Source organism: Syzygium oleosum, unplaced genomic scaffold (assembly GCF_021117445.2).
Source record: "Syzygium oleosum isolate NSW1041296 unplaced genomic scaffold, Sole_v2.1 Sole_v2.59, whole genome shotgun sequence".
NCBI lineage: Eukaryota > Viridiplantae > Streptophyta > Magnoliopsida > Myrtales > Myrtaceae > Syzygium > Syzygium oleosum.
In genome coordinates this window covers 498,302-639,524 of record NW_026607543.1, presented here as the reverse complement: position 1 = coordinate 639,524, position 141,223 = coordinate 498,302, and the positions used below count along the sequence as shown (strand labels likewise).

Here is a 141,223-nt window from a genome sequence, read left to right as displayed (position 1 = left end):
TGATAAATGTTCTTACCCAAATGGTTATGCTTGCAAACGCGTATAAAACCATTCCAGATACTACCAACCATTCTGTAGCATATCTTTTAATAGCAGGATTTACGGGACAACTGAAAGGTTGGTGGGATAATTATTTAACTAATGAATTGAGAAATCAAATTCTCAATGCTTATAAGTTAGATGATTATGGTCAAAGAATAGTTGATGAACAAGATCAACCCATCCAAGAAACTGTTAATACTCTTATATTTTCTATATCCCAACATTTTATAAGAGATCCATCTCACATTCGAGATAAGAATCAAGATCTTTTATCAAATATGAAATGTAGATCTTTAAGAAAATTTAGAGAATACAAAGAAATATTTCTAGAAAGAGTTTTCCAAAGAACAGATTGTAACCAGCCATTTTGGAAAGAAAAATTTCTGGCTGGATTACCCAAACTCGAAGGAGAACAAGTTCGAAATAAGATAAGAGAAGATTATGGAGAACATATTCCATATGACCATCTTTCTTATAGAGAACTAACCTCTTATGTCTATAAAATTGGAACACAATTATGCACTGATATAAGACTTCAGAAACAACTTAAAAAAGAACAACAAAATTCTAATAAAGGACTAGGATATATATATATATATATATGAGAGAGAGAGAGAGAGAGAGAGAGAGAGACTCTTCCTGATAGATGTAGCCCAAGAGTGGCCCATTGGGAGTTTTTGAGGTACATAAAACTCAGTATGACCATTGTGGCCTACCTTGTGATGCTGATGCTATGACTCCTTGACAAGAATTTTCAATTGTATCAAAAGAAATGTGTGGAACAATCTATGCGCTATACCTAACAGAATAAGAGGTCCGTTGAACCCCTAAAACTGAGAATTTGAGACTTCTGCTCATTTACTTTTACGAATATTAGGCATTAGACATGTGGCCTTCTTTGAAAAGTTTGCCACAGCATAGGCCTTTTTTGGCATTTTACCTTCATAGAGTGGAGTGTACTGCAGAAATATTGAATATAATACACTGAGTCCTACTGTCTGGTTAGAGACACCATGGATTTTGTGAAGCCAATCTATCAACTATATCCTAATTTTGTCGTTAATTTTTTTTTAAGATGATGTCAGCAGATTGGAAAAATGTGATGCTTTGGATGGCTGACTTTTAAAATGCCAATTGTAGATTCAACTTAGAATGTTGATCATGATTCAGTCTTTATCAAATCTTATGGGTTTGAAACTGGCTGGAATTCTTAACAGTTGAATTCAAGATTGCATTATGAAGAATTACTAAATCCCATTGCTTTTTGTTTGGAGCTTTTTCTGCCATCAAAATTTACCTTTCCGGAGGAAGTTATTAGACCTTGGTCCTCATCAATGCAGCAATAAACCAAAGCCTGCGTGTCTTTCAAAGACTTTGATTGCACTTTTAAGCTATGGCGGGGTCCCGAAAGAATTTCTTTTGGACTTGCTGGAGAGTGCTCTGGGAGATGCAAATAGTGTCTTCTCTAGTAAACGAGCGGCTTTAAGGGGTAGTATTCTTCTGAACATTTGGACTGTTGAAATATTGTCTGTTCTTAAAACAGTCCAAAAAGAGATTTTTTCCGGTTTGTTTTTCTTTTTCTTTACTTGGATTTGCTTCTTTTATTTTTCTTGATCCAAAATATGCATAAGTATAAAAGGGCATCTCTGTTCATCTTTTCTGCTTTTACTTCCTGTGGGTGCACATTTCCTTCAATTGCTATTTGATGTGTAATCATTTTGCCTTTTGTTTTCCTTTTGTTCTTTTACTGTATGAGCAGTTTCGGTGAATCATGGTGAGAAGGATGGTTTCATCGCGGCCAGAATGATCTTATCTGGGATTCCTCTGGACGAAACATACCTACAGAATCATCTATCCGAACTGATGCAGGATGAAAAGAAGAGTTTGAAAGGAGGAAGGATCCCTATTCCAGATTCTTAGGGTGCGTATGGTAACGTTTCTATTTCTGGGAACAATTTCTTTTCAGAAATAGTTTTTTCTATTTCTATTTCCTAGAAGAGTTTCTGAGCAAAATAATGCGTTTGGTAACTGCACAAAATTTCTATTTCTAGAACAGAAATGTGTTTGGTAACTGCACAAAATTTCTATTCCTGTAATAAAAAAAGAACATAAATGCGTTTGGTAACTGCACAAAATTTCTATTCCCAATTTTTTGCATTCAAATCTATATTTTTTATTTAACTATAAGTACAAGTTATAAATAAAAAAAATCAATAAGCATGATTTATTGGTTTGTCTAATCCTTTTTAGGGGTTTAAAACCCCTTTTAATCCCTAAACTAAGGAATCTTCAAAAATACCGCTTGGGCACCTCAAAAATTTAAATTTCACTCAAAGTGGGTGACCACAGGTATTCTAAGCCATTATGTGAATTTTTTTATATTTTTTTGAGGTAAAATTTATTAAAATTTTTTACTTTCCCTAAATCTGTTTCTTTTTATTTTTCCGAAAATTTTTTATGAATTTTTTTTAATTTTTTCAATTTCGGAATTTTGCAAATATTTAAGGGTTTTCTGAGTTTTTCTGATTTTTATGGATTTTCTGAGAATTTTTCTGATTTATATGAATTTTGGAAATTTTTTAATTTTCTAATTTTTTATGGGATTTTTCTGAAATTTTTCTAATTTTTATGAATTTTCGGAATTTTTTAATTTATTCTAAGCAATTATGTGAATTTTTTATTTTTGTTTTTTTGGGGAAAAGTTTATTAAAACTTTTTACTTTCCCGAAATTTGTCCCTTTTTATTTTCCAGAAAGCTTTTTATGAATTTTTATGAATTTTTTCAATTTCAGAATTTTGCAAATTTTTATGGGTTTTCTAAGTTTTTCTGATTTTTATGGATTTTCTTGGAATTTTTTAATTTTTTTATAATTTAATTAATTTTTTATAATTTTTTTATTATTTCCGCCGAGAATGGACCGGACCGGTGCTTTGAGATGGTTTGCAGACGACGGAGGATGGAGGAGGAGCTGAGGTCGCGACTTGAGGACCGGACCTTTCTATTTCTATTTCTATTTCTAGGAACAAAGAAGTAGATTTTTTCTACTTCTTATTTCTGCTCCAAATCTGTTTCTTGGCCACTTTTCTATTCCAGGAAATAGAAAAATAAAATGCGTTACCAAACGGATTTTTGTTCTTTTTTTGTTCCAGGGAACAGAAGAACAGAAAAATAGAGAAACAGAAGTGTTATCAAACGCGCCTTTACTATCTTATGGGAACAGCTGATCCCACAGGAATTCTTAAAAGTGATGAAGTTTGTATTATTCTGTATGTACTCTTAATCTCATCTTTCTATGTGTGATTGTTATTTAGAATGAGTCCGCTAATGAAAACTCAAGATAAACAGTCATTTTGTAATATTAATTTCAGAGTGCATCCCTTTGTTTGTAGTGGCTTGGTATGGTTATGGAATAACTTCTAACCATGCTGTAGGGTAAAATTCAAAATTTAGGTTTGCATATGATTTGGCTTATTTGACTAAGCTAATGTTGTACTTTTATCCAACTTTAAAGAATTTCAAAGAAATGATTTGAATTCTGTGAGGACGCCATGCAAGTGATTCGCCTTTTCAAAGATCATTAAAAAGTTGTATTTTCTATTTCGGAAATAGATCTCTTTTGGCAAAATTTTGTTAGTGATCATCCATATTTTGTGTTGAGAGGAAAAACTGAACTGAATGCTTGATTAAGTCTATGTGACCCCAAGCTATCTATTTATAATAAAGCCAAAAAGGCCAAAATTACAATATTACCCTTATTGCTGCAAAATATAAAATAATAAAGGAATTAGACAAATATGCCCCTATTAGCCAAGTATTCTCAATACTCCCCCTCAAGTTGGAGCATAGATATCACACATGCCCAACTTGATTAAAACAAGATGAAACGATTTACTCCCCAATCCTTTAGTCAACACATCAGCAAGTTGATCACCTGACTGAACAAAGAGCATACAAATTAAACCACTCTCCAACTTCTCTTTGATAAAGTGCCTGTCAATCTCCACATGTTTTGTACGGTCATGCTGTACAGGATTGTGAGCAATACTAATGGCGGCTTTATTATCACAATATAGCATCATAGGAATAGGAACAGATACATCAATATCTTCAAGTAATCCTTTAAGCCACAACAGTTCACAAACTCCATGTGCCATTGCACGAAATTCTGCTTCAGCACTAGATCGAGCAATCACATTCTGCTTTTTGCTACGCCAAGTCACAAGATTCCCTCCTAAGAAAGTACAATACCCAGAAATAGACTTTCGGTCAGGAAATCCGGCCCAATCAGCATCTGTATAGGCTTCAACTTTCAAGCCATCACGAGGAGATAAAAGAATCACTTTTCCGGGAGCAGACTTCAAATACCGAAGGATTCGAAGAACAGCATCCATATGAGTAGAGTATGGATCATGCATAAACTGACTCACTAGGCTCACAGCAAAAGCAATATCAGGTCTGATTTGTGATAAATAAATCAACTTGCCCACTAACTGTTGATAACGACCCTTATCTACGGGATCACCATCCTTTTCTCGAAGACGAGTATTGACCTCAATAGGTGTATCAGAGGAACGACATCCTAATAACCCAACTTCTGTTAAAAGATCAAGGACATACTTCCTTTGGGATAGAAAGATACCTTTTGAAGATCTGGCAACTTCAATCCCAAGAAAGTATCGGGGCTTTCCAAGATCCTTTATTTCAAATTCTTGTCCAAGAAAATTCTTCAACCGGTTTATCTCATCAGTATCATTCCCTGTGACAATAATGTTGTCTACATAGACAATAAGAATAGTGACTTTAGCACCTGATCTCTTCACAAACAAAGTATGATCAGCATTACTTTGTTTATACCTAACAAAGATCATAGCTTTCTGAAACCCACCAAACCAAGCTCGAGGTGATTGCTTTAAACCATAAAGTGTACGTTTCAGCTTACACACTTTACCTTGAGTTATGTCGCAAGAAAAACCTGGAGGAATCTCCATATATACCTCCTCTTCTAACTCTCCATGAAGAAAGGAATTCTTCACATCTAACTGCTGAAGATCCCATCCCTGGTTTACAGCACACGAAAGTAACACTCGAACAGTATTCAACTTGGCAACAGGAGCAAAGGTTTCTTGATAGTCAATCCCATAAGTATGAGTAAATCCCTTCACCACCAACCGTGCTTTATATCTGTCCACAGTACCATCCATCTTCTGTTTGACTACAAACACCCACTTACATCCTACCGGTTGTTTCCCAGGAGGAAGAACAACAAGATCCCACGTGTCATTTTTCTTCAAAGCATGCATTTCCTCCACCATTGCTGTCTTTCACTTCTCATCTGCAAAAGCTTCTTGCCAATTCCGTGGAATAGAAACAGAAGATAGAGAAGATACAAAAGTACGATAAGAGCTGGACAAAGAGTCATATGAAACAACATTGGATATAGGGTGTTGAGTACAAGTTATAATACCCTTTCGGAGTGCGATAGGAAGATCAGAAGGAGAAACCTCATCAGAAGGAGTAGTAGAATCCGGATCCGGAGATGATGACTGAATAGGCAATGTATCAGTGGTCTTAACCTGCGTGTTGGTAGTGGAATTTTTACGACGATATGTCTTCAATGTTTCCCCACTATCAATCCGCCTTTGAAAGATACCCATACTTTGCTTTACAGGTGTGGTCTCCCCCTGAATCTCTGATATCTCCCCCTGAAGTATTGCATTAGTCTCTACTTGCGTTGCATCGTTCTCCTCTTGAGAAGAAGAAGGAGAACGATCAGAGACTATTGGTGGAGGAGGAGGAGGAGAAGGAGAAGAGTACGTAATATCCTTAGGAACATCTAGAATTGACAACACCTCTACACTAGGACACTCCCCCTGAAGAGGTGGAGCGGAATAATAAGAAGTAGACTCATGAAAAATCACATCCATAGATATAATACTGCGCCTAGAAGGAGGATGATAACACTTATAACCCTTTTGAGTAGCTGAATACCCAAGAAATATGTAGCGGAGACCGCGGGGTTCCAACTTACTCTTAGAGGTAGTGTTACGAGCATAACAAACACAACCAAAAATTTTTGGAGGAAGAATAAAAGTTGATGATCCCTGTAAAATATCAATAGGTGTGCGAAAATCAAGAATTCTAGTCGGCATCCGATTGATTAAATAGGCAGCAGTTAAAATGGCATCACTCCAATACTGAGAGGGGACATGACGTGCAAACATAAGAGACCTGGCGACCTCTAACAAATGTCGATTCTTTCTTTCGGCAACACCATTCTGTGCTGGGGTATCAACACAACCGGTCTGATGAATAATGCCATGATCAAAGAGATACCGTTGAAACTGACCTTCAGTGTACTCAATGCCATTGTCACTGCGAAGAATTTTCACAGTGGCGTTGAATTGAGTTTGAATTATTTGAAAATAACGAAAAACGTCACTCTTATGCTTCAACAAATAAACCCAAGTTGCACGAGAATGACAATCGATAAAAGTAACAAACCATCGATGACCAGAAATAGAAGTACGTCGGGAAGGACCCCACACATCAGTATGAATCACATGAAAAGGGAAACGACTTTTATTATTTGAAGATGAATATGTAGAACGAGTTTGTTTAGCAAAGACACAAGCTTCACAAAAAAAACTCATCTTTATTATAAGCTGAAACGAGACTTGGGAAAACTTTTTCTAAAGTTCCTAAAGGGGGATGACCTAATCTGCAGTGCCACTGATGGAGATCTATCAATGCTGAATTAACTTGATGGGGCGTAGTAGACGACATAGAAGTAGAAACCCCACTACCTTCGAGCAGATAAAGACCACCATCCAATCTACCATATCCAATGTCCTTCTCCGTTACCAGATCCTGGAAAATACAGTAAGAAGGGAAAAAAGTTACTTTACAATTTAAGTCTCGAGTCAAACTACTAATAGAAAGGAGATTAGTAGAGAATGATGGAATATGTAAAACAGAAGACAAGGGAAGAGTGTAGAAACAATTGGTAGACCCTTTTCCAGCGATGGAAGAGAGGGTTCCATCAGCTACACGAACTTTGTCTCTACCGGAAGTAGGGGTCTATTGATGAAAGAGACTAGAAGAACCTGTCATATGATCTGTAGCCCCTGTATCAATGATCCATGGGCTGGAAACAACAGATGTATTAAACCCCCCAAAGAAGATACCTGAAGTGGCTAGATTTGAAGTAAAATGAGAAGACGAATTGGCAACTGTGGAGGAAGCAGCAGTAGTAGAAGCTTTCAGTAGACGTCGAAATGCCTGAAGTTCTTCCTGGGATAAACCGATATCGGTAGTAGGTGTAGCAGTAACAGTTTCAGTATGGTTTACTTTGTTTTTTGTCTTTCTCTGTGCTTTTTTTTCCTCAAAATCTGCAGGTTTTCCATGTAACTTCTAGCAGGTAGCCTTAGTATGATAAGGCCTATGACAATATTCACACTTCACAACTTCCTTAGGGGTATCATTAAATCGAGAGAACGAACTAGATTTAGCAATAGTGCCAGCACTAATTTGTAGAGCAGATCGATCAATAGTAGAGGACTGGAGTATTGCTGTCCTACGGCTTTCTTCTGAGTGAACTAGGGCATAGGACTGTTCCAGAGTGGGGAATGGAGACCGGCTAAGGACTTGAACACGTATCTGATCATATTCAACATTCAATCCTGCCAAGAAATCATAAACTCTGATCTTGTCCACATGGTTCTTATAGGCAGCAATGTCTGTAGCATTAGTTGGTTGATAATCGGTATAATGATCTAGCTCTTGCCATAAACTCCGAAGCTTAGCATAATATTGAGATATAGTCATCTCTTTCTGAGAAGTATCATGAACCCTTTTTCGAAGTTCATACACCTGTGCATCATTCCCGATTTGACCATAAGTATCCCTAGCAGCTAACCAAATTTGCGCCGTAGAATCAAGAAGCAAATATCCTTTTGCAATATGTGGCTGCATCGAGTTAAGCAAAAAAGACATTACCAAAGAGTCATTCGAGATCCACTTGTCTTGAGTAGCACCCGATGTTTCCGGCTTTACAAAAGTGCCGTTGATATGACCTGTAAGCCCACGGCCTGCAATGGTCAAGAATACAGATCGAGACCATATCAAATAATTTGTGCCGTCGAGCTTCACAGAGATTGTAGCGAAAGTAATATAATCTGTATGGCCATCTCCTGTAGGTGGAGGGTTCTCAACTGAACCGTCAGACATTGTGTCACTGGTAGTAGGCTAAAAATATCCTTAAAAAAATCAGCAAGATCAGATCAAGGGAAGAAAAAAATCGATTTTTTCAAGATTTTGAAACCTTGAAAAAAATCGATAATTCTAATTTATCCCAAAGAATCTGAAAAAATATGGTGGTCCACAAACTACAGTGCTTTGGTCTTCATACACGAGAGAATTGTAGGCCAGCGGCAAGGCAGAAACAATTCCAGACAAGACGATCCAAAAAATTGCAGAAGAAGTTGAACCACCTATCGCGGACTGCAAAGAAGTTTTAGTTATGTCATAGAGGTGAAGTTTAGGGCAGACACTAGATTCAAAGAATCACCTCATTAGTGCTGCCATACACTGTGAAAGAGAGCAAAGGAGAAGAGGAGAAGGAACTGCGGTGGGAGAGAGTGAAGGCGTGAAGAGAGGAAACAGAAAGGTTGCGTAGAGGAGAGATTAGGGTTAGGGTTTTAGTTCAGATCTGGCTCTGATACCATGTTGAGAGGAAAAACTGAACTGAATGCTTGGTTAGGTCTATGTGACCCCAAGCTATCTATTTATAATAAAGCCAAAAAGGCCAAAATTACAATATTACCCTTATTGCTGCAATATATAAAATAATAAAGGAAATAGACAAATATGCCCCTATTAGCCAAGTACTCTCAACAGGAGACCACATGAATATAAAGAGCATTTAGGACCCGTTGTCAATCGATGTGAGATAATACTTCAACACCCCCACTCACGTGCAAGCCGGATTACGAGCAACACGTGAAATTTTGACATCACACATTCACATGGAATTTTTACCACGCACATTCGCGAAAGGGATAGTATTGGCTCTGATACCATGTTAGAAAGTCCAACCCAAAAGCTTAAGCTATTAGGTGGATGGAGACCACATGAATATAAAGAGCATTTAGGACCCGTTGTCAATCGATGTGGGATAATACTTCAACGTTTTGAGATGTATAGAATTTTATGAGAGTAGTGTGGTCAGGCTGACAGTTGACATCAAACAATTGGTTTTATCCTCTCCTGGGGGCATGTCCGAGCTAGGAATCCTTTATATCTGGTAGGATCTGCTTTCACATTGATTGGTAACTTCATTGCGATCCATTAGAGTATTCTGTTTTATGGGGTGACTAATAAGAGTGTTTTGTCTTATAAGGCGACCGATTAAAATATTTGCTATTGCTCATGTTTCCAAAGAAAATAATGTTTTATGGTTTAAGTATAAGGTCAGTCTTCACGAGTATTTGATATGCATAGTTTTTTATTTTCGTTGTTAAAATAACCATCATCCTATCCAATTTTTCTCATGCCATTTATAACTGCTTTTGCTTGAGCTTGCCAATTAATAATTGTAGCTATGCTTGTCTGGGACTTAGATGTTTAATTTAGTTACATGCCTCCATATCTGGCCCTTGGGTTTAAACATCAATCGAGCTATATTGCTTTGGTGGCATTGTAACAGCCCGAATTTCGATGTAATTCCGGGATCAATAAAATTGACATTATTTCGCATTTCATTTTAGTAAGTCTCGCCCAGAGCTGATCACTCTCGGGATACTAACCAATAGGGTATGGCTAATTAGGAAACGGTACGTGGACCAAGGACCAGATCGCGAAGCGGACACCGATCACGAGAAATGATGAGAGAATATTATGAACTAATGTGGATCGATCTTAGGAAAGGTGACGGATTTGGTTTGGCCAAGGCCAACGATGTACAATCGGATCGCAGGTGATTCTGCATGACCGAGAGTGCAAGTGGCCAACCAGTCCTGAACTTAAACCGGACGATCGTGACTTCTGGGATTAGTGATAATTTCTCATTCTCTCAATGATCGGACCGTTATGACTCGAATAACCCTAAGTCGATACGCGTAACCTCTAAACAGCCGCCCGTTAGTGAGAGACCCTGAAATTGGAAATTGAGCGAGTTTTGATCACGAAATTGGGCCCGGATTTCGATGTTGATTTTCAATGGCTTAAGAGACTATTTTTGGGAATCTGACGTCATATTATGCTGGCCACGCATATTTTGAGTTAGTATGGTTGAAAATTGGAATTTCGGTCCGGGGGTGAAAAATTACGATTTTGCCCCTCGGGACACCGACTTGGATTTTGAGGCCGTATGAGGTTATTTTTCGAAGCCGATGTCATTTTGGGGTGGCCACGCTCATATAGAGTGGTTTCGGTCAAAAATTGGAATTTTGACTCGGAAGTGTAAACTAATATTATTTTATTCCCAGAACTTGGCAGTCGATTTTCAAGGGCTTAAGAAGCTATTTTCGCGATTCCGACGCCATATTATGTTGGCCACACTCATTTAGGATTGATATAGCCAAAAATTGGAATTTCACCCCAGGACCGGAAAAATGACCGTTTTGCCCCTGGGCTATTTTTGGGTTCCGAAATTTTGGGAAAATTTTAGGATAATTATGGAGGGTTTATCAGCTCAATTATTTGCCCAATTACCTTTTTGCCCTCAATTATTTGGATAGGGTTAAATTAAGGCAGTTAGATTAGGGGCGTTTTGGTCATTTTCGCGGATTGGCGACACTTGGCGCCCCTAGCCCCTAATATTTGACCAGCTTGGACTTCTCTCTCTCTCTCCTCACCCTTCCATTCGGCCAGCCCCCACAGATCAGCCCTCCACCGCCTTCTCCCTCTCTTTCTCTCTCTCTCGGCAAGCCTTGCCGGAGCTCACCGCCGGCCACCGGAGCGCCACCGCCGGCCACCGTGCCTCGCCGTCAACCACCTCAGTCCCTAGCCTCAGCCTCACCCGACCCCTTTCTCTCTCTCCCTCTCTCTCTTTCTTTCCCTTTTTCTTCCCGGGATAGCGCCGCCGCCGCGCCGAAGCCCGATCGGCCGAGCTGCTGCCACTGTGACGTTTCCGACGTCCGTACGTCACTGTTCATCGCCGTCCCCATACAGTGTCCGTACGCCGTCCGTATGGTCCGTACACCGCCGTCCGTACGTCGCCGCCGGGAACGCCGCCGCCGGTTCCTCTGTTCACCAGTGATCGGCCGCCGTTCCTCGTCGTCGTGAGTTGGATTAAGTGAGTAAAATTCCTAAACCCAGATTAGGACTGATAGTGCATTTTCTGGATTGGTTTGGGTATTATTAGTGAATACTGGAATGAATTAGTGAACCGAGTGGTGGAAATTTATACTGGATTAATATCAGTGGATCAATGGGAGATTAATTAGTGGGCTATCGGACTAGCCGGGACTAATTGAGGATTAGGTGACTAGACTGCTGGGTATGCCCGGGCTGACTGACTTGTTGATTGTTGTGCCCATTTATTGGGGAATTGAATAATGCCATGTCGTGTGCTCGTGTGGCCGATTCGTGCGGAGTGTGATCGGCCATTTGATGGCTTGAGTGGGTTATGGAATTACACATTGTGAAATTGGGCCGCAAGGTATTAATAGGCCAAGTAAGCACGTGGCTTGTGACTTAGGCACTGTGGAATGACTTTGATTGAACTGTGTGCCTGTGCCTATGTTATGTGGATGCTCATGTTGCATTTCATGGCACGCGTTATGAATGCCGAGAATGAGGCTTGTGATGAAATTGTGCAAGAATGCGTGCCTACCATGAGCATGTGATCATCTAGAATACCCTGAAGCGTGTTACGCAGGGTTTAGATAATAATTGGTTGTGTGATCACCTAAGGACCTTCGGGTCGATACCGTTCTCATGCACTTTGAAGCAGGACGATGCCCGGTACGTCCGGAAGACGACCATCCTCATGCACTTTGAAGCAGGCTCTGGTTCGTGAGGAGAACAGTGTTGCGCCTCATGCACTTTGAAGCAGGCTAGAGACACTGGGCCAGATCGGTGCTGCGCCTCATGCACTTTGAAGCAGGCTAGACGCACCGAGCCGTGAATATTGTTGACTCGAGTCGTAATAAATATTAATAAATTGAGCAATTGCCAGTGTGCCAGTGTGGGCCAGTGGGCCGAGATATGCATATGACATGTTGACGACATTTGCATGCATAAAAATGCATGGAATAGTGTGCGAGTATGTGAGACTCGGTGTATGGCATGCGATATGAACACTGAAGAGCATGAGTATGTGTTTGGAGTACGTGTGACTAAGTGTGCCACGTATGTGCCGTGATTATTATACATTGAAATGTCTAACCTGCAGGGTCATAGAATTGTTTGATTGTTGTTGCATTACGGTTTGGAATGTTTGTTTGTTTCCGGTCAGGAGAATGCATGCTAGCCTAGCCTAGGTTTAGGGGTTATACTCGCTGAGATTCGTCTCACGGTTGTTATAACCCAACATTTCAGACCCCCAACCGTAGAATGCCGAGGTCACCACCTCTTTTTGGGATACCGCATCACATTCAGCGGTTGTCGAGCGTGCACCCCTGTGGAGACGGAACAGCTTATGTGAGATATTACTCTGTACTGTTTACTAATGTGGGAGAGTCATACTACCATACCCAAGAATACGTGGCTTGGTGCTACAGAGGAACCGACGGAGTAATCGGACCCCCGCTCAGAACCTTCGATGTCCCGGTGGACGTGGATGATATCATGATCCTGCAGATGGTAAGTGGTGAGATTTCAAATCCTCCAACCCCGCCTGATTGGAGCAGCTAGGGCGAGACTGTGGACGGACCTGCTGCCATGATCGAGGAGGTTGAAGAGCCCGAAGTGCTGTATGCTGATCCAGAACCCTTAGACCATCAAGACGAGATCGAACCGGAGCCGATGGAATTAGACCCGGAGCAGGACGGAGAAGTGGCGGAGATAGGATCTGATGAGGAGATAGGAACCGAGGACGAGAGAGTAGCAGCAGCAGATATGGAGTCAGAGGAACAGTCGGATGAATCCTCGGAATCCTCAGATCCTGACTGGAATCCCTAAGAGCACCCTGAGCCATAGCTAGTAGTGGAGGGCATGTGACTTTTTGACCGTAGCCCTCCTTGAGTAGTTGACCTCACCCTAGCCACTTACCCTTTTGACCCAGTAGCTGTTGACTGTTTGTAATGCTCGCTTTTGTTGTTCGATAAGTATTGTAAAAAGGTTTTCTATAGTAATGTAAGTATGTACATATTTTCTACTGTGATCGTGTTTATTGCCTGGCTATCCTTGGCTCGTATTTTATAATTGTCAGGGTTGTTTATTTAATTGCTTCCGCTCGTGCTTTACTCTCTGTTTGGGCGTTGGGTCGGCGACGCTTCCTGGGAGCGTTGCACCGTAATCGACCAAGGTAGGGATGTTAGCGCTTCGTGGGGTACGGGGCGTGACAGACATCCTATCTCTGGTTCTGTTCTTGTTAACCTATGTTTGAGTTTGATACTTAACAACTTTGGGGAAAAGCCTTTTCAGAAAAGGTGCGGTTACCTATTGCACTTTGAAGTTATAATGCTGTTTCAGGTGTCTCCACTATTTAAATTTTTGCCTTGAATCATCAATGCAGTGACAGTGGACAAATTTCAGGGAAGGTATTAGTATACCACAATCCTGGTTTGCATTTCGGAGATATTCATGTTTTGAACGCTACATATGTGGAAGCATTGGAAACAAAAGTTGGATATTCCAAGTATGCCATATTTTTCCCCACTAGTGGACCGCGCTCCTTGGCCGATGAAATAGCTAGTGGGGATTTCGATGGGGATATGTATTGGGTTTCACGGAACCCTCAGGTTGGTGTTTACATGAGATTTGGTCATTCTTGTTAGATGTCTTGTACTACATTTGGTTGATGTCCTTTGCCAGCTTATGATGATACCACCCTGGACCCCCTTCCCCTTCCCCCCAAACAAGAAGTTTTTTTACTTTTTTTTCTGCAGTTTCAAAATCCTTTCATGATTTTCCTCTTCTAAGTGAGGTTTTAGTTGTTGGATGGTATTTTTCACCATCCTTTTTTTCTCATTAGACAATTTTCCCTTGCTTTACAGTTGATGCATACTGGTCTTCAAACTTATACTCAGAATAGTTGTATGTCAACGTAACTGGGTTCCAACTTGGCTAAGCAGTTGTTATGGAACCCTATCTGGCCAATGGAAAAGGAATTTAATGCTTTATTAGTTAAGTTATTTGAAGTTTAGCGAAAAAAGTTATCTGAAATTCTTACACGTTATTTACTATAGTGACAGACCTTTAGGAGAAGATGAGCCCGGACTTAATTCCTGAACGACCGGGAAAACTGTTCATGCTCATGTTTGCTTTTATTAGTTTGGCTTTGCTCATAAGCAATGTAAAATGGCCTTTTCAGCCACTCTTTATGCATGTGCCTGTACCTCTTTCGTCTCTTCTTTGGTGTACAGGCCTAAACTTTGAAAGTAACTTCAAAATGAGTTGAAAAACATGACCGACCAACTGGGGCCTTTTACTGGAAGAGGATTGCCATCCTTAATGTCCTTGGATAATTTTTACATCTAAGATGTGTTGCTGTTGCTTTTACTTGAATCTCTCGGGTAACATTGATTTGGCGGAATGGAAATGCAGTCTTTCACTTATGTTGTTAGCCTGCTGGTCATTTGTCTCTGCATTGTTGTCTAGCACAACAAAAGAAAAAGTAAGTAGATCTAAGCCCATTGAATCATGACTATATCCACTATTGTGATATTTTTTTTTGGTAAGGTCCACTATTGTGATATTAATATCTGATAGAGATTAAATTGTAAGAGTGGATCTTTTTTTGTTTCCTATTTATTTGGACCCCCCAAGAATCTGTTGATATTTCTGATTCCATTTTCTTGTTCCTAACACACCTAAGTTGGCAAGGAGATGTTCATTTACATGCTAACTGTCCAAGCCAAGCATCTTAAGAAGGATTGGAGCACCTGTCAAACAGCCAATATAAGAAAGTTTGTTATTTGATTTCCAATTCACCGTCTCTCTCGTGTTATTTGTAATCAGTGTATTGGAAATGAAAACATTACCTTATTAAGTATAGTTAAGGAGTGCGGCACTCGTTAACAAGACCCTTTTAAGAATATCTTTGTTATTATATCTTGCAGTTGTAGATACCTGGATCAAGCGTCTTTTTTTTTCTTTTCCATCAAGGGTGAATCATGATTCAATGGCTATGCTCCTGATAATGAACTCATTGGTGCATCATGTACCGTACTTGTTATGTCATTTTGTGAGGCCTACCTTGCAGTGGTTGTCTCGGTAATTGTTTGGCAGTGATGATTGAACTATTTACAAAATTTGTTGATTCAGAATTGCCGAATGATGTCTGTTAAATCTTTCAAACAACCACTAATTGAGCGTGCAATTCATGTGTCAGCTGTTGAAGTACTTTACACCGAGCCAGCCATGGGTATCTGCTTCTGCAGCGCAAGAGATGAACTGCAAGAAGCCAAGTGACTTGTCTTTTGAGGAGTTGGAGAATGAGTTGATTGATTTATGGTTGAACACTAGATTTAACCCAAGGTAGGCACTTGAATATGCATTTGCTTTTAGGTCAGTGCTGTAAATCTGAGACTCCATATTCTGGAACTACTTGTGATTGAAGAGAATGATCTAAGAACTTAGGGAAAAAGAAAGTTCTCGCAAATTATTCCCATAAAATACGTCACAGAAATATGAATTTTCCCACCTTTGGCTGCACTTTTAAGATTGAACTGGAAAAGATTTATGGTTTCTTCACGAGATATTCCTTGCTGCCTCTGCAAGAGCATAATTATCATTGTCTGTTGTTCCTATTATACCTGGAAAACAAAAAACTGTCAACCCAGCTGCATAGACTTGCAAATAATTGTTCGTTATTCTAGCCAAATCTACTTCAGAATGATTATCCGCTGTACCATGCTCGTTCTCTTTTTTCAACCATTGCTGCCAAAAGGCACCTCACACGTGGATTACACATGTACACAGAAGCAACACGCTGAGATTAAGAAGGCGGAGATATTCAATGTCGATTCTTCGTTGCATACTTTTTTGGTGGGCTGATATAATAAATTTTTGAGTTTGTTGATTGAAGTGGGTGAGTAACATAGATGAGTATAATAGTGAAAAGGTAACGCACCCCCTTTGTGTTAGACGGCGTCTCGCCTCTAATTGGAGTATATATCTTCCTTTCTTACAACTAGCATTAGGGAAGCATTCATCTACCCTTTCTTTAAACTAGTATTTTCCGTTCCAAAACAAACTTTAGGTTTTTTGCCCAAAATCTACTTTAGTTTGCTTCTTTTCTTTTAAACTTAGAATCACTAGTATTCAGTGAAAAGCTTTTTCATGAAATTACTTTTCCTTTGAAAACTTGGACTTCAGTTCTCTGGTTTTAAAGACTTTTTCATTCTTTGACGGAGGTTAGTCATTTCGGCTTTTAAAACTTCCAGTTATTTTATCAAATTGGTTAAGAAGCTCGACGTTTGCTGTTCCATCACCCTGCTGAATTGCCGTCAATGAAGTGTTATTTATATGTGATGCAATCACGATATTTTTTCCAAGTACTTTTCATCTGCTTTATGTATTATTTATCTTTGCCTGGAGCTAATTAAAAACTAGGCATGTGCCAGTAAGTAGAGGCATAATTTGGTTATTATATTACGTAGGTGAGGAAATAATTATAGCCTTTTTAGTGTCATCGAGCTGGCTCCAGGTTTTTTCGTCTTAAAATGTCTTGAGATGAAAAATCTGATTCATTATTTGATGATTATTTTGGTGAAAACACAACGTGATCATGAAGATTAAGGTGATCTATTTATGGTGCTTGATCGTGCTGCATATAAGGCACCGCTTGGAAAAATTGACATTTTCTATGGTGTTTTCAGTTACACGGTGGGTGTTGCAGCTGATAGTTGGCAGGCATTGATGGATCGTCTTCTAACGCTTGGTAGCGATCAAGTTGATGAAAAATGTCAGGTGGAGAGAAACCTTTGTCAGTTGATTGACATATACTATGATGCCTTAGATGCTCCTAAGAATGGTGGAATAAAGGTTAGTTTCTTATTTTACGTTCCTTTTTATTTAAGTATCGGACAAGATAAGATTTTGAGTCTCTCAATTCTCTTGCATTTGCTTCTGTTCTTTACAAGGCTAATGACCTACTTGGTATTATTATTTAGAGCTTACTTTTCCATTTCATGAGCATGCAATAGATACCGAAGTGCTCTGGGGCACGCTTTGCTAAATTTGCATAATTTCATACACTACAAAAAAACACCGGATTAGCGACGGAATTTGTGACGGAAAACGTGGAAAAATCCGTCGCAAATCGAATTTGCGACGGAAAAAAATTCCGTCGCTAATCGGTCGTCGCAAAATTTTGCTACGGAAAATTCACAAGTTCGTCGCAAATTTGCGACGAAAAAGAATTCGTCGCAAAATTCGTCGGAAAATTCGTCGCAAATTTGCGACGGCACATAGTCCGTCGCAAAATTCGTCGCAAATTTGCGACGCACTTTGTCCGTCGCAAAATTCGTCGCAAAAATCCGTCGCAATTTCGTCGCAAATTTCGTCGCAAAATTTGCGACGAACGTTTGTCCGTCGCAAAATTCGTCGCAAAAAATCCGTCGCAATTCGTCGCAAATTTCGTCGCAAAATTTGCGACGCACGTTTGTCCGTCGCAAAATTTGCGACGCACGTTTGTCCGTCGCAAAATTCGTCGCAAAAATCCATCGCAATTTCGTCGCAATTTTCGTCATAAAATTTGTCGCGAATTTCGTTAGAAAATTCGTCGCGAATTTCGTCGCAAATTAGTGACAAACTTTAATGATAGCAAAATTCGGCTTAAAATATTCGTCGCTATTTTTATATCATTTCGGCCATAAATTCTTATCCATATCAATCAAAGGAGACAATGATATATAATTGAAACAGAAAAACGAACAAACCATAAATTCTGACAAACCTGCCACAATGACATATAATTGAAACAAATAACAAAAGGAAACTTGTAGAGTCTTACATGATACTATTTGATATCCAATCTTACAATACAGTCAAAACATGAACTAAGAGACGGGACAACCATAGAAGACGCAAAAAAATCATACAGAAGAAGACGCGGCTTTGGTACGATGGCAGGACACCAAAAGTAGTCACTTTTGTCGAGACCTGAGGAAATGTCGATACATAAATCAGTCCAGAATATAAAAAAAGCGTTTATGCATGGATGTGGAACTAGGTGTAAAATAACAAAAGGGTTAACAAAAATACGTTTAGGGACGAACATAAATGTTCTTATATATGAATATGAGTGAAATTATGAAAAATCAAGATTATGAAGCAAGCTTACCCCCGATTTTGAGAATTTTAACTAGAAAGACCGGAGAAAATCTTCATCATCATCATCATCAGCAGCATTCTCGGCATCAATGTGTTGGTCATCATTGTACCCATCACCTACTGGATTGGCTGGAGGTACAGGAGGATCGCCATAGCGATTGATGTTAAGGTGTTGCATAACGACTCTCATTTGTTCTTCCAAGTTTTGTATTTGTTCATCCTTCTTAACAAGTAAATTATTGAGACGATGCACTTCTTGGGTCAAATTCTCGTCTGGTCGTGACTTCCTTCGACCAGTCCCAGTGGATGATGAACTTCCAGGACCATTCGGCATGAACATCCTTGATAATGATCCCATCCCAAATATTTTCCCTTTTTTCGCCCCACCCGTTGCCTCCATCCATAATGCCATATTATCAACTGGTGGCCGGGACTCAGGACAATCATCACTACCACTAGCACTGCTCATTAAAAGTTCATCATATTTTTCCTACATTAACAATATAGATGAAAATAAAATCACTATATATATATATCTACCAAAAATATTGAAAGCATTCACGGTTTTCATTATAGTTTACATATAAGCCAAAGTATAACCTTACATACCTTAACAGCTTTTGCTCGATCGCCAGTCCATGTCTTATCTTTCTTTTGAAATGTGCGTTCAAATGTAGCTGCAAATGTCGGTTCCGTCCCCAATTCATGTGCCTACAAAATGTAAACATGAGTAATTGAATTAAATTAACTGATAACTCATTTAACAGACTTACCATTCGTTTGCGATGCTCCGCAATGTTGATAGAGCCCCCAGCATATGTGGCTGACCCATCACTAGAACTAGAAGATCGATTCTTCTTATTCCGCTCACAGAGTTGCTGACTCTGTTCAGATGCCCAAAATGTGTTAATTGCCTCCCAATTGTCAGCTGTAAAGAAAGACGGCTTCGCTTGCTTGCTCTTCGCTTGTTTGCTCTTCGCTCTATTCATGACATTTCGCATAAAATCACTTATTTTCTTATCGAAAATTCTTCTCACTTCATTGTCTTCCGATTCCTCCCACTTGAACTTCCGCTGCAATGAATAAAAACACAAATTAAAAATTATTATGATGATTACATATCCATAACCATGCACCAGACAAATATAGACAGATTTTGTAAAGTTCATGTCAGGGAAAATATCTAGTCCTTTAGGTATCGAAAACTACAGAGTTGTTCTGGTCCCTTTACATCATTCTTGACCATCAATATACTACGCCACACTTAATTGGTGAGAAAATAAAATATGTAAAACTTACCTTGAACTCATTCCACCACATTTCTTTCACTTCTTGTGGAACATTTCTGTAAGTAATATACTCTCCCATCCAAAAGTTTCGTACTATTTTGTTCAATTCCCTCACAACAGACGGAGCATCCGTGAATCTGCATTCGTATGAATATTGTGCAACATGGACAATTCAATTGACATCAATATCTAAAGCCCTAAATATTACATATACTAAAATAAAAATGAAGTACTTACGAATCTCCAAATGGGCATATGAAGAATCGGTTATCTTCTTGACCTATGTTTCCGTCAATATTCGATTGTTCCGCCGAATAATGGGGTAAAACGGAAGGAGAGGGAGCTAAATGAGATTGAACTGGAGAACGTTCAGTTCGCATGTGGCCAAGTCCCGTAACATGTTGTTGAGTGTTGGAGGAAGGGCCAACATGTCCATATTGTGACGGACCATACTGTGGTTGAGGGTTAGATGCCGGGACAGGGGAAGAGGAAAGGGCCGGGGACGAGGACGAGGAAGAGCCTTGTCTTCTAGGCATGTGACCTCCACGTTTAAACTGACAAGTAGGAAGGTTATGCGAATATGTACAAAACTATTGACACGTATTACGAACACATAATGATGTACATGACGAAGCTTACCATTTTGATGGAAAGACTGAGAAAATGTTTCCTTGAAATGAGCCAATGTCGAGTGTTTATGATGTGCAATTTCCTACAAACAAATATACTATGAATCCCATTCATTTTGATATGAAACATCAATGTATGAGCACGATTTGGGTGGCTACAGGTATTAAACATCACTATATGAATCGCATTCATTTTGATTAATTTTTTTTTACAACGTACAAAAATTTAAATTTCACTGAAAGTGGGTGGCCACAGGTATTCTGAGTCATTCTGTACAGTTTTGTAAGAAAAAAATTATTATTATTGCAAAAAAAATTCTGGGCCCTAAAAAAAAATTTCACTAACAGTTAGTGGCCACCGATATTCTAAGACATTTTGTAAAGTTTTGAAATTTTAAAATTATAAGCATTTTTAAATTATTATTTTTTAATATAAATTTTTTTCGTGAAATAAAAAAATTTGTCCATACTAAAATTGAGTGGCCACAGGTAGTCTAAGCTATTAGGTAAAGTTTCCAAAATTTTTGTCCTTATTTATTTTAATAGTTCTTAGGGCACGTTAAAAAAATTAAATATAACTAAAAGTGGGTGGCCACAGGTATTATAAGTCATTCCGTGAAGTTTTGAAAATTTTTAAATTCTAATTTTTTTTGGCCATCTAAAGAAATTTACATTTCGCTGCAAGTTGATGGCCAAATGTTTTCGAGGCAATTCTGTGCAGTATTGAAATTTTATATTTTTTTAATTTTTTTTCACCCAAAAAAAATAAAAATTTCCCTCATAATGGGTGACCACATTTATGTTAAACCATTTTATAATGTTATAAAATTTTTTAATTTTTTAAGATATTTTTCCCCGGAACGTTAAAAAATCTAAATTTCATTGAAAATGGGTTATCACTATTAATTTTTGCCATTTTGTGATATTCTGAAATTTTTGTTTTTTAAAAAGTTTAAAAAACTTTTACGGTCAAATTTCATATTTGTTGCCAACATATACCATTGTTTTCATTTTCCGTAATTTTCCTTGATTTTTTATAGAATTATTCAATTTTCAAGCATTTTCTGTGAAAACGTTTAATCAATCAACTTATCGTCATTTAACGCTTAATCATCCACATAATAGACAAATTAACCAGTCGACCATTGATCAAAGCCACATGCAATCCTGAAATCGACCAGTAATTTAGCCAACGAAAAGTGACCCTAAATAATCCTTAAACAAGTCCGACTAATTACCTAATTATACTAACTAGGGTTTAGAGAGTTGCTTACTTGGTTCAAGGACAATAAAAATCGGCCGATAGAACAGTGGCGGTCCCGGCGCAAGCGTGAGCTCAAATGGTGACTAGTTGGCCAGGTGCTCGGCCACGACCGGGAGAACGACAGCAATGGCTCGGCGGCGACGGCGTCGTGGGCGGCAACGTGTCGGCGGCGGCAACGGCGTGGGGGGCGGCAACGGCGTAGGCACGGCGGCGGGCCGACGCGGCCACGGCCTCGGCCGGCGGCGGGAGGCGGGTGGCGAGCTGGTCGGCGGCGGCACGGCGGCGCCGGCGGCCTGGCGGTGCGAAGCAGTGGCGACGGCGTCGCGGCGGCCGACCGGGCGGCCGGCCGGCTCTGGCGGGAGGGCGGGCGACGGCGGCGAGGCTGGGCGGCGAGGCTCGCGGCACGGCGGCCGGCAAACTTGGGACGCGACCGGGGGGGGGGCGGGCGACGAGGCGGAGCTAAGGGGCGACCGGCGGGGGCGGGCGACGGGCCGGGGCGGGTGGCGGCGAGGCGGGGCGGGCGACGAGGCGGGGCGAGGGCGCGACGAGGCGGGGGGGCGGCCGGCGAGGCGGGGGCGAGGGTGCGACCGGCGGGGCGGGCGACGGGCGGGGGGCCGCGGGCGGGGCGGGGGCGACCGGGGACGGGCGGGGGCCTGCGGGGTTGACCGGTGATGGGCGGGGGCTTGCGGGCCGACCGGGCGACGAGCGGCGACGGCCGGGCGGCGACGGCGACGGCGCGGGCAGACGGCGACGGGCCGGACGGCGATGGGCGGGGGGAATGCGCAGATCCGGCGGGGGCCGACGTCGGGAAGGGGTAATAGCATGTAAATTTGCGACGGACTTGCTCGGTCCGTCGCAAATTTGCCACCAACAAAAATTCGCGACGGAAAAATTAATCCGTCGCAAATTTGCGACGGATTAATTTTTCCGTCGCAAATTTGAACGGTAACAATTCCTTCCTAAATTTTGCGACGGACAACCTCAGTCCTTCGCAAAATTTGCGACGGACTAAGCTGTCCGTCGCAAATTTGCAACCGATTAATTTTCCGTCGCAAATTTGCGACGGAATGATTTTTCCGTCGCAAATTTAAACGGCAAATTTTTTACGGCAAATTTGCGACGGACTCAGCCGTCGGTCGCAAATGTTGCGACGGAAATCATAGTCCGTCGCAAAATTTGCGATGGAAATCATAGTCCGTCGCAAAATTTGCGACGGACGGCTGAGTCCTTCGCAAAATTTGCAACGGAAATCTTAGTCCGTCGCAAATTTACAATGGATTTTTTTACGCCGAAAATTTCGAGCGGTAAAAATCTCATCGCAAAATCAACTATCCGTCGCAAATTTGCAACGGACTTTCTATATCGATCGCAAATTTTGCGATCGACAAAAAATTTCCAGCAGAAATAAAAATTCGTCGCAAATTTGCGACATAAAAAAAATTCCATTGCAAATTTGCGACGGATTAAATTATCCGTATACAATTTCGAACGGTACAAATTCTCTCGCAAAATTTGCGACGGATAGCTTGAGTCTGGCGCAAATATGCACATACTACATGAACGTTGTAAATTTGTTGAATTTTTTTTTTCGGTCAAAAATTTAGCATCTCATTTATTTGGGTCCTAAATTTGCTACATCTTTTTTTCAATCCAAAATTTAGGCATCTCAAATGTTGCAATAGAAATTAGAATATCGGAAATGTTAGGGCACGTTAATAATGTTAGACTTGTCGGCATTTAGGGACAAAATTTCGGATGATCAATTAAAATAAAAGGAATAATCGACAATAACAATAATAACAAGAACAATAATGATAACAACCAAAATAGCACCTGTAACATTAATAATTACACATCTGTAGTGTTTTGTGACAAAAATTTTAATCTTCGTCCTCGTCTTCGTCCTCGTCCTCGTCCTCGTCGTCATCTGTCTGAAAATCAGATTCTGAACATTCTTGTACATTTAACTCGCAAATTTCAGTTGGCTCCACATCTATCATTGCTCCACACGGATCTCGTAAAGTTGGTATGTTATATTCCTCAATTTCAACCGTGTTAGACACTTCCTCCTGTTGGTAGGCTCTATCCGTCCAGTGTTCCTCGATTTTCCTCCGTGCTTTGATTTTACATACAGCCCACCAATCAGCTTTGTCACGTTTCAAACTAGGATATGATGCATAACATACTTGAATTGCTTGTTGTGCCAAGACAAATGGTTCATACTTCATATACCTTTTCTTGTGATTTATTTCAACCAAATTGAACTTTGTATGCACCTTCATTCCTTTGACGGGGTCGAACCACGTGCACTTAAATAACACAACCCGCATCTTTAATGGTCCAGGGTACTCTATTTCTATGATTTCATCCAACAAGCCATAAAAATCATCTTTCGAACTGTCACCATTAAATGACCGAACAGACACACCACTATTCATTGTGGATTTTCCCATTCCATATTCTTGAGTATGAAAATTATATCCATTTATGAAATATGCTGGCCAACTTCGAACTCTTAACTGTGGACTCCATGACAGATAATGTAGCAATCCTTGCCCTCCAATTTCATCATAATTACTGTGAACCTAAGGTTATACATGCAAAGTTAATAATATATATTTAACTAAATGATGTATATAATTTTAATAACGTGGTTTTGATCCATAGACAACTTACATATGTCTTGAACCATGCTGCAAATTGTTCATCGCACAAATGGTCAAACTCATTTGGTTGTAGTCCAAACATTGAAGTTTGGAAAATCCTAATATTAAAAACCATATCATTATTAGTAAATATTTGACACGCAAAACATATATTTACAAATTTACACTTACTTGAAGTATGGCTCGACTTCTGGACAGTTCAGTAAAATATAAGTATGGGCTGCATGAAGTTCTTCGCCTGATAAGTAACGAAACTGACATCCGCCGCTTGGTCGACCCAGATAATTGAAAATAGAGAATGCTGTGCAATTGGGATCAATGGGGCCCTCATCATTTCTGCCTGCTCTCTGCCTCTTGCATTGAATGTGCGGCTCAAAATAGTATGATGCAAATGTCGTCACTTCTTCCACAATATATGCATTACAAATTGAAGCTTCAACATGTGCCTTATTCTTCACTTTTTTCTTCAAATGATATAAGAATCTAGTTGAAATAGAAAGAAGCTTATCGGGACATATTATATGATAAACTCATTTGAACTGTATTTTAAAGAAAACATTACCTCTCAAATGGATACATCCATCGAAATTGAACGGGACCTGCAACTTTGGCTTCATAAGGCAAGTGAACTAAGAGATGCTCCATCGAATCAAAAAACGCCGGAGGAAATATCATTTCTAAGTTGCAAAGAATAATTGGAATATCTCTCTCTAGTTTTTCCATGTGCGATGCTTTTAATACTGTCGAGCAAATATCATGGAGGAAATTGCTTAATTCTGTAATGGCGCCCCATACAAAGTTCGGTAAAACTTCCTTCAAAGCTATTAGAATTAGTCTTTCCATCAGGATGTGACAATCATGACTCTTCAAACCTGTCAATTTGCATTCCTTCAAATCAACACATCTCCCGAGGTTCGAAGCATATCCATCAGGAAACCGCACAGATTTCAACCATTGACAAACAACTCGCCTCTGCTCCTTATCCAATGTATAAACCGCTTTCGCTTTTGGTCCCTCTTCGCTTGCATCCACAGCTAGTATTGGCCGATCGCAAATATCTCTCATATCTTTTCTTGCGTTCAAGTTGTCTTTTGTTTTTCCGGCGACATCCATCACAGTATTTATGACATTGTCGAAAACATTCTTTTCTATGTGCATGACGTCAAGATTATGATGAATAAGATGGGCCTTCCAATATGGTAGATCCCAAAATATACTGCGTTTTGTCCACTTATGTATACTTCCGTACTCAAAAGTCGTGCCGTGCGGGTTTTCAACATCAGTTGGAAAGTCCTGCACACGCTCCCAAATTTGATTGCCAGTCAACCTCAATGGTGGACGCGTTCTTTCAGTCCTATTCTTGCTAAACTCTTTCTTATTCCTTCTGAAAGGATGACTTGGCGGTAAAAATTGTCTGTGACAGTCAAAATAGCTAGGCTTCTTTCCATGTTTTAATCTAAATGACTTTGTCCTCTCCAAACATATCGGACATCCTGAGATCCCAGCTGTACTCCATACAGATAACATTCCGTAAGCTGGAAAGTCATTTATCGTCCAAAGAAGGGCAGCCTTCATAACAAATGTTTGCTCGGTAGAAACGTCATACGTAGGGACACCTTCAACCCATAGCCGTTGTAACTCCTCAATCAATGGTTGCATATAAACATCTATCAACTTTTTCGGATTTTGCGGCCCTGTCACGATCAATGTCAAAAACATATAAGGTGTCTTCATGCACATACCAGGTGGAAGATTGTACGGCGTTAAGATAACTGGCCAGCATGAATAACTTTTTCCTGTTCTCCCAAATGGAGCAAATCCATCGGCACGAGACCTAACTGATGTTCCGAGGCTCCATTGCAAACTCAGGGTATGTTCTATCAAAATGTTGCCATGCCTCTGCATCTGAAGGATGACACATTAGACCCTCTTCTGTTTCATGATTTGCATGCCAAGTCATGTGTTCAGCAGTGGCTTTAGACGCATAAAGCCTTTGCAATCTGGGGATTAAGGGCAGATAAAACATTTGCTTGCATGGTTTACGCTTCTGATTACGACCCGGCCTCCTATTAATCTTGTACCTAGGTTGGCTACAGAATTTGCAAGATTCTGCATTTTCATCATCTCTCCAATATATCATACAACCCCTACTACATACATCAATCCTTACAACCGGAAGACCTAAGTTATCCACTAGCTTTTTCATATCATAAAAATCACTTGGCATGTTGTTATCACGAGGCAATGATTCCCGCATTACTTCAACAAAAGAGTTGAAGCAATCCGCAGACACATTATGCTCTGCCTTGATATTTAATAGTCGGGCTGTCACCGATAACTTAGTGTGGTCCTCACAACCTGTCCATAGAGGTTCATCTGCTGCTTTCAAGACATCCCAGAACTGATTAGATTGAAAAGTTTTATTATACACATTCTCCTCAAAACCCGTTACTCCTATATCTTCCAATTGTGAAGCATGACTAGTACCCACTTGTTCACGTGTAGGAGTAAAACTAGTACTTGCATGATTTGCTTCTGTGACAAAATTATAACTAGCTGCATCAATCACCATCCTCTCGTATGGGTTCAATTGCTCATAATAGCCACATTCTTTCCTAACTGAAAATTGGTCACTTCTTCCATATCCTTCATCAGATATAAATGGTTCACCATGGGAAGTCCAATTATAATAGTTCGGAGTAAACCCAAATCTAATAAGGTGTTCTCTAACTTGATCACACACAAGAAATTTACCATTACCGCACTTTTTACACGGACACCTTAACTTATTTCCATCCATAAACTCATATTTACTACTAGCAAAGTCTAAAAATAGTTCCAATCCAGTACGAAACTCATCTATCAATCCTTGACGTCCAGGTAAGTTCTTATTATACATCCAAGCCCTTTCTCTTTGCAATGTGTCTGTATTAAAATAAAAAATTCTGGTAAAATATTTAAAATATCATATCTATTGTTGTTAATTAAAACCATAAAATTTTGGAAATTATAATTTATGTTATTCACGCAACAATTAATATCAAATTGCAAAAATAGACAAAACTACAATGTAAAGAAGACTTACCCAAATATTTGACTGAAATATTTGTAGGAGAAAGTGATCAATTTGATGAGAATTGCAACGTCCACTTGGATTGCGAGACTTCAATTAGGCACATACCCAAAAAAGAATAATCACTTAACAATCATTTTTTAATAATTTTTAATGTGCGATGGAAACGGAATGTATCCGTCGCAAATTTGCGACGGAATTAGTTTTGCGTCGCAAATTTCCGACGGATACTCAACTCCGTCGCAATTTGCGACGGAATTTTCATTTATTCGTCGCAAATTTGCGACGGAAGACTATTTCCGTCGCAAATTTGCGACGGAAGACTATTTTGCGACGGATACTAGGTTCCGTCCCAAATTTGCGACGGATACTCAAATCCGTCGCAAATTTGCGACGGAATTTTCTTTATCCGTCGCAAATTTGCGACGGAATCAGGTATCCGTCGCAAATTTTGCGACGGAATTTTCATTCATTCATCGCAAATTTGCGACGGAATTTTCATTTATTCGTCGCAAATTTGCGTCGGAAACTATTTCCGTCGCAAAACGGCGTAGCCGTTCGGCCTCATCCAAAGGCCGGCGAGGTGTCGCCGGTCGTTAAACCGGTGATGCAGATACAAAAAAAAACAAACATAAACATATATTAAAAAAACGGAAATTACAATGCAACGACGAATAGTCACGAAGCTAGCTACGACACTTACCGGTACAAAAGCTTCACCGAGATTAATATGTGCGTGCGCGGATTTTGCTTATTTCAGACAAACGAAAGAGGGAGAAAAACGAGAGAGAGCGAGAGAGAGCGAGAGTGAGAGATAGGGTTGGAATATCACGGGCTGATAAACTACGAATTTGCGACGGACGAAGTTTTCGTCGCAAATTTGCGACGGACTTACAATGCCGTCGCAAATTTGCAACGGATTTTGCGACGGTTTTATTTTCCGTCGCAAATTTGCGACGAACATTTTTCCGTCGCAAATTTGCGACGGAAAATATAATCCGTCGCAAATTCCGTCGCAAATTTGCGACGGAAAAACGTTCGTCGCAAATTTCATGTTTTTTTGTAGTGATAGTGCTTACTGTGAGTTGGATAAAAACTCTGCGTGATGCATCTTTATTCCTATTTGATGGTAGTTTTTCTTGGAAGTTAACTAGCGACTCTTTCTTTTGTACTGGAGACCAGATTAAAGTTCCCAAACTTTTGAAGGCAGAAACTTTCCCACATTACATGGGAAAGGATAATTCCATTTCCTTTCGCTCCAAATCTATCCTTGGATTGATTTTTGATACGGTAGAATCATACCAGACAGAAAATCCAACCGGCAAAGGTGAGATTTTGTCTTATTCAGTTTTTTCTTACTCTCAAGACCTTTGTGAGCTGGTATGATAAATAATTATAGGAATGGGACAACACTCATTTAAACTGGTTGCTCTCACTTAGCTCTCCGTACAATATGAAGCCTGGCGATATTTGGATTTTCGTAAGTAGAAAGTTGATTTGAGATCATGCCATCAACCTCTCGGCCTTAAAAAAGAAAGTACTCTTTCTCGATGGAGTTGGTTGATTAGGATTTTATCCTATCACCGAGTCACCGAGTTTAATGAACAGATTTTGTGTGTAGTCAAACTTTTTCTTCTGCTGGTACTTATTTCTTCTTATAATAGTAATCAGCTCCGATTTTCGTTTTTCTTCATCTTAGCTCCGATTTTCGTTTTTAGGGATCTGGAAGAGCCCATATTTTGATGTGGAAATCCCGAATGACTGCCGAATGGAGTGGGGAAGACGCTACCCCGAATATAGAAAGGAGATGGAAGCTGCTCTAAGCCAAGGTGCAGAAGGGAAGGATTGCTCCCCAGATGATGTAATAAAGAAATATAAGCAGGTATATTTATCTTGTCTTCTCTTTTATGTTCTCCAGTCTTAGTCAGAACAGTGCTCTAGAGAAACAAGTTACAGAGGACAGAGAAGCTCGTCTTTAGAATACTTCCTGTAAGACCTAGTTTGAGAGAGAGAGAGAGAGAGAGAGAGAGAGAGAGAGAGAGAGAGAGAGAGAGAGAGAGAGAGAGAGAGAGAGAGAGGTGGTTTTAGGAAATTCATTTTCGCATAATTCTTCTGGTACAGTTGCTATATGGTGCACCGGATTTCGAAGAGAGCCCGAGGAGGTGGGACGATATTTTCAATGAGGCTCTTGCGATCTATAACATTTCGTACGAGTACGCGACGGGAAGGCATGCCGCGATCGGAGGGAAAGCCATCGGCTTATGCGGATTCGCTTGGAAAGTGGCGGGTCCTGCGCTCTGCCAGATTTATGCCATGAAGCAGGGGCAGAAGTCGATCGTCTGCCTACCCTCAGTTCTAAAGGAAATCTTCAGTTAAAACTTCTGTTTGGCTTTAGCTTAAAGTGTAATTGTTTATATCCCTATTATTTATCTTATCCTCCGCAAATCTCCTGTTTTCTACATAACAAAAGACGCCTTTTAGGTTTTTACTGATAGAGGTGATCATTCGTAAGGTTGGATTACATTTTCACCGAACACCACCTATTCTAAGATGTCAAAAGTGTAATCGACAATAGACTTAATTATACTTTTTGAAAATTTTAAGATTTAATTGCACTTTCTAAAAGTTTTAGGATTCAATTATATTTTTATGACAAGTTTTAGGATTGTTAATATACTTATCCCCGTTTATATTTATGGTGAATATCATGAAAAATCCTAAATTGGTATACCCATGGTAAATTTGCCCAAAATTAATTTTTTGATCACCAAAAACTCAAAATCGGTACATCTGTGAAAAATTTATCAATCGTTAGTTTCTGTTAAATTGCTGAATTGGATGGCACGTGACACTGACGGGTGTACGAGTTTGGTGTTTTATCCTCCGTTAATTTGTGATTTTTCGTGATATTAATTAAATATAATGGAAACTAATGGAAGGTTAATTTGTCATAAGTGTACCAGTTTGGGGTTTTTGGTGTTCAAAAAATTAGATTGGGGTAAATTTGTTATAGGTGCACCAGTTTGACATAAATTTATCAAAAGTGTACAATTTGTGGTTTTTGGTGATATTAACCCTTATATTTAAAATGTTGGGCTCGGGCTCAATCGGGCTGGGTGTTCTTGATAGATGCCCTAAACGTCCCGGGCTCTTGTGGTTCGGGCCGGGCTTGGGTGGGTTTCAAAGGCCCGTACGCACGGTCAATGAACAGAACTTAATTTCTGAGCCGCACTTATGTAAATATCTTGTTTTGAGAATGAACTCTCTGTTCGGTGGAGTAAGTCATCAAAAGCGGATTGTACAGAAACATCTGTAATCGAAGAGGAAAAAAAAATAATAATGAATTGCAAAAATGAAAAAATGCAAGAATATTTTGGCAAAAGCCGCTGAAATTGTTGTGATCGGTCCCCTGTTACGCCAGTCTTAAAAAAGTGCGCTCGATACGTGCGGCGACGAGGTTTAGCCGTTACATTCGCATGCTTGGATGCATGCATGCACTCGACATCTACCTTAACCCCTCCGAAGCACACATAGCATCGACTACCATCGCCACTACTCGACACCTGTACTCTCTCTCTCTCTCTCTCTCTCTCTCTCTCTCTCTCTCTCTCTCTCTCTCTCTCTCTCTCTCTCTCTCTCTCTCTCTCTGTTCTATCGGTGAGCTACTAGAACGTCGGTCGGCGATGATCGCACTAAGAAGAGCCAGTTCGTCGCTGGTAATGCTCGCAGCAGAACAAGGTCGATCTCTCTTCATCTTCATCTTCATATTCATCACCTTAGTCAAATATCTATCATTCTACTCTTCCTTTTTTGGTTTGGTCGCCGAGGAAGCTTCCTTCGATCTTACTCGAAACTCGCGGTTCAGAGTAGATATCATATCATATGCCAATCGAGTTCGGTTATGTAGAAGTTTTAAGTGAACGAGAGAGGGATAGTGAGAGCACTATTCAGTAGATGGACGACCCGCTGTGCGGTTTTTGGGCTTTGACATGTTTTCTGTGTTGAAGCAGAGGAGTGGTGGTGGTGGCGGTGTCTTGGGTCTCCGTTTCTACGCGAGGGTTTTGTCTCTGCCGTGGATTTGTGGCGGCATTGAGGCTGAAAGGCGGCTTGATCAGAGGAGAGAGGAAGACTGCGGTGAATATGGAGAGCACGATGAAGGAGCTGAGGGAAGGCGAGCCCGTGCTTGAACCAAAATCCAACGTGGGCAGCGGGGTTGAGGACGTTTACGGCGAGGATCGTGCCATTGAGGACCAGTTCGTCACTCCTTGGGCTCTCTCTGTCACGAGGTTTGCTTTCTTTACATCATTTGATGCGTTGCATGTACGAATGTGGAGTGTTTTTGAGCCAAAATAGATTTTTCTATTTCTTTCCTGGATAAGTTTCCGAGCAAAAATATGCGACACAAAATTTCTCTTCTGTGATCGGCGACTGGCAGGTGGACGGTGGGCAAGCGCCGAAGGACGGCGGGCAGCGACAGGTGGACGGTGGGCGAGCATCGGAGGACAACGGGCAGCAGCAGGTGGTGGAGGACAATGGGTGGCGAACGGCAGGAGGCAGTCGGCGAGGGATGACAGATGGTGGCGAGAGGTAGACGGCAGGAGGCAAGCGGCGGGCAATGGCGGATGGCGGCAGGATGTGGGATGCGACCGGCGGGCGGCAACGGTGGGCGGCCGGCTAGTAGCAAGAGCGAGCAATGAGGAGAGTTTTTATTTTTTATTTCTATTCCAGAAATAGAAAAGTAAAAAAATTTTACATCTCATTTTTGTTTCAAATCTATTTCTGAAATTAAAATTTATCTAGAAATAGAAAATGAAATCGCGTTACCAAACGGATTTTTGTTCCAAATTGTTGAGGAAAACTCCTGATAAATTTTGAAGCTGACAAAACTCTCTATGTTTATCTTGTGAATCTGACATGCATTCCATTCCAGGTTAATATATTCTGGAAGTTCAGAAAGAAATATCAGACTTTACAAGATCTCAGAATGAGAAGTTCAGACTTTACCATAAAAGTCATTCAGACTCTTTTTAAGTCTTTAAAGAACTTCAGACCCTATGAGAAATAGGTTCATATCTTATTAAAAGAATCCCACTAATCTAAGTTCTGAAAGAAACGCATATGCAGAAGTTATGCAGACGCAGACGCAGAAGTTTTTCAAATGCAGAAGCAAAACTCATTCAGAACGAATCACAACAGCTAGTGATCTGGCATGGATTTCACAAAAGGAAAGTTTTGATTGTCTCAATCTAAAGCTATAATTGATTGATAATCAAACATTATGACAAGTGTGCATTACAACGGATAAAGCTCTACTTATGGAAACCAAGATTCTAATTGTATGAGCGACCAGAATCAGCGGGATTCAGATTTTGTCAAACAACGGCTACTCAATCCATTTTATACAAATCTGTCCAAGATGAAGATTGGAAGATGATCCTCTGAAGACTGTCCAACGGCTAGTTTGGAAGTGGAGGAGTATAAAAGGAGGTCTACGAGGAGCAGAAGATATAAAACAAAATCGACAATCAACAAGTCAAAAGTCTGAGCATACTCCGATCCTTTTTTTTGTCTTTCTTAAGCTAAACATTAAGATCTTGAGGGATACTTTGTAAGAGTGATTATATGAGATAGAGAGTCCTATCATACACAAGAGTGCTGTCACTCAGAATCGGTAATTCCTCTTGATTACATAGTGAAATCTAGCCAGTAGGCCGTCAGCGTGGGAGAGTGGACGTAGGCTTGCTATAAGCCGAACCACTATAAACTTGTGTGCAGTTTTTCTATCCCTTATCTCTTACTTTACATACTGCACATCAAGAGCACTGTCTATATAAACTGTTTTGAATCTGAATTTTATTCAGACTCTACTGTGTTCTATCATTTCCGCTATAAATTGATTCAAATTGTTTAAAATCACCTATTCACCCCCCTTTAGGTGATTCTTGCTAGCTACATCACAAACCTGTTCCTAAGAACATGAAAATAGACAAATAGAGAAACATAATGGTTATTATGCGCCCACGGTGGCCGACTCCTGGAGTTGTTAAGGGCACTTCAGCATCTTCAAATACTGAAAGCATGGTTGTCAGGATATGCATGGGAATATTGGCAAGGGAATCAACTATCTCGCCGAGTAGTGTTTTTGAAATCTAGTCGTCGTCGACTCTCTCTCCTGATATGCAGGCTTCAGCCTTCAGCAACCAGTAACAAAGTAGCTGACTTAAGGGAGTTCTTAAAGGCACTGCATCAACTATCCCGCCAAGTAGTGTTCTTTAATCTGCAGTTGTTGTTGACTCTCTTCCCAGCAAGAAAGAAAGCACATGTCCGGTAAGCACATCGGAGTATTGGCAAGGGATTCATGAAAGCACGGGCGATTACTTCTGATTCTATTGTTCGGAGAGAAGCATGGAACAGCCTAACCATGTTGGACTAATTCTGCGAAGGGGACGGTGTCCTGATGCTTCAGCAACAATTGTTTTCATCATATGGAGATCATCATATCAGCTGTTTCCTAGGTTGCAAGAATTCATGCTGCAGTTGTGCGTCCACCCGTTAAAAAACCTAACCAAAATGCTGACGTGACCGTTAAGTGTCGCGCTAGCTCTTAGGTGGCAGCCACGTGGCTCCTATGGCTAGTGACAGACTTAAAAATTTTATAAGAAGTTGCAGAGAAATTTGGAAAAGAAGAACAAAAGACAAGGTGGTGAGAGGGGAGGGGAGTCTGGTGGCAGTGGCGGCAACGGAGGCAGCCACCCAGTCTCCGGAATACGCCGAGCAACCCTCATCCACGGCTGCTGCCACCTCTACCAGGAAGGTTGGCTCTTACAAGGCTAGGCAAGGCCCTCGCCGCCACAGAAAGGGTCATGGTTGCAGCCTTTCGCCTTTGATCTGCAGCGAGCAAAGGTCCCTGGACCATATAGATTGATTTCCAGAGATTAGTCCGGTGAGAAAGAGAATGAAGCATGGGGAAGAGGAGAGAGCGTTGAATGGCTGCTCTGAGCAACACCGGCAGCGGACTAAAGCACAATCTCTTTGCAGAACCCTCTGGTATCATGCATGTCTACTGATTAGAGAGATCAGGAACAGTTAGCTTTAAAGTACTTCCCTCAAGTTCATTTTCTATCTGGGTCGTTATATTTCCCGTCGCTGTGTGTATGTGATGCAGCTCTCTTCTCTAAAACAGCTGTGAAGCTAACAATTTAGGTTCTAATCTTGTCCGTTCTTTGCAATTAAATTCTAATGAAAATAAGCACTTAGAGCTGCCATACTTTTATGATTACTAGTGCTGTCTAAACACAGTTTTCTCTGTCTTCTTTGGTTATTTTCTCACTTTGCTTCCCTCCACTTACTGATTCAAAGCGATGACATCCACTCTGTCTACATTTTACTCTGGTCTGCTTGTTAGCGGTGAGATTCAATAGCAACACACCATACGTGATCAGGCATGTATACAATTTTCTTTTTTGAGCTAACCCACCATAAAGCGGGGACCCCACCACACCCCCCCCCCCCCCCCCCCGATTTGCATGCTCTCCCAAAAACAGCATCTAAAGATGGAAAAATGGGGACTCAAATGCTCTACTTGAACATGCATACTTGTATAAGTTGGATACACCATTTTCATGTATTTTCTTGGTCTGGTCTCTGGTATTGTAGCCACATTCATCCAAACACAGTGATTGTTACTATTGCAGGCATCAAATCGATAGAATGACACTACAAGGTAAACAAAAGATAGATCAAGATTTATTCCCCTTTGCTTGATAGAGCAGCTTCTATTCTTTCAGCCTTGACTCGAAGAGCAGAATTGTAAAACTCTGTCAAATCTTTCTCCGTCCATCCTTCAATCAGATTTACCACAAAAGACCAGCTCATTCCACATCCATCTTCTTCTTCTGCATCTCTTGCCGCCGTCAGTTTCATTGTGGCAACCAATGATTCAAACCCGGCGGTATTGCAGTCCACGATCTCATAGCTGAAGCTTTTGTTGGCAGGGTCAGTTGCAAGCTGCTTCTCAAGAGCCGAGTTTGTGACCACATCCTCCAAACTGTCGCCAGACCTTCTTGTGACAGAGCAGTATCGGATGCATCCGGGTTGACCTGATGTGCCTTCGACTCCGTAGCACGTGTCTATCTTGGGGACCCACTTGTGCAGGCTGAAGAAATCCTCCAGGAGGGGCCATACCTGGTCAGGACTAGAGCCTCTCACTAGGGCACTAACCTTTCCTTCCCATTTTTCCTCTGCTTCACTGGCCATAGCAATGCAGGCTTCAGGCTTCTGCAATTGGCATTTAGCAGTAGTGGAACAACATTGAAATAGTGAAAGCTTTTGTTTGCAGGGTATGAGAAGGCAAAAGCTTGGATTGTCATGGGAATCAAAGTGTTGGACAATGCTCTTAGGTTGACTTCAGTTTGTCAGTGGATGTACATGGGGCGGGTGCTATAGGGGCGCATGAACATGTTGAAATACTCTGAGCATTTCTTGTCAGTGTGCGAAGAGGCATATGCCGGAAGTGGCATGGGAATCATGTAGGCTAATCTCTCTCTCCAATATATAGTCTTGGCCTTGAGCGGCGCACGAGCATCTGTCTGGTTTGATATTATTGAATCTTGGGAAATCTTACCCGATTATGACACTTGTCTATTTAGAAGGTGGTATTCAACTATTCATAGACTGATCCCTTGATGAGAAAGTTAATGCCAAAATTTATACTTTTCTATAAAATCTTACTCAAAACGGAGATCCAACGCACATGAAATCAAGCATTGATCACATCCTTCATCTTTAAAATGTCCATGAGTTTTGGGAAAACGGTTTTTTCCCCAATGTCTAAGGACGTGTGTGATTGCATCATCGATTCATCATAGGTGTTATAAACTTAAAAAGATCCATGCAATGTCTTGCAATTCACCTGCGGGGAATCCTCTATAATTATTGCAACCTTTCCCGTGAAATTCTAACGCGGACTAATGAAATATATGTAAATCTCTTGCTTAACATGCTCACTAATTAGGATAATTGTAGTGCAAGTCTCACAACTTATCAATTCTTTGATTTCAGTCCTAAAACTCTCATTTTGTGCATTTGAATCCAAAACTTATCCCTTTTGTCCACTTTAGCCATTTCTTCGAATCCGATAGTTTCAAGTGGACAGAAATGCACATGTGACTTTTTTTTTATTAATTTTTAACCCAATGTGGTTTTTTTTATATTTCCTTTTTAAAGTTTGAAGGCAAAATTACGTCTTTTTTGTTGATTCTAGGCTAGCGATTTCCGGCCAAATTTAGTCGGATGGACTCAATTGGCAAAACGTGAAAATATTTATGACTCAATTGGTAAAAATTAAAAAGTTTATGACTAAATTAGCAAAACTGCAATAAGTTTGAGGGAAAATACCACAAAAAACCTCAAACTATGTCACTTGTGATAAATTTACCCTGAATTTTTTTTGTGATACAAAAAACCCTAAATTATGTCACTTGTGATAAATTTACCCTAAATTTTTTTTTGTGACACGAAAAATCCCAAACTATGCCCCCTTGTGACACATTAACCCCATAATACTTTGGCCTATGGGCATTTTCGTCTTTTTCCTTTTTTCTTTTTTTTTCCTTTTTTTTCTTTTTTTCTCTCTTTCCCGGCAAGGGCTGCCTTCGCCGGATCTGGCGAGGTCGACCCTCGCCGGTGTTGGGCAAGGGCTGCCCTTGCCCAACTTAGGCGAGGGCCGCCCTCGCCGGCGTCAGGTGAGGGCGGCCCTCGCCCGACGCCAGCGAGGGTTGCCCTCGCCGAGGAAGAAAGAAAAAAAAATAGAAAAAGGAAAAAGACGAAAATATGCATGGGCCAAAGTATTGTGGAGTAAATGTGTCACGGGTGACATAGTTTGGAGTTTTTCATGTCACAAAAAAAAGTTCAGGGTAAATTTGTCACAAGTGACATAGTTTGGGGTTTTTTGTATTACAAAAAAAAGTTTTGGGTAAATTTGTCACAAATGGCATAGTTTGGGGTTTTTGGTGGTATTTTCCCTAAGTTTGGGACTTTTTAGATAATTTTCCGCTCATGAGATCCAAGCACACATCCACAAATGGGAGCACTTGGCTATTTATAGGCTTAAGGAAGTGATCCTACCTCCTATATATTTCTAGATCAATATCTTCCTTAGAAATTTTTTTGTTTGATGATTTCCACTTTTAGATCTTCCTAGAAATATTTTCCAATATGATTATAGAAAAAATTAGATGTGGATAATCTATTAGCTACTCATCTCTACATGAGAATATCTTGATATCTATCCTAGAATAATCTAGATTTCTTGGAGAAGATGGGCGGTGCATCTTTTTCTTCAACATAAGTTAATAAAAAATGATACAGAAAAATGCATCAAGATCTTTAATGAATTTCCACTTCTGTTGCACTTAAGCTCGGGATTAGCGTGCGGATACGAATTCAATCCGTGACCCTCGTTTTAATCGAGAGCTGGTCACAATTCCTTCATTGGATCAAGAGGAATCACAATATGGTTATCCGAAATTAGCTCAAAGTATATATAAGTGGAACTTGGACGTACAAGAGGGTGCTCTAAATCCAATGCGAATGGGGAATAATGACCAAACCTGCGAATTATTGTGGAAATATTAGAGAGCTAATACGTACTACTGCCCAGACTTTCACTACTCTTGCCAACCGCATCACACAGCTTCAAGACTATCACATGAGCACAAAAGCAGATCATCAGATTCAGATGACATCAGTTCGTGAATCCAATCACTTTGCTTGACCAAGAAGAGCCCCCTCCATCCTCTCGGCCATGACCCACAAGCCCGAACCGATGAACTGGTCCAAGTCCTCGGGTTTCCAGCCGTCCACGGGCTGGACCTCATAGTTCCACACGATGCGACACCCGTCTTCCTTAGGCACGACTTGGACTGTGGATACATAGGAGTTGAATCCGACATTGCCGTCCACGATGCTATAGCTGAATATCTTCGCGGCCGGGTCAATCGACAGCAGCTTCTGCTTTGTCCAATTCAGGGTTGTCATCTCGGTGTTGCCGATGTCCCGGTCGACCGGGGTCCTGAACCCGGCGCAGTAGCGGATGCACCCGGGCTGGCCGGAGACGCCCTCGACGGGGGTGCAAGTGGCGAGGGTCGGGAACCACTTTGCGAGGCCGAAGAAGTCCTCCAAGAAGGGCCATATTTGGTCTGCCTTTGGACCTGCCAAGTCCGCACAAGCTTGGCCCTGCCATTTTGGTTGGTTTTGGACCTTTTGGTTCATGTGAGAAGTCGCATGATCAATGTTTGCGGATTCCATGTTGAGGAATGCCAAACTAATGCGAGGTGTAATTGGATCTGGTTCAACAAAATGGTGAGAGAGAGAGAGAGATGAAGGCAAATTAGGCTCGTATTCTTGAGCTACAGACTTGAAGGCGTATATATAGGGTGAGAGAAAGTATGTTAAAGACTTCATGCTTTCTCCGAAAGCATGCTTTCCATGTGCTCGTGGACCGCATCGTAATTAATTACTTCGCTAAAGCAACAAAAGAAATCGATCACTTTCAAACAACACGTAATCCCTTACTAATCACCAACGAAATGAAATATTCAGTTGGAAATGTCAAGAATAACCATCTCGACCGATTTGCTTTATCATAACTTACACCATAGCCCTAACTCGACGATTCCAATCTAGCTAACTCGTGCTGCGTAAGAGATATGAGACGATGATATGTGGCACGTACATTAGATACCTAAGAGATGATTTCCCCATACTTTGGCTCATATGTTTATTGAAGATCGGTCGAGATTACCGGTTTATCTTTCTTTTTTCAAATCATATAGATCAGAATATCACGTGTTGTATGGTAGATATAGATTTAAACATAAATAATAATAGTGCCTCGTATTTGCTGTTTGCTTAGCCAAAATGAACCCTACATAATCTGAATTCACTAGTGCTTCCTGCTAAAATATTAACTAGTGTTAATTGCGTTGGTTGGTCATATGAATAATGCTGAGTATATACTAAAAGTAGTTTCCAAATTTCTATCTTAAGATCATGTTCGTGTTCAATATGAGCACTTGTTGCCAGACTTCATCATAGTGTCGCGCGATGGGTCCTAGTCCGAGAGAGAACTGTGAGAGCCACACCATCTGTTTGTGCTTGACGTGAATCACGTGTTCTTTGGTTGAAAACGAGAAAGAGCTTCTGGCAAATTTGAAGAGCGAGTCATGATGGGACACTAATTTCGTAAATGCTAATTATTTCTAGCTAAACCATCTAGTTAATTAATTTGAATAACCAAACTTAAAGCTACAAGCGCGGTTCATTGGGTGAGAGTGAGATATTTTCCTTATAAGGGCGTTTGTCTGAGTGTGAGAATTTTTCGCGAATTAGTTTTCTGGATTTTCACGTATTTGGTTTGCTGAAAGTGGTAAGTCAAGAGAAAATCATTTAGAAAAAATACCACCAAAAACCCTAAACTATGCTACTTGTGACATATTTACCCTGAACTTTTTTTTATGACACGAAAAACCCCAAACTATGCCAGAGGCCAAAGTATTGTGGGGTAAATGTGTCACAAGTAACATAATTTGGAGTTTTTCGTGTCACAAAAAAAAGTTCAGGGTAAATTTGTTACAAGTGGCATAATTTGGGATTTTTCGTGTCACAAAAAAAGTTCAGAGTAAATTTGTCACAAGTGGCATAGTTTGGGATTTTTTGTGGTATTTTCCCAACCATTTACGATCAAAAAAGATATGCATGTTTAAAGTTAGGAAAATGAATTCTTTAACATGAAAAGAAAAAAAACATTTTCCTGAAAAAGTATTTTTCTTTATCATAAAATTTATCTCCAAACAAGAACACCTTAAGATTGGAAATTACATTAACATCACATGATTCTATTTTCATCTTATATGTACATTTTCTCAACACCTAATCGCGCCAAGAGGCAATTGATCTTTGGGCAAAACCTAATCTGCCTTTTTCCCCACCTAAAACCTAATCTTCCTCGTTTAAAGAAAACAACAAGAAAGCAAGCCCTATAAACCTAATCTACGAAAGAAGAAAATGTGTGGTGGTAGGTTTCTATGTACTAACTTGCATCTCAGCCCTCATTTTACTTTTAAATTATGTGCCTAATCTTAGGATAGTGGTTTTTATCAAATAAATAAAAAAATAACTTGCATCTCAGCCCTCATTTTACTTTTAAATTATGTGCCTAATCTTAGGATAGTGGTTTTTAGCAAATAAATAAAAAAAATATTTTTTTGGGTAGTGGTTTATCAATTCAATTGGGATTTGAGATTGACATAGTATCACAATTTAGTTATCTTTTTTTTGGATTAGTCTTAATTAGCATCTGAATTTAATTTTAGCTATCTTCCTCATTATAATTTAAGTATGAATATTCTAATTTCACAACAAGTTCTCCTTTTTTATATCTTAGTCGTGTAGTTAGGTACAATGCTACGTTAGATCTAACTATTAACCCTACATTTAAGCCCTTTATTGGTATGTAGGTTTGAGTTTGGTGTAGTTTTCTCTAGGTCATGATTTTACTTATAGCTTTGTTTGTCTTGGTTTAATGCATTTCCTTTTTTTGTAATAGTCTATTTTCGGTTGCAACCTGCTAATTATACAAGGCTTTTTTAATTAAAATCTTATAATACTTATTATTATGTTTTTTTAATTTACGCGTCAACTATTAATTGAGGACTGAATTAGTATCCGTACAATGAATTTAGCACCGATTGGACAATTTCTCCAAATTAAGAACATCTTACATCCTATTTTTTGTCAAATCGATAGGTTGTCACGAGATGACTGTGCATCGATGTTCATACAAGAGTCTAGTTAGATTCCAATAGCTTCCTAAAAAAGACAAGACATAGTAATCCAATCGAGACCACATGAAAAACAATCGATATCATATGTTAAACCTGTATTCAAAATCCCTTTCACTCATTTAATTTCCTAGTGTGGTTGCATATTGCCTTAGACTTAGAAAGAGATGATAATATAAATAATCCCTGAATTTTGGTATAATCTATGATGTCGTCTCTAAAGTTTTAATTTATGTAATATGGTTTATGAACTTTGACCCAATATTCAAAATGTGGTCCTTGAGCTATTGATTAAAGTGCAATATAGTCCTTCCGTTTATGCAGTTTCAAATAGTTTAAAGATTAAATTGAAAATATACCAATAGTTCAGAAGTTGGTTAATAACCCATTTTGATAGCTCTAAGTCTAATAACAACATTGCACATTGAGCCAAAATTCGAAAACCACATTTCATAAATTAAATGTTCAGTGACGACATTGCATATTACACTAAAGTTGATGAATCATTTTTAGGAAAAATATTTTTTAAATTATTAATTTTTCGGGAAACGAACAGAGCTTAAATTCAAGTCCAACTTTAGTATATCCCCCTTTTCAATGTGATTTTGATCAATCATTAATGAAGTAAATCAGATAAAACCATTGTACGATGATCATATCACATGATATCTTGGCACAGTATTATCCACGGAGTAAGAAATGTCGTCTTCAGTGTTTGTTCAAAAATCGCATAAACTAAGACAGTTGAAGGTAGCACACATCATGTCATTACTTTGTTCACATGCCATAAACGTTTTTATAAAGCGAAGAGCACTAGGCACGATTTTGTGGTACGAGGGGGAGAAGGTGTGATGTTGTATTGTGTGATCGAGAGTAAGCCTTTTGTCCGTTCGAAGCCACCTTTCTAGCTATTATCTCTGTTCTATATGGTGCAAATGGAAAAGAGGTGATTGAAAGAGTTTATAGATAATGGGTATTTATCGTGTGTAAGTATTGAATTTGAGATATGTGATTGAATGACATTATGCGCATTGAGTTCAGACTGATATTTGTGCACGGTGAGAACTTATCACCCGAGACAAAGAGCTACACCATGAGAGCCACCTCTTGAACCTTGTTGGGACAAATTAAGTGTTACATCATGAAAGCTACCTCTTGAGCCCAGGGGCACCTCTAATGGTGACCTGTGTATGTATGTGGGGTTAGGAGATTGAGGTCCTAGGATGGGAGTACACAATGGAAAGTGAGTGGATTTCAGGGCATCACACGTCAGAACTCGAGGGCGACTACTTCAAGTCTTGAAGACATGTCGGACGGTGAGTGCAGATACAGGACGGAGATAAGGGACGAGGGAGACGAGGATAGGTGCTGTGATGGTGACACGGATAATTGGCATGACTCTATATGAACAAGAATGTAAAGAGTCCCTAGAGTAGAACTTGAGTTCGCACAGAGTGTGAGACCAAAAGATTGACTATAATACCGAGTTAGAACCAACAATAAGAAAAAAGTTATTGTACTACTTGACACTAAGGTGTTACGATTAAGGGATATTTATACCTGAACAATTTGTATGGGAAAGTAAGCAATCTAATCTAACAAAAAAACCTAGCTATCTTAGAAAATAACAAAAATTACAAAATCTATGACAGTTTGAGAATGTTCTAACAAAACTATAACTTATTGAACAATTTGCAGATGTGTACAAGACTCATTTGTCGTCGAATATATTAAATCAAATCTTATGTTAAAATTTAATGTTACAGGTTGATACAAAGAGGGTTTAAAATATATCATGTCAAAAACATGTAAGGCAAGACTGAATAATCGGTGTGAAGTTTGAACTTAGCACTCATGCACATGAAGTGAATCTCATATAGATATCCAAACTTTATAATCTAAAAAATATCATACGGAGTTTATCAAATCTTAAAATATGGATATGTTGGGGTCACATCCGCACAAGTTTTATTGCATCTAAGGTCATCCATGCGAATGATCTCTCCCAAACTATGTCAAGAAGAGAGACTTGGGTCGGGTGTGACTTTAACTTTTCATTTTAAAATTTGACCAATCGTTGCAAACTGAACGATCAATTCTGTGGTAATCGACCAAGGAAATATCATTCACGTAAGTGTTAGGCACCATATGAGTTCTTTGTTCGAGTAAGCAAGTTATCACCCTAGCCTTTGCTTGGCAACCCTACCGATCAGCAGAGGACACTAATACCAGTAAGCGTTATGGACATATTCCTAGCCATAGCTATCGGAAGAGGATCGATGTAAGCTGGTGCATTGGTTCTGCATGATTGTAGAAGGAAGAGGATGGACAAGATGCCACGTTAGAAAGTCCAACATAAAAGCTCGGCAGTAGTCCCACCAAATCTAACATTGTATTGGAGCCAAGTTCTACCCAGCTTATTTCATGTGTGTGGCCCGGCCCCATTCGTGGAATTTCACGTGTCCTTCCTAATCCGGCATACATGTAAGTGTGTGTCTTAGTATCCCACATCACATGAGTACGAGTTTATATGCTCTATATGAGTACGAGTTTATATGCTATACATCTATAAGTTTAAGCTTTTAAGATAGTTGACAATAGTCCTATAAAATCTTTTGGGCTCTTGGAAATCTTTCTCTCTGATTCCAACTTTTGATTAATAAAACAAATTAAGCTTTAAATTATAAAAATGCTCTGATGTAGAGAAGAAAAATATTCTCTTGCATCTCTTTTTACATCAGCAATAGTTTAATATATCTCTTGCAACAAAAAATATACCTTCAAATTTTGGGCTAAGCTCGAGGGACTTGGCCTGGCCCAAAAACTAGATGGAAGGAATCTCTCTATGCATTTCTCGTAGATAATTTGGATAGTCCCGTCCAATGTCTGGCCGTCCGGTACTACAAACTACAAAAGGAGACATAGCATTCCTATGTGGGTATGGCAAAAACCAAACCCCGGAACTCAACCTCGATAGGCCATACTGAACTACCGGTACCGACTGTCATCATTTTCTATCCGGAAGGCTATGTCATTTACAACCCCGTTGTATTTCGGAGTCTTTGATCATCTCAGGAAAATTACAACATTATGGATAATTACTAGTGACAATATTCAGAAGTTGCGAAATGTAAGGTAATTGACGATTATTGATCGTCAATTAGCAATGATAAGTCCTGTCTCTTACGATAATCTAAGACAAATTACTAGTTCAAGGAGATTGACTCGTGTTATGAACTCTAATAACTAAATTACTACATGAAAAGGGAAATTAATTATTGGACGTGCAATCTAGATTATGACAAGATTGGTCAAATTACAATTGTTCGGGTTATATCCACTAATTACAAGAACTACAAAGTATGACTTTTATTGCAAAATTACAATATTGTTAGAAGGAGTAAACATCTCTTAAGACGATGTTATTTACCTTATAGGAAGTACTATGATTAACTTTGAACTGAGTAATTTAGCTTGAAATTAAGGTTTGCGAATTACACAAATGGTTCATGAACTTAGGCTCAATATATAATGTTGTCCCAAAACCTTTAATTTGTTTAATGTGGTCCATGAACTTATGCACAACGTTGTCCCTGAATTTTTTATAATATTCAATCTAGTTCATAGTATATAAAAATATCCAATGTCATTCTTCCGTCACTTTAAGTTCCGAGAAAATATTGAATATTTATATATAGCCAAGAGATTAAATTAAAAATGTATTAGATATGCAAAGATTGCGTTGCGTATTTAGCTATAGTTCAGAGACCATTTACGTCGCTTTCCAAAAACAAAACTTCTCTCGGGAGTATGCATGCTTCTAAGAGAAGTAATCTTTATTTTTTTTTTTTCAAGGGAAAGTAATTAATTGATTATTGGCCAGAAAAGGGGGGAAAATCAAATAGGGTAGCAGGTAATTGATGAGTGCAATAGTGCTTGGTTAAAGTAGAGGATTACCTGTGCTTTTCCTTTTTGCCCCCTCTCCCTTTCTATTGTCCTCTTTCCGTTCCTAGCTTTTGTCTCTTTTTTCGAGCCCTTTTAAGACAGTATTGTACCTTAGAAATCCCCTTTTCGAGAAATCCCAGGACTTTCATTCGAAAATCTTTTAGGTTTTCGCTCTTATTATCCTAATTTTGCAGTTTTCACATTTTAGTTTTTGTTTAACGCAGCGCACTCAGAATTTCTTCGAAAAAATCGCATGTAATCTTTTTTACTAGTTTTTTGTATATGAAATTGACATAAAACAAGTATCGATGGAAGTTTAGAAAAGTAAGCGACGGTGCTTTTGTGAAACGGTACAAACAAACTATCTCTCTTCTTCGTAGAAATTTTTGGGATTGATTGTTAATATCACGTGCCGTGATCGTGCTTATAAATTATTTTTGCTCTCACATGAGACATCGTAATTTCGATTCCATTCGTGCGGGAGCCGTGGGGTGTGTTGAACCAGCCATAGTACACCCACCTCTCTCTTAAGAGAGATGGAGCTTCTTTTTCTCGTGAAAATTTCTTGGATGATTGAATTTGATTAGGTGAAAAAACAAGTGAGAATGATGCTACCAAAATTTAACAAGGTACGTACGCAAGATGATGATTAAGAACACAATCGACTTCGACACTTGAGTGGGATCTTTAATGTGATTTTTATTTAATTCTATTATGAATTTGTGGCTTGCCCACTTTTATTTTTTGTTAAATTCATTCGGTATAGCCTCCGAGAATAGGATGACGGCGGCTATATATATATATATATTTAAAAGTATATGTTAAAAACTTATTTTAGTGTTGGGACAATATTTATGCTTCCGAAGAAGTGAGAGAAGAAGGGGTTATCGATAAATAGTTCGGTTGCTACTTAATAAATAGGTATTGTAAATTGCATAATTACTTTTCCAAAGCAAGAAGAGCTATTGCATAATTTGGTTTGCCCAGATAGATTTTGTTTTTAACTTTTCGCTCAGGCTCCGTTTATTTTGCAGAATACATTTTTCAAAAAAAAAATTTTGGCGTTTAAATCGTTTAGAAAAATGAGTCAACAGAAAATGTTTTCCAAAATATGATTAGATATCGATGCTTGAACTAGAAACCCTACGTTTGGGCATGAAAACCCCAACGCTTGTTCTTGGGCCCTTGGCATCGGCTTCGAGCAGGGGCAGGGTTCGTTGGGATCCATCAAGGCCAAGCCCAGGTCCAAAGATGCCGAGTCCATAGAAGTTGGGCTCGGGATACCAGCGCCCATGGCCGGGCCTAGGACTCCAGTACCATTGCCCAACTCCTCGAAACCCCAGCCTGGCTCCACAAAGATCGGACTCGTGAACCCAGTGCTCATGCTCGGATCTCTAACACCCGGGCTCGAGTCCATTGAGGTCGGGCTTAGGTCTGTAGCGCTTGGGCTCGAGACCTCACACTAGGGACCAGATCTCGAGCCTGAGTCCATCAAGGCTGGGATCGTCACTCCGGTGCTAGTGCCTAGGTCCCCGGCACCCTGGCCAATGTCCATTGAGGCCGAGCCCAGGCCTTGGCACTCGGGCCCGGGACCTCGGTGTCTATACTCATGTTCATTGATTCCGAGCCAAGGATCTTGGTGCTTGTGCTCGAGACCCTAGTGCTCGGGCCCACGCCTAGGTTCATCGAGGTTGGGCTTGTGTCTATCAAGGTTGGCCCCAAGACCTCAGTGCCTGAGCCTAGTTCCCTGACACCGGCGCCTCGAGACCCTAGAGCCCGTGCATCGGTCCCCTGCGCCTAGGTTGGGGTCCATCGAGGTTGGACCTGGGATCCTAGTACTCGTACCCTGTTACCCGCTGTCAATGTGAAAATTACTAAAGTTTGAATAATGTATGTCTATTTAAGGAATTTTGATTTCCTTACCAAATAACAAAAAAATATTTTTCATTTTATTTTCAAGTTTCAAATAACAGAAAAATATTATCATTCTCTAGAAAAAAATTTCGCAGTTTTCGTTAAATAAATGGAGCTTTAATCTAAATCTTGCGGCAGATATGGTTTGATTTCTTCATAAATCGAAACACTTGGAACTTTTATGATATGTCAATTTCGGCACGAAAAATTCATATTAAATTTTTTTCGTAATTTTGAATTTTGGGGGCTGTTCTGAACTTTTGAAATGAAAATCAGTGCAAAAGTTTTTGCTTTCCGAGCGAAAACGGACAAGTGCAATTATCTGCTCCTGGTTTCAGACAAGGACCTTTGACGTGACTCGACCCGACCGGCAACGTTGCAGCATTTCCCCAGTTTCACGCTACACTCTGCGCTTTCTCCGTACCCAAGCCCCAAAAAGAGAACGAGAAAATGGAAAGGAGGTGTCGACATTCTCCATTTTGATTTCAGATTTTCCCCGGAAAATTCGAACACCGTCTCTCCGTCGCGATCGATCAAGCTCAGAAACCTCTCACTCACTCTCTCTCTCTGAGACACACTCGTCGACCGCCATGAACGCTTCGCCTTCGCAGATGGTGCCGCTTCCTCTTTCCGTCGAGGACGCGATACGCCGAATCTGCACTGATCAGAACCAGCCTCCCCCGAACGCGTCGACTCGGAGGAAGCTCGCGTCGCTCGACGAAGAGGCCGCGCTTCGGGTCCTGAGGTCGACAGCCGCGACGAAAATCAAGTGGTCCATCGACGGCTTGATCTCCCGCATCATCGAAAGCGGCACCGGCGCCGGCGCCGGCTCTTGTGCCTCGCCGTCTCCGTCGAAGATCGCTCGCATGTCCTTGAATGATCAAAGTCCGGCCCGTCAGTGATGTTCTTTTTCGTGGAGCTTTCGTTCTTTTTATTTTTTATTTTTTTTGTTGTGCGGAGGTCGTGCTGGTGATTTTTGTGCCTTTAATTCGGAGAAATTAGAGCAATATGAGACGGTCAATCATCGCAAATTTGGAAGTTGCGTTGTTAATAACAACTTGTTATCACCATTTGCGGTGTCAACATCTTGTTTAGATTATCCGATTTGATTCGTTTTGGAGGATTGACATGTTCGGAGGGACGATAGTGACTGGTGAGCAAAGACATAAGTGTTGCATGAGGTGACGCAGCCTCTCGTTTTTATATGGTAGTTTTTTTTCTATTTTTGTGATGAGAGCGACTGAACTATATGTTTTTGTTGTCCTTACCAAAAAAAAAACTATATGTTTTTGTTGTACTATCGCCTTTGTTTGCCGGTGTTTATTGTTGGGAAATGGAAAACTTGCTTCCTACATGTCATGTTTTGTCTTCCTGTGTATAATGATGAACATGGATTGTTCAAAGTATGCTCAATGTATGCGTAAAAGAATCTACTGATACGGTGGTTTTCCTTGTTTTATGTTCATTGTCCTGTTTTTGTGGTGAGAGTGACTGAATCGTATAAAATGGCCTCTGGTTACTTGTGTTTTTGTTTGGAAATTGAAAAAAAAGAATAATGCTCAAGACTGCATCTTCTTTTCATCTTCTGGCGCTATTTGTCCGGCAAGATAGTTTGTTCAAAGTTTGTACACAAAATTTGAGCTGGGTATTCTTCTGCTAGACAATGGATTTGCAAGCTCTCCTGTGCGAGATCAACAGATTGGAAGTCCGAGACTTCTTCCGAGTTTGCAAAATTGGAATGGACAAGCAGTAAGCCCCCAGATGAAGGCGTTGAGCGAACTGGAGTTTAGAAAAACATTTCTCATTCTAAACTACATTGGGGAGTAAGTTCTCTTCTCAGTTGCTCTGTCTGAATGTTGTCAGCTCTGCATATCTAGAGTATTGGGTTGCTATGTTATGCAGAGGAAATCTTGAAGATGCCATAGACAGTGATAGGATTCGACAGCTGAAAGATCTCAGAATGTTTGAATTTGAGGCAGCAGTCTGGAATGCCATTGGACAGTCTCATGTCGAGAAAGATGACCGTTGTCTGGTAACCATTAGGAAGCGATTTCATTTGTCCATTGTTTCCAAAACTAGTCCCTTCTTTTCATTTCGGAAATTGTCCCTCAATTGTTGGGAGGCAGATTGTTATGAAGTGACTTGGAGCATGGATCATTTTGATATGTGGATTAAAATTGGAAACGTGGAATGGTATTATTTAGGAAAGTGATACGAGAGGCATTGGCCATTATAATATATTTAATTTGAGCATGATATGCTTGCCAGATGATTTGGTAAAATGTCCTAAATCAAAAGACTCTTGTCTGATAGATATTATAAATATTTGAGAAAATAATGGCCAAAATACACAAATGCGCGTGCATGCGCGCCTTCGAGAGAGAGAGAGAGAGAGAGAGAGAGAGAGAGAATGTATCTATACATATTATATGTAAATATGGAAGTGTGCTTATTATTACTATACAATGCTAGAAATGTTCATACAAGTGTTTCATTGCAAATTTACTGTAAAACAGGATGAGTATTGTAGATCACGTATCATGAGGGAATTAATGATGGTTTGTGTAGTATTCCATTATATTGTCTCTAACATCTTGCAATGGATGATGGGAAGTAAAAACCTGTGTTCTGATGTGTATAATTAATTGTTAGTTTAGAAATGAATGAGGAAAGAGTGGTTAGTTTGAGTTTGCATGGACATATAATCTCTTAATGCAACGATCCTTATGTGTTGGAATGTGGTAATAGGAATTTTTTTTATCATTTGATTTGGGAACATGATGGCAATGCTGCTCGGTTGGGATGATTATACCCCATATAAATAACTTTAGGTGAACAGTACCAATAGAGCTTAAGGTTTGTTGGATTTTGTGGTTTGTTCTCTCTCATATTAAATTGAGCAATACGATTCATAATGTTTCTAATTTAGATGTTTAGCGCATCACACTGCTCGCATCACCTTAAGGACAAAAGAGTGCTTGACATTAGCATTTGCATGTCACTAGGATTTTCTTTTATAAAAAAAGTGTTAAATGAATGTGATCCATTTTGTAATTTCTTTTGAAAATCTAAAATAATTGGACAAGAATGATAAGCCACGGTGCTTGTTTGGCAAGGATGAAGCTTTTTCGTGAGAATTGTGGTTGTTGAACTTATCACTAATGCATAATGGGTTGCGTAGTATGTGGCATTTAACAATTAGAAGAATCACTTTCATCACTATTCAAAGTTTTTTTTGCTGTCATGCATGGATGTGGTGTGGACACTCTCTAGCTGTGTATTGTCTCTCTATGTCAGCTCTCATGGCAGTTTGTCCACTTTTCTTGTAATAGAGTCCCTTTTTTGTTGTCTCCACAAGCTCCTCATATATATAATATGTTAGAATAGTGAAGAAGTCAGCCATTTACTTCATCCTTTTTCATATTTGGATTTCTTTGTTTGACTAAACGAGTTAAATTTGCAGATATTTTTAAAGAGAATGAAAGGCCTAACCTCTTTTCACTTGTCAATGCCAATATCAAAACAAATAATAAAAAATTTCATTAATTCCATTACATCTCTCATTCTAGGTGCCTGTAGAATAAACATGATGACATCTTAGTTGAAACTGATCTCTTGGACTAATTGGTGCTAAATTTTATGTTTAATGTACAAAACTTAATTCTGAACTAAGCAATGTTAGGTATTAACGGTGGTAGTTAGAGATACTTGAGCTTAGGAATACATGGTTCTGGAACAAATTGTGTATGTGCTAATTTTATTTTATTTTGAAGTGGAAAGGGATAAAATATCCAAACTTTTTGAAGATTATTCTAGTTATCTATCCTAATATTCTTAATAATTCTGATTAATGTGTCACCTGAAACTTTTTCGGTGTTTGTGTTGTTGCTGCTTTCAGCATGTTGACTGGGATTCTGGAAGGACACACTTCTACCGTTGTCACGTTTCACCTCAGGGGTGTTATCATTTTAAAGTAAGTTTCTTGGCTTTTCTCTTGAACGTATACTGTAAGCCTTGAATTCTGACTCTTGGGTTATATCAGCAATGGCTCTTTCTTCCCAACTAAGTTGTGGAAATGATTTTTCCAGAGAGTGGGATTAGTGCATCACTTAGTCTCTTTTTCCTCTTTTCGCACTCACCCTGTATATTGTAGTTATCAGCATGCGTAAAATACATAGAATAAATTTGAGTTTAATTTAGCAAATGGGTGATCTGTTAATTGAAAAGATTGTAAGTGGCATTGGTTGGTGCACCTTGGCAGAATGCTGACTCGCATCTTAATCACTGCGTTTTCTGTATTTGGCTCTTGCTGCTTCGAAGTTGGCTAACACTGGCTTGGTCATCTGATATATTAATCATGATATGATTGAGTCATTTAGAGAGGAAAAATGCAATAGAACAATGTGCTTTGAAGTTGTGTTCTTTACTGCTATAAAGAATGTGTTTATTTTTTCTTCTGTGCCATCTGTTTATTTCACCGGTCAGCTTCTTCTGGTGCCAAAAAGAAATGTGGTTTGACTTTTTGGATCCTGGTATCAATTGCCCAAGGGCATTTGGTAAGCATAAGAAGGTTCTAATTATCAAAGCAGTGATTACACATATTACAAGTAAAGCAATGCATTCGGATATTACAAAGTTTCCTTATTTGGTTGTTAAGAAAGTGCCCTATGGGCACTTTTGAACAAATTCCTTATGATTTTAGCTTCTTAATGATGATGCTCAAGACTCTGTGTGCGCATTCAGGGACCTTACCTTAATAAGACGAGAACACTTCTACAAAAGGCATTAGGAGATGAGAATGTTCTCCTTGTCAAGTTGGCAGAAGAGATGTCGGATGATACTCTTACTATGTATAGAAAGATTGCAAAGGAAGGGATTCCTGTTGGTTTGCGTCAATACAAGTTCTTCGGTAATTTTCATTGCTTGTGCTCTTTGTGTGCGGTTTTGTTCGTTGTTTGTATGTTCCTAAACTTTTATTATGATGTTTATCAGAAGATGTGAATTTGTGAGCAATTTGTATCATCAAATAAGACAACCATGATAAAAGGAATCAGAAAAATCGGTCATGATATTGTGTTATGGCTTGTATTTGGCTAATGTATAAATTGTTGACAGCTCTCCACTGTTATTTAATGTTGAAATGGAAAATATAGCTTCACACAAGACCGTTACATACAGTGTCCAGCATATCCCGCTACATGAGACAGTTCGTTGCTGTAGAAGATTTTCATCTGAACTTTGCATGAACTATATTATATCCTAATGACGTGCATCTGCTAATAAACAGGTTGTCTCTTGTCTTGTCCAACACCGTTAGCTTGGAAGTTGACTGGAATCGAGTGACGATTGAGAGAATTAAGGATAAGGATTGCAAGGTGTTATCTTTTGATTATTTCGTGAATGAAAACTTGGTGTCATCTAAAGGTATTCTTTTAGTTCGCTCCAATGCTTAGTATGGTCAATTTCCTGTCTAATAGCAGGATAAAGAGGGAAATTGCATCTATGATAAGAACGGAAAGCCACTTATACATACTGATGGAACTGGATTTGTTTCCGAGGACATAGCTTTGAAGTGTCCTGGAAATATTTTCAAGGGAAGAGGTGTGATTGCTCCTGCTTTTGAGGTTTGTGACCTGTGGATATGGGCTATCGTATTAATGGTATCTTCCTCTTGCTATGCAAGAGAAACTGATCTTCAAAAATAATGACGACGATAAAAAAGGAAAACTGGTAGTATGTAATGACGTCATTTATGGTTAATGGTGGGTTATATCTTTAGATGGTATAGTCATGATGACACTGTAATGCAATACTACATTTGGCAAATAGGATGATGCTGCCTGGGTATGATGAATTACTGGACTGTCTAGTAAAATAATTTTCCCAAACTGATGCTATTTTTCTACCACTTCGGGATATCATGGGTACTAGGCTGGCATTTTGATTACCGCAAGTCCATTGACATAGGCATTCCCATTTTAATAAAACGTTTCAAAGTCAAATGGTGGAATGGCTTCAAGTTCTTTGATAGAGTTACTGAACAAGCCGTTACCCAATGGTTTATTTCTAGAGGACCCGTTCCTTTAAATTCCGATGATCACTCCATTTCTACATGATAAAGTGTTTGTCTTGTCAAAGCTAGTATCTGCTAGATCTCATCAGCAGTTAGCAGGAATGTTAAAACAAGCCCTTTCTCAAATTAAAGATTCGGGTTCTTTTCATTCTCATCATAGCGGAAATTCCAATGAGGATGACTATTATGGCGTCCTAGGCATACCAGCCATTCCATGGGGGATGTAAAGGATGAAGAAGAAGGAGAGCCATTGGAAGATCTCTCCAGATTTTGAAAGACAAAAGGCGTCGAAAGATTCCTGCCCAGTCCATCTTTCATAAATTGGTTCAGGACCGAAAGGAGTCCGTCAGTCTTCTCTGTCAGTCCTCTTTCTCTCTTTTTTATAAACTTTCATAATTGCTTCTATTCACTGTAACACTGTGCACTTACTACTATTCGCTACAGTACCACTTGTGAACCCTTTTCATATACTAGCCAGTCAGTCTATATATTTAGATCCTATCCTTTAGTGAAGGACACACAATTCTTCACTCAGAATTCCATATATCTCAAAAACCCTCTCGAGTTTTCTCAGATTCTTCGGTCCTTATTTGAAGAATAAGAGATCATAAATCTCAAGAAACCCTTCAACCTTTCTAGTTTTCCATAACCAGTAAGTCTCATTACTTCCTTAAGATTCCCTAACATCCCTGAATCACCTTATGTTTCAGGTCTTGCTCATGATCTGAAAATACAAAGGCTTTTATTTACTTTCACACTTGTACCTTTTATATTTGCAGTTCAGTTATAATCTTTCAATACTGTTTATATACCAGTAATCTTTACTTAATTGTAATTTACATACCCCACAATTGGCTGATTGAATCGCCTGTGGTTGGTCTGTCTTTTACTATAAGGCAATTTACTGCATTCATTTCTGCTTATCTTAACCACCTACATGGTTGGTTTAGTAATCTTGCTTCTAATTCTATATGTTACTTATGGTCTCTATATAAATTATAATGCTCGCTTTTTTATTTAATTTTATTTATATCATAGTCTTTTGTGTAGAGCTAATCACTTTTATAATAGAATTTATTTTTTCTATAGCAAGATCAAGAGACTCATTTGATATATACATAAGAATTTCTCAATATATAGATTACATACTCTATATTGAGTATAGATTCAAAATCATTTATAAAGTCCTTTTACTCTTCTATTAATTTCTTCTCTTTATAATCCCCAGATCCTTGGCCAACTTATGATATATATATATTGGTCACCTTGGTAGAAAATTGTTGGACATATGCTAGTTTGGACAAACTAGAGAATACCATAAGTGTCCTAGGATCTGGGGATTATAAGTTAGTGAAAGAATGATATTGGTAGTATTCTAATAATCTTTGCGTCTTCTTTTGAAGAGAGTGGACGAATATGAATTAGAACAAGAGGTCTGATAAAGTTCTATGATTTGTATTAAATTATCAATAAAATCAAACAAATTATTAATAGTTTTGATATCTAAATAAAAAGGATCTATGGCTACGAATAAAATAAAACTAAATAAAAGAGCGAGCATTAAGATAAAATAGTAAAACGGTAAGAAGAAATAAGGATATATAATAAACACAGAAAATTGCGTCAAAATTAAAAAATGAGCAAACAAACCACAGGCGGTGAGACCTACTGATTATGGGGTATGCGATATTTAAATTAATGTAATATAAATTGCAATTAATTAAAGATTAAGCTAATTAAAGAAAACCAACCATATAGGTGGTATGAGCTTGTATTGAAATTTCAGAAATTAAATTACACCGAATTGAAAGTTGCAGTATGGAAAGAAATTGAAAATACAAGTGCAATTTGAAATGAAATGAAAATCTTTGTAACCTTAAATCACGAGTGAGATCTGGATTATAAAGATGTTACAGGGATAAAAGTGGATATAGAACTTACTGGATGGGATTCCAGGAAGGGATCAGGGACAAGTAAGACCACGATATAAGATGTGGAAATCTAAAGCTCTCTGTTTCTCCCTTAGAAGTGAAGAAGGGATTCTAAAGCATATGAAAGTGGAGTTGTAGAGTGGACGATGCCCTCTTTTGATGAAAGGGGGTCCTTTTAAAGACTCCTTTAGTGACTGTAGAAAGGTTCATGGGTCATTTACCGTAGTGAATAGTAAAAGTTAAAAAGTCAAAAGTGTACAGTGTTACAGTGATGATGGCAGACAATGATGAAAAGTTGGAACATCTTTCGATTCCTTTTTGACAATTCAAATTTTGGCAGGATTCCGGCATCTAATTGTGAAAGTAGGCAAATTTTGCATCTTTTCAAAATCTAGACAAAGATTTCGAAGGGTTTTCTTCCTCTTCATCATTCACATCTCCCCATTGGATACCTGGTATGCCATAGCAATCGTTTTCATTTGAATTTCCGCTGTGATGAGAGTGAGTTGAGCTTGATTCTTCTCAATGAGAAAGGGCTTGTTTCAGCATATCTGCTAGTTGCTGATTTGACTTGGCAGATGCTAGTTTGGAAAGAACAATCCCTTTATCATGAATGAAAGGAGTGATCATCTGAGCAAGTAATTTGGCTCGGACTTGGAGTAATTTTTTTGTTCAGCCATTCTCTGACTACTTGCTTAGTGACTTTCGAAAAATTTGAAACCGTCCCATCACCTAACCTTGAATTTTCTGATTAAGATGGGAATGCCCGTCTCTATGGCTTTTCTGTAATCAAAATTCTGGCCCAATACTCATGATACTCCGAAATAATAGAAAAAGCATCAGTTTAGGAAATTTCATCTCATATTGAAGGGGTGTGAACTTTGAGGTGAAGTATTTCGTCAATGGGTCCAAAATGGTCCCACCATTGTTGAATATCGAAATTTTCAAAGAAGAATAGCCAAGTATGAGAGTTGGCATTCTTTCTCCAAAAGGTATTCCACCAAGCTTGTTGGTAATTAAAATCAGAATAAGAGGATTTGTATGGTAAGGGTTCAGTTATCTTGGTATCAAATTTTATCAAAGTTATAGGGTATGGTTTCCATTGGGAAGGGTGGATGACCTTATGGATTATTGCTGTAAAGTAATTTATGTAACCTTTATCAGAGAAATGTTTGAAAGTTACAGATTTGAATTCTATCAATATGTTTTCATAAAACTCCACTATTTTGTATGGGTCATGCGGAGTATAGTTAAATTTGTCAGAAAACATACTTTTTGCAAATATGTTTGGGTCTTCATGGTAAAACCCATTTTGAACATTCAATATATTTTGAAATATTGTTTTGGCAAAAAATTTTGATTTTAGAGAGGTTGCCTTGATTGGCTGAATAACCACCTCACTAGAAATTCTTTTTCCTGGTACCTTTTGGTTGGAAGAAGAATCAGTCTTCACTATAGCTGTTGGAGAAGTTTTAGGGCTTCTTCATGAGATATTTTAGAAATATCGAAGGGAGTGGATGGGGAGATAGGTTCTTCTTTAACCTGGTTGGAAATTGTAGTATTCAAAGATGGTTTGGACAGCTTGAAGCCAAATCCTAACATTGGTTAGGCCACTTGGTTTTTCTGTGAGATTTCGACAATTTCTTTGCCTTTGTCTCGGCAGGTAGGTTTGTTGGGAGGAGGCATTTTCCATTTAAAAATTCTTTTGTAAGAAAATATGATAAAGAATTTGAAGCACCATTTATAAATTCAATATCAAAATCAAAAATAGATAAAATAGCTTGTCATTTGGCAAAAATTTGTTTGGAAGCACTATTCTAGACATACTTTTGCAAAACATCTTTGGCAGATTTATAATGAATTCTTAATAAAAACTTTTGGTTCTAAAGATCTCCTTGAAATTTGGATATAGATAAAACAATAGCAAGAATTTCTTTCTTAATGGTGGAGTAATTGTGACATCCCGAATTTCGGCCCATTTTTGGGATTTATAAAACGTGTAATTCGTCAGTGCACTTATAATAGAATCTCGCTCGGGAACTGATCACTCTCGGGTTCTTGTTTTTAAAATAGAGATTTTGCTAGAATTGCACTCGATCGAATTTGGCCGTTATTTAGACCCCAAACTTGGCAGTCGATTTTCGGGAGTTTCGGGACGAAATAAATTGGACGGTGTCGATATTATTGTGGCCAGCGTCGAGATTATCAGGAATAGTGAGAAAGTGAAATTTTGGACTGGGTGCGGATTTGGACTAGTAGACCTCCCTCGTTGTAGTTTGATTTAATTAATTTGACCTTTGTCCCTTATTATATTCGAGGTTTATTTTGAACCGGTAGATTGTTTTCGATTTTGAATTTGGGCCGTCGGATCGCAATAAATATTTGATTGAGCATTTATTTCTCTCTTTTCCTCTCTTTTTCCCTCTCTCTCTCCTTCCCCTTTTCCCGCTGACCCCTTTTGCGTGTCTGACCCCCCACCCACGCGCCTGACACCACCCACTCTCCCACCAACTCCTTCTCTCTCCTCTCCCTTTTTCTTTTCTTCTTTTTCTTTCTTCCTTTCTTCTTCTCCCTTGCTGTTTCTGCCCGTGCATCTTCTGCTTCTAGCTTCTGTTCTTGCTGCAACGCCGACCGCCTTTCGTCGCGGCGATCAGCCCTCAGCCTGCCTCGCACGCCGCCCCACGCCTCGCGCGATCGTGCGTCCGTCCGGCCCAGCTCGCTCTCCTCCCCTCGTTCGCGCGCGGCTCCGGGAGCTTGCCGTCGCGCCCGACGCCTGTCCAACCGTGCCCCGCCGCCGCGCGTCGTCGCCCTCAGCCACCGCTCGTCGCTCCGCCGTCGCGCCACCCCAGCCCGTCCTAGCCGCCACCGTGCCGCCTCCAACCGCCATCCCAACTCCCCTCTGGCCGAGCTCGCCCTTGCCCAGCGGCTGTCCTTCCCCTGTTTCTCTCCCTCACGCCCCCGCCGCCGCCGGGGACTGTTCCGCCGCCACCACCGTCTCACCCAGCCTCGTCCAGCCGTCCCACTCTCTCTGGCCGTGTCCCTTTCCCCCTTTCTAAGCCGTGGAATCGTCTAGTCCGTCGCCGCCGTTCGTGCCGTCTGCCGGAGTCGCCGCTCGCCGCCACTGTTCCGGCGCGGGACCGCCGCTGTCCAGCCGCCATTACCACGTGTTCAGCTCGGTTTGAAGCTTAGGACACCAAGTGAGTTTGACCCTAAACCCTAATTAGGATAATTTGCATTTCTAGATGGGTTTTAGGGATTAATTAGGGTATTTTAGGGGTTAAATGGTGGAGGGTGATATGGGCTGGATTTGTGGTGTTTTTGGTGATCACGGATGATTATTTAGTGGAGGTTTAGCGGCCCGTATAGTGCTGTGATGTGGCGAAGCATGGGTGCCGAGATTTAGACAAAATGGCGAACTTAGTGGATGAAATTGATAGACCGGGTGGTGGCTGTTTTGGTGGCTGTTCTACGGGATTAGTGTGATGAATTAATGGAGGTTTAGTGGCCCTAGAGGCGCTGAGTATTGACTGGACAGATTTGGATCGGAATAGCCCAAGTTCGGGAGAGTTCGGGCTTGAATTGCGGATTTTAGTGCGCGTCTTATTTAGCTTTGTGGTGGCTGATTTGAGTGGCGTTCTGGAGAGTTGATGGAATATTTCGAGGATAATTAATGGCCTAGAATTAGTGGACTAGTGGCTGTCCATGGCCGGGTCGTATTGGTGCGAGGCGCGGTTGATTTGAGGTTTAGTAGTGTAATTGGCGGAATTATCGGACAGACCGAGTTAGTGATTAAATTGTCCTCGATTAGGAGCGATTCGGCAATGTCGTGACATGTTTAATGTGGCTAAGAGTGGAGTAGCTTGGCGAGCCTCAATTGCACGGATTTATGTTGAGCTAATCGCGTGACTTATGTGTGAATTTCGTGCCGTGCCAGAGTACTTGATTTGTCTTCATGGTTGTGTAGTATGTTGGTTGGGCATATTGAAATGTGGAATGAGCAAATTGCGTGATTTTCGTGTGCTGATGATGTACCATGGCTGATTTGAATTAATTGATTGATTGGACTTGTGATTCATTGAATTGAGCATATTGTGTTGTGAATTGAATAAGTGGCGTTGTGCAATTGAATGCTCATTGTGAAATTCGTGAGTGCCCAAGTGTGAACTTCATGGCCATGGGTGTGCATCTCAAGCATTGGCATGGCATGTGCATATATGAGTGTGCACAAATGACATGAGCGTGTGATCACCTAAAATGCCCTGATGCGTTTTACGCGGGGTTCAGATAACAATTGGTGTTTGTGAATGAGTGATCACATAAAGCCCTGATGCGTTTTACGCGGGGTAGTGAACCCGTCCTGAGGCGTGTTACGCGGGACGATGCCCGGATTACCGGAAGATGACCAACCTGATGCGTGTTACGCGGGTTATGTGTCATGAGCCTGATGCGTTTTACGCGGGCCGGAGATCGATCTCGAAGTGACGGACCTGATGCGTTTTACGCGGGTCGGACCTGATGCGTTTAACGCGGGTCGGAGGAGAAATTAATAAATGGCAAGTGTGCTAGAGTGCAAGCGTACGAAAATGCATTGATGAGGCGCGAGCACGCGTATGAGCACGAGCATAAGCATGACATGCGTTGTGACCAAATGATGTGTACATGTGCTGCGACTGGGTCCTATGTTTTATGCTTGAACTGTAAGTACCTAACCTGCAGGGCAAGGTGAGTGTTGGATTTGGGCCCGAGGGCCTAAGTCAATTATGATTTGCTTGGTGTGTTGATTTGTGCTCGTCAGGAGGTGCACGTTAGCCTAATTTAGGTTTAGGGAATTACTCACTGAGATTATTCTCATTGTTGTTTAAACCACATTTTCAGACCCCCAGCCTTGAGGATGGCAGGCGTATTGAAACGTTTTGGGAGGAGCCCCGGCTAGATATAGTGTTTGATCGCCGAGCCACGTACCCGCTTTTGATTTTTGAGTGTGGGCTGTATATGAATATTGTATATGTTTCCCGATGTCAAAACAAGTGTATAATTATCCGTGCTGGTTGTTGTATGGCTATCCTTGGTTAGGTGTATTTTAATGTACGGGTGGTTTTAATTACTTCCGCATGTGCTTTAAATCTCTGTGTTGGGTGTTGGGTCGGCGACGCGTCCTGGGACGTCGCACACGAGTCGACCTTTGCGAGGGATGTGGCGCGCCGAGGAGTGCGGGGCGTGACAGTAATTCTTTTGACAGTCATTTCAATGTTTGGAGACAAATTGAACAATTTGTTTTTTGTTGTCTTTCAATTCTTTGAGAATTCCTCCGTATCCAATTTATGAAGCATCAGTCTTTACGATTTTGAAAGCAGAAAGATCGGCAATATGTAAGGAATTTCTTTAATACTGTATTTGATTTTTTTCACAATGTTAGTATGAATTTAGGTCTAAGGTGGAGGATCTTTTTTGAGACTTTGCTGAAGAGGTTTGCAAATTATATTGATATGGGGGAAGAAATTCATTATATAATTTAAACTTCCAAGAAATCTTTGTAGCTGGGGGAATTTGTCTGAAAATGCTATTGACCTTTCAATAGATTTGATAGTTCCTAAATGGATATAATGTGCTAGGAATCTGATCTTTGTTTTAAAAAGAGCTATTTTAGTAGGTGAAATTACTAAACCATTCTTTTTCACAACATTAATAAAATGATTGATATGCTTAAAATGCTGTTTTATACTTGTGGAGAATATTAAAACATCATCTATATAAACTATGATATAATCAGAATATGAATTAAAAATGTCGTTCGTTATTCTTTGAAATTCGTATGGGACATTTTTAAATCAAAGGGCATAACGTTCCATTCATATTGCCCAAAAGGGACAATGAATGCTGCTTTGTATTTATCTTTTTCATTAATTTGAATTTGCCAGAATCCAGATTTCATATCAAATTTGGAAAATACTTTAGCATTATGTAATCTATTTAATAATTTTTTTTATTGGGGATTGGATGTCTTATCCATTTTAAAGTTGTATTTAAAGGTTTATAATTTATAACTAGTTTTGGTACTCCTCGTTCTAATTCAACATTCTTGTATCTCTTTTTGGCATAAATTTAAGACTTCGTGATTCATTTGGGTTGGTCTGGCCTTAGTAGGAATCTTTTTCTCATAAAAGTCTGGTTCATAAGATAGATCAACTATGTGGCATTTTCTTGACCAAAAAACATTAGAAATAGTTAAGCATATTGAATTTTCTATGTGAGTTTTAAGATTAACAATCTTTTTCTGAAGATTCGTTTCAAAAAGATTTTGTTCAATTTTCTTATGTTCGGGGTCTTCTTTTAAATATTGAAGATGAGTTTCTTTATCTCGGATGATACAATTTATCTCAGAAATAGATTGTTCTTGAAGAATATTCAAATTTCTAGTTTGGGATTTTGTTGTGAAATCAAAGCATATTTTCTTTTTTAAGGTTTCGGTTTCAATATCTTTATTAGTGACTTTGAAAGGTTGTATTAGTCCTATGAAAGGTGTTCCTAAAATAACATTTTGTTTGATATTTCTTACTCGAAGAAAAAGGGTTTTGTAAGAAATCTGATCTTTTACAATTTCAGCTTCTGGAATTTTGTAATTTATATTTAATTTGTTTCCTGATGCTGATTTAATTGATTGGGTTGTTTTTTGAAATACTTTGTGGGTATAAGACTTTCCTTAATGCAATTGAGGTCTGCACCAGTATCAAGAAGTGCAATTATTTCTAAAATAAATTCACTATTAATTTTTATAGTGATATTGATAATATATTTACTGGATGTTATTTCGGAGAGCATTAATTGTGACATTCCGAATTTCGACCCATTTTTTAGATTTATAAAGTGTGTATTTCGTCAGTGTGCTTATAGTAAAATCTCGCCCGGAATTGATCATTCTTGGGTTATTTTTAAATTATAGATTTCGTTGGAATCGCACTCGATCGAATTTGGTCGTTATTTAGAGCCCGAACTTGGGTGTCGAATTTCTCGGAGTTTCGTGACGAATTTAATTGGATGGTGTCGATATTATTGTGACCAGCGTCGATATTGCCTGGGATTGATGAAAAGTGAAATTTGGACCGGGTACGGATTTAGACTAGTAGACCTCCCTCGTAGTATGTTTTATTTGATATCTTTTGGCATTTTTCCTAATTTATAATTAGGGTTTTTTGTGGACCGTTGGATCGATTTCGAATTCGAACGAGGACCGTCGGATCGCACTCGAGTGCGTTTGACTTTTGTCTCTCTCTCTCTCTCTCGTCCCCTCCCCTGCCGCACGTCCACTCCCCCCCTTCCCCATGCAACGTCCACTCTCACTCTCTCTTCCTTTGTTTTTTCTTTTCTTCTTTCTTCTTCTCTCTCTTCTTCTTCTTCTCTTCCGCCGCGCCGCTGCTTCTGTTCCCTCTTGTTGCTCACCGTCGACCCCCACTCGCCATCAGCCTCGCGCCACCGCTCGCTCAAATAGCCACCACCCCCGTTGTAGCCGCCGAGCCACCTGGATGCCGTCACCGCTGTTGACTCGTTTGCCCGAAGAACTCGCGGCTCGCCGGGCCGAGCTCGTCGCCGCTCAGCTGGCCCAGCTCGCTTGGCCGAGCCCGTAGCCGCCGTTCGCCTTGCGCCGCCGCTCGCCCCCTGCTCCCAGCCGCACGCCTTTGTCCCGACCGCCCGTCACCGCATCCGCCGTCGCCGCGTGCTTGCTCGTCACCGCCGCGAGCCCAACTCTCCAGGCCGCCAGCAGCTCGTCGCTGCTGTCGTTGCTCCTCGCCTCCGCGAGCCCAGCTCGCCAGGCCGCTGTCGCTCGTCGCTGCCGCCGTGCCGCCCAACTCGCCGGTCGCCTGCCCAGGCCGTGGCCGAGCACGCCTGGCCGTCATCCTGGGGGTGGCCAGACAGCCCCCAACCGCTGCCCTTGCCCGTGCCGAGTGCCAAGCCAGTCGCTCGAGCACGCCTGGCCGTCGTCTCGGCTGTGGTTGAGCTCGCCTAGCCGTCGCTCGTCCACCCAGGCCGTTGCTCGACCCGTGGCCGAGCGCCCCGGCTGTGGTTGAGTGCCTTGCCGGCCACCGTGCCGGTTGCGCCCTCGCCCGCGCCGAGCCGCCACTGTTCCCCTGGGCCATTTTGGGCCCCTTGCCATTTTTCCCGGGTCAAACTTAAGTGACTCTAAACCTTACCTAGTACCTTGGGTATTATTAGACTTGTTTAGTGGTTAATTAGTATCGGTTTAGTGGCTAAGCTTTGAATAGGGTCGATATGTGAATGTGTTTAGTTGGTGAATTAAATTGTGTGGGTTCAATGACCGGATTGTCGTGGCGTTTGTGGGTGAAATTGACGTTTGAATGTGCCGACTTGAATGTTGGATTGGTGGGCTAGTGTGGTGAATTCGTGAGTTGAATTTGAATAGTACGGCGTGTTAGAATGGTGAATTGTGTTGGGCATGTGCATGAGGAATGTCCTGAGGTGTGGTTACGCGGGACTAAGCCCGGATTGATAAGAGGGCTGCCAACCTGAGGCGTGGTTACGCGGGTATGGCGAGAAAGGCAAGAAATGACCCGAGGCATGATTACGCGAGTCGATAGAAATGTCCTGAGGCGTGGTTACGCGGGACTAAGCCCGGATTGATCGAAGGGATGACAACCTGAGGCGTGGTTACGCGGGTGTGGCTAGAAAGGCAAGAAATGACCTGAGGCGTGGTTACGCGGATCGAGAGAAATGTCCTGAGGCGTGTTGACGCAGGTCGTGGAAAGTGGGTGGACACGCATGCGAAATGTGCTTGGTTGAATTGGGTGAATGTGCGTGTATATGGCACTTGAGTGTTTATGTACGTTTTTGAGTTATTATTGCAATTATGGTGATTTAACTAATGTGCAGAGTTGGCACTTAGTTTGAGGCGAGGTAAGTATGTGTGGGTTCGATTGTGTTGGCTGTTAGATCGCATGTTAGACTCGTCTGGGTACGCATTGGCCTAGGTGGGGTTTAGGTTGTCTGCTTATTGAGATTTATTCTCATTGCTGTAGTGCAAACCTTTTCAGATCGCCGTCCTTGGGCATGCCGCCGGCTAGGCGTTTTGGGGTCCCCATGCATACGGTGCATGAGGAGACCGAGTATCCGGTTGGCCCAAACCAGACTTACATTAGGCACCTTACTACAGTCTGGGTAGATGAGGGTTTAGAGGACTTGCAGCGCCATACTTATTTGGCCTGGTTTCACCGTGTCGGGTTGGAGACTATTGAGCCAATTCGTGGTTTTGAGGGGCTACGTCATGGTAGTGAGGATGCGGTGAATTGGGAGCCCTGTGACAAGTATACCCCCGATGGCGAGGTGACGGACCCCGACGATCCACCGGAGAACTCCGGCCCAGAACCCGAGCCCGAGAAGGAGCCCGAGCATGAGGACGAGCCGATCGAGATCAACTCCGATACGGAGTTCGAGTCTTCAGGATCCGATTTGGATTGGGCACCGTAGGGGCGTCTAGGTGCCAGGCTTAGAAGCCTTTTTGGTAGAGCCCTTTTTGTGCTAATAGCTAGCCTACCCTACCACCTATCCCTTTTTGATGATGAAGGTGGATACTAACCCTAGAAACTTATTGTATGAATTTTATGGTCTCAAGCTAATGATATGAGTTTATTGTTTTGTGCAAGTACTACCCTGTTCTCATTATTTATTGTTTGGGTTGTTTGATTTCCGTTCGTTTGGGTCGGCGACGCTTCCTGGGACGTCGCGTTCAATACGACCGTCGGAGGGGTGTCGCGAGCCCGTTGGGGTTCGGGGGGTGTCACGCCCCGAACCCCAACGGGCTCGCGACACCCCTCCGACGGTCGTATTGAACGCGACGTCCCAGGATGCGTCGCTGACCCAAACGAAACACGTGAAGACAAATGCAAGCGGAAGCGGAAATCAAACAACCCAGACAATAAATAATGAGAACAAGGTAGTACTTGCACAAAACAATAAACTCATATCATTAGCTTGAGACCATAAAATTCATACAATAGGCTCCTAGGGTTAGTATCCATCTTCATCATCAAAAAGGGATAGGTGGTAGGGTAGGCTAGCTATTAGCACAAAAAGGGCTCTACCAAAAAGGCTTCTAAGCCCGGCACCCAGACGCCCCTACGGTGCCCAATCCGAATCGGACCCTGAAGACTCGAACTCCGTATCGGAGTTGATCTCGATCGGCTCGTCTTCGTGCTCGGGCACGGGCTCGAGTTCTGGGCCGGGGTTCTCCGGTGGATCGTCGGGGTCCGTCACCTCGCCATCGGGGGTATACTTGTCCCAGGGCTCCCAATTCACCGCATCCTCACTACCATGATGTAGTCCCTCAAAATCACGAATTGGCCCAGTAGTCTCCAACTCGACATGGTGAAACTAGGCTAAATAAGTATGGCGCTGCAAGTCCTCTAAACCCTCATCTACCCAGACTGTAGTAAGGTGCCTAATGTAAGTCTGGTTTGGGCCAACTGGATACTCGGTCTCCTCATGCACCGTATGCATGGGGACCCCAAAATGCCTAGCTGGCGACATGCTCAAGGACGGCGATCTGAAAAGTTTTGCACTACAGCAATGAGAATAAATCTCAATAAGCAGACAACCTAAACCCCACTTAGGCCAATGCGTACCCAGACGAGTCTAACATGCGATCTAACAGCCAACACAATCGAACCCACACAAACATACTTACCTCGCCTCAAACTAAGTGTCAACTCTGCACATTAGTTAAATCACCATAATTGCAATAATAACTCAAAAACGTACATAAACACTCGAGCGCCATTTACACGCACATTCAACCAAGCACATTTCGCATGCGTGTCCAGCCACTTTCCACGACCCGCGTCAACACGCCTCAGGTCCAGCCCTCCCGATCAATCCGGGCTCAGTCCCGCGTAACCACGCCTCATGACATTTCTCTCAACCCACGTAACCACGCCTCAGGTCATTTCTTGCCTTTCTAGCCACACCCGCGTAACCACGTCTCAGGTTGGCATCTCTCTGATCAATCCGGGCTTAGTCCTGCGTAACCACGCCTTAGGACATTTCTCTCAACCCGCGTAATCATGCCTCAGGACATTTCTCTCAACCTGCGTAATCACGCCTCAGGTCATTTCTTGCCTTTCTCGCCACACCCATGTAACCACGCCTCAAGTTGGCAGCCCTCCGATCAATCCGGGCTTAGTCCCGCGTAACCACGCCTCAGGACATTCCTCATGCACATGCCCAACACAATTCACCATTCTAACACGCCGTACTTTTCAAATTCAACTCACGAATTCACCACACTAGCCCACCAATCCGACATTCAAGTCGGCACATTCAAACGTCAATTTCACCCACAAACGCCACGACAATCCGGTCATTGAACCCATACAATTTAATTCACCAACTAAACACATTCACATATCGACCCTATTCTAAGTTTAGCCATTAAACCGATACTAATTAACCCCTAAATAAGTCTAATAATACCCAAGATACTAGGTAAGGTTTAGGGAGTCACTTACTTAAGTTTGGCCTAGGAAAAACGGCAAGGGGCCCAAAATGGCCTGGGGAACAGTGGCGGCTCGGCGTGGGCGAGGGCGCAACGGGCACGGTGGCGGGCAAGGTGCTCAGCACGGCACTCGGCCACGGGCGAGGCAATGGTCGACGACTGAGCGAACTCGGACACGGCTGGGACGGCGGCCAGGCGGGCGACTGGCTCAGCAAGGGCAAGGGCAGCGGTCGGGCTGTCCGGCCACGGCCAGGCATGCTCGGCCACGGCCTGGGCAAGCGGCCAATGAGCTAGGCGAGTGGCCTGGCTGGCCGGCGAGCTGGCTGGGCGGCACGGCTGCAGCGATGAGCTGTTGGGGGCCTGGCGAGCTGGGCTCGCGGCGGCGGCAAGTAAGCACGCGGCGACGACGGGCAACGAGCTGTTGGCGAGCTAGGCTTGTGGCGGCGACAAGCAGGCACACGGCGACGACGGGCGGTTGGGACAGAGGGGTGCGGCTGGGAGCAGGGGGCGAGCCGGCGGCGTCGCAGGCGGCAGGGCGAGTGGCCGCGCAAGGCGGACGGTTGCGATGGGCTTGGTCAGGCGAGCTGAGCGGCGACGAGCTCGGTCCGGCGAGCTGCAAGTTGCTAGGCGAGCGAGTCTACGACGGTGACGGCATCCAGTGGCTTGGCGGCGACAGCGGGGGTGGTGGCTGATCGAGCGACCGGCGGCGTGAGGTGGACGGCGAGTGGCGGTCGGCGGTGAGCAGCAAGAGAGGGAACAGAAGCAGCGGCCTGGCGGAAGAGTAGAAGAAAGAAGAAAAGAAAAGGAAGAGAGGGTGAATGGACGTTGCATGGGGAAGGGGGGGAGGGGGGGAGTGGACGTGCGGCAGGGGGAGGGGACGCGAGAGAGAGAGAGAGAGAGACAAAAGTCAAACGCACTCGAGTGCGATCCGACGGTCCTCGTTCGAATTTGAAATCAATCCAACAGTCTACAAAAACCCTAATTAGAAAAAAAGGCCAAAAGATATCAAATAAAACATACTACGAGGGAGGTCTACTAGTCCAAATCCGTACCCGGTCCAAATTTCACTTTTTACCAATCCCGGGCAATATCGACGCTGGCCACAATAATATCGACACCGTCCAATTAAATTCATCACAAAACTCCGAGAAATTCGACACCCAAGTTCGGGCTCTAAATAACGGCCAAATTCGATCGAGTGCAATTCTAGCGAAATATCTAATTTAAAAATAACCCAAGAGATCAGTTCCGGGCAAGATTTTACTATGAGCACACTGACGAAATACACGCTTTATAAATCCCAAAAATGGATCGAAATTCGGAATGTCACATTAATAGAAAGTTTGGATTAGAATGACTAGTTTCTTCAACTTCTATTTTCTCTTTTCTTTTTGTAAAACTAGATTTAATTTCCAAAATTTCTGTTTGTATTTTGATTTAGGCAATCTTGAGGTCTTGAATTTCTTGTTTTTGGTGATTAATTTCCTGGTGAAGGTCACTTATAGGAACTGGTCTAGAGACTATTTTCTTTCCCTTATTAAGGATAGTTGAAATATTATAATAAGTATCAGAATAAGAAGTAGGTTTTGGAGGTTGAAGACTATTTAAGTATTTAATTTTCAATTTAGGATCAGTAATTTGATCAATGGTTTGTAAGAGGACTTCCTCCTCTTTGGTTAGAACATTAATTTCAAAAGTGGTTTCTTCATTTTCAGTTTCAGAGGAAGAAGTGGTTTCTATTTCATTTACCTGAAGACCATATTCTTCGATAGATTCATCAAAAGAACTGCTATTAGTTTCAACCATGATTTGACTTAGTTGATTAAAAGTTTCTTCATCTAAATCTAATTCGTTTACTTTTTTTGCTGATTTTGCAATATCTAGTAGTGTGACCTTGTTTTCCACAATTATAGCATGTTATATTTTTGAAAGATTTCTTCGGGGGTTTAGTTCTTTCAAATTTTTCCTTTTCTTCTCTTTTCTTAGAAAATTTTTTATTAAATTTTTTCTTAGTTTTTTGTTCGGGTGTGCAATCTACTGAGCATCTAGATTTAGACTTTTTGGAGTTTTCTTCAAATTTAAAAGAGGGGTCATACTGGGCACAAAAAAGGATTTGACGTAGTGTAATATAACATTAGAATGTTCTTCACTGGAAATTAGAAAGAGTATCTATATCTACCCCTTGACTACTTCTTCAAGTAGCCTCCAATAATCAACCAACAGTCATAGTGAAGACTGATTTTTCTTTCAACCAAAAGGTAGCAGGAAAAAGAATTTTTAGTGAGGTGGTTATTCAGCCAACTAAGGTCACCCCTCCAAAATCAAAATTTTTTGCCAAAACAATATTTTAAAATATGTGCAATGTTGAAAATGGGTTTTACCATGAAGACCCAAACATTTTTGCAAAAAATATGTTTGCTGACAAATTTAACTATACTCATAATGACCCTTACAAAACAGTGAAGTTTTATGAAAAAATATTGACAGAAACCAAATTTGTCACTTTTAGAAATTTTTCTGATAAAGGTTACATAAATTACTCCACCGCAAGAATCCATAGGGTCATCCATCCTTCCCAATGAAAACCATACCCTATAACTTTGATAAAATTTGATACCAAGATAACCGAACCCTTACCATGCAAATCCTCTTATTCTTATTTTGATTACCAACAAGCTTGGTGGAATAACTTTTGGAGAAAGAATGCCAACATCTCTCATACTTGGCTATTCTTTTTTGAAAATTTCGATATGCGACAAGTCCCATTCTTGTTTATTAGATAGTGGGACCATTTTGGAGTCATTGACGAAATATTTCACCCCAAAGTTCAACCCAGTTATGAAATATTTGCTAGCTAGTTCACACCCCTTCAGTATGAGAAGAAATTTCCTAAACTGATGCTCTTTTTCTATTATTTCGGAGTATCATGGGTATTGGGCTGGAATTTTAATTACAGAAAAGCCATAGAGACAGGCATTCCCATCTTAATCAGAAAATTCAAGGTTAAGTGGTGGGACGGTTTCAAATTTTTCGAAAGTCACTGAGTAAGTAGTCAGAGAATGGCTGAACAAAAGAATTACTCCAACTCCGAGCCAAATTACTTACTCAGATGATATCACTCCTTTCCTTCATGATAAAAGGATTGTTCTGTCCAAACTAGTATCTGTCAAGTCAAATCGGCAACTAGCAGATATGCTAAAACAAGCCCTTTCTCATTTAGAAGAATCAAGCTCAACTCACTCCCATCACAGCGGAAATTCAAATGAAGATGACTTCTATGGCATACTAGGTATCCAATGAGGAGATGTGAAAGATGAAGAGGAAGAAAACCCTCCGAAATCTTTGTCTAGATTTTGAAAAGATGCAAAGTTTGCCTACTTTCATAATTAGATGTTGGAATCTCTGCCAAAATTTGAATTGTCAAAGAGGAGCCGAAAGATGTTCCAACTTTTCATCATTGTGTCTGCCATAATCACCGTAACACTGTGCACTTTTGACGTTTTAACTTTTACTGTTCACTACAGTAAAGGACATGTGAACCTTTCTATAGTCACTAAACGAGTCTTTAAAAGGATCCCCTTTCATCAGAGGAGGGCATCGTCCACTCTATCACTCCACTTTTAAATGCTCTAGTATCCTTTCTTCACTTCTAAGGAAGAACTAGAGAGCTTTAGATTTCCGCATCCTATATCCTGATTTTACTTATCCCTGATCCCTTCCTGGAATCCCATCCAGTAAGTTCTATATCTTCTTTTATCCCTGTAACATCTTTATAATCCAAATCTCACTCGTGATTTGAGGTTTCAAAGATTTTCATTTCATTTCAAATTGCACTAGTATTTTCAATTTCTTTCCATACTGCAACTTTCAATTTTAGTGTAATTTAATTTCTGAAATTTCAATATAAGCTCATATCACCAATATAGTTGGTTTTCTTTAATTAGCTTAATCTTTAATTAATTGCAATTTATCAGCAGGTCTCACCGCCTGTGGTTGGTTTGCTCATTATTTAATTTTGACACAATTTTCTGCGTTTATTATATATCCTTACTTTTTACCGTTTTACCCTTTTATGTTAATGCTCGCTGTTTTATTTAGTTTTATTTTATTCGTAGCCATAGATCTTTTTATTTAGATATTGAAACTATTAGTAATTTGTTTGATTTATTGATAATTTAATACAAACCATAAAACTTTATCAGACGTCTTGTTCTGATTCATATTTGTCCACGTTCTTCAAAAGAAGACGCAAAGATGATTAGAATACTTCTAATATCATTCTTTGTCTAATTTATAATCCCCAAATCCTAGGACACTTATGGTATCAGAGCTAAGGGGTAGATATAGATACTCTTTCTAATTTCATTCAGCAGTTAAGACGATTTCCTTCATGGAGATCTTTCTGTGGATCTTTGTGTTTGATGTGGTCCCTGCAATAAAAGTTGGTGAGGTAGTGAGACCGTTGTTCAGCATCATATGAGTCTATCCGAAAGAAGAAAGTAGTTTTTTGCAGAATGAATTTATTAAGAAGATCAGTGTCTTCCTCTATTTCTATATCGCAATTATCTTCAGATCAAGGACCAATAAATAGAGAAGAAATTAGTATAGAAGATTTTAATAAGTCTATTGAAAACTGGATCATTCCGAAGGTAAAATTTAATCAGATCTATGAACATTCTAATTTTAAAATTTTTGGAAAAAATGATTATATAATAATAACTGAAGAAAGGGATGTTCCTCTTTCTAATTTTTTTGCTTCAATACAGCTTTTGAATAAAGACTATTAAAAAACATGCCAAGAAGTGGAATTATATTCATATAGCTTTAGTCCAAGTAGGAGCCAAACCTGTCACTAAAGAAGGATTAGACACTTCTTTACTCCTTGTTTTAAGATATGCAAGACTTTTAAAATATGATGAATTCATTCTTGGAGCTGTAGAAACCAATCTCTGTAGTGGCCAAATCCATTTTGATAGCCATCCAGGATTCATTGTTTCCCTAAAAGATAGAAATATTTTGAAATCTCTAACTCTTCAAATAAAAACTCATTTATTCGAGAACTGAAGGATAAATTCCTATAGCACTTGTTTACAGAATTCATTACAAAGTAATGAATTCTGCTTTTGGTAGCAAAGCTTTTAAACTTAACTCCAATAGAGAAACACTTTTATTACAAATTTATATTTCAAAAGCCAATATCACAATTCCTAGAACAATTCCGTGGAATCAAATAACTCTTCCTAAATAATGGGAGTTAGAAAACCAAATTCCTCAGCAAATTGTTTATAATTTTGATCCTACAAATATTATTCAACATCCTAAAGGAAGAGTAACAATACAATTCTCTAGGAGATCTGTTGATATTCCCAGAAGATCTTGTGATATTCGATCCATTCCTTCATGCCATTCCAGCTTCTCCAGGAGATTGGTAGATTTAAATCAAGATTTATCTCCTACAGTCACTCCAGAAGTAGGACAACCAAGTGCTCCTACTCTTACCAATATTAGTGGCATAGATAATAGGTCAGGAATATCGTTTACCAACAAAGTCCAGACTATCCTGAACCCACACCCTTTGAAATGGAAGATCCTGAAATCAATATCTTAGAAAAAGATTTTAAACCAAACAAGGTTTTACTAAATCAAGAATTTAATTCTTCCAAAAATAAAAAAATCAAAGAATGGTTCTTTAAAAATTTTAAAGATCAGGCTAAACAGATCAAAGAAGATTTTTATAAATATATGTATGAAAATGAAGTTCAATTATATTTTTTTGATTGGTTTGGAGAAGATTTTTTACAAGAAAAACAAATATGCTTTTGACCAATTTTATAAGTGGAAGTTAGATAATGGCCAAATCATTGAATCTAATCACCCCCCTTAGAAAAATAAAATTACAGCATAGTGAAATAGAAATTGTTGCTTCTCATTTTAAAAGATTTTTAGAAATGGAAGGCATAAGTATAGAAAAGATTGTTAAACAGAATAATTATTCTAATCAACATCTCTACACCATAGGAAAATAATTAGATAGAATAGAATCTTCTGTTCAAAACAACTCATCCAAAATCATTTCTGAAACAGAAAATTTAAAAACACATCTTTTTAAAAATTTTGAACTTTCCAAAAATCCTAGCACGGAATTTGCTAAAGCTCTAGATGAAAGAAAAAAGATTCTTAAAGGAAAAACGATTTTCAAACCAGAATCTTCATTAACCTTAGATACTCTAATGGGAAATTTTGTTAAAGATACTCCTGATCAAATTAATGCTCTAGTTAAATCTGATACAAAATCCGTTCCAGAAATGAACAAGATTACTTGGAAATACTGTCAAAAATTATATTTTTCCAAACGCAAAGCTTCCTAATATAATTATGGAAGAATCCTCTTAAAAAATACAGAATAAATACTCTTCTGATGCTATTTATGAATGGAACATAGATGGTATCTCTGAACAAAACTTGATAAATGTTCTTACCCAAATGGTTATGCTTGCAAACGCGCATAAAACCATTCCAGATACTACCAACCATTCTGTAGCATATCTTTTGATAGTAGGATTTATGGGACAACTGAAAGGTTGGTGGGATAATTATTTAACTAATGAATAGAGAAATCAAATTCTCAATGCTTATAAGTTAGATGATTATGGTCAAAGAATAGTTGATGAACAAGATCAACCCATCCAAGAAACTGTTAATACTCTTATATTTTCTATATCCCAACATTTTATAAGAGATCCATCTCACATTCGAGATAAGAATCAAGATCTTTTATCAAATATGAAATGTAGATCTTTAAGAAAATTTAGATAATACAAAGAAATATTTCTACAAAGAGTTTTCCAAAGAACAGATTGTAACCAGCCATTTTGGAAAGAAAAATTTCTGGCTGGATTACCCAAACTCGAAGGAGAATAAGTTCGAAATAAGATAAGAGAAGATTATGGAGAACATATTCCATATGACCATCTTTCTTATAGAGAACTAACCTCTTATGTCTATAAAATTGGAACACAATTATGCACTGATATAAGACTTCAGAAACAACTTAAAAAAGAACAACAAAATTCTAATAAAGGACTAGGATATATATATATATATATATATATGAGAGAGAGAGAGAGAGAGAGAGAGAGAGAGAGAGAGAGAGAGAGAGAGAGAGAGAGAGAGAGAGAGAGAGACTCTTCCTGATAGATGTAGCCCAAGAGTGGCCCATTGGGAGTTTTTGAGGTACATAAAACTCCGTATGACCATTGTGGCCTACCTTGTGATGCTGATGCTATGACTCCTTGACAAGAATTTTCAATTGTATCAAAAGAAATGTGTGGAACAATCTATGCGCTATACCTAACAGAATAAGAGGTCCGTTGAACCCCTAAAACTGAGAATTTGAGACTTCTGCTCATTTACTTTTACGAATATTAGGCATTAGACATGTGGCCTTCTTTGAAAAGTTTGCCACAGCATAGGCCTTTTTTGGCATTTTACCTTCATAAAGTGGAGTGTACTGCAGAAATATTGAATATAATACACTGAGTCCTACTGTCTGGTTAGAGACACCATGGATTTTGTGAAGCCAATCTATCAACTATATCCTAATTTTGTCGTTAATTTTTTTTAAGATGATGTCAGTGTTAGAAATTAAACCAAATTTGTTAGTACTTGTTTCCTTTTTGAGTCTGTTCGTATTTCCATATTTTGATAGATATTGTGAGATATTGTTTCTGGTTATATTTTAGGAAAGTTTCCTAAGTCAATTAGATTTCCTAATTAGAATAGGTTTCCTAGAAAGAGGTTTCCTATTTCGAATCAAACTATGGTCTATAAATAGTATATTTCTCTTGTAATTGAGATATGCAATAGAAAGACGCGAATTGCGATTGTTTCACCTTCAAAAATTCCTTTCATCAAATCAATATTGTTGCCGCGCCTCTGACGCTCAACAAATTGGTATCAGAGCTTACGGTTCGTGATCATGGCCTCAACGAACAATCAGCTTCCTCTTCAATACCCTCGTCTTACCAAAGAAAATTATGGTAACTGGGCTGTTAGAATGAAAGCTCTACTTGGCGCCTACGGTGTGTGGGAATTTGTTAACACCGGCTATGATGAGCCGTAGGATGAAGCCACGTTGAACCGTAATCGAGGAATGCCTTGGAGAAGGCTCGAACGAAAGATCAATATGCCCTGTCGATCATCTATCAAGCGTTAGATGATTCCATGTTCGAAAAAGTTTCGAACGCCACTACCGCTAAAGAGGCATGGGAGATTCTTCAAAACACACATCAAGGAGTTCAGAAAGTTCAGAAGATTCACCTTCAAACCTTGAGAGGCGAATTCGAGGTAATTCGTATGAAAGAATCTGAATCGATTGCTGATTATTTCACGAGAATTTTGGCAATTGTTAATCAGATGAAAAGAAACGGAGAAGAAGTTTCCGATGTTCGTGTTGTTGAGAAAATACTTCGGTCCTTAGACAAGAAGTATGATTATATTGCGGTTGCAATCGAAGAATCCAAAGACTTGGATGCCATGACGGTCGATGAACTTATGGGTTCATTACAAGCCCATGAAGAAAGGTTTAGAAAGAAAAAGATTGAACCGGTGGAGGAAGTTCTCCAAACGCAGTTGACCATACGAGATGAAAAGGAGCAAAGAAGAGATCCCGTACAAAATCGCGGGACAAATCAAGATCGTGATCGAGGTCGTGGCCGAGGTCACTTTCGAGGAAGAGGTCGTGGACGAAGCAGCGGAGATCCTGCTCGAAGTGATGGAGGATACTAGTACCAAAGAGGTGTTCGTGGAAGAGGAAAGAACTCAACAAGCCAATGGTATGATAAATCTAAAATCCGATGTTATCATTGCAATAAACTTGGCCATTATGCTTCTAACTGCTGGAATAAAGAAAGTAGCAGACCAGACGAAAAGGCGAACTTGGTAAATAATGATGATCAAGTTCTCTTATTAGCATTCAAAGAAGATGAAGAAGGTCAAAGCGATACGTGGTATTTGGATACCGGCGCAAGTAATCACATGTGTGGGAGAAAGGAGATGTTTGCCGAGTTAGATGAGACAATTAAAGGGAATGTCTCATTCGGTGATAACTCTAAAATTCTTGTTGAAGGGAAAGGTACAATTTTGATTCGCTTAAAGAATGGTGCACGTCAGTTTATTACTAATGTTTATTATGTTCCAAAAATATCAAGCAATATCTTGAGTTTGGGACAACTTCTGGAGAAAGGTTATACTGTTCATATGAGAGATCTTAATCTTATGTTGAGAGATCGAAATAATAAATTGATTGCAAATGTGAAGATGTCGAAGAACAGGATGTTTATTCTTAATATAAAGACGTGCGTAGATGATCTTTCATGGTTGTGGCATTTGAGGTTTGGCCATCTCAATTTTGGCGGACTTAATTTGCTTTCTCGCAAGAAGATGGTTTATGGCTTACCACATATTGATCATCCCGATCAATTATGTGAAGGGTGTGTTATCGGCAAGCATTCCAGAACTAGCTTTCCGAAGGAGGCGACTTATCGAGCGAAGAAGCCGCTTGAGTTGATTCATTCTGATTTGTGTGGCCCGATCAATCCTCACTCATATGGTAATCATCGATATTTTGTTACTTTTATTGATGATTTTACTCAGAAAACTTGGGTGTATTTTTTGAAAGAAAAGACAGAAGTGTTTGATATTTTCAAACAATTCAAGAACCTGGCTGAAAAGGAAAGCGGCTATTTTATCAAGGCTTTGAGGATTGATCGTGGTGGAGAATTCACCTCAGCCATATTCAACAAATTCTGTGAAAATCATGGTATTCGGCGTTTCTTGACGGCCCCGTATTCTCCTCAACAAAACGGTGTGGCTGAACGGAAAAATAGAACCATTCTTGATATGGTTCGAAGCATGTTGAAGAGCAAAAATTTGTCCAAGGAACTTTGGGCGTAAGCTGTTTCGTGTGCCGTCTATCTTCAAAATAGATGTCCAACATATGGACTTGAAGGCGTAACTCCACAAGAGGCATGGACCAGGAGAACACCAAATGTTTCGCACTTGAGAATTTTTGGGAGCATTGCATATGCTCATGTCCCGGATAAAAAAAGATCGAAACTTGAAGACAAGAGCAAAAAGCTCATATTTATCGGGTATGACTCATCATCCAAAGCCTATCGATTATTTGACCCTAACACTTTGAAAGTGTATGTAAGTAGAGATGTCAAGTTCGATGAAGATGGAATGTGGGAAGAAAATCTAAAAGAAGAAGCGAATGTTCGTGATGATTCCGATCAAACGGAGTTGAAAGATCAACCTTCACCTTCTTCTCCAACATCTTATTCAAGTTCATCAACACCATCCTCTTCAAATAGTGTCGATGAACCGCTAGTGCCAAGATCAAGAAGATTGTCTGAAATTTACGAAGCTACCGAAGAGCTTCATCTTATATGTCTTCTTGCAGATTATGAACCACTTGCTTATGATGATGCGGCCAAAGAAGAAAAGTGGAGGAAAGCCATGAACGAAGAAATTGAAGCCATCGAGAAAAATCAAACATGAGAGCTTGCTAATCTTCCGAAGGACAAGAAATCAATTGGTGTTAAGTGGGTGTACAAGGCCAAGAAGAATGAGAAAGGTGAAGTGACAAGGTACAAAACTAGATTAGTTGTGAAGGGGTACAAGCAAAAAGCCGGAATCGACTATGATGAAGTTTTTGCCCCTGTCATCCGCGTGGAAACGATTAGATTGATTATTTCCATTGCTGCTCAAAATAATTGGCGGATTTATCAAATGGATGTCAAATCAGCATTCTTGAATGGCATCATTGAAGAAGAAATTTATGTCGAACAACCCGAGGGGTTTGTTGTGAAAGGTTATGAAGGCAAAGTGCTAAGGTTGAAGAAAGCTCTATATGGGCTTAAACAAGCACCGAGAGCATGGAATTCCAGAATTGATGCATATTTCAAGGCGAATGGATTCTCTCAATGTCCATACGAGCATGCACTCTATTTGAAGCAAGAAAAAGGTGATATTCTACTCGCCTGTTTATATGTTGATGATCTTGTTTTTACAGAAAATAATTCGGCGATGATTGATGCTTTTAAGGCATCGATGGTGAAAGAATTTGAGATGACCGATAATGGTCTCATGAATTATTTTCTTGGTATCGAAGTGAAGCAAAGTGCCGACGGGATTTTTATTTCCCAAAAAGGATATGCAGAAAATATCCTTGAAAAATTCAACATGAAGAACTGTATGCCGGTCAATACACCAATGGAGTGTGGAACCAAGCTTTCGAAGTTTGATGATGGTGCCGATGTTGATTCGACATATTATAGAAGCTTGATTGGAAGTTTGAGATACTTGACATGCACGAGACCGGATATTATGTATAGTGTTGGAATTGTTAGTCGATACATGGAGAAGCCGAAATCATCTCATCTTAAAGCTGCAAAGAGAATACTTCGGTACATCAAAGGTACTATTTCTCATGGTTTACACTATTATTGCTCTTAATCTTTCAAACTTAGAGCTTATTCGGATAGTGATTATGGTGGAGATATCGACGATCGAAAAAGCACCACGGGATTTGTATTTTTCTTGTGCGACACTGCTTTCACGTGGTCATCAAAGAAGCAATCGAGTGTTACTCTGTCGACATGTGAAGCTGAATATGTAGCTGCATCTTCATGCGTTTGTCATGCAATATGGTTGAGAAGACTACTCAAAGATATTCTTATGGAGCAGAAGAAAGCAACGGAGATTTTTGTTGATAATGTTTCTGCTATTGCTTTGGCGAAAAATCCAATTTTTCATGAACGAAGTAAACATATCGATGTTCGATATCACTTCATTCGAGAACAGGTTAAGAGAATGAAGTTGAAATATTGCATGTGAAGACCGGAGATCAAGTAGCAGATATTTTACTAAACCTCTCAAGATCGATGCTTTTCGAAAGTTCAAAAGCCTGCTTGGAATGATCGATGGAAGAGAATTTGGTTTAGGGGGGAGTGTTAGAAATTAAACCAAATTTGTTAGTACTTGTTTCCTTTTTGAGTCTGTTCGTATTTTCATATTTTGATAGATATTGTGAGATATTGTTTCTAGTTATATTTTAGGAAAGTTTCCTAAGTCAATTAGATTTCCTAATTAGAATAGGTTTCCTAGAAAGAGGTTTCCTATTTCGAATCAAACTATGGTCTATATATAGTCTATTTCTCTTGTAATTGAGATATGCAATAGAAAGACGCGAATTGCGATTGTTTCACCTTCAAAAATTCCTTTCATCAAATCAATATTGTTGCCGCGCCTCTGACGCTCAACAGTCAGCAGATTGGAAAAATGTGATGCTTTGGATGGCTGACTTTTAAAATGCCAATTGTAGATTCAACTTAGAATGTTGATCGTGATTCAGTCTTTATCAAATCTTATGGGTTTGAAACTGGCTGGAATTCTTAACAGTTGAATTCAAGATTGCATTATGAAGAATTACTAAATCCCATTGCTTTTTGTTTGGAGCTTTTTCTGCCATCAAAATTTACCTTTCCGGAGGAAGTTGTTAGACCTTGGTCCTCATCAATGCAGCAATAAACCAAAGCCTGCGTGTCTTTCAAAGACTTTGATTGCACTTTTAAGCTATGGCGGGGTCCCGAAAGAATTTCTTTTGGACTTGCTGGAGAGTGCTCTGGGAGATGCAAATAGTGTCTTCTCTAGTAAACGAGCGGCTTTAAGGGGTAGTATTCTTCTGAACATTTGGACTGTTGAAATATTGTCTGTTCTTAAAATAGTCCAAAAAGAGATTTTTTCCGATTTGTTTTTCTTTTTCTTTTTCTTTACTTGGATTTGCTTCTTTTATTTTTCTTGACCCAAAATATGCATAAGTTTAAAAGGGCATCTCTGTTCATCTTTTCTGCTTTTACTTCCTGTGGGTGCACATTTCCTTCAATTGCTATTTGATGTGTAATCATTTTGCCTTTTGTTTTCCTTTTGTTCTTTTACTGTATGAGCAGTTTCGGTGAATCATGGTGAGAAGGATGGTTTCATCGCGGCCAGAATGATCTTATCTGGGATTCCTCCGGACGAAACATACCTACAGAATCATCTATCCGAACTGATGCAGGATGAAAAGAAGAGTTTGAAAGGAGGAAGGATCCCTATTCCAGATTCTTAGGGTGCGTATGGTAACGTTTCTATTTCTGGGAACAATTTCTTTTCAGAAATAGTTTTTTCTATTTCTATTTCCTAGAAGAGTTTCTGAGCAAAATAATGCGTTTGGTAACTGCACAAAATTTCTATTTCTAAAATAGAAATGTGTTTGGTAACTGCACAAAATTTCTATTCCTGGAATAAAAAAAGAACATAAATGCGTTTGGTAACTGCACAAAATTTCTATTCCCAATTTTTTGCATTCAAATCTATATCTTTTATTTAACTATAAGTACAAGTTATAAGTAAAAAAAATAAATAAGCATGATTTATTGATTTGTCTAATCCTTATTAGGGGGTTTAAAACCCCTTTTAATCCCTAAACTAAGGAATCTTCAAAAATACCGCTTGGGCACCTCAAAAATTTAAATTTCACTCAAAGTGGGTGGCCACAGGTATTCTAAGCCATTATGTGAATTTTTTTATATTTTTTTAGGGTAAAATTTATTAAAATTTTTTACTTTCCCTAAATCTGTTTCTTTTTATTTTTCCGAAAATTTTTTATGAAATTTTTTTAATTTTTTCAATTTCGGAATTTTGCAAATATTTAAGGGTTTTCTGAGTTTTCTGATTTTTATGGATTTTCTGAGAATTTTTCTGATTTATATGAATTTTGGGAATTTTTTAATTTTCTAATTTTATATGGGATTTTTCTGAAATTTTTCTAATTTTTATGAATTTTCGGACTTTTTTAATTTATTCTAAGCCATTATGTGAATTTTTTATTTTTGTTTTTTTGGGGAAAAGTTTATTAAAACTTTTTACTTTCCCGAAATTTGTTCCTTTTTATTTTCCAGAAAGCTTTTTATGAATTTTTATGATTTTTTTCAATTTCGGAATTTTGCAAATTTTTATGGGTTTTCTAAGTTTTTCTGATTTTTATGGATTTTCTGAGAATTTTTCTGATTTTTATGAATTTTTGGAATTTTTTAATTTTTTATAATTTAATTAATTTTTTATAATTTTTTTATTATTTCCGCCGAGAATGGACCGGACCGGTGCTTTGAGACGGTTTGCAGACGACGGAGGATGGAGGAGGAGCTGAGGTCGCGACTTGAGGACCGGACCTTTCTATTTCTATTTCTATTTCTAGGAACAAAGAAGTAGATTTTTTCTACTTCTTATTTCTGCTCCAAATCTATTTCTTGGCCACTTTTCTATTCCAGGAAATAGAAAAATAAAATGCGTTACCAAACAGATTTCTGTTCTAGGGAACAAAAAAACAGAAAAATAGAGAAACAGAAGCGTTACCAAATGCGCCCTTACTATCTTATGGGGACAGCCGATCCCACAGGAATTCTTAAAAGTGATGAAGTTTGTATTATTCTGTATGTACTCTTAATCTCATCTTTCTATGTGTGATTGTTATTTAGAATGAGTCCGCTAATGAAAACTCAAGATAAACAGTCATTTTGTAATATTAATTTCAGAGTGCGTCCCTTTGTTTGTAGTGGCTTGGTATGGTTATGGAATAACTTCTAACCATGCTGTAGGGTAAAATTCAAAATTTAGGTTTGCATATGATTTGGCTTATTTGACTAAGCTAATGTTGTACTTTTATCCAACTTTAAAGAATTTCAAAGAAATGATTTGAATTCTGTGAGGACGCCATGCAAGTGATTCGCCTTTTCAAAGATCATTAAAAAGTTGTATTTTCTATTTCGGAAATAGATCTCTTGGCAAAATTTTGTTAGTGATCATCCATATTTTGTGTTGAGAGGAAAAACTGAACTGAATGCTTGGTTAGGTCTATGTGACCCCAAGCTATCTATTTATAATAAAGCCAAAAAGGCCAAAATTACAATATTACCCTTATTGCTGCAATATATAAAATAATAAAGGAAATAGACAAATATGCCCCTATTAGCCAAGTATTCTCAACACTCCCCCTCAAGTTGGAGCATAGATATCACACATGCCCAACTTGACTAAAACAAGATGAAACGATTTACTCCCCAATCCTTTAGTCAACACATCAGCAAGTTGATCACCGGACTGAACAAAGGGCATACAAATTAAACCACTCTCCAACTTCTCTTTGATAAAGTGCCTGTCAATCTCCACATGTTTTGTACGGTCATGCTGTATAGGATTGTGAGCAATACTAATGGCGGCTTTATTATCACAATATAGCATCATAGGAATAGGAACAGATACATCAATATCTTCAAGTAATCCTTTAAGCCATAACAGTTCACAAACTCCATGTGCCATTGCACGAAATTCTGCTTCAGCACTAGATCGAGCAATCACATTCTGCTTTTTGCTACGCCAAGTCACAAGATTCCCTCCTAAGAAAGTACAATACCCAGAAATAGACTTTCGGTCAGGAGATCCGGCCCAATCAGCATCTGTATAGGCTTCAACTTTCAAGCCATCACGAGGAGATAAAAGAATCACTTTTCCGGAGCAGGACTTCAAATACCGAAGGATTCGAAGAACAAAGATCCATATGAGTAGAGTATGGATCATGCATAAACCGACTCACTAGGCTCACAAAGAAAGCAATATCGGGTCCGATTTGTGATAAATAAATCAACTTGCCCACTAACTGTTGATAACGACCCTTATCTACGGGATCACCATCCTTTTCTCGAAGACGAGTATTGACCTCAATAGGTGTATCAGAGGGACGACATCCTAATAACCCAACTTCTGTTAAAAGATCAAGGACATACTTCCTTTGGGATAGAAAGATACCTTTTGAAGATCTGGCAACTTCAATCCCAAGAAAGTATCGGAGCTTTCCAAGATCCTTTATTTCGAATTCTTGTCCAAGAAAATTCTTCAACCGGCTTATCTCATCAGTATCATTCCCTGTGACAATAATGTCGTCTACATAGACAATAAGAATAATGACTTTAGCACCTGATCTCTTCACAAACAAAGTATGATCAGCATTACTTTGTTTATACCTAACAAAGATCATAGCTTTCTGAAACCTACCAAACCAAGCTCGAGGTGATTGCTTTAAACCATAAAGTGCACGTTTCAGCTTACACACTTTACCTTGAGTTTTGTCGCAAGAAAAACCTGGAGGAATCTCCATATATACCTCATCTTCTAACTCTTCATGAAGAAAGGCATTCTTCACATCTAACTGCTGAAGATCCCATCCCTGGTTTACAGCACACGAAAGTAACACTCGAACAGTATTCAACTTGGCAACAGGAGCAAAGGTTTCTTGATAGTCAATCCCATAAGTCTGAGTAAATCCCTTCACCACCAACCGTGCTTTATATCTGTCCGCAGTACCATTCATCTTCTGTTTGACTACAAACACCCACTTACATCCTACCGGTTGTTTCCCAGGAGGAAGAATAACAAGATCCCACGTGTCATTTTTCTTCAAAGCATGCATTTCCTCCACTATTGCTGTCTTCCACTTCTCATCTGCAAAAGCTTCTTGCCAATTCCGTGGAATAGAAACAGAAGATAGAGAAGATACAAAAGTACGATAAGAGCTGGACAAAGAGTCATATGAAACAACATTGGATATAGGGTGTTGAGTACAAGTTATAATACCCTTTCGGAGTGCGATAGGAAGATCAGAAGGAGAAACCTCATCAGAAGGAGTAGTAGAATCCGGATCCGGAGATGATGACTGAATAGGCAATGTATCAGTGGTCTTAACCTGCATGTTGGTAGTGGAATTTTTACAACGATATGTCTTCAATGTTTCCCCACTATCAATCCGCCTTTGAAAGATACCCATACTTTGCTTAACAGGTGTGGTCTCCCCCTGAATCTCTGATATCTCCCCCTGAAGTATTGCATTAGTCTCTACTTGCATTGCATCGTTCTCCTCTTGAGAAGAAGAAGGAGAACGATCATAGACTATTGGTGGAGGAGGAGGAGGAGGAGGAGAAGGAGAAGAGTAAGTAATATCCTTAGGAACATCTAGAATTGGCAACACCTCTACACTAGGACACTCCCCCTGAAGAGGTGGAGTGGAATAATAAGAAGTAGACTCATGAAAAATCACATCCATAGATATAATACTGCGCCTAGAAGGAGGATGATAACACTTATAACCCTTTTGAGTAGCTAAATACCCAAGAAATATGCAGCGGAGACCGCGGGGTTCCAACTTACTCTTAGAGGTAGTGTTACGAGCATAACAAACACAACCAAAAATTTTTGGAGGAAGAATAAAAGTTGATGATCCCTGTAAAATATCAATAGGTGTGCGAAAATCAAGAATTCTAGTCGGCATCCGATTAATTAAATAGGCAGCAGTTAAAATGGCATCACTCCAATACTGAGAGGGGACATGACGTGCAAACATAAGAGACCTGGCGACCTCTAACAAATGTCGATTCTTTCTTTCGGCAACACCATTCTGTGCTGGGGTATCAACACAACTGGTCTGATGAATAATGCCATGATCAAAGAGATACCATTGAAACTGACCTTCAATGTACTCAATGCCATTGTCACTGCGAAGAATTTTCACAGTGGCGTTGAATTGAGTTTGAATTATTTTGTAAAAAATTTGAAAATAACGAAAAACGTCACTCTTATGCTTCAACAAATAAACCCAAGTTGCACGAGAATGACAATCGATAAAAGTAACAAACCATCGATGACCAGAAATAGAAGTACGTCGGGAAGGACCCCACACATCAGTATGAATCACATGAAAAGGGAAACGACTTTTATTATTTGAAGATGAATATGTAGAACGAGTTTGTTTAGCAAAGACACAAGCTTCACAAAAAAACTCATCTTTATTATAAGCTAAAACGAGACTTGGGAAAACTTTTTCTAAAGTTCCTAAAGGGGGATGACCTAATCTGCAGTGCCACTGATGGAGATCTGTCAATGCTGAATTAACTTGATGGGGCGTAGTAGACGACATAGAAGTAGAAACCCCACTACCCTCGAGCAAATAGAGACCACCATCCAATCTATCATATCCAATGTCCTTCTCCGTTACCAGATCCTGGAAAATACAGTAAGAAGGGAAAAAAGTTACTTTACAATTTAAGTCTCGAGTCGAACTACTAATAGAAAGGAGATTAGTAGAGAATGATGGAATATGTAAAACAGAAGACAAGGGAAGAGTGGAGAAACAATTGGTAGACCCTTTTCCAGCGATGGAAGAAAGGGTTCCATCAGCTACACGAACTTTGTCTCTACCGGAAGTAGGGGTCTATTGATGAAAGAGACTAGAAGAACCTGTCATATGATCTGTAGCCCCTGTATCAATGATCCATGGGCTGGAAACAACAGATGTATTAAACCCCCCAAAGAAGATACCTGAAGTGGCTAGATTTGAAGTAAAATGAGAAGACGAATTGGCAACTGTGGAGGAAGCAGCAGTAGTAGAAGCTTTCAGTAGACGTCGAAATGCCTGAAGTTATTCCTGGGATAAACCGATATCGATAGTAGGTGTAGCAGTAACAGTTTCAGTATGGTTTACTTTGTTTTTTGTCTTTCTCTGTGCTTTTTTTTCCTCAAAATCTGCAGGTTTTCCATGTAACTTCCAGCAGGTAGCCTTAGTATGATAAGGCCTATGACAATATTCACACTTCACAACTTCCTTAGGGGTATCATTAAATCGAGAGAACGAACCAGATTTAGCAATAGTGCCAGCACTAATTTGTAGAGCAGATCGATCAATAGTAGAGGACTGGAGCATTGCTGTCCTACGGCTTTCTTCTGAGTGAACTAGGGCATAGGACTGTTCCAGAGTGGGGAATGGAGACCAGCTAAGGACTTGAACACGCATCTGATCATATTCAACATTCAATCCTGCCAAGAAATCATAAACTCTGATCTTGTCCACATGGTTCTTGTAGGCAGCTATGTCTGTAGCATTAGTTGGTTGATAATCGGTATAATGATCTAGCTCTTGCCATAAACTCCGAAGCTTAGCATAATATTGAGATATAGTCATCTCTTTCTGAGAAGTATCATGAACCCTTTTTCGAAGTTCATACACCTGTGCATCATTCCCGATTTGACCATAAGTATCCCTAGCAGCTAACCAAATTTGCGCCGCAGAATCAAGAAGCAAATATCCTTTTGCAATATGTGGCTGCATCGAGTTAAGCAAAAAAGACATTACCAAAGAGTCATTCGAGATCCACTTGTCTTGAGTAGCACCCGATGTTTCCGGCTTTACAGAAGTGCCGTTGATATGACCTGTAAGCCCACGGCCTGCAATGGTCAAGAATACAGATCGAGACCATATCAAATAATTTGTGCCGTCGAGCTTCACAGAGATTGTAGCGAAAGTAATATAATCTGTATGGCCATCTCCTGTAGGTGGAGGGTTCTCAACTGAACCGTCAGACATTGTGTCACTGGTAGTAGGCTAAAAATATCCTCCAAAAAATCAGCAAGATCAGATCAAGGGAAGAAAAAAATCGATTTTTTCAAGATTTTGAAAACTTGAAAAAAATCGATAATTCTAATTTATCCCAAAGAATCTAAAAAAATATGGTGGTCCACAAACTGCAGTGCTTTGGTCTTCATACACGAGAGAATTGTAGGCCAGCGGCAAGGCAGAAACAATTCCAGACAAGAAGATCCAAAAAATTGCAGAAGTTGAACCACCTATCGCGGACTGCAAAGAAGTTTTAGTTATGTCATAGAGGTGAAGTTTAGGGCAAACACTAGATTCAAAGAATTACCTCATTAGTGCTGCCCTCCACTGTGAAAGAGAGCAAAGGAGAAGATGAGAAGGAACTGTGGTGGGAGAGAGTGAAGGCGTGAAGAGAGGAAAAAGAAAGGTTACGTAGAGGAGAGATTAGGGTTAGGGTTTCAGTTCAGATCTAGCTCTGATACCATGTTGAGAGGAAAAACTGAACTGAATGCTTGGTTAGGTCTATGTGACCCCAAGCTATCTATTTATATTAAAGCCAAAAAGGCCAAAATTACAATATTACCCTTATTGCTGCAATATATAAAATAATAAAGGAAATAGACAAATATGCCCCTATTAGCCAAGTACTCTCAACAGGAGACCACATGAATATAAAGAGCATTTAGGACCCGTTGTCAATCGATGTGGGATAATACTTCAACACCCCCACTCACGTGCAAGCCGGATTACGAGCAACACATGAAATTTTGACATCGCACATTCACATGGAATTTTTACCACGCACATTCGCGAAAGGGATAGTATTGGCTCTGATACCATGTTAGAAAGTCCAACCCAAAAGCTTAAGCTATTAGGTGGATGGAGACCACATGAATATAAAGAGCATTTAAGACCCGTTGTCAATCGATGTGGGATAATACTTCAACATTTTGAGATGTATAGAATTTTATGAGAGTAGTGTGGTCAGGCTGACAGTTGACATCAAACAATTGGTTTTACCCTCTCCTGGGGGCATGTCCGAGCTAGGAATCCTTTATATCTGGTAGGATCTGCTTTCACATTGATTGGTAACTTCATTGCGATCCATTAGAGTATTCTGTTTTATGGGGTGACCAATAAGAGTGTTTTGTCTTATAAGGCAACCGATTAATATTTGCTATTGCTCATGTTTCCAAAGAAAATCATGTTTTATGGTTTAAGTATAAGGTCAGTCTTCACGAGTATTTGATATGCATAGTTTTTTATTTTCGTTGTTAAAATAACCATCATCCTATCCAATTTTTCTCATGCCATTTATAACTGCTTTTGCTTGAGCTTGCCAATTAATAATTGTAGCTATGCTTGTCTGGGGCTTAGATGTTTAATTTAGTTACATGCCTTCATATCTGGCCCTTGGGTTTAAACATCAATCGAGCTATATTGCTTTGGTGACATTGTAACAGCCCGAATTTCGATGTAATTCCGGGATCAATAAAATTGACATTATTTCGCATTTCATTTTAGTAAGTCTTGCCCAGAGCTAATCACTCTCGGGATACTAACCAATAAGGTATGGCTAATTAGGAAACGGTACGTGGACCAAGGACCCGATCGCGAAGCGGACACCGATCACGAGAAATGATGAGAGAATATTATGAACTAATGTGGATCGATCTTAGGAAAGGTGACGGATTTGGTTTGGCCAACGCCAACGATGTACAATCGGATCACAGGTGATTCTGCATGACCGAGAGTGCAAGTGGCCAACCAGTCCTGAACTTAAACCGAACGATCGTGACTTCTGGGACTAGTGATAATTTCTCATTCTCTCAATGATCGGATCATTATGACTCGGATAACCCTAAGTCGATACGCGTAACCTCTAAACAGCCGCCCGTTAGTGAGAGACCCTAAAATTGGAAATTGAGCGAGTTTTGATCACGAAATTGGGCCCGGATTTCGATGTTGATTTTTGATGGCTTAAGAGACTATTTTTGGGAATTTGACGTCATATTATGCTGGCCACGCATATTTTGAGTTAGTATGGTTGAAAATTGGAATTTCGGTCCGGGGGTGAAAAATTACGATTTTGCCCCTCGGGACACCGACTTGGATTTTGAGGCCGTATGAGGTTATTTTTTTAAGCCGGTGTCATTTTGGGGTGGCCACGCTCATATAGAGTGGTTTCGGTCAAAATTTGGAATTTTGACTCGAAAGTAAAAAATAATATTATTTGGCAAAAGAACACTACAAGTGCCATAACTTGTGTACGGCGCTCACTTTAGTGCCATAACTTTTTTTTGGATCACTTTAGTACTAAATTTTTTGAAAAACGATCACTTAAGTGCCAACTTCGGTGCCGTACACAATTTTTCGCCGGAAATCTGACGTGGCATTTTTTTTATTAATTTCTGAAGCTGACGTGGCTCGCCGGAGTCTCGCCGGAGATTGGCACTTAAGTGATCGTTTTTCAAAAATTTTAGCACTTAAATGATCGTTTTTCAAAAAATTTAGCACTTAAGTGATCGTTTTTCAAAAATTTAGCACTGAAGTGATCCAAAAAAAAGTTATGACACTTAAGTGATCGTTTTTCCTCCGACTTGGCACCAAAGTGATCCGAAAAAAAATTATGGCACCAAAGTGAGCGCCGTACACAAGTTATGGCACTTATAGTATCCTTTTGCCAATATTATTTTATTCCCAGAACTTGGCAGTCGATTTTCAAGGGCTTAAGAAGCTATTTTCGCGATTCCGACGCTATATTATGTTGGCCACACTCATTTAGGATTGATATAGCCAAAAATTGAAATTTCGCCTCGGGACCGGAAAAATGACCGTTTTGCCCTTGGGCTATTTTTGGGTTCCGAAATTTTGGGAAAATTTTAGGATAATTATGGAGGGTTTATCAGCTCAATTATTGGCCCAATTACCTTTTTGCCCTCAATTATTTGGATAGGGTTAAATTAAGGCCGTTAGATTAGGGGCGTTTTGGTCATTTTCGCGGATTGGCGACACTTGGCGCCCCTAGCCCGTAATATTTGACCAGCTTGGACTTTTCTCTCTCTCTCTCCTCACCCTTCCATTCGGCCAGCCCCCACAGATCAGCCCTCCACCACCTTCTCCCTCTCTTTCTCTCTCTCTCTCGGCAAGCCTTGCCAGAGCTCACCGCCGGCCACCGGAGCGCCACCGCCGGCCACCGTGCCTCGCCGTCGACCACCTCAGTCCCTAGCGTCAGCCTCAGCCTCACCCGACCCCTTTCTCTCTCTCCCTCTCTCTCTTTCTTTCCCTTTTTCTTCCCGGGATAGCACCGCCGCCGCGCCGGATCCCGATCGGCCGAGCTGCTGCCACTGTGACGTTTCCGACATCCGTACGTCACTGTTCATCGCCCGTCCGTACAGTGTCCGTACGCCGTCCGTACGGTCCGTACACCGCCGTCCCCGTACGGTCCGTACACCGCTGTCCGTACGTCGCCGCCGGGAACGCCGCCGCCGGTTCCTCTGTTCACCAGTGATCGGCCGCCGTTCCTCGTCGTCGTGAGTTGGATTAAGTGAGTAAAATTCCTAAACCCGGATTAGGACTGATTGTGCGTTTTCTGGATTGGTTTGGGTATTATTAGTGAATACTGGAATGAATTAGTGAACCGAGTGGTGGAAATTTATACTGGATTAATATCAGTGGATCAATGGGAGATTAATTAGTGGGCTATCGGACTAGCCGGGACTAATTGAGGATTAGGTGACTGGACTGCCGGGTATGCCCGGGCTGACTGACTTGTTGATTGTTGTGCCAATTTATTGGGGAATTGAATAATGCCATGTCGTGTGCTCGTGTGGCCGATTCGTGCGGAGTGTGATCGGCCATTTGATGGCTTGAGTGGGTTATGGAATTACACATTGTGAAATTGGGCCGCACGGTATTAATAGGCCAAGTAAGCACGTGTGGCTTGTGACTTAGGCACTGTGGAATGACTTTGATTGAACTGTGTGCCTGTGCCTATGTTATGTGGATGCTCATGTTGCATTTCATGGCACGCGTTATGAATGCCGAGAATGAGGCTTGTGATGAAATTGTGCAAGAATGCGTGCCTGCCATGAGCATGTGATCACCTAGAATACCCTGAAGCGTGTTACGCGAGGTTTAGATAATAATTGGTTGTGTGATCACCTAAGGACCTTCGGGTCGTGACCTTCGGGTCGATACCGTCCTCATGCACTTTGAAGCAGGACGATGCCCGGTACGTCCGGAAGACGACCATCCTCATGCACTTTGAAGCAGGCTCTGGTTCATGAGGAGAACAGTGTTGTGCCTCATGCACTTTGAAGTAGGCTAGAGACACTGGGCCAGATCGGTGCTGCGCCTCATGCACTTTGAAGCAGGCTAGACGCACCGAGCCGTGAATATTGTTGACTCGAGTCGTAATAAATATTAATAAATTGAGCAATTGCCAGTGTGCCAGTGTGGGCCAGTGGGCCGAGATATGCATATGACATGTTGACGACATTTGCATGCATAAAAATGCATGGAATAGTGTGCGAGTATGTGAGACTCGGTGTATGGCATGCGATATGAACACTGAAGAGCATGAGCATGTGTTTGGAGTACGTGTGACTAAGTGTACCACATATGTGCCGTGATTATTATACATTGAAATGTATAACCTGCAGGGTCATAGAATTGTTTGATTGTTGTTGCATTACGGTTTGGAATGTTTTTTTGTTTCCGGTCAGGAGAATGCATGCTAGCCTAGCCTAGGTTTAGGGGTTATACTCGCTGAGATTCGTCTCACGGTTGTTATAACCCAACATTTCAGACCCCCAACCGTAGAATGCCGAGGTCACCACCTCTTTTTGGGATACCGCATCACATTCAGCGGTCGTCGAGCGTGCACCCCTGTGGAGACGGAACAGCTTATGTGAGATATTACTCTGTACTGTTTACTAATGTGGGAGAGTCGTACTACCATACCCAAGAATACGTGGCTTGGTGCTATAGAGGAACCGACGGAGTAATCGGACCCCCGCTCAAAACCTTCGATGTCCCGGTGGACGTGGATGATATCATGATCCCGCAGATGGTAAGTGGTGAGATTTCAAATACTCCAACCCCGCCTGATTGAAGCAGCCAGGGCGAGACCGTGGACGGACCTGCTGCCATGATCAAGGAGGTTGAAGAGCCCAAAGTGCTGTATGCTGATCCAGAACCCTTAGACCATCAAGACGAGATCGAACCGGAGCTGATGGAATTAGACCCGGAGCAGGACGAAGAAGTGGCGGAGATAGGATCTGATGAGGAGAGAGGAACCGAGGACGAGAGAGTAGCAGCAGCAGATATGGAGTCAGAGGAACAGTCGGATGAATCCTCGGAATCCTCATATCCTGACTGGAATCCCTAAGAGCACCCTGAGCCATAGCTAGTAGTGGAGGGCATGTGACTTTTTGACTGTAGCCCTCCTTGAGTAGTTGACCTCACCCTAGCCACTTACCCTTTTGACCCAGTGGCTGTTGACTGTTTGTACTGCTCACTTTTGTTGTTCGATAAGTATTGTAAAAAGGTTTTCTATAGTAATGTAAGTATGTACATATTTTCTACTGTGATCGTGTTTATTGCCTGGCTATCCTTGGCTCGTATTTTATAATTGTCAGGGTTGTTTATTTAATTGCTTCCGCTCGTGCTTTACTCTCTGTTTGGGCGTTGGGTCGGCGACGCTTCCTGAGAGCGTTGCACCATAATCGACCAAGGTAGGGATGTTAGCGCTTCGTGGGGTACGGGGCGTGACAGACATCCTATCTCTGGTTCTGTTCTTGTTAACCTATGTTTGAGTTTGATACTTAACAACTTTGGGGAAAAGCCTTTTCAGAAAAGGTGCGGTTACCTATTGCACTCTGAAGTTATAATGCTGTTTCAGGTGTCTCCATTATTTAAATTTTTGCCTTGAATCATCAATGCAGTGACAGTGGACAAATTTCAGGGAAGGTATTAGTATACCACAATCCTGGTTTGCATTTCGGAGATATTCATGTTTTGAACGCTACATATGTGGAAGCATTGGAAACAAAAGTTGGATATTCCAAGTATGCCATATTTTTCCCCACTAGTGGACCGCGCTCCTTGGCCGATGAAATAGCTAGTGGGGATTTCGATGGGGATATGTATTGGGTTTCACGGAACCCTCAGGTTGGTGTTTACATGAGATTTGGTCATTCTTGTTAGATGTCTTGTACTACATTTGGTTGATGTCCTTTGCCAGCTTATGATGATACCACCCTGGACCCCCTTCCCCTTCCCCCCAAACAAGAAGTTTTTTTACTTTTTTTTCTGCAGTTTCAAAATCCTTTCATGATTTTCCTCTTCTAAGTGAGGTTTTAGTTGTTGGATGGTATTTTTCACCATCCTTTTTTTCTCATTAGACAATTTTCCCTTGCTTTACAGTTGATGCATACTGGTCTTCAAACTTATACTCAGAATAGTTGTATGTCATCGTAACTGGGTTCCAACTTGGCTAAGCAGTTGTTATGGAACCCTATCTGGCCAATGGAAAAGGAATTTAATGCTTTATTAGTTAAGTTATTTGAAGTTTAGCGAAAAAAGTTATCTGAAATTCTTACACGTTATTTACTATAGTGACAGACCTTTAGGAGAAGATGAGCCCGGACTTAATTCCTGAACGACCGGGAAAACTGTTCATGCTCATGTTTGCTTTTATTAGTTTGGCTTTGCTCATAAGCAATGTAAAATGGCCTTTTCAGCCACTCTTTATGCATGTGCCTGTACCTCTTTCGTCTCTTCTTTGGTGTACAGGCCTAAACTTTGAAAGTAACTTCAAAATGAGTTAAAAAACATGACCGACCAACTGGGGCCTTTTACTGGAAGAGGATTGCGATCCTTAATGCCCTTGGATAATTTTTACATCTAAGATGTGTTGCTGTTGCTTTTTCTTGAATCTCTCGGGTAACATTGATTTGGCGGAATGGAAATGCAGTCTTTCACTTATGTTGTTAGCCTGCTGGTCATTTGTCTCTGCATTGTTGTCTAGCACAACAAAAGAAAAAGTAAGTAGATCTAAGCCCATTGAATCATGACTATATCCACTATTGTGATATTTTTTTTTGGTAAGGTCCACTATTGTGATATTAATATCTGATAGAGATTAAATTGTAAGAGTGGATCTTTTTTTGTTTCCTATTTATTTGGACCCCCCAAGAATCTGTTGATATTTCTGATTCCATTTTCTTGTTCCTAACACACCTAAGTTGGCAAGGAGATGTTCATTTACATGCTAACTGTCCAAGCCAAGCATCTTAAGAAGGATTGGAGCACCTGTCAAACAGCCAATATAAGAAAGTTTGTTATTTGATTTCCAATTCACCGTCTCTCTCGTGTTATTTGTAATCAGTGTATTGGAAATGAAAACATTACCTTATTAAGTATAGTTAAGGAGTGCGGCACTCGTTAACAAGACCCTTTTAAGAATATCTTTGTTATTATATCTTGCAGTTGTAGATACCTGGATCAAGCGTCTTTTTTTTTCTTTTCCATCAAGGGTGAATCATGATTCAATGGCTATGCTCCTGATAATGAACTCATTGGTGCATCATGTACCGTACTTGTTATGTCATTTTGTGAGGCCTACCTTGCAGTGGTTGTCTCGGTAATTGTTTGGCAGTGATGATTGAACTATTTACAAAATTTGTTGATTCAGAATTGCCGAATGATGTCTGTTAAATCTTTCAAACAACCACTAATTGAGCGTGCAATTCATGTGTCAGCTGTTGAAGTACTTTACACCGAGCCAGCCATGGGTATCTGCTTCTGCAGCGCAAGAGATGAACTGCAAGAAGCCAAGTGACTTGTCTTTTGAGGAGTTGGAGAATGAGTTGATTGATTTATGGTTGAACACTAGATTTAACCCAAGGTAGGCACTTGAATATGCATTTGCTTTTAGGTCAGTGCTGTAAATCTGAGACTCCATATTCTGGAACTACTTGTGATTGAAGAGAATGATCTAAGAACTTAGGGAAAAAGAAAGTTCTCGCAAATTATTCCCATAAAATACGTCACAGAAATATGAATTTTCCCACCTTTGGCTGCACTTTTAAGATTGAACTGGAAAAGATTTATGGTTTCTTCACGTGATATTCCTTGCTGCCTCTGCAAGAGCATAATTATCATTGTCTGTTGCTCCTATTATACCTGGAAAACAAAAAACTGTCAACCCAGCTGCATGGACTTGCAAATAATTGTTCGTTATTCTAGCCAAATCTACTTCAGAATGATTATCCGCTGTTCCATGCTCGTTCTCTTTTTTCAACCATTGCTGCCAAAAGGCACCTCACACGTGGATTACACATGTACACAGAAGCAACACGCTGAGATTAAGAAGGCGGAGATATTCAATGTCGATTCTTCGTTGCATACTTTTTTGGTGGGCTGATATAATAAATTTTTGAGTTTGTTGATTGAAGTGGGTGAGTAACATAGATGAGTATAATAGTGAAAAGGTAACGCACCCCCTTTGTGTTAGACGGCGTCTCCCCTCTAATTGGAGTATATATCTTCCTTTCTTACAACTAGCATTAGGGAAGCATTCATCTACCCTTTCTTTAAACTAGTATTTTCCGTTCCAAAACAAACTTTAGGTTTTTTGCCCAAAATCTACTTTAGTTTGCTTCTTTTCTTTTAAACTTAGAATCACTAGTATTCAGTGAAAAGCTTTTTCATGAAATTACTTTTCCTTTGAAAACTTGGACTTCAGTTCTCTGGTTTTAAAGACTTTTTCATTCTTTGAAGGAGGTTAGTCATTTCGGCTTTTAAAACTTCCAGTTATTTTATCAAATTGGTTAAGAAGCTCGACGTTTGCTGTTCCATCACCCTGCTGAATTGCCGTCAATGAAGTGTTATTTATATGTGATGCAATCACGATATTTTTTCCAAGTACTTTTCATCTGCTTTATGTATTATTTATCTTTGCCTGGAGCTAATTAAAAACTAGGCATGTGCCAGTAAGTAGAGGCATAATTTGGTTATTATATTACGTAGGTGAGGAAATAATTATAGCCTTTTTAGTGTCATCGAGCTGGCTCCAGGTTTTTTCGTCTTAAAATGTCTTGAGATGAAAAATCTGATTCATTATTTGATGATTATTTTGGTGAAAACACAACGTGATCATGAAGATTAAGGTGATCTATTTATGGTGCTTGATCGTGCTGCATATAAGGCACCGCTTGGAAAAATTGACATTTTCTATGGTGTTTTCAGTTACACGGTGGGTGTTGCAGCTGATAGTTGGCAGACATTGATGGATCGTCTTCTAACGCTTGGTAGCGATCAAGTTGATGAAAAATGTCAGGTGGAGAGAAACCTTTGTCAGTTGATTGACATATACTATGATGCCGTAGATGCTCCTAAGAATGGTGGAATAAAGGTTAGTTTCTTATTTTACGTTCCTTTTTATTTAAGTATCGGACAAGATAAGATTTTGAGTCTCTCAATTCTCTTGCATTTGCTTCTGTTCTTTACAAGGCTAATGACCTACTTGGTATTATTATTTAGAGCTTACTTTTCCATTTCATGAGCATGCAATAGATACCGAAGTGCTCTGGGGCACGCTTTGCTAAATTTGCATAATTTCATAGTGCTTACTGTGAGTTGGATAAAAACTCTGCGTGATGCATCTTTATTCCTATTTGATGGTAGTTTTTCTTGGAAGTTAACTAGCGACTCTTTCTTTTGTACTGGAGACCAGATTAAAGTTCCCAAACTTTTGAAGGCAGAAACTTTCCCACATTACATGGGAAAGGATAATTCCATTTCCTTTCGCTCCAAATCTATCCTCGGATTGATTTTTGATACGGTAGAATCATACCAGACAGAAAATCCAACCGGCAAAGGTGAGATTTTGTCTTATTCAGTTTTTTCTTACTCTCAAGACCTTTGTGAGCTTGTATGATAAATAATTATAGGAATGGGACAACACTCATTTAAACTGGTTGCTCTCACTTAGCTCTCCGTACAATATGAAGCCTGGCGATATTTGGATTTTCGTAAGTAGAAAGTTGATTTGAGATCATGCCATCAACCTCTCGGCCTTAAAAAAGAAAGTACTCTTTCTCGATGGAGTTGGTTGATTAGGATTTTATCCTATCACCGAGTCACCGAGTTTAATGAACAGATTTTGTGTGTAGTCAAACTTTTTCTTCTGCTGGTACTTATTTCTTCTTATAATATTAATCAGCTCCGATTTTCGTTTTTCTTCATCTTAGCTGTTGAAATTTATGGGGACTTATTTCTTCCCATGATAATTTTAAGGATCTGGAAGAGCCCATATTTTGATGTGGAAATCCCGAATGACTGCCGAATGGAGTGGGGAAGACGCTACCCCGAATATAGAAAGGAGATGGAAGCTGCTCTAAGCCAAGGTGCAGAAGGGAAGGATTGCTCCCCAGATGATGTAATAAAGAAATATAAGCAGGTATATTTATCTTGTCTTCTCTTTTATGTTCTCCAGTCTTAGTCAGAACAGTGCTCTAGAGAAACAAGTTACAGAGGACAGAGAAGCTCGTCTTTAGAATACTTCCTGTAAGACCTAGTTTGAGAGAGAGAGAGAGAGAGAGAGAGAGAGAGAGAGAGAGAGAGAAGAGGTGGTTTTAGGAAATTCATTTTCGCATAATTCTTCTGGTACAGTTGCTATATGGTGCACCGGATTTCGAAGAGAGCCCGAGGAGGTGGGACGATATTTTCAATGAGGCTCTTGCGATCTATAACATTTCGTACGAGTACGCGACGGGAAGGCATGCCGCGATCGGAGGGAAAGCCATCGGCTTATGCGGATTCGCTTGGAAAGTGGCGGATCCTGCGCTCTGCCAGATTTATGCCATGAAGCAGGGGCAGAAGTCGATCGTCTGCCTACCCTCAGTTCTAAAGGAAATCTTCAGTTAAAACTTCTGTTTGGCTTTAGCTTAAAGTGTAATTGTTTATATCCCCTATTATTTATCTTATCCTCCGCAAATCTCCTGTTTTCTACATAACAAAAGACGCCTTTTAGGTTTTTACTGATAGAGGTGATCATTCGTCACGCCCAACTGGGCCCTAAGGTTGGATTACATTTTCACCGAACACCACCAATTCTAAGATGTCAAAAGTGTAATCGACAATAGACTTAATTATACTTTTTGAAAATTTTAAGATTTAATTGCACTTTCTAAAAGTTTTAGGATTCAATTATATTTTTATGACAAGTTTTAGGATTGTTAATATACTTATCCCCGTTTATATTTATGGTGAATATCATGAAAAATCCTAAATTGGTATACCCATGGTAAATTTGCCCAAAATTAATTTTTTGATCACCAAAAACTCAAAATCGGTACATCCGTGAAAAATTTATCAATCGTTAGTTTCTGTTAAATTGCTGAATTGGATGGCACGTGACACTGACGGTGTACGAGTTTGGTGTTTTATCCTCCGTTAATTTGTGATTTTTCATGATATTAATTAAATATAATGGAAACTAATGGAAGGTTAATTTGTCATAAGTGTACCAGTTTGAGGTTTTTGGTGTTCAAAAAATTAGATTGGGGTAAATTTGTTATAGGTGCACCAGTTTGGGATTTTTTATGGTCAAAAAATTAGTTTGACATAAATTTATCAGAAGTGTACAATTTGTGGTTTTTGGTGATATTAACCTTATATTTAAAATGTTGGGCTCGGGATCAATCGAGCTGGGTGTTCTTGATAGATGCCCTAAACGTCCCGGGCTCTTGTGGTTCGGGCCAGGCTTGGGTGGGTTTCAAAGGCCCGTACGCACAGTCAATGAACAGAACTTAATTTCTGAGCCGCACTTATGTAAATATCTTGTTTTGAGAATGAACTCTCTGTTCGGTGGAGTAAGTCATCAAAAGCGGATTGTACAGAAACATCTGTAATCGAAGAGGAAAAAAAAATAATAATGAATTGCAAAAATGAAAAAATGCAAGAATATTTTGGCAAAAGCCGCTGATATTGTTGTGATCGGTCCCCTGTTACGCCAGTCTTAAAAAAGTGCGCTCGATACGTGCGGCGACGAGGTTTAGCCGTTACATTCGCATGCTTGGATGCATGCATGCACTCGACATCTACCTTAACCCCTCCGAAGCACACATAGCATCGACTACCATCGCCACTACTCGACACCTGTACTCTCTCTCTCTCTCTCTCTGTTCTATCGGTGAGCTACTAGAACGTCGGTCGGCGATGATCGCACTGAGAAGAGCCAGTTCGTCGCTGGTAATGCTCGCAGCAGAACAAGGTCGATCTCTCTTCATCTTCATCTTCATATTCATCACCTTAGTCAAATATCTATCATTCTACTCTTCCTTTTTTGGTTTGGTCGCCGAGGAAGCTTCCTTCGGTCTTACTCGAAACTCGCGGTTCACAGTAGATATCATATCATATGCCAATCGAGTTCGGTTATGTAGAAGTTTTAAGTGAACGAGAGAGGGATAGTGAGAGCACTATTCAGTAGATGGACGACCCGCTGTGCGGTTTTTGGGCTTTGACATGTTTTCTGTGTTGAAGCAGAGGAGTGGTGGTGGTGGCGGTGTCTTGGGTCTCCGTTTCTACGCGAGGGTTTTGTCTCTGCCGTGGATTTGTGGCGGCATTGAGGCTGAAAGGCGGCTTGATCAGAGGAGAGAGGAAGACTGCGGTGAATATGGAGAGCACGATGAAGGAGCTGAGGGAAGGCGAGCCCGTGCTTGAACCAAAATCCAACGTGGGCAGCGGGGTTGAGGACGTTTACGGCGAGGATCGTGCCATTGAGGACCAGTTCGTCACTCCTTGGGCTCTCTCTGTCACGAGGTTTGCTTTCTTTACATCATTTGATGCGTTGCATGTACGAATGTGGAGTGTTTTTGAGCCAAAATAGATTTTTCTATTTCTTTCCTAGATAAGTTTCCGAGCAAAAATATGCGACACAAAATTTCTCCTCTGTGATCGGCGGCTGGCAGGTGGACGGTGGGCAAGCGCCGAAGGACGGCGGGCAGCGACAGGTGGACGGTGGGCGAGCATCGGAGGACAACGGGCAGCAGCAGGTGGTGGAGGACAATGGGTGGTGAACGGCAGGAGGCAGTCGGCGAGGGATGACAGATGGTGGCGAGAGGTGGACGGCGGGAGGCAAGCGGCGGGCAATGGCGGATGGCGGCAAGATGTGGGATGCGGCCGGCGGGCGGCAACGGTGGGCGGCCGACTAGTAGCAAGAGCGAGCAATGAGAAGAGTTTTTATTTTTTATTTCTATTCCAGAAATAGAAAAGTAAAAAAATTTTACATCTCATTTTTGTTTCAAATCTATTTCTGAAATTAAAATTTATCTAGAAATAGAAAATGAAATCGCGTTACCAAACGGATTTTTGTTCCAAATTGTTGAGGAAAACTCCTGATAAATTTTGAAGCTGACAAAACTCTCTATGTTTATCTTGTGAATCTGACATGCATTCCATTCCAGGTTAATATATTCTGGAAGTTCAGAAAGAAATATCAGACTTTACAAGATCTCAGAATGAGAAGTTCGGACTCAGAATGAGAAGTTCAGACTTTACCATAAAAGTCATTCAGACTCTTTTTAAGTCTTTAAAGAACTTCAGACCCTATGAGAAATAGGTTCATATCTTATTAAAAGAATCCCACTAATCTAAGTTCTGAAAGAAACGCATATGCAGAAGTTATGCAGACGCAGACGCAGAAGTTTTTCAAATGCAGAAGCAAAACTCATTCAGAACGAATCACAACAGCTAGTGATCTGGCATGGATTTCACAAAAGGAAAGTTTTGATTGTCTCAATCTAAAGCTATAATTGATTGACAATCAAACATTATGACAAGTGTGCATTACAACGGATAAAGCTCTACTTATGGAAATCAAGATTCTAATTGTATGAGCGACCAGAATCAGCGGGATTCAGATTTTGTCAAACAACGGCTACTCAATCCATTTTATACAAATCTGTCCAAGATGAAGATTGGAAGATGATCCTCTGAAGACTGTCCAACGGCTAGTTTGGAAGTGGAGGAGTATAAAAGGAGGTCTACGAGGAGCAGAAGATATAAAACAAAATCGACAATCAACAAGTCAAAAGTCTGAGCATACTCCGATCCTTTTTTTTGTCTTTCTTAAGCTAAACATTAAGATCTTGAGGGATACTTTGTAAGAGTGATTATATGAGATAGAGAGTCCTATCATACACAAGAGTGCTGTCACTCAGAATCGGTAATTCCTCTTGATTACATAGTGAAATCTAGCCAGTAGGCCATCAGCGTGGGTGAGTGGACGTAGGCTTGCTATAAGCCGAACCACTATAAACTTGTGTGCAGTTTTTCTATCCCTTATCTCTTACTTTACATACTGCACATCAAGAACACTGTCTATATAAACTGTTTTGAATCTGAATTTTATTCAGACTCTACTGTGTTCTATCATTTCCGTTATAAATTGATTAAAATTGTTTAAAATCACCTATTCACCCCCCTTTAGGTGATCCTTGCTAGCTACATCACAAACCTGTTCCTAAGAACATGAAAATAGACAAATAGAGAAACATAATGGTTATTATGCGCCCATGGTGGCCGACTCCTGGAGTTGTTAAGGGCACTTCAGCATCTTCAAATACTGAAAGCATGGTTGTCAGGATATGCATGGGAATATTGGCAAGGGAATCAACTATCTCGCCGAGTAGTGTTTTTGAAATCTAGTCGTCGTCGACTCTCTCTCCTGATATGCAGGCTTCAGCCTTCAGCAACCAGTAACAAAGTAGCTGACTTAAGGGAGTTCTTAAAGGCACTGCATCAACTATCCCGCCAAGTAGTGTTCTTTAATCTGCAGTTGTTGTTGACTCTCTTCCCAGCAAGAAAGAAAGCACATGTCCGGTAAGCACATCGGAGTATTGGCAAGGGATTCATGAAAGCACGGGCGATTACTTCTGATTCTATTGTTCGGAGAGAAGCATGGAACAGCCTAACCATGTTGGACTAATTCTGCGAAGGGGACGGTGTCCTGATGCTTCAGCAACAATTGTTTTCATCATATGGAGATCATCATATCAGCTGTTTCCTAGGTTGCAAGAATTCATGCTGCAGTTGTGCGTCCACCCGTTAAAAAACCTAACCAAAATGCTGACGTGACCGTTAAGTGTCGCGCTAGCTCTTAGGTGGCAGCCACGTGGCTCCTATGGCTAGTGACAGACTTAAAAATTTTATAAGAAGTTGCAGAGAAATTTGGAAAAGAAGAACAAAAGACAAGGTAGTGAGAGGGGAGGGGAGTCCGGTGGCAGTGGCGGCAACGGAGGCAGCCACCCAGTCTCCGGAATACGCCGAGCAACCCTCATCCACGGCTGCTGCCACCTCTACCAGGAAGGTTGGCTCTTACAAGGCTAGGCAAGGCCCTCGCCGCCACAGAAAGGGTCATGGTTGCAGCCTTTCGCCTTTGATCTGCAGCGAGCAAAGGTCCCTGGACCATATAGATTGATTTCCAGAGATTAGTCCGGTGAGAAAGAGAATGAAGCATGGGGAAGAGGAGAGAGCGTTGAATGGCTGCTCTGAGCAACACCGGCAGCGGACTAAAGCACAATCTCTATGCAGAACCCTCTGGTATCATGCATGTCTACTGATTAGAGAGATCAGGAACAGTTAGCTTTAAAGTACTTCCCTCAAGTTCATTTTCTATCTAGGTCGTTATATTTCCCGTCGCTGTGTGCATGTGATGTAGCTCTCTTCTCTAAAACAGCTGTGAAGCTAACAATTTAGGTTCTAATCTTGTCCGTTCTTTGCAATTAAATTCTAATGAAAATAGGCACTTAGAGCTGCCATACTTTTATGATTACTAGTGCTGTCTAAACACAGTTTTCTCTGTCTTCTTTGGTTATTTTCTCACTTTGCTTCCCTCCACTTACTGATTCAAAGCGATGACATCCACTTCTGTCTACATTTTACTCTGGTCTGCTTGTTAGCGGTGAGATTCAATAGCAACACACCATACGTGATCAGGCATGTATACAATTTTCTTTTTTGAGCTAACCCACCATAAAGCGGGGACCCAACCACACCACCCCCCCGATTTGCATGCTCTACCCAAAACAGCATCTAAAGATGGAAAAATGGGGACTCAAATGCTCTACTTGAACATGCATACTTGTATAAGTTGGATACACCATTTTCATGTATTTTCTTGGTCTGGTCTCTGGTATTGTAGCCACATTCATCCAAACACAGTGATTGTTACTATTGCAGGCATCAAATCGATAGAATGACACTACAAGGTAAACAAAAGATAGATCAAGATTTATTCCCCTTTGCTTGATAGAGCAGCTTCTATTCTTTCAGCCTTGACTCGAAGAGCAGAATTGTAAAACTCTGTCAAATCTTTCTCCGTCCATCCTTCAATCGGATTTACCACAAAAGACCAGCTCATTCCACATCCATCTTCTTCTTCTGCATCTCTTGCCGCCGTCAGTTTCATTGTGGCAACCAATGATTCAAACCCGGCGGTATTGCAGTCCACGATCTCATAGCTGAAGCTTTTGTTGGCAGGGTCAGTTGCAAGCTGCTTCTCAAGAGCCGAGTTTGTGACCACATCCTCCAAACTGTCGCCAGACCTTCTTGTGACAGAGCAGTATCGGATGCATCCGGGTTGACCTGATATGCCTTCGACTCCGTAGCATGTGTCTATCTTGGGGACCCACTTGTGCAGGCTGAAGAAATCCTCCAGGAGGGGCCATACCTGGTCAGGACTAGAGCCTCTCACTAGGGCACTAACCTTTCCTTCCCATTTTTCCTCTGCTTCACTGGCCATAGCAATGCAGGCTTCAGGCTTCTGCAATTGGCATTTAGCAGTAGTGGAACAACATTGAAATAGTGAAAGCTTTTGTTTGCAGGGTATGAGAAGGCAAAAGCTTGGATTGTCATGGGAATCAAAGTGTTAGACAATGCTCTTAGGTTGACTTCAGTTTGTCAGTGGATGTACATGGGGCGGGTGCTATAGGGGCGCATGAACATGTTGAAATACTCTGAGCATTTCTTGTCAGTGTGCGAAGAGGCATATGCCGGAAGTGGCATGGGAATCATGTAGGTTAATCTCTCTCTCCAATATATAGTCTTGGCCTTGAGCGGCGCACGGGCATCTGTCTGGTTTGATATTATTGAATCTTGGGAAATCTTACCCGATTATGACACTTGTCTATTTAGAAGGTGGTATTCAACTATTCATAGACTGATCCCTTGATGAGAAAGTTAATGCCAAAATTTATACTTTTCTATAAAATCTTACTCAAAACGGAGATCCAACGCACATGAAATCAAGCATTGATCACATCCTTCATCTTTAAAATGTCCATGAGTTTTGGGAAAACGGTTTTTTCCCCAATGTCTAAGGACGTGTGTGATTGCATCATCAATTCATCATAGGTGTTATAAACTTAAAAAGATCCATGCAATGTCTTGCAATTCGCGTGCGGGGAATCCTCTATAATTATTGCAACCTTTCCCGTGAAATTCTAACGCGGACTAATGAAATATATGTAAATCTCTTGCTTAACATGCTCACTAATTAGGATAATTGTAGTGCAAGTCTCACAACTTATCAATTCTTTGATTTCAGTCCTAAAACTCTCATTTTGTGCATTTGAATCCAAAACTTATCCCTTTTGTCCACTTTAGCCATTTCTTCGAATCCGATAGTTTCAAGTGGACAGAAATGCACATGTGACTTTTTTTTTATTAATTTTTAACCCAATGTGGTTTTTTTTATATTTCCTTTTTAAAGTTTGAAGGCAAAATTACGTCTTTTTGTTGATTCTACGCTAGCGATTTCCGGCCAAATTTAGTCGAATGGACTCAATTGGCAAAACGTGAAAATATTTATGACTCAATTGATAAAAATTAAAAAGTTTATGACTAAATTAGCAAAACTGCAATAAGTTTGAGGGAAAATACCACAAAAAACCTCAAACTATGTCACTTGTGATAAATTTACCCTGAATTTTTTTTGTGATACAAAAAACCCTAAATTATGCCACTTGTGATAAATTTACCCTAAATTTTTTTTTGTGACACGAAAAACCCCAAATTATGCCCCATGTGACACATTAACCCCATAATACTTTGGCCTATGGGCATTTTCGTCTTTTTCCTTTTTTCTTTTTTTTTTCTTTTTTTCTCTCTTCCCCGGCGAGGGCTGCCTTCGCCGGATCTGGCGAGGTCGACCCTCGCCGGCGTCAGGTGAGGGCGGCCCTCGCCCGATGCCAGCGAGGGTTGCCCTCGCCGAGGAAGAAAGAAAAAAAGAAAAAAAAATAGAAAAAGGAAAAAGACGAAAATATGCATTGGCCAAAGTATTGTGGGGTAAATGTGTCACGGGTGACATAGTTTGGAGTTTTTCATGTCACAAAAAAAAGTTCAGGGTAAATTTGTCACAAGTGACATGGTTTGGGGTTTTTCGTATTACAAAAAAAAGTTTTGGGTAAATTTGTCACAAATGGCATAGTTTGGGGTTTTTGGTGGTATTTTCCCTAAGTTTGGGACTTTTTAGATATTTTTCCGCTCATGAGATCCAAGCACACATCCACAAATGGGAGCACTTGGCTATTTATAGGCTTAAGGAAGTGATCCTACCTCCTATATATTTCTAGATCAATATCTTCCTTAGAAATTTTTTTGTTTGATGATTTCCACTTTTAGATCTTCCTAGAAATATTTTCCAACATGATTATAGAAAAAATTAGATGTGGATAATCTATTAGCTACTCATCTCTACATGAGAATATCTTGATATCTATCCTAGAATAATCTAGATTTCTTGGAGAAGATGGGCGGTGCATCTTTTTCTTCAACATAAGTTAATAAAAAATGATACAGAAAAATGCTTCAAGATCTTTAATGAATTTCCACTTCTGTTGCACTTAAGCTCGGGATTAGCGTGCGGATACGAATTCAATCCGTGACCCTCGTTTTAATCGAGAGCTGGTCACAATTCCTTCATTGGATCAAGAGGAATCACAATATGGTTATCCGAAATTAGCTCAAAGTATATATAAGTGGAACTTGGACGTACAAGAGGGTGCTCTAAATCCAATGCGAATGGGGAATAATGACCAAACCTGCGAATTATTGTGGAAATATTAGAGAGCTAATACGTACTACTGCCCAGACTTTCACTACTCTTGCACACCGCATCACACAGCTTCAAGACTATCACATGAGCACAAAAGCAGATCATCAGATTCAGATGACATCAGTTCGTGAATCCAATCACTTTGCTTGACCAAGAAGAGCCCCCTCCATCCTCTCGGCCATGACCCACAAGCCCGAACCGATGAACTGGTCCAAGTCCTCGGGTTTCCAGCCGTCCACGGGCTGGACCTCATAGTTCCACACGATGCGACACCCGTCTTCCTTAGGCACGACTTGGACTGTGGATACATAGGAGTTGAATCCGACATTGCCGTCCACGATGCTATAGCTGAATATCTTCGCGGCCGGGTCAATCGACAGCAGCTTCTGCTTTGTCCAATTCAGGGTTGTCATCTCGGTGTTGCCGATGTCCCGGTCGACCGGGGTCCTGAACCCGGCGCAGTAGCGGATGCACCCAGGCTGGCCGGAGACGCCCTCGACGGGGGTGCAAGTGGCGAGGGTCGGGAACCACTTTGCGAGGCCGAAGAAGTCCTCCAAGAAGGGCCATATTTGGTCTGCCTTTGGACCTGCCAAGTCCGCACAAGCTTGGCCCTGCCATTTTGGTTGGTTTTGGACCTTTTGGTTCATGTGAGAAGTCGCATGATCAATGTTTGCGGATTCCATGTTGAGGAATGCCAAACTAATGCGAGGTGTAATTGGATCTGGTTCAACAAAATGGTGAGAGAGAGAGAGAGATGAAGGCAAATTAGGCTCGTGTTCTTGAGCTACAGACTTGAAGGCGTATATATAGGGTGAGAGAAAGTATGTTAAAGACTTCATGCTTTCTCCGAAAGCATGCTTTCCATGTGCTCGTGGACCGCATCGTAATTAATTACTTCGCTAAAGCAACAAAAGAAATCGATCACTTTCAAACAACACGTAATCCCTTACTAATCACCAACGAAATGAAATATTCAGTTGGAAATGTCAAGAATAACCATCTCGACCGATTTGCTTTATCATAACTTACACCATAGCCCTAACTCGACGATTCCAATCTAGCTAACTCGTGCTGCGTAAGAGATATGAGACGATGATATGTGGCACGTACATTAGATACCTAAGAGATGATTTCCCCATACTTTGGCTCATATGTTTATTGAAGATCGGTCGAGATTACCGGTTTATCTTTCTTTTTTCAAATCATATAGATCAGAATATCACGTGTTGTATGGTAGATATAGATTTAAACATAAATAATAATAGTGCCTCGTATTTGCTGACTTGCATAGCCAAAATGAATCCTACATAATCTGAATTCACTAGTGCTTCCTGCTAAAATATTAACTAGTGTTAATTGCGTTGGTTGGTCATATGAATAATGCTGAGTATATACTAAAAGTAGTTTCCAAATTTCTATCTTAAGATCATGTTCGTGTTCAATATGAGCACTTGTTGCCAGACTTCATCATAGTGTCGCGCGATGGGTCCTAGTCCGAGAGAGAACTGTGAGAGCCACACCATCTGTTTGTGCTTGACGTGAATCACGTGTTCTTTGGTTGAAAACGAGAAAGAGCTTCTGGCAAATTTGAAGAGCGAGTCATGATGGGACACTAATTTCGTAAATGCTAATTATTTCTAGCTAAACCATCTAGTTAATTAATTTGAATAACCAAATTTAAAGCTACAAGCGCGGTTCATTGGGTGAGAGTGGGATATTTTCCTTATAAGGGCGTGTTTGTCTGAGTGTGAGAATTTTTCGCGAATTAGTTTTCTGGATTTTCACGTATTTGGTTTGCTGAAAGTGGTAAGTCAAGAGAAAATCATTTAGAAAAAATACCACCAAAAACCCTAAACTATGCCACTTGTGACATATTTACCTTGAACTTTTTTTTATGACACGAAAAACCCCAAACTATGCCAGGGGCCAAAGTATTGTGGTGTAAATGTGTCACAAGTAACATAATTTGGGGTTTTTCGTGTCACAAAAAAAAGTTCAGGGTAAATTTGTTACAAGTGACATAATTTGGAATTTTTCGTGTCACAAAAAAAGTTCAGAGTAAATTTGTCACAAGTGGCATAGTTTGGGATTTTTTGTGATATTTTCCCAACCATTTACGGTCAAAAAAGATATGCATGTTTAAAGTTAGGAAAATGAATTCTTTAACATGAAAAGAAAAAAAACATTTTCCTGAAAAAGTATTTTTCTTTATCATAAAATTTATCTCCAAACAAGCACACCTTAAGATTGGAAATTACATTAACATCACATGATTCTATTTTCATCTTATATGTACATTTTCTCAACACCTAATCGCGCCAAGAGGCAATTGATCTTTGGGCAAAACCTAATCTGCCTTTTTCCCCACCTAAAACCTAATCTTCCTCGTTTAAAGAAAACAACAAGAAAGCAAGCCCTATAAACCTAATCTACGAAAGAAGAAAATGTGTGGTGGTAGGTTTCTATGTACTAACTTGCATCTCAGCCCTCATTTTACTTTTAAATTATGTGCCTAATCTTAGGGTAGTGGTTTTTATCAAATAAATAAAAAATAATAACTTGCATCTCAGCCCTCATTTTACTTTTAAATTATGTGCCTAATCTTAGGATAGTGGTTTTTAGCAAATAAATAAATAAAATATTTTTTTGGGTAGTGGTTTATCAATTCAATTGGGATTTGAGATTGACATAGTATTACAATTTAGTTATCTTTTTTTTTATTAGTCTTAATTAGCATCTGAATTTAATTTTAGCTATCTTCCTCATTATAATTTAAGTATGAATATTCTAATTTCGCAACAAGTTCTCCTTTTTTATATCTTAGTCGTGTAGTTAGGTACAATGCTACGTTAGATCTAACTATTAACCCTACATTTAAGCCCTTTATTGGTATGTAGGTTTGAGTTTGGTGTAGTTTTCTCTAGGTCATGATTTTACTTATAGCTTTGTTTGTCTTGGTTTAATGCATTTCCTTTTTTTGTAATAGTCTATTTTCGGTTGCAACCTGCTAATTATACAAGGCTTTTTTAATTAAAATCTTATAATACTTATTATTATGTTTTTTTAATTTACGCGTCAACTATTAATTGAGGACTGAATTAGTATCCGTACAATGAATTTAGCACCGATTGGACAATTTCTCCAAATTAAGAACATCTTACATCCTATTTTTTGTCAAATCGATAGGTTGTCACGAGATGACTGTGCATCGATGTTCATACAAGAGTCTAGTTAGATTCCAATAGCTTCCTAAAAAAGACAAGACATAGTAATCCAATCGAGACCACATGAAAAACAATCGATATCATATGTTAAACCTGTATTCAAAATCCCTTTCACTCATTTAATTTCCTAGTGTGGTTGCATATTGCCTTAGACTTAGAAAGAGATGATAATATAAATAATCCCTGAATTTTGGTATAATCTATGATGTCGTCTCTAAACTTTTAATTTATGTAATATGGTTCATGAACTTTGACCCAATATTCAAAATGTGGTCCTTGAGCTATTGATTAAAGTGCAATATAGTCCTTCCGTTTATGCAGTTTCAAATAGTTTAAAGATTAAATTGAAAATATACCAATAGTTCAGAAGTTGGTTAACGACCCATTTTGATAGCTCTAAGTCTAATAACAACATTGCACATTGAGCCAAAATTCGAAAACCACATTTCATAAATTAAATGTTCAGTGACGACATTGCATATTACACTAAAGTTGATGAATCATTTTTAGGAAAAATATTTTTTAAATTATTAATTTTTCGGGAAACGAACAGAGGTTAAATTCAAGTCCAACTTTAGTATATCCCCCTTTTCAATGTGATTTTGATCAATCATTAATGAAGTAAATCAGATAAAACCATTGTACGATGATCATATCACATGATATCTTGGCACAGTATTATCCACGGAGTAAGAAATGTCGTCTTCAGTGTTTGTTCAAAAATCGCATAAACTAAGACAGTTGAAGGTAGCACACATCATGTCATTACTTTGTTCACATGCCATAAACGTTTTTATAAAGCGAAGAGCACTAGGCACGATTTTGTGGTACGAGGGGGAGAAGGTGTGATGTTGTATTGTGTGATCGAGAGTAAGCCTTTTGTCCGTTCGAAGCCACCTTTCTAGCTATTATCTCTGTTCTATATGGTGCAAATGGAAAAGAGGTGATTGAAGGAGTTTATAGATAATGGGTATTTATCGTGTGTAAGTATTGAATTTGAGATATGTGATTGAATGACATTATGCGCATTGAGTTCAGACTGATATTTGTGCACGGTGAGAACTTATCACCCGAGACAAAGAGCTACACCATGAGAGCCACCTCTTGAACCTTGTTGGGACAAATTAAGTGTTACATCATGAAAGCTACCTCTTGAGCCCAGGGGCACCTCTAATGGTGACCTGTGTATGTATGTGGGGTTAGGAGATTGAGGTCCTAGGATGGGAGTGCACAATGGAAAGTGAGTGGATTTCAGGGCATCACACGTCAGAACTCGAGGGCGACTACTTCAAGTCTTGAAGACATGTCGGACGGTGAGTGCAGATACAGGACGGAGATAAGGGACGAGGGAGACGAGGATAGGTGCTGTGATGGTGACACGGATAATTGGCATGACTCTATATGAACAAGAATGTAACGAGTCCCTAGAGTAGAACTTGAGTTCGCACAGAGTGTGAGACCAAAAGATTGACTATAATACCAAGTTAGAACCAACAATAAGAAAAAAGTTATTGTACTACTTGACACTAAGGTGTTACGATTAAGGGATATTTATACCTGAACAATTTGTATGGGAAAGTAAGCAATCTAATCTAACAAAAAAACCTAGCTATCTTAGAAAATAACAAAAATTACAAAATCTATGACAGTTTGAGAATGTTCTAACAAAACTATAACTTATTGAACAATTTGCAGATGTGTACAAGACTCATTTGTCGTCGAATATATTAAATCAAATCTTATGTTAAAATTTAATGTTACAGGTTGATACAAAGAGGGTTTAAAATATATCATGTCAAAAACATGTAAGGCAAGACTGAATAATCGGTGTGAAGTTTGAACTTAGCACTCATGCACATGAAGTGAATCTCATATAGATATCCAAACTTTATAATCTAAAAAATATCATACGGAGTTTATCAAATCTTAAAATATGGATATGTTGGGGTCACATCCGCACAAGTTTTATTGCATCTAAGGTCATCCATGCGAATGATCTCTCCCAAACTATGTCAAGAAGAGAGACTTGGGTCGGGTGTGACTTTAACTTTTCATTTTAAAATTTGACCAATCGTTGCGAACTGAACGATCAATTCTGTGGTAATCGACCAAGGAAATATCATTCACGTAAGTGTTAGGCACCATATGAGTTCTTTGTTCGAGTAAGCAAGTTATCACCCTAGCCTTTGCTTGGCAACCCTACCGATCAGCAGAGGACACTAATACCAGTAAGCGTTATGGACATATTCCTAGCCATAGCTATCGGAAGAGGATCGATGTAAGCTGGTGCATTGGTTCTGCATGATTGTAGAAGGAAGAGGATGGACAAGATGCCACGTTAGAAAGTCCAACATAAAAGCTCGGCAGTAGTCCCACCAAATCTAACATTGTATTGGAGCCAAGTTCTACCCAGCTTATTTCATGTGTGTGGCCCGACCCCATTCGTGGAATTTCACGTGTCCTTCCTAATCCGGCATACATGTAAGTGTGTGTCTTAGTATCCCACATCACATGAGTATGAGTTTATATGCTCTATATGAGTACGAGTTTATATGCTATACATCTATAAGTTTAAGCTTTTAAGACAGTTGACAATAACCCTATAAAATCTTTTGGGCTCTTGGAAATCTTTCTCTCTGATTCCAACGTTTGATTAATAAAACAAATTAAGCTTTAAATTATAAAAATGCTCTGATGTAGAGAAGAAAAATATTCTCTTGCATCTCTTTTTACATCAGCAATAGTTTAATATATCTCTTGCAACAAAAAATATACCTTCAAATTTTGGGCTAAGCTCGAGGGACTTGGCCTGGCCCAAAAACTAGATGGAAGGAATCTCTCTATGCATTTCTCGTAGATAATTTGGATAGTCCCGTCCAATGTGTGGCCGTCCGGTACTACAAACTACAAAAGGAGACATAGCATTCCTATGTGGGTATGGCAAAAACCAAACCCCGGAACTCAACCTCGATAGGCCATACCGAACTACCGGTACCGACTGTCATCATTTTCTATCCGGAAGGCTATGTCATTTACAACCCCGTTGTATTTCGGAGTCTTTGATCATCTCAGGAAAATTACAACATTATGGATAATTACTAGTGACAATATTCAGAAGTTGCGAAATGTAAGGTAATTGACGATTATTGATCATCAATTAGCAATGATAAGTCCTGTCTCTTACGATAATCTAAGACAAATTACTAGTTCAAGGAGATTGACTCGTGTTATGAACTCTAATAACTAAATTACTACATGAAAAGGGAAATTAATTATTGGACGTGCAATCTAGATTATGACAAGATTGGTCAAATTACAATTGTTCGGGTTATATCCACTAATTACAAGAACTACAAAGTATGACTTTTATTGCAAAATTACAATATTGTTAGAAGGAGTAAACATCTCTTAAGACGATGTTATTTGCCTTATAGGAAGTACTATGATTAACTTTGAACTGAGTAATTTAGCTTGAAATTAAGGTTTGCGAATTAGCTTGGTGTATCGTGGATGCAAATGAAGTCCATGGATTATGTTTTATATTAGTAAAGTAAGTTTCACTATCTTAAATTACCTTCCAATACATAAACTTTTGTAAATATAACAATTATCTTATAAGTCCCGAATCACTGTTTTTATCGTAAATTGCCTTCGTACATCATAATACTCCACAACTTGCTATGCTATAACATGTTATTTTGACTTAAAAAATTTGGGATAATTACACAAATGGTTCATGAACTTAGGCTCAATATATAATGTCGTCCCAAAATCTTTAATTTGTTTAATGTGGTCCATGAACTTATGCACAACGTTGTCCCTGAATTTTTTATAATATTCAATCTAGTTCATAGTATATAAAAATATCCAATGTCATTCTTCCGTCACTTTAAGTTCAGAGAAAATATTGAATATTTATATATAGCCAAGAGATTAAATTAAAAATGTATTAGATATTCAAAGATCGCGTTGCGTATTTAGCTATAGTTCAGAGACCATTTACGTCGCTTTCCAAAAACAAAACTTCTCTCGGGAGTATGCATGCTTCTAAGAGAAGTAATCTTTGTTTTTTTTTTTTTTCAAGGGAAAGTAATTAATTGATTATTGGCCAGAAAAGAGGGGAAAATCAAATAGGGTAGCAGGTAATTGATGAGTGCAATAGTGCTTGGTTAAAGTAGAGGATTACCTGTGCTTTTCCTTTTTGCCCCCTCTCCCTTTCTTTTGTCCTCTTTCCGTTCCTAGCTTTTGTCTCTTTTTTAGAGCCCTTTTAAGACAGTATTGTACCTTAGAAATCCCCTTTTCGAAAAATCCCAGGGCTTTCATTCGAAAATCTTTTAGGTTTTCGCTCTTATTATCCTAATTTTGCAGTTTTCACATTTTAGTTTTTGTTTAACGCAGCGCACTCAGAATTTCTTCGAAAAAATCGCATGTAAACTTTTTTACTAGTTTTTTGTATATGAAATTGACATAAAACAAGTATCGATGGAAGTTTAGAAAAGTAAGCCGACGGTGCTTTTGTGAAACGGTACAAACAAACTATCTCTCTTCTTCGTAGAAATTTTTGGGATTGATTGTTCATATCACGTGCCGTGATCGTGCTTATAAATTATTTTTGCTCTCACATGAGACATCGTAATTTCGATTCCATTCGTGCGGGAGCCGTGGGGTGTGTTGAACCAGCCATAGTACACCCACCTCTCTCTTAAGAGAGATGGAGCTTCTTTTTCTCGTGAAAATTTCTTGGATGATTGAATTTGATTAGGTGAAAAAACAAGTGAGAATGATGCTACCAAAATTTAACAAGGTACGGACGCAAAATGATGATTAAGAACACAATCGACTTCGACACTTGAGTGGGATCTTTAATGTGATTTTTATTTTAATTCTATTATGAATTTGTGGCTTGCCCACTTTTATTTTTTGTTAAATTCATTCGGTATAGCCTCCGAGAATAGGATGACGGCGGCTATATATATATTTAAAAGTATATGTTAAAAACTTATTTTAGTGTTGGGACAATATTTATGCTTCCGAAGAAGTGAGAGAAGAAGGGGTTATCGATAAATAGTTCGGTTGCTACTTAATAAATAGGTATTGTAAATTGCATAATTACTTTTCCAAAGCAAGAAGAGCTATTGCATAATTTGGTTTGCCCAGATAGATTTTGTTTTTAACTTTTCGCTCAGGCTCCGTTTATTTTGCAGAATACATTTTTCAACAAAATATTTTTTGGCATTTAAATCGTTTAGAAAAATGAGTCAACAGAAAATGTTTTCCAAAATATGATTAGATATCGATGCTTGAACTAAAAACCCTACGTTTGGGCATGAAAACCCCAACGCTTGTTCTTGGGCCCTTGGCATCGGCTTCGAGCAGGGGCATGGTTCGTTGGGATCCATCAAGGCCAAGCCCAGGTCCAAAGATGCCGAGTCCATAGAAGTTGGGCTCGGGATACCAGCGCCCATGGCCGGGCCTAGGACTCCAGTACCATTGCCCAACTCCCCGAAACCCCAGCCTGGCTCCACAAAGATCGGATTCGTGAACCCAGTGCTCATGCTCGGATCTCTAACACCCGGGCTCAAGTCCATTGAGGTCGGGCTTAGGTCTGTAGCGCTTGGGCTCGAGACCTCACACTAGGGACCAGATCTCGAGCCTGAGTCCATCAAGGCTGGGATCGTCACTCCGGTGCTAGTGCCTAGGTCCCCGGCACCCTGGCCAATGTCCATTGAGGCCGAGCCCAGGCCTTGGCACTCGGGCCCGGGACCTCGGTGTCTATACTCATGTTCATTGATTCCGAGCCAAGGATCTTGGTGCTTGTGCTCGAGACCCTAGTGCTCGGGCCCGCGCCTAGGTTCATCGAGGTTGGGCTCGTGTCTATCAAGGTTGGGCTCGTGTCTATCAAGGTTGGCCCCAAGACCTCAGTGCCTGAGCCTAGTTCCCTGACACCGGCGCCTCGAGACCCCGAAGCCCGTGCATCGGTCCCCTGTGCCTAGGTTGGGGTCCAACGAGGTTGGACCTGGGATCCTAGTACCCGTATCCTGTTACCCGCTGTCAATGTGAAAATTACTAAAGTTTGAATAATGTATGTCTATTTAAGGAATTTTGATTTTCTTACAAAATAACAAAAAAATATTTTTCATTTTATTTTCAAGTTTCAAATAACAGAAAAATATTATCATTCTCTAGAAAAAATTTTCGCAGTTTTCGTTAAATAAATGGAGCTTTAATCTAAATCTTGCGGCAGTTATGGTTTGATTTCTTCATAAATCGAGACACTTGGAACTTTTATGATATGTCAATTTCGGCACGAAAAATTCATATTAAATTTTTTTCGTAATTTTGAATTTTGGGGGCTGTTCTGAACTTTTGAAATGAAAATCAGTGCAAAAGTTTTTGCTTTCCGAGCGAAAACGGACAAGTGCAATTATCTGCTCCTGGTTTCAGACAAGGACCTTTGACGTGACTCGACCCGACCGGCAACGTTGCAGCATTTCCCCAGTTTCACGCTCCACTCTGCGCTTTCTCCGTACCCAAGCCCCAAAAAGAGAAGGAGAAAATGGAAAGGAGGTGTCGACATTCTCCATTTTGATTTCAGATTTTCCCCGGAAAATTCGAACACCGTCTCTCCGTCGCGATCGATCAAGCTCAGAAACCTCTCACTCACTCTCTCTCTCTGAGACACACTCGTCGACCGCCATGAACGCTTCGCCTTCGCAGATGGTGCCGCTTCCTCTTTCCGTCGAGGACGCGATACGCCGAATCTGCACTGATCAGAACCAGCCTCCCCCGAACGCGTCGACTCGGAGGAAGCTCGCGTCGCTCAACGAAGAGGCCGCGCTTCGGGTCCTGAGGTCGACAGCCGCGACGAAAATCAAGTGGTCCATCGACGGTCTGATCTCCCGCATCATCGAAAGCGGCACCGGCGCCGGCGCCGGCTCTTGTCCCTCGCCGTCTCCGTCGAAGATCGCTCGCATGTCCTTGAATGATCAAAGTCCGGCCCGTCAGTGATGTTCTTTTTCGTGGAGCTTTCGTTCTCTTTTTTTCTTTTTTTTTTTGGTTGTGTGGAGGTCGTGCTGGTGATTTTTGTGCTTGTAATTCGGAGAAATTAGAGCAATAGGGGACGGTCAATCATCGCAAATTTGGAAGTTGCGTTGTTAATAACAACTTGTTATCACCATTTGCGGTGTCAACATCTTGTTTAGATTATCCGATTTGATTCGTTTTGGAGAATTGACATGTTCGGAGGGACGATAGTGACTGGTGAGCAAAGACATAACTGTTGCATGAGGTGACGCAGCCTCTCGTTTTTATATGATAGTTTTTTTTTTCTATTTTTGTGATGAGAGCGACTGAACTATATGTTTTTGTTGTACTATCGCCTTTGTTTGCCGGTGTTTATTGTTAGGAAATGGAAAACTTGCTTCCTACATGTCATGTTTTGTCTTCCTGTGTATAATGATGAACATGGATTGTTCAAAGTATGCTCAATGTACGCGTAAAAGAATCTGCTGGTACGGTGGTTTTCCTTGTTTTATGTTCACTGTCTTGTTTTTGTGGTGAGAGTGACTGAATCGTATAAAATGGCCTCTGGTTACTTGTGTTTTTGTTTGGAAATTGAAAAAGAAGAATAATGCTCTAAACTGCATCTTCTTTTCATCTTCCGGCGCTATTTGTCCAGCAAGAGTGTTTGTTCAAAGTTTGTACAAAAAATTTGAGCTGGGTATTCTTCTGCTAGACAATGGATTGGGAAGCTCTCCTGTGCGAGATCAACAGATTGGAAGTCCGAGACTTCTTCCGAGTTTGCAAAATTGGAATGGACAAGCAGTTAGCCCCCACATGAAGGCGTTGAGCGAACTGGAGTTTAGAAAAGCATTTCTTATTCTAAACTACATTGGGGAGTAAGTTCTCTTCTTAGTTGCTCTGTCTGAATGTTGTCAGCTCTGCATTTTGAGAGTATTGGGCTGCTATTTTATGCAGAGGAAATCTTGAAGATGCCATAGACAGCGATAGGATTCGACTGCTGAAAGATCTCAGAATGATCGAATTTGAGGAAGTGGTCTGGAATGCCATTGGGCGGTTTCGTGTCAAGAAAGATGACCGTTGTAAGGTAACCTTTAGGAAGCGATTCATTTGTGCATAGTTTCCAAAACTAGTCCCTTCTTTTCATTTTGGAAATTGTCCCTCAATTGTTAGGAGGCAGATTGTTATGAAGTGACTTGGAGCATGGATCACTTTGATATGTGGCTTAAAATTGGAAACGTGGAATGGTATTAGTTAGGAAAGTGATACGAGAGGCATTGGCCATTATAATATATATAATTTGAGCATGATATGCTTGCCAGATGATTTGGTAAAATGACCTAAATCAAAAAACTCTTGTCTGATACATATTATAAATATTTGATAAAATAATGGCCAAAATACACAAATGTGCGTGCATGCGCGCTGGAGAGAGAGAGAGAGAGAGAGAGAGAGAGAGAGAGAGAGAGAGAGAGAGAGAGAGAGAGAGAGAGAGATACATATTTATATGTAAATATGGAAGTGTGCTTATTATTACTATACAATACTAGAAATGTTCATGCAAGTGTTTAATTGCAAATTTACTGTAAAACAGGATGAGTATTGTAGATCACGTATCATGAGGGAATTAATGATGGTTTGTGTAGTATTCCATTATATTGTCTCTAACATCTTGCAATGGATGATGGGAAGTAAAAACCTGTGTTCTGATGTGTATAATTAATTGTTAGTTTAGAAATGAGTGAGGAAAGAGTGGTTAGTTTGAGGTTGCATGGACATATAATCTCTTAATGCAACGATCCTTATGTGTTGGAATGTGGTAATGGGAATTTTTTTTTTATCATTTGATTTGGGAACATGATGGCAATGCTGCTCGGTTGAGATGATTATACCCCATATAAATAACTATAGGTGAACAGTACCAATAGAGCTTAAGGTTTGTTGCATTTTGTGGTTTTTTCTCTCACATATTAAATTGAGCAGTACGATTCATAATGTTTCTAATTTAGATGTTTAGCGCATCACACTGCTCGCAACACCTTAAGGACAAAAGAGTGCTTGACATTAGCATTTGCACATCACTAGGATTTTCTTTTATCAAAAAAGTCTTAAATGAATATGATCCATTTTGTAATTTCTTCCGAAAATCCAGAATAATTGGACAAGAATGATAAGCCACGGTGCTTGTTTGGCAAGGATGAAGCTTTTTCGTGAGAATTGTGGTTGTTGAACTTATCACTAATGCATAATGGGTTGCGTAGTATGTGGCATTTAACAACTAGAAGAATCACTTTCATCACTATTGAAATTTTTTTTTGCTCGCATGCATGGATGTGGTGTGGACACTCTCTAGCTGTGTATTGTCTCTCTATGTCAGCTCTCATGGCGGTTTCTCCACTTTTCTTGTAATAGAGTCCGTTTTTTGTTGTCTCCACAAGCTCCTCATGTATATAATATGTTAGAATAGCAAAGAAGTCAGCCATTTACTTCATCTTTTTTCATATTTGGATTTCTTTGTTTGACTAAACAAGTTAAATTTGCAGATATTTTTAAAGAGAATGAAAGGCCTAACCTCTTTTCACTTGTCAATGCCAATATCAAAACAAATAAGAAAAAATTTCATTAATTCCATTACATCTCTCATTCTAGGTGCCTGTAGAATAAACATGATGACATCTTAGTTGAAACTGATCTCTTGGACTAATTGGTGCTAAATTTTATGTTTAATGTACAAAACTTAATTCTGAACTTTTTATCAAGCAATGTTAGGTATTAACCGTGGTAGTCAGAGATACTTGAGCTTAGGAATACATGGTTCTGGAACAAATTATGTATGTGTTAATTTTATTTTATTTTGAAGTGGAAAGGGATAAAATATCCAAACTTTTAGAAGATTATTCTAGTTATCTATCCTAATATTCTTAATAATTCTGATTAAGGTGTCACCTGAAACTTTTTCGGTGTTTATGTTGTTGCTGCTTTCAGCATGTTGACTGGGATTCTGGAAGGACACATTTCTACCATTGTCACGTTTCACCTCAGGGGTGTTATTGTTTTAAAGTAAGTTTCTTGGCTTTTATCTTGAACATATACTGTAAGACTTGAATTCTGACTCTTAGGTTATATCAGCAATGGCTCTTTCTTCCCAACTAAGTTGTGGAAATGATTTTTCCAGAGAGTGGGATTAGTGCATCACTTAGTCTCCTTTTCCTCTTTTCGCACTCCCCTTGTATATTGTAGTTATCAGCATGCGTAATTTATATGGAATAAATTTGAGTTTAATTTAGCAAATGGGTGATCTGTTAATTGAAAAGATTGTAAGTGGCATTGGTTGGTGCACCTTGGCAGAATGCCGACTCGCATCTTAATCACTGCGTTTTCTGTATTTGGCTCTTGCTGCTTTGAAGTTGTCTAACACTGGCTTGGTCATCTGATATATTAATCTTGATATGATCGAGTCATTTAGAGAGGAAAAATGCAGTAGAACAATGTGCTTTGAAGTTGTGTTCTTTACTACCATAAAGAATGTGTTTATTTTTTCTTCCATGCCATCTGTTTATTTCACCGGTCAGCTTCTTCTGGTGCCGAAAAGAAAAGTGGTTTGACTTTTTGGATCCTGGTATCAATTGCCCAAGGGCATTTGGTAAGCATAAGAAGGTTCTAATTATCAAAGTAGTGATTACACGTATTACAAATAAAGCAATGCATTCGGATATTACAGAGTTTCCTTATTTGGTTGTTAAGAAAGTTCCCTACTGGCACTTTTGAACAAAATCCTTATGATTTTAGCTTCTTAATGATGATGCTCGAGACTGTGTGTGCGCATTCAGGGACCTTACCTTAATAAGACGAGAACACTTCTACAAAAGGCATTAGGAGATGAGAATGTTCTCCTTGTCAAGTTGGCAGAAGAGATGTCGGATGATACTCTTACTATGTATAGAAAGATTGCAAAGGAAGGGATTCCTGTTGGTTTGCGTCGATACAAGTTCTTCGGTAATTTTCATTGCTTGTGCTCTTTGTGTGCAGTTTTGTTCGTTGTGTGTATGTTCTTAAGCTTTTATTATGATATTTATCAGAAGATGTGAATTTGTGAGCAATTTGTATCATCAAATAAGACAACCATGATAAAAGGAATCAGAAAAATCGGTCATGATACTGTATTATGGCTTGTATTTGGCTAATGTATAAATTGTTGACAGCTCTCCACTGTTATTTAATGTTGAAATGGAAAATATAGCTTCACACAAGCATGAGTTTGCAGTTTGCTTGTAGTCATTTATTCTTTTGTTGCACACTCCCTTTGCTTTTTTCTCTCTTTGGGAAATGTAGAGTTTGTTTGGAATGACCTTTCGTATTAACTCTTAGTTTCATAAAATCTTGTTGATCTCACAATGTTTACATGCATAGTCATTACATGTAACTTTTCAGAATATACGAATGTTGACATGTATACTCATTACAATTTTTATATAGTATTAAAAAAAACAATTCTTTTTTCCATTTTCAAAATTTCAGAGCAAATTTAAAAGCATGAAAATGAAATTTCGTAAGTGTAGATGTATACTTATGTGCAATATGTATTCATTTACTGTCTGCTTGAACTTTTGGGACAAGCGGCTTCCCAGCATTATATGAGAGCACAAGTTAAGAATTCAATCTTATTGTTATTTTGCCAAAATTTCTGCATTGTCTTTAATTTGTTGGGAGAACTTGTATCCTAATTAGATGAATCTTGGTTGTAATCATGTTTCTTGTTTTCCATTCGACAATGATTTTACCCATCCATGTTCCTAAGTAAAGCGCGGGAGTGGGGATTCCTTGCCTCTGCTAGCTTTTGTCTTTTGACACTATGCAATACGCAATACTCTTCCCCCCGGTCTGTATACATTTTCTGGACATTTTTTATGCTCGGCTTGCGTCTAGAACCAGATGCGCAGTCATGATAATTGCATCAGCACATACAAGCGTTCATATGTTGGTTATCTTGGTTTCTATTTCACAAAGTATTTTTCCGTTTTTCTTTTGTTATTAATTGTATGGCATGCCTAACGGAGATTTGTTTCATCTTAGTTTTTGGAGCCTCGTTTGCTGTAATGAGAGCTTAAATACATGTTCAACTGCCAATAAATCTTTCATCCTTGCTGATAGTGTTTAAGGATGGGGGCAAAGAAGAGAGAAAAAGAGACCCTACTACATCCTCTGTGAGGTGTTACTTTGTTTGCATGGAGTGCGAGGCACTTAAAGAAAGGAAAACAGTACATGAAGCTAGATGCTTCTTCATGCATGCACATACAGTGTCCAGCATATCCCGCTACATGATACGGTTCGTTGCTGTAGAAGTTTCTCATCTGAACTTTGCATGAACTATATTATATCCTAATGACGTGCATCTGCTAATAAACAGGTTGTCTCTTATCTTGTCCAAGACCGTTAGCTTGGAAGTTGACTGGAATCGAGTGACGATTGAGAGAATTAAGGATAAGGATTGCAAGGTGTTATCTTTTGATTATTTCGTGAATGAAAACTTGGTGTCATCTAAAGGTATTCTTTTACTTCGCTCCAATGCTTAGTATGGTCAATTTCCTGTCTAATAGCAGGACAAAGAGGGAAATTCCATCTATGATAAGAACGGAAAACCACTTATACATACTGATGGAACTGGATTTGTTTCCGAGGACATAGCTTTGAAGTGTCCTGGAAATATTTTCAAGGGAAGAGGTGTGATTGCTCCTGCTTTTAAGGTTTGTGACCTGTGGATATGGGCTATCATATTAATGGTATCTTCGTCTTGCTATGCAAAAGAAACTGATCTTCAAAAATAATGACAGCGATAAAAAAGGAAAACTGGTAGTACGTAATGATGCCATTTATGGTTAATTGTGGGTTATATCTTTAGATGGTATAGTCATGATGACACTGTAATGGCAATACTACATTTGGCAAATAGGATGATGCTGCCTGGGTATGATGAATTACTGGACTGTCTAGTAATAGTAGTATTTTGTTTAAGGGATGCAATCTCTGCAATAAATTTGAACAAAATGCAGATCTAAGCAGTACACAATGTGAATTTGCAGCTTAGGTGTTGCAGATCGCAGTTTGGTGAGTTGCTTTTACTGCAAAAAAAGCATTGTTAATCGATCCTATTGTGATCAATTTCCTTCTTACATGTAAAGTGAAGATATCTTTTCATAAGCCTTGAGCAGTCACCTTTGTGTTTAATGCCTTTATTGATATCGTTAGTGACTAATGTTTTCAAAGTACAGTAATTATAAAGTTATGGATTTGTTGCCTCTGTTCAACTATTTTAATTTCGTATCTTTCTTTAGGCCTTTCTTTCCCTCATTCAAATGGACGTGTTTTAAATGTTAGTCACGAGTAGAAGAATTGAATTAAACTAAGCTCGTTCCTTTCTGGGGAGTTCTTTGAGATATTTTCAGTGCCACGGGGTCCACAAGAATGCGTTGCTTTCTTCCCTTCTATTGTGCATTTTTTAGGGAAAAATTGTTAAGAAGGCATATGACTGAATACATATTTGTCTTGTCTCTCATTTCTCTAGTTTTAAGTTAATTTCCTAGAAGTTTGTATTTATAGCTGTTCTAGATGCTACTTGCCTATGATTTGGTCATTTTTCTGTTATCCTAGGGATTTGCTGGCTGCGGCGATGATGAGCAGATACTTAGAGAGGGCATCTGTGATCCGGTAGTTGATGGAGATTTTTTTTTTGTGCTGGTGCTTGATTATTGTACAGTATGTGCAGGTTGAACTTTTTGCTCTTTAAACTTCTCTTGCAGCCTTTGCTGATTCAGTGCCGTCTATACAATGATGGTAGAGCCGTCAAGGGAACTCTTCTCCTTGATAAGCAAGTAAAGATTTTGCTGTATTATGCTGTTTTCTGTTCTGATTATTGGAGTGCTGTTTTCTGTTCTGAATATTGGAGTGTTGTCATTTCCTGTCATGTACTTCTGCTTTGAATTTATTTAATATTTTAAAAACTAGAATTTTCTCTTACTAAGTCCTATATTTAATAAAAAACAATGTGGTATAAATTGTTGGAAGTGAAATTGATCTTTTCATTCTTCCTTTTTGATATCAAACATGCGTTGGTCCTCCAATTTTATTAGCAAAATAAGATAAATATTGTTATGTAAGATTTACTAGGTTTTCATGCTATTTAATTATTCTCCAGACTGGTTTCATGAGCCCGAATCAAATTTGTTTGGTGGTTGACATGAATGAAATTTGCTCTCCAGCTTCATTTATGCTGCTTTTAGCTATAATGTATCAGTATGAGAGTGCAATAGAAGTCTCATGTGTTCTGGTGGGCTTTTCCTCCGTCCATCATTGCTCACAAGAGGAAGCAAAAAAGGAATGCTGTTCATAAAGCCGGTCGTGCAGAAAATTGTTCAGATCATTGATGTTGTTAGAGTGTTTTGGTTGCTTAGGAAAATCCACATTGCACTATTGAGTATCATTTCAGCTTTGAGCTCTAACTGTGAGTCTAGTTATTAGTTTTGCAGCTGCAATAATTCTCTATATTGCGATTTATTTCATTGTTTCTATCGGATCATAAATATCTTCCATTCTGATTGTTTTGTTTGAATTTTGATCTTTAGCTCCCCCCTCATACAATTCATATTCGACCGTCGATGATCAAGGTTGAAAAGGACCCTAAGCTTTCAGATATCAGGACCATTGAATCACTGGAAATAGTACAAACAAGGTACAACCAGCATATTTTGCCAGCAAGCTATTATTGGCTTAATTAATTCTCTGAGGTTCTTATGGCACCTTCGACCCTAGTACTGTGATCACAGTGGTATGTGTGGGTTTGTTGCCCTGCTATACTTCTGAGTTGTTGATTATTATGTTAAGATTTTCCTTTGCGGTTAGCTGGTTAAAAGACCCCTACAAAAGCAGACTGAAAAGTTTGCTGCTTTCCTGTTCTTTCAGCAGTTTAATTTGAACATGGGACATGTTTTCCTTGTGAACTAATTTAGCAGAGTCGGTAGCTTGTGTATTTGGCCTAGTGCTTTTTAATGTAACTTCAAGTTGAACACATTATATCAGCAAAACCATATACATATATATATGTGTGTGTGTGTGTGTGTGTGTGTGTGTGTGTGTGTGTGTGTTATATCAGCTTCCTAGGATCTGGGGATCTAGTTAGTAAAGAAGAAGAGTAGTTTGTTGACTATCTAGTTTGTTGACTATCTAAAATATCTTCTTTTAAATACAGATATGTTGTTGTCAAACAAGAACAATGAATGTATTATGTTTTCATAAAATTGCATGAAAATGATATAAAGTTCTAAGATAAAAGTTTAAGTATTCTATTACTAGAAATAATATGAAACTAAATAAATGAAAGAGCATTGTAACTTATATAAAAGCCATAAGCAATATACAGAATTAAAAGTAATAATATTAAACCAACCATGTAGGTGGTAAATTAAGGCGAAAAGGGTAAAATAGTAAGAAGAAGTAAGGATGTATAACAAAAACAGACCAACCACAGGCGGTATAACCTGCCGCTTGTGGAGTATATTGCTGTAATATAAATTGCAATTAAGAAAGATTACTGATATTTAAATAATATCGAAAGATTACAAGTGCAAATATTATAAGATTACAAGTGCCAAAGCATATAAAAGCCTTTGTATTATCAGATCATGAACAAGATCTGGAACATGAGGTGTTACAGGGATGGTATGAAACTTACAGATGTGTGAATGGAAGTGAAGATATTCAAAGGTAGATCTGGGTGAGAGATATGGAAAGATTGAGATATAATCTCTCTTATTTTCAAAAGGAGAAAGGTTTCTTTGGAGAAAGGCTTTTCTAGATATCAGACTGTTTTCTGAAAAGAATTCGATGCCCTCTTTAGATTGAAGAGTTCAGGTTTTAAAGGTATCTTGGTCACTGTGGAGAGGGTTCATGGGACCTTACTGTAGTAAACAGTAAAAGGTAAAAGTGTACAGTGATACAGTGATGCTTTTATAAAAGTAGTCAGACATAAAAGTTGACAGCTATGAGCTTCTTTCGGCTCTTTTGTCATCATTTCAAAATCTGGATAAGGATTCAGGAGGGTCCTCTTCTTCCTCTTCGTCTTCATCCTTGACATCTCTCCATTTGATACCGGATATACCTGGTATACCATAGCAATCGTCTTCATTGGAGTTTTCACTATGATGAGAATGGGAAGATTTTGAATTTTCAAGTTGAGAAAGGGCTTATTTTAGCATTCCTGCTAATTGTTGATGAGACTTAGCAGATGCTAGTTTTGACAGAACGAACCTTTTATCGTGTAGAAAGGGAGTGATATTATTTTGATTGATTGGGCTAGGGTTTCTGTTATGCAACCATTCTGTGACGGCTTGTTCAGCAACTCTATCCTAGAATTTAGAACCGACCTACCATTTGACTTTAAATCTTCTGATGAGAATGATAGTGTTCCAATCTATGGATTTTCTGTAATCAAAATTCCATGCTGTGACCCATGATACTCCAAAATATATGAAAAAGAGCATCAGCTGTGGAAATCAGACTTTATTTGAAAGGGGTGCAAATTGGTTGGAGAATATTTTGTAACTGGGTTGCACCCATGGATGGAGGATTTCAACAATGGAACCAAAATGTTTCCACCATTTGATGAACAAGAAAGGAACTTGTCTAATATCAAAGTTTTCAAAGAAAAACAGTTAAGTATGGGTATTATTGGCATTTTTTCTTAAGAAAGTATTCCATCAAGTTTGTTGGTAATCAAAATATGAGTGAGGATTTTTATGGAAGTGGTTCGTTGATTTTGACCTCAAATTTCATCATGGTTGTAGGATGGGGTTTCCACTGAGAAGGATGAATAATTTTAATGAGTTTTGTCAAAAAAATGTTTAATAGTGACGGATTTTGTTTCTGTCAAAATCTTTTCATAAAACTCATTTGTTTTGTAAATATCATGAGGAACATAATTAAAATTTTCAGAAAACGTATTTTTTGCAAATATGTAAGGGTTCTCATGATAAAATCCATTTTCAACTGTACTTACATTTTGGTATACAGTTTTTTGAATGAAAACAGATTTTTGTTTTTGAGGGGTTGCCTGAGTTGGCTGAATAACCATCTCACTAGAAATTCGTTTTCTTATTGTCTTTTGATTGGCTATAGGGATAGGAGAAGGATCCACACTTACTATTGATTGTTTTAGTGACTGATTATTGAAGGCTGCTTGAAGAAGTTTGATTGCTTCTTCATGAGATAGTTAAGAAATATCAAAGGATACAGGTTCTTTGGTAACTTGATTTGATATGGTAGTGATATTCAAAGATGGTTCAACAGGGTTGAACTGCTTGAAGCCAGGTCCTAATATCGGTTAGGCCCGAGGGTTTTTGCTTTGGGGTTTCGGCAATTTCTTTGCTTTGTCTTTTCGGGTAGGTTTATTGGGAGGCATTTTCCCTATAAAAATTCTCGTGAGAAAATCAGGTAAAGAATTTGTAATACCATTTATGAATTCAATATCAAAATCAAAAACTGATAGTATGGCTGGCCATCTGGCAAAAATTTGTTTTGAAGCGATATTTTGAACTGTTAAAACAAGCTCTTTCTCAATTTAAAGATTCAAATTCTTCCCATTCTCATCATAGTGGAAACTCCAATGAAGACGACTGCTATGGTATACCAGGCATACTCGGTATCAGATGGGGAGATGTCAAGGACGAAGATGAAGAGGAAGAAGAGGACCCTCCTGAATCCTTATCCAGATTTTGAAATGATGACAAAGGAGCCGAAAGAAGCTCATAGTTGTCAACTTTTATGTTTGACTACTTTTATAAAAGCATCACTGTATACTTTTGCCTTTTACTGTTCATTATAGTAAGGTCCCGTGAACCCTCTCCACAGTGACCAAGATGCTTTTAAAACCTGAACTCTTCAATTTGAAGAGGACATGAAATTCTTTTTAGAAAATTGTCTGATATCTAGAGAAGCCTTTCTCCAAAGAAACCTTTCTCCTTTTGAAAATAAGAGAGATTATATTTGGCAAAATGACACTATAAGTGCCATAAGTTGTGTACGGAGATCACTTTGGTGCCATAACTTTTTTTCGGATCACTTTGGTGCCAAGTCGAAGGAAAAAAGATCACTTTAGTGACTCCGGCCAAAAAAAGAGCCACGTCAGATTTCCGGCGAGCCATGTCAGCATCGGAAATTAATAAAAAAAGAGCTACGTCAGATTTCCGGCGACCATGTCAATATTGGCACTAAAGTGATCATTTTTCAAAAAAGTTGACACCAAAGTGATCTCCGTACACAACTTATGGCACTTATAGTGTCCTTTTGCCGATTATATCTCAACCTTTCCATATCTCTCACCCATATCTACCTTTGAATATCTTCACTTCCATTGTTGGAAGTCACACATATGTAAGTTTCATACCATCCCTGTAACACCTCATGTTTCAGATCTTGTTCATGATTTGAAAATACAGAGGCTTTTATATGCTTTTGCACTTGTAATCTTATATGATAAATTTACCTTGAACTTTTTTCGTGACACAAAAAATTTCAAATTATGCCATTTGTGACAAATTTATCCTGAACTTTTTTTTGTGACACGAAAAATCCAAAACTATGCCACTTGTGACACATTTACTTCACAATACTTTGGTGTATAGGCATTTTCGTCTTTTTTCTTTTTCTTTTTTTTTTCTTTTTCTCTCTCTTCCCTCTGCCGGCCATGGCGGAGGTAAGCCGGTGAGGGCTGCCTTCGCCGTATCCGGCGAGGGTCGCCCGACGCCTGGGTGGGTGAGGGCAGCCCTCGCCTGAGTCGGGCAAAGTCGCCCTCGCCAGATCCGGCGTTGGGTGACTTCGCTCGACTTAGGCGAGGGCTGCCCTTGCCAAATCTGGCGAGGGCACGACGCCGGCGAGGGTGACCCTCGCCGGCTTCCCTCCACCATGGCCGGCGGAGGGAAGAGAGCAAAAAAGGAAAAAAAAAACTGAAATAGGAAGAAGACGAAAATGCCCATGGGCCAAAGTATTACGGGGTAAATGTGTCACAAGTGGCATAGTTTGGAATTTTTCGTATCACAAAAAAAAGTTTAGGGTAAATTTGTCACAAGTGGCATAATTTGGGGTTTTTCGTGTCAAAAAAAGTTCAGGGTAAATTTATCCCAAGTGGCATAATTTGGGATTTTTGGTGATATTTTCCCTAACTTTTATCTTAGAACTTTATATCATTTTCATACAATTTTATGAGAGAGACTCTTCGTAATAGATGTGGCCCAAAGGGGGTTCCATTGGGAGTTTTTGAGGTACATAAAACTCAGTATGACCATTGTGGCCTACCTTGTGATACTGATGCTGTGACTCCTTGACAAGAATCTTCAATTGTATCAAAAGAAATGTGCGGAACAATCTATGCGCTATACCCAACAGAATAAGAGGTCCGTTGTACCCCTAAAACTGAGAATTTGAGACTTCTGCTCATTTACTTTTACGAATATTAGGCATTAGACGTGTGGCCTTCTTTGAAAAGTTTGCCACAGCATAGGCCTTTTTTGGCATTTTACCTTCATAGAGTGGAGTGTACTGCAGAAATATTGTATATAATACACTGAGTCCTACTGTCTGGTTAGAGACACCATGGATTTTGTGAAGCCAATCTATCAACTATATCCTAATTTCATTGTTAATTTCTTTTTAAGATGATGTCAGCAGATTGGAAAAATGTGATGCTTTGGATGGCTGACTTTTAAAATGCCAATTGTAGATTCAACTTAGAATGTTGATCATGATTCAGTCTTTATCAAATCTTATGGGTTTGAAACTGGCTGGAATTCTTGACAGTTGAATTCAAGATTACATTATGGAGAATTAGTAAATCCTGTTGCTGTTTGTTCGGAGCTTTTTCTGCCATCAAAATTTACCTTTCCGGAGGAAGTTATTAGACCTTGGTCCTCATCATTGCAGCAATAAACCAAAGCCTGCGTGTCTTTCAAAGACCTTGATTGCACTTTTAAGCTATGGTGGGGTCCCGAAAGAATTTCTTTTGGACTTGCTGGAGAGTGCTCTGGGAGATGCAAATAGTGTCTTCTCTAGTAAACGAGCGGCTTTAAGAGGTAGTAGTCTTCTGAACATTTGGACTGTTGAAATATTGTCTGTTCTTAAAACAGTCCAAAAAGAGATTTTGTCCGATTTGTTTTTCTTTCTCTTTACTTGGATTTGCTTCTTTTATTTTTCTTGATCCGAAATATGCATAAGTATAAAAGGGCATCTCTGTTTATCTTTGGTGCTTTTACGTCCTGTGGGTGCACATTTCCTTCAATTGCTATTTGATGTGTAATCATTTTGCCTTTTGTTTTCCTTTTGTTCTTTTACTGTATGAGCAGTTTCGGTGAATCATGGTGAGAAGGATGGTTTCATCGCGGCCAGAATGATCTTATCTGGGATTCCTCTGGACGAAACATACCTACAGAATCATCTATCCGAACTGATGCAGGATGAAAAGAAGAGTTTGAAAGGAGGAAGGATTCCTATTCCAGATTCTTACTATCTTATGGGGACAGCCGATCCCACAGGAATTCTTAAAAGTGATGAAGTTTGTATTATTCTGTATGTACTCTTAATCTCATCTTTCTATGTGTGATTGTTATTTAGAATGAGTCCGCTAATGAAAACTCAAGATAAACAGTCATTTTGTAATATTAATTTCAGAGTGCATCCCTTTGTTTGTAGTGGCTTGGTATGGTTATGGAATAACTTCTAACCATGCTGTAGGGTAAAATTCAAAATTTAGGTTTGCATATGATTTGGCTATTTGACTAAGCTAATGTTGTACTTTTATCCAACTTTAAGGAATTTCAAAGAAATGATTTGAATTTTGTGAGGACCCCATGCAAGTGATTCGCCTTTTCAAAGATCATTAAAAAGTCGTATTTTCTATTTCGGAAATAGATCTCTTTTGGCAAAATTTTGTCAGTGATCATCCATATTTTGAGATGTATAGAATTTTCGGAGAGTAGTGTGGTCAGGCTGGCAGTTGACATCAAACAATTGGTTTTACCCTCTCCCGGGGGCATGTCCGAGCTAGGAATCCTTTATATCCGGTAGGATCTACTTTCACATTGATCGGTAACTTCATTGTGATCCATTAGAGTATTCTGTTTTATGGGGTGACCAGTAAGAGTGTTTTGTCTTATAAGGCGATCGATTAAAAGATTTGTTATTGTTCATGTTTCCAAAGAAAATCATGTTTTATGGTTTAAGTATAAGGTCAGTCTTCACGAGTTTTTGATATGCATAGTTTTTTATTTTCGTTATTAAAATAACCATCATCCTATCCGATTTTTCTCATGCCATTTATAACTGCTTTTGCTTGAGCTTGCCAATCAATAATTGTAGCTATGCTTGTCTGGGGCTTAGATGTTTAATTTAGTTACATGCCTCCATATCTGGCCCTTGGGTTTAAACATCAATCGAGCTATATTGCTTTGGTGACATCCTATCTCTGGTTCTGTTCTTGTTAACCCATGTTTGAGTTTGATACAACTTTGGGGAAAAGCCTTTTCCGAAAAGGTGTGGTTACCTATTGCGCTTTGAAGTTATAATGCTGTTTCAGGTGTCTCCACTATTTAAATTTTTGCCTTGAATCATCAATGCAGTGACAGTGGACAAATTTCAGGGAAGGTATTAGTATACCGCAATCCTGGTTTGCATTTCGGAGATATTCATGTTTTGAACGCTACATATGTGGAAGCATTGGAAACAAAAGTTGGAAATTCCAAGTATGCCATATTTTTCCCCACTAGTGGACCGCGCTCCTTGGCCGATGAAATAGCTAGTGGGGATTTCGATGGGGATATGTATTGGGTTTCACGGAACCCTCAGGTTGGTGTTTACATGAGATTTGCTCATTCTTGTTAGTTGCCTTGTACTACATTTGGTTGATGTCCTTTGCCAGCTTATGATACCACCCTGGACCCCCTTCCCCTTCCCCCCAAACAAGAAGTTTTTCTACTTTTTTTTCTGCAGTTTCAAAATCCTTTCATGATTTTCCTCTTCTAAGTGAGGTTTTAGTAGTTGGATGGTATTTTTCACCATCCTTTTTTCTCATTAGACAATTTTCCCTTGCTTTACAGTTGATGCATACTGGTCTTCAAACTTATACTCAGAATAGTCGTATGCCATCGTAACTGGGTTCCAACTTGGCTAAGCAGTTGTTATGGAACCCTATCTGGCCAATGGAAAAGGAATTTAATGCTTTATTAGTTAAGTTATTTGAAGTTTAGCGAAAAAAGTTATCTGAAATTCATACATGTTATTTACTATAGTGACAGACCTTTAGGAGAAGATGAGCCCGGACTTAATTCCTGAACGACAGGGAAAACTGTTCATGCTCATGTTTGCTTTTATTAGTTTGGCTTTGCTCATAGGCAATGTAAAATGGCCTTTTCAGCCACTCTTTATGCATGTGCCTGTACCTCTTTCGTCTCTTCTTTGGTGTACAGGCCTAAACTTTGAAAGTAACTTCAAAATGAGTTGAAAAACATGACCGACCAACTGGGGCCTTTTACTGGAAGAGGATTGCCATCCTTAATGTCCTTGGATAATTTTTACATCTAAGATGTTTTGCTGTTGCTTTTTCTTGAATCTCTCGGGTAACATTGATTTGGCGGAATGGAAATGCAGTCTTTCACTTCTGTTGTTAGCCTGCTGGTCATTTGTCTCTGCATTGTTGTCTAGCACAACAAAAGAAAAAGTAAGTCGATCTAAGCCCATTGAATCATGACTATATCCACTATTTTGATATTAACATCTGATAGAGATTAAATTGTAAGAGTGGATCTTCTTTTGTTTCCTATTTATTTGGACCCCCCAAGAATCTGTTGATATCTCTGATTCCATTCTCTTGTTCCTAACACATCTAAGTTGGCAAGGAGATGTTCATTTACATGCTAACTGTCCAAGCCAAGCATCTTAAGAAGGTTTGGAGCACCTGTCAAAGAGCCAATATAAGAAAGTTTTTTATTTGATTTTGTTGAAGTATTATTCCACATCGATTGACAACGGGTCCTAAATGCTCTTTATATTCATGTGGTCTCCTTCCACCTAATAGCTTAAGCTTTTGGGTTGGACTTTCTAATAGATTTCCAATTCACCGTCTCTCTCATGTTATTTGTTATCAGAGTATTGGAAATGAAAACATTACCTTATTAAGTATAGTTAAGGAGTGCGGCACTCGTTAACAAGACCCTTTTAAGAATATCTTTGTTATTATATCTTGCAGTTGTAGATACCTGGATCAACCGTCTTTTTTTTTTCTTTTCCATCAAGGGTGAATCATGATTCAATGGCTATGTTCCTAACAATGAACTCATTGGTGCATCATGTACTGTACTTGTTATGTCATTTTGTGAGGCCTACCTTGCAGTGGTTGTCTCGGTAATTGTTTGGCAGTGATGATTGAACTATTTACAAAATTTGTTGATTCAGAATTGCCGAATGATGTCCGTTAAATCTTTCAAACAACCACTTATTGAGCGTGCAATTCATGTGTCAGCTGTTGAAGTACTTTACACCGAGCCAGCCATGGGTATCTGCTTCTGCAGCGCAAGACATGAACTGCAAGAAGCCAAGTGACTTGTCTTTTGAGGAGTTGGAGTGTGAGTTGATTGATTTATGGTTGAACACTAGATTTAACCCAAGGTAGGCGCTTTTATATGCATTTGGTTTTAGGTCAGTGCCGTAAATCTGAGACTCCATATTCTGGAACTACTTGTGATTGAAGAGAATGATCTAAGAACTAGGGGAAAAGAAAGTTCTCGGAAATTATTCCCATAAAATACCTCACAGAAATATGAATTTTCCCACCTTTGGCTGCACTTTTAAACTTTAGGTTTTTTGCCCAAAATCTACTTTAGTTTGAAGGAGGTTAGTCATTTTGGCTTTTAAAACTTCCAGTTATTTTATCAAATTGGTTAAGAAGCTCGACGTTTGCTGTTCCATCACCCTGCTGAATTGCCGTCAATGAAGTGTTATTTATATGTGATGCAATCTCGATATTTTTTCCGAGTACTTTTCATCTGCTTTATGTATTATTTATCTTTGCCTGGAGCTAATTAAAAACTAGGCATGTGCCAGTAAGTAGAGGCATAATTTGGTTATTATATTACGTAGGTGAGGAAAGAATTATAGCCTTTTTAGTTCATCGAGCTGGCTCCAGGTTTTTTTGTCTTAAAATGTCTTGAGATGAAAAATCTGATTCATTATTTAATGATTATTTTGGTGAAAACACAATGTGATCATGAAGATTAAGGTGATCTACTTATGGTGCTTGATTGTGCTGCATAAAAGGCACCGCTTGGAAAAATTGACATTTTCTATGGTGTTTTCAGTTACACAGTGGGTGTTGCAGCTGATAGTTGGCAGGCATTGATGGATCGTCTTCTAACGCTTGGTAGTGATCAAGTTGATGAAAAACGTCGGGTGGAGAGAAACCTTTGTCAGTTGATTGACATATATTATGATGCCTTAGATGCTCCTAAGAATGGTGGAATAAAGGTTAGTTTCTTATTTTACGTTCCTTTTTATTTAAGTGTCGGACAAGATAAGATTTTGAGTCTCTCAATTCTCTTGCATTTGCTTCTATTCTTTACAAGGCTAATGACCTAATTGGTATTATTATTTAGAGCTTACTTTTCCATTTTATGAGCATGCAATAGATACCGAAGTGCTCTGTGGCACGCTTTGCTAAATTTGCATAATTTCATAGTGCTTACTGTGAGTTGGATAAAAACTCTGCGTGATGCATCTTTATTCCTATTTGATGGTAGTTTTTCTTGGAAGTTATTTAGCGACTCTTTCTTTTGTACTGGAGACCAGATTAAAGTTCCCAAACTTTTGAAGGCAGAAACTTTCCCACATTACATGGGAAAGGATAATTCCATTTCCTTTCGCTCCAAATCTATCCTCGGATTGATTTTTGATACGGTAGAATCATACCAGGCAGAAATTCCAACCGGCAAAGGTGAGATTTTGTCTTATTCAGTTTTTTATTACTCTCAAGACCTTTGTGAGTTTGTATGATAAATAATTATAGGAATGGGACAACACTCATTTAAACTGGTTGCTCTCACTTAGCTCTCCGTACAATATGAAGCCTGGCAATATTTGGATTATCGTAAGTAGAAAGTTGACTTGAGATCATTGCATCAACCTATCGGCCTAAAAAAAGAAGGTACTCTTTCTCGATGGAGTTGGTTGATTAGGATTTTATCCTATCACCGAGTCACCGAGTTTAATGAACAGATTTTGTGTGTAGTCAAACATTTTCTTCTGCTGGTACTTATTTCTTCTTATAATTTTAATCAGCTCCGATTTTCGTTTTTCTTCATCTTAGCTGTTGAAATTTATGGGGACTGGTTTCTTCCCATGATAATTTTAGGGATCTGGAAGATCCCATATTTTGATGTGGAAATCCCGAATGACTGCCAAATGGAGTGGGGAAGACGCTACCCCGAATATAGAAAGGAGATGGAAGCTGCTCTAAGCCAAGGTGCAGAAGGGAAGGATTGCTCCCCAGATGATGTAATAAAGAAATATAAGCAGGTATATTTATCTTGTCTTCTCTTTTATGTTCTCCAGTCTTAGTCAGAACAGTGCTCTAGAGACAAGTTACAGAGGACAGAGAAGCTTGTCTTTAGAATACTTCCTGTGAGACCTAGTTTGAGAAGAGAGAGAGAGAGAGAGAGAGAGAGAGAGAGAGATGTGGTTTTAGGAAATTCATTTTCGCATAATTCTTCTGGTACAGTTGCTATATGGTGCACCGGATTTCGAAGAGAGCCCGAGGAGGTGGGACGATATTTTCAATGAGGCTCTCGCGATCTATAACATTTCGTACGAGTACGCGACAGGAAGGCATGCCGCGATCGGAGGGAAAGCCATCGGCTTATGCGGATTCGCTTGGAAAGTGGCAGGTCCTGCGCTCTGCCAGATTTATGCCATGAAGCAGGGGCAGAAGTCGATCGTCTGCCTACCCTCAGTTCTAAAGGAAATCTTCAGTTGAAACTTATGTTTGGCTTTAGCTTAAAGTACAATTGTTTATATCCCTCTTATTTATCTTATCATCCGCAAATCTCTTGTTTTCTACATAACAAAATACGCCTTTTAGGTTTTTACTGATAGAGGTGATCATTCCTCGGGCTCAACTGGGCCCTAAGGTTGGATTACATTTTCGCCGAACACCACCTATTCTAAGACGTCAAAAGTCTAATCAACAAGTTTTGAGACTTAATTACACTTTTTGAAAGTTTTATGATTCAATTGCACTTTCATGACAAGTTTTAGGATTGTTAATGTACTTATCTTCATTTATATTTATGGTTAATATCATGAAAAACTCTAAATTTGTACAATTGTGGTAAATTTATTCAAAATTAATTTTTTGACTATAAAAAACTCAAAATCGGTACATCTGTGATAAATTTACCAATTGTTAGTTTTTGTTAAATTTTACTGTTAAATTATTGAGTTGGATGACATGTGGGAGTGACGGGTGTATTAGGTGGGTGTTTTTTTTTTGGTAAGGTAAAAGATGGGGGTAAGTCTGTCAGACAGCCGTGTGACCATCCCAGCTAGAAACTCCGGCTGAGAACGATCCTCTATAGCTCTGATGGATCTAAGCAGAACCCAATAGAGCCGTTAATCACGCTCTGGTCACACAGCCTTGGTGCATCCACCAGACTTTGGTTCCTGTCTCCATAGGTCTTAAGGACACAGAGATACGAGTCTATAGAACAGATCCTATTCAAGTAAGGTAGTTGTATTAGGTTGGTATTTAATCCTCCGTTTGTTATAAATATATCAATTTATGATTTTTCGTGATATTAATTAAATATAACCGAAATTAATGGAGGGTGAATTTGTTATAAATATATCAGTTTGGGGTTTTTTATGGTCAAAAAATTAATTTGAGATAAATTTGTCAAATGTGTACAGTTTGTGTTTTTTTGTAATATTAACCCTTATATTTAAAATATTGGGCTCGCGCTCAATCGGGCCAGGTGTTCTTGATAGGTGCCATAAATGTCTCGGGCTCTTGTGGTTCGGGTTGGGCTTCGGTGGGTTTCAAAGGCCCGTACGCACGGTCAATGAACAGAGCTTAATTTCTGAGCCGCTCTCAAGTAAATATCTTGTTTTGAGGATGAACTCTCTGTTCGGTGGAGTAAGTCATCAAAAGCGGATTGCACAGAAACATCTGTAATCGAAGAGGAAAAAAAATTTAATAATGAATTGCAAAAATATTTTGGCAAAAGCCGCTGATATTGTTGTGATTGGTCCCCTGTTTTGCTCGTCTTAAAAAAGTGCGCTTGATACGTGCGGCGACGAGGTTTAGCCGTTGCATTTGCGTGCTTGCACTCGACATCTACCTTAACCCCTCCGAAGCACACATAGCATTGACTACCATTGCCGCTACTTGACACATGTACTCGAAACTCTCTCTCTTCTGTCGGTGAGCTACTAGATCGTCGGCCGGCGATGATCGCACTGAGAAGAGCCAGTTCGTCGCTGGTAATGCTCGCAGCAGAACAAGGTCGATCTCTCTTCATCTTCATCTTTGACGGAAACGGATTCCCAGAAATTGCGGAAAAACGGGAAACACATTCTCTAAAACACATTGCAAAACGCATAAAACGTGCCCATTTTATACTTGAATCACCGATCGAACGAAGCATATTACGTAAACGAACATACCTCTTTGCCACAGATTAAATGCACCTATTGCAGCCTCGAGAGAGAGAGAGCGATCTTTCGATTGTCGAGTAAAGTCACTTTTTGGTTTCAAGTGAGTGAGAGTTTCTGATAGTGAATCAAATCCACTTACAGAATACATGTCAGTTTTTTTTTTCTCACTTTTGTTCCCACAAAATAATTGCCATTTGCAGTTATTTTCGTTCGTGGGCTCTTTCAAGGTTAATGGGCTGGGTTAGCCCATCATGGACGGCCCATTTATTCATAAAACCCATAATCTCCTACTCGTACATGGTGAGCTAAACATAACTCTCTCTTCTTTGCAATGTTCATACCAGTAAATAATCCGTGCGACCAGCATACTTCGAAAGCTCGTTGCCATGCATCTGTTAGGAATACATAGCAGCTCAAATTGGGCATAACGTTTTCGAGTAGATATAGTATGCAGTACCCTAGATCAATCAGTCACATTACATCTCTTTTGATCTCTTTTAGTATCTCGTATATTATATTCACAACTATAATTTACTCAAAATCATAATTGGTCAACCTGTGAATACAAAAATAGGATGTGACATCATAAATAAATTGATCTTTCTCTTTCCTTAAACCTCTCTATTTCAGTCCAGCTCGCTTTTCTAGAAATGTCCCATTAGATCGAATCATTCATGACCATTGGCAATACTCTAAGATAGCGAATACTGAATAGAAACTTTGAGAATAAGTCAGAGTCGTGAGGGCACTAAATGAAGAACTCATATCCTCAAGAGTCTCACACGGCATAAAGTTGAAATCAAAACTTTTGCCACTCTTATCGGTTGTCTCATGCATAAGTAGTATGAAATATGTATTACAGTATTAACTCATTTCCCGTGAAGCGTACGTCTTTACATTCAATACCGTACAGATGATAGTTCAGACATACTCAATGTCTAAACTTGAGTTCACGTATCTACTCTTCTAAAGAATCTATCAGAACTCACATCTGGCATCAAAGACAAATAAAGTAAAATGTGTGGACTATTTTACTTTCGAACATAATAAATGTTATGTCCTCATCTTAACACTTAGCTAAGGCGACATTTATATTTTAAGCTTGAGCTCTCGATTATTACCTAGATAATAAGCTTAAAATTGTCTCATCTCTATTTATCACACAGTAAATAGAGGCGATTACCCGTGTGAGTGGGTTAATCTTATCTGTCTGACATACTTTCTTGACATAATACACTAAGTATTAAGATGCATAAATATCAAAAAAACTCATAGGCAATAACAATGATATAACAATTTCATTTAAATGTGAACATTCAGGGAAATTACAACATTTAGTACATCAGCATCTACGCAGTCCTAGAGATTTTACATGACCATTGAAAATATTTCTAGGAATTGACTTCGTCATAGGATCTGCTATTATTCTATGCATAGATATGTACTGCAAGTTCGCATCCTTTCGTGCTATCATATCTTTAACAAAATTGTACTTGGTATCTATATATTTGGTCTTGCCATGATATTTCGGATCCTTGGTGTATGCTATTGCTGCTTGGCTATCACAATTGACTAATAATGACCTTGAAGCATGCTCAACAATACCTAAATGATCCAAAAATCTCTTAAGCCAAACTTCCTCTTGTACTATTGCTGACAATGCCACGAACTCGGCTTTTATGGTGGATGCGCTACACATATTTATTTCTTACTGCTCCAAGATATGGCGCCATTATTCTGTAAGAATGCAAATCCAGAGGTAGATTTCCTTTCATCTAAATCTCCTCCCCAGTCAGCATCTGAGTAGCCTTCAAGTCGCAGATCCTTTCCTTGATAACTCAGAGAATAATCAGCAGTACCCTTTAGATACCTCATGATTCTTTTGACGGCTTTCTAATGTGCTTGACCTGGATTGGATTGATATCTACTTACCATTCCAACTGCAAAACATATATCAGGTCTTGTACACATTATAGCGTACATTAAACTCCCAACAGCACTAGCATAAGGAACACGTTTCATTTGTTCCTTCTCTTGTGGAGTCTTAGGACACAATCTACGGCTCAATCCTTCACCTTTTACAATAGGAGTATCCATGGGTTTACAGTCACGCATACAAAATCGTTCAAGAACTTTGTTGATATAATAAGTCTCCTGCGAAAGAGACAATAATCTCTTTGAACGATCTCTTAAAATCTTTAACTCCAAGAATATATGCAGCTTCACTCATATCTTTCATCTCAAAATTGGACGATAACTAACTCTTAACACTATTAACCAACTCCATATTGCTTCCGGCAATCAGTATGTCATCATCATATAATGATAAGATCACAAATTGATCTTTGGATTCTTTGATATATACGCAATGATCTTCATCAATCATCGTAAAATCAGCGGCCACTATGGCATTATGAAAACGTGTATATCATTGTCTTGAAGACTGCTTAAGGCCATATATCGATCTCAAAAGTTGACATACTTTTTGTTCTTGGCCTTTCACAATGAAGCCAATGGGTTGCTCCATGTAAATTTCTTCTTCTAATTCTCCATTTAGAAAAACAGTCTTTACATCCATTTGATGTAATTCAAGATCCATACTTGCCACTATTGCCAGAATAAGGCGAATTGAGGTAAATCTCACTATATAAGAAAAAGTTTCCTCATAATCAATTCCTTCCCGTTGATTATACCCTTTCGCCATGAGGCGAGCTTTATATCTTTCTATTGAGCCATCGGCTTTTCGCTTTATTTTGAAAACCCATTTATTCCCAATAGCTTTGCGTCCTTTTGGAAGATTAACCAGTTCCCAAACATGGTTTGACTTCATTGGCTCCATTTCTTCTTCCATTGCATCTATCCATTTTTCCTTATTAGGGCAACTTAGAGCCTCATTTATATTCCTTGGCTCATCTTCATCTTGTGGAGTGACCATGAAAGTTTCGCCTTCAATGTCAAAACGTCGTTGGGGAACACTTTTGCAACTTGTTCGCCGTACGGGAGATTGTACACGTGGTACATCATTCTCCATTACGCTCCCACTTGGATTAGATAATGATGGTATCGTCTCATCAAACGGTTGCAATTGAGATTGAGTCGAATTTAATTCCTCATTTCTCACATTGCTCCCACTTGGACGATCTTCATCAATTTCATTATCATGATCCAAGGTTTCAAAAAGTGAATAGTCCTCACTTATTTCGCCCTTCTTAGGAAACTCATTTTCTAAGAATGTGACATCTCGTGATTCAAATTCAGTAATACTCCCACTTTCTTGCTCACCTATAAACACGTACCTTTTCGAGTGCTCTGAGTATCTTATAAAAATACTCTTCTTGCCTCTAGGACCCAGCTTCCCATACTTATGAGAGGGCTCGTGAATATAAGCAGCACAATCCCAAGGTTTAAGAAAACTTAAATCGGGTTTTCTACCTGTCCATAACTCATACGGAGTGGAAGTAACTGATTTAAAAGGCACACAGTTAAGTACTTAAGCAGCAGTTAACAAAACATCACCCCAAAAAGTGATAGGTAAGTTAACTTGTGCCATCATATATCTAATCATTTCCAATAGGGTTTTGTTTCTCCTCTCGGCAACACCATTTTGTTGAGAAGTATATGGAATAGACAACTGTTTTTCTATTCCTTTTTCATCACATAAATTTCTGAACTCATCAGATAAATATTCTCGACCTCGATCGGATCTAAACGTTTTTATTTTCTTATCTAATTGATTTTCTACCAAGTTCATAAATTTCTTGAAGCAACTTAATGCCTCAGATTTATGAGAAATCAAATAGACATATCCAAATTGAGTATAATCATCTATGAATGTGATGAAATACACAGCTTCATGCCTTGCTCTTACATTCATTGGACCACAGATGTCAGAATGGATTAGTTGCAAACGAAACTCAGCTCTTGTACCCTTTCCGAATGGTTTCCTTGTTGTTTTCCCCGCCAGGCAATGCTCGCAAATAGACAAATCAACTTTTTCAATATTGCCTAATAAGCCCTCTTTGGCTAATCTTTGCATTCGTTGTTGGGCAATATGACCAAGTCTAGCATGTCACACATTCACATCATTTTCATAGGAATTGGAAGATGCAAATAGGGAATAACAAACGTTAACATCACCACAGTTAACATTTAATACAATAAAACCATCCAGAAAGTATCCACAACCATAGTAATTCGTATTCAAATACAAATCAACACCACTATTATGGAAGTTCAAATTAAAACCAAGTTTAAGCAATACTAATACAGACACTAAATTTCGACGAACCTCCAAAGCATATAATACGTCATGTAGGAACAATGTTTGTCCATCACGCATCATCAACTGGCAGGTACCAATCCTTTTAACTTCAGCTTTGGAGTTGTTCCCTACACAGATCCATTTTGTTCCGGTCGGAACCCGTCAGAACTCTACAAAGGCATCTCTGTCTTTCGCTACATGGTCTATTGCTCCCGAATCTACGATCCACAAAGGATTAGACTCAGTTAAAAATACAGAACTTGACACATAGGCAAAATTCTCAAAAATGCAAGGGGAGTTTACCTTCTTTGGCTCGCCACAATCGCGAGCGAAGTGGCCTTTCTAGCTGCAGTTGTAGCATTTCACCCTCGACATCTTCTTAACAAAAGAACGCTTTCCTTTGTCATGTTGATTAAATTTTGATTTCTTACCCGAAGAACTTGCTCCCTTGCTTTTCTACTTCATGAACCTTTCGACGCGCTTGCGCTTGGAGCCCGAAGCCCCATGTGAGCTAGAACCAGCATAATCGATGTCGGTTTCTGGTTTCGCCACCATGAGGCGATCCTCTTCTAACTCAAGATGGCGCATGGCATCTTCAAAGGTCTTGATGTTCTCATTATGGGTCAGGTGCACCTTCATGTGCTCCCAGCTTTGAGGCAAGGAACTGATCACTGCTTGCACTTGCTGTTTATCAGTTAGAATGTGTCCAGCATCCTTCAGCTCAA

The 141,223-nt window shown here is 39.5% G+C and overlaps 9 protein-coding genes and 1 non-coding gene across 12 annotated transcripts; 5 read left to right on the top strand and 5 right to left on the bottom strand.

The window, feature by feature from the left end:
* The first annotated feature begins 12,925 nt into the window (after positions 1-12,925).
* On the top strand, positions 12,926-29,819 carry LOC115667489 (probable RNA-dependent RNA polymerase 5). The gene is made up of 7 exons (XM_056307755.1): positions 12,926-13,119; positions 13,722-13,947; positions 15,540-15,685; positions 17,029-17,194; positions 28,588-28,732; positions 29,124-29,287; positions 29,527-29,819. Exons 1-7 carry the CDS (start codon positions 12,926-12,928, stop codon positions 29,779-29,781), a joined length of 1,296 nt encoding a protein of 431 aa, XP_056163730.1. The 3' UTR covers positions 29,782-29,819.
* Positions 29,820-35,151: 5,332 nt separating this feature from the next.
* Positions 35,152-35,661, bottom strand: LOC130137052 (lachrymatory-factor synthase-like). Its single transcript, XM_056307754.1, has one exon. The coding sequence runs from the start codon at positions 35,659-35,661 to the stop codon at positions 35,152-35,154; it is 510 nt and encodes a 169-aa protein (XP_056163729.1).
* A 2,285-nt stretch (positions 35,662-37,946) lies between these two features.
* On the bottom strand, positions 37,947-38,778 carry LOC130137068 (lachrymatory-factor synthase-like). The gene has a single exon (XM_056307796.1). It carries the CDS (start codon positions 38,710-38,712, stop codon positions 38,167-38,169), a length of 546 nt encoding a protein of 181 aa, XP_056163771.1. The 5' UTR covers positions 38,713-38,778; the 3' UTR covers positions 37,947-38,166.
* A 9,651-nt stretch (positions 38,779-48,429) lies between these two features.
* LOC130137051 (probable RNA-dependent RNA polymerase 3) lies at positions 48,430-52,114 on the top strand. Its single transcript, XM_056307753.1, has 5 exons — positions 48,430-48,928; positions 49,008-49,137; positions 51,004-51,078; positions 51,849-52,014; positions 52,098-52,114. Exons 1-5 carry the CDS (start codon positions 48,867-48,869, stop codon positions 52,112-52,114), a joined length of 450 nt encoding a protein of 149 aa, XP_056163728.1. The 5' UTR covers positions 48,430-48,866.
* Positions 52,115-79,198: 27,084 nt separating this feature from the next.
* LOC130137036 (probable RNA-dependent RNA polymerase 5) lies at positions 79,199-92,951 on the top strand. Its single transcript, XM_056307725.1, has 4 exons — positions 79,199-79,343; positions 79,620-79,775; positions 81,077-81,143; positions 92,077-92,951. Exons 2-4 carry the CDS (start codon positions 79,664-79,666, stop codon positions 92,336-92,338), a joined length of 441 nt encoding a protein of 146 aa, XP_056163700.1. The 5' UTR covers positions 79,199-79,343; positions 79,620-79,663; the 3' UTR covers positions 92,339-92,951.
* A 3,489-nt stretch (positions 92,952-96,440) lies between these two features.
* Positions 96,441-97,078, top strand: LOC130137037 (probable RNA-dependent RNA polymerase 5). Its single transcript, XM_056307726.1, has 2 exons — positions 96,441-96,596; positions 96,809-97,078. The coding sequence occupies exons 1-2, from the start codon at positions 96,483-96,485 to the stop codon at positions 97,061-97,063; spliced, it is 369 nt and encodes a 122-aa protein (XP_056163701.1). The 5' UTR covers positions 96,441-96,482; the 3' UTR covers positions 97,064-97,078.
* Positions 97,079-102,431: 5,353 nt separating this feature from the next.
* LOC130137050 (lachrymatory-factor synthase-like) lies at positions 102,432-102,941 on the bottom strand. Its single transcript, XM_056307752.1, has one exon. The coding sequence runs from the start codon at positions 102,939-102,941 to the stop codon at positions 102,432-102,434; it is 510 nt and encodes a 169-aa protein (XP_056163727.1).
* A 2,241-nt stretch (positions 102,942-105,182) lies between these two features.
* LOC130137067 (lachrymatory-factor synthase-like) lies at positions 105,183-105,938 on the bottom strand. Its single transcript, XM_056307794.1, has one exon. The coding sequence runs from the start codon at positions 105,935-105,937 to the stop codon at positions 105,392-105,394; it is 546 nt and encodes a 181-aa protein (XP_056163769.1). The 5' UTR covers position 105,938; the 3' UTR covers positions 105,183-105,391.
* Positions 105,939-115,039: 9,101 nt separating this feature from the next.
* Positions 115,040-134,734, top strand: LOC115662489 (probable RNA-dependent RNA polymerase 5). Of its 3 annotated transcripts, none has more exons than XM_056307769.1 (19): positions 115,040-115,469; positions 116,214-116,376; positions 116,456-116,585; positions 118,484-118,558; positions 119,329-119,494; positions 120,650-120,824; positions 120,906-120,993; positions 121,096-121,242; positions 122,147-122,203; positions 122,296-122,367; positions 123,118-123,224; positions 128,465-128,613; positions 128,884-129,106; positions 130,156-130,381; positions 132,054-132,199; positions 132,889-133,054; positions 133,376-133,520; positions 133,938-134,101; positions 134,304-134,734. In XM_056307769.1, exons 1-19 carry the CDS (start codon positions 115,175-115,177, stop codon positions 134,556-134,558), a joined length of 2,949 nt encoding a protein of 982 aa, XP_056163744.1. In that variant the 5' UTR covers positions 115,040-115,174; the 3' UTR covers positions 134,559-134,734. The 3 variants fall into 3 exon arrangements, with proteins under 3 accessions (XP_056163744.1, XP_056163743.1, XP_056163742.1); XM_056307768.1 differs by having other exon boundaries at positions 115,041-115,478; positions 121,099-121,242; XM_056307767.1 differs by having other exon boundaries at positions 115,041-115,478.
* A 361-nt stretch (positions 134,735-135,095) lies between these two features.
* On the bottom strand, positions 135,096-135,313 carry LOC115662490 (small nucleolar RNA U3). The gene has a single exon (XR_004003261.1). It is a non-coding gene; the product is annotated as a small nucleolar RNA U3 (small nucleolar RNA).
* Between the last annotated feature and the right edge of the window lie 5,910 nt (positions 135,314-141,223).

Coding starts and splice junctions, on each gene's coding strand:
- LOC115667489 (XM_056307755.1), top strand. CDS start 12,926: ATGATCGAGGAGGTTGAAGAGCCCGAAGTGCTGTATGCTGATCCAGAA. Junction 13,120..13,721: donor GATATGGAGTCAGAGGAACA/GTCGGATGAATC, acceptor TCATCAATGCAG/TGACAGTGGACAAATTTCAG. Junction 28,733..29,123: donor AGAAAATCCAACCGGCAAAG/GTGAGATTTTGT, acceptor TTTCGTTTTTAG/GGATCTGGAAGAGCCCATAT.
- LOC130137052 (XM_056307754.1), bottom strand. CDS start 35,661: ATGGCCAGTGAAGCAGAGGAAAAATGGGAAGGAAAGGTTAGTGCCCTA.
- LOC130137068 (XM_056307796.1), bottom strand. CDS start 38,712: ATGGAATCCGCAAACATTGATCATGCGACTTCTCACATGAACCAAAAG.
- LOC130137051 (XM_056307753.1), top strand. CDS start 48,867: ATGAAGGCGTTGAGCGAACTGGAGTTTAGAAAAACATTTCTCATTCTA. Junction 48,929..49,007: donor ATTCTAAACTACATTGGGGA/GTAAGTTCTCTT, acceptor TATGTTATGCAG/AGGAAATCTTGAAGATGCCA. Junction 49,138..51,003: donor AGAAAGATGACCGTTGTCTG/GTAACCATTAGG, acceptor TGCTGCTTTCAG/CATGTTGACTGGGATTCTGG.
- LOC130137036 (XM_056307725.1), top strand. CDS start 79,664: ATGATCTTATCTGGGATTCCTCCGGACGAAACATACCTACAGAATCAT. Junction 79,776..81,076: donor AAGGATCCCTATTCCAGATT/CTTAGGGTGCGT, acceptor ACCAAATGCGCC/CTTACTATCTTATGGGGACA. Junction 81,144..92,076: donor GATGAAGTTTGTATTATTCT/GTATGTACTCTT, acceptor TCATCAATGCAG/TGACAGTGGACAAATTTCAG.
- LOC130137037 (XM_056307726.1), top strand. CDS start 96,483: ATGGAGTGGGGAAGACGCTACCCCGAATATAGAAAGGAGATGGAAGCT. Junction 96,597..96,808: donor TAATAAAGAAATATAAGCAG/GTATATTTATCT, acceptor CTTCTGGTACAG/TTGCTATATGGTGCACCGGA.
- LOC130137050 (XM_056307752.1), bottom strand. CDS start 102,941: ATGGCCAGTGAAGCAGAGGAAAAATGGGAAGGAAAGGTTAGTGCCCTA.
- LOC130137067 (XM_056307794.1), bottom strand. CDS start 105,937: ATGGAATCCGCAAACATTGATCATGCGACTTCTCACATGAACCAAAAG.
- LOC115662489 (XM_056307767.1), top strand. CDS start 115,175: ATGAACGCTTCGCCTTCGCAGATGGTGCCGCTTCCTCTTTCCGTCGAG. Junction 115,479..116,213: donor GAATGATCAAAGTCCGGCCC/GTCAGTGATGTT, acceptor TTCTTCTGCTAG/ACAATGGATTGGGAAGCTCT. Junction 130,382..132,053: donor GGGTTTCACGGAACCCTCAG/GTTGGTGTTTAC, acceptor TTCATGTGTCAG/CTGTTGAAGTACTTTACACC.